The sequence below is a fragment of the Cherax quadricarinatus genome, chromosome 24 (genome assembly GCF_038502225.1).
Source record: "Cherax quadricarinatus isolate ZL_2023a chromosome 24, ASM3850222v1, whole genome shotgun sequence".
NCBI lineage: Eukaryota > Metazoa > Arthropoda > Malacostraca > Decapoda > Parastacidae > Cherax > Cherax quadricarinatus.
This window is the reverse complement of record NC_091315.1, coordinates 42,089,657-42,233,835: the sequence shown is the minus strand read 5'-3', so window position 1 is coordinate 42,233,835 and position 144,179 is coordinate 42,089,657. Positions and strand designations below refer to the sequence as shown.

Sequence of the window (144,179 nt, the reverse complement as noted above, 5' to 3'; positions counted from 1 at the left end):
GCATCTCCTGCTCTGCTACCAAACATAATATAGTAGGTTTTGTCAGTGTTAAGCGTAAGTTTATTGGCTGTCATCCAAGTCGATATTTTGATCAGCTCCTCGTTAACAATGGTGTTGAGGGTGGCAAGATTAGGGTGAGAGATGACATAAGTCGTGTCGTCAGCAAAGAGAATGGGTTTCAGGTGTTGGGATACGTTTGGAAGATCATTGATGTATATGAGGAAGAGCAGGGGACCAAGGACACTTCCCAGCGGAACTCCAGTATCAAGTGGCCGTGTTGTTGATGCTGTGTCTTTTATGGTGACGTACTGATACCTATTAGTAAGGTAAGATTTGAAATAAGCAAGCGCATGGCCTCTTATACTGTAATGGTCAAGTTTGTGGAGTAGGATGTCGTGGTCTACTGTGTCAAAAGCTTTTCTTAGGTCAATAAAAATTCCTAGTGGATATTCCTTATTTTCCAATGCTGTGTAAAGCAGATCTAGCATTTTTATGATTGCATCATTAGTGCTTTTATTTTTCCTGAATCCAAATTGGCAGGGGTTGAGTATGTTTTGTGCTGTTATAAATGAATATAGTCTCCTGTGCACGAGTTTTTCAAAGATTTTGGATAGCAATGGTAAGTTTGATATTGGCCTATAGTTGTTTAAGTCTGTAGGGTCACCACCTTTATGTATTGGTGTAACCCTTGCCATCTTGAGTAGTTTCGGGAAGGTGCTAGTTTCTAGTGACTTGTTAAAAAGTAATGAAATAGCATGCGAAAGGATATGGGCCACTCGCTTGTACAGTAATGGTGGGACATGAGACAGATTCCCTGAGTTATTTTTAAGTGACTTTAAAATCTCGGTGACTTCCGAGGGCTCAGTTGGTGCAAGATAGAAGGAATTTGGGAAATTCCCATCTAGGTAGTCCCCGGCATGGGCATTGGTATGTGGGATTTTATTGGTGAGATTAGATCCTATGGTTGAGAAGAAGTCGTTTATCTTGTTAGCTGTGTCAGTGGGATGTAGTGGTGTTTCATTAGGTTTAGTTAGGACAATATTCTTGGTTTTTTTTCAGTTTGTGGGTCCCTAGAATCTGAGAGAGTGTTTTCCAGGTCTTTTTTATATCTCCTCTAGTGTCTGTGAATCTACTGGAGTAGTATAGTTGTTTGGCTTTCTTTATTACTTTGGTGAGAACTGATGAATAGTGTTTAAGAATATCTTTGTGTATTAAGCTCTGTCTATATTGCTTTTCATATTGGTGTTTCTTGTCAATGGATTTCAGAATGGTGCTGGTTAGCCATGGGCAACCAAGCCGTTTGTTTGTGATCTGTTTCGTTTTTATAGGACAATGTTTGTTGTATAGTCTAAGTAATTTGTTAAGAAAAATGTCTGTCCAGTCAGCAATACCATTGGCCTTGGAGAATTCTGTAGGCCAGTCAACAATCTCTAGGTCAGCTGTGAACTTCCTTATTGAGGCCTCGTCATGGAGTCTAAATGAGACTTTGTTGTATTCAAGTGGTGGTTTACTAATGTTTGTCAGGAGGAAGGTAGGGTAGTGGTCTGTAGTGCTATCTGTGATTATCCCTGATTTAAGGGGGGCTAGTATATTGGTCCACATGTGGTCTATTATGGTTGCACTTGTCTCAGTGAGCCTGGTTGGTTTAGTTATTGTTGGTATGAGAAGTGTGTTGTTCATATTGTTGATGAAATCAGTTACAGGCTGATCATCTAGTAAGCCAAGGTTGATGTTGAAGTCTCCAGCTAAGAGAAGGTGGTGCTTATTCATTTGTCTGTTTGTTATTAGTGACTTTAATTTCTCACTGAAATTTGGGATGTTTGTGTGAGGTATCCGGTAAATGGCACCGATTGTTATAGGTGTCTTAAGGTTTTTTACAGTAAAATTAGCAAAAATGTATTCCCCATATTCATCACTAAAGCAAGTGGTGCTAATACAAGATAACTGGTTAGAGTAATAGATTGCAGTACCACCCCCAACTTGGTTTGGTCCTGCAGTTATGAATTGCTGTGTATCCTGGTAGAGGGTAGATATCTATTGTGTCCTGCTTAAGCCAGGTCTCAGTAAGAATAATGCAGGAGAAGGGTGTCTTTAGTGATTCAAGGAGTGCCAGGAGGTCATCATAGTGTTTGCTTAAGGACCTGATGTTGTAGTTAAGTACTGATAGACTTTTAGCATTGTTTAGGATAGTGGTGGCTTGTGATGCTGTGTAATAAAGGCAGTTACTTTCCAATAGGTTTTGATTGGGTGTCAGATTATGGAGGTTTAGATCAGGGTCAACGTGATCAATCATCTTCTAGGTTTAAATTATGGTTATTTATATCCTGAGTTGTGTGTTGAGTTCTAGTACTGATATCTGTAGTGGTGGGAAGTTTGGATAAGTATATAGCTAGAGTAATTTGGTCATATAGAGTATAGTCACTACTACACATAATGAAGTTGATGTTGTCTATGTGTTGTGCTGGAATGAACTAAAGTACAACTAGGTATAAACTAGTAATATAAAAATACAAATTAAAAATAGAACAAGACTCTCACTTGTAATTGCACTTAGGTCTAATATAGGTTATACCATCCTCTCCAGGAGCAGTTGATCAACCTTTAGTTAATGAATTATCTAATTCATACTCGGTGAAGAGGCAATCACTCTCATCAATATTTTGGCTCATAAAATTAATCAGTTTCAACATTTCTTCAGAGGTACTCTCTAATTTTTTTCTAATATGAGATGGAAGGCTTTCATGCCTGGATGTTTTGGACCAGTTATTTATGAGGTTATTTGCTTTTTCAAGAGGAAAGGGATGAGCAACATTGCCAGTCTTTTTCCTGGTTATTTTATTTATACCTTTCCAAGCCAAACTTAAAGGGGTGGACCTATTTAATCTACTAACAAATTGTTCCCATTCCTGTTGCCTAAGTTCTTGCTTTCTATTCCTTGCATTTGTTAGTGCAGCTTGGAACGTTCTGAGCAGGTCTGGGGTTCTACATTCACGGTATGCTTTACCAATCCTCCTAGCTGCATGTGTTAGATTGCGTAACTCTGGATCATTATAGTATTTACATTGGTTTTTATTGTTATTTATAGTGGAGGTCCTATGTTTCCTTCTCCTGCCTACTTGATCTGTGAGGACAGTCTCAATAGTGGCAACTAAATCATCATTTAATTTTTGTGTGCCAATGGGCTCGTAATTCCTATACCATTGATCCAGTTGGTTAATAAAGTTGTCTCCGTGCTCTGGGTTGAGAATAACTTTCCTCCTTTTGTATTTAGCTCCTTGATTACTGGAGATGTGATCAAGATTGAAAGTTGTGAGTCTAGGGAAGTGATCAGATAGAAGATCATCAACTATGACAGAGTCATGCATCGTATATGATGTATTAAATCCAAGACACAGATCTAGTATGCCACCATATATGTGAGTAGGCTCATTAGTGCCCACAATTCGAACATTATCATGCTCATTTAGCAATTTCACTAGTTTAGTTCCAATGGTGTTTGTTATAGACCTACCAATATTCTTATGCCTGGCATTAAAGTCTCCAAGAACGAGGGTAGGTTCACTATTAATGCGATCTGGTAAGGCATCAGGTCGAAGCTGGTTGGCTGGGGCATAGAGATTAAAATGTTTAGGGAAAAATCGCCTGCATATACTTTGACACCATGATATTGCATGTTTACTCGACTCTGCAGGGCAAGGAGTGAATGTGGCAAGTTCTTTCTGACATACATCACACAACAGTTGGTTGACCTTAAGTTATAAGCTGCATATCCATGCAACTTTGGTGGAGGTGCTCCATCTTTCAGTCTACATTCCTGCAAACAGATAACATCAATATTCTTGGTTGCACTAATATGATGTAAGTCAGGCAACCGCTTCCTGATGGAAGCAATGTTCCACGAAAAGATTTGTAATGTATTCATTATAATGAGTTATTACAATCCTTGCTCATAAGATGGTAAGACTATTATGGTTTGCCTACAGTGTGCAGACACTTAAAAGCAAATAGCATAATTTGTACGTGTTTATCTTCAGAACCTTTTACTTTAAGCATTTTTCGGCATCTTGGCAGACAGTTCCAAGGCAAGTCTTGAAGCCATGAGTTATGGGCTTCTTTCATACAAATTGCTTGAAAATGAACAGAGATTGTTCCACTTTTTACATGATCAACATACTCAAGAGCATCATCCTGACTACATATATTTATTAAACTCGTCAATATCTGTTCAAGTTGCTCAGTTTTTTCCTGCAAGTTTGTTATAATTTGAGGAAGGTCAGGCGAATCCAATGCCTCTCCAGTGGATGGCACTTCTGAGGTAGTTCTTTCCTTAACACCTATCACCTTAACAGGTACCATGGTTACGTTACTGTTCTCTGATGGTGCCTGTGGCAAGACTGCCTCATCACTCATTGTAGGTAGGTCCTGCACATCTGACTCATCTCCAGCTTTCAGAGGGGTTACAAGTGTGGTGTTCGTCTGACTGTTGTAGATGTGTGTATTGGGAAAACTGACATGCTTATCCCCATATTCAGGTGTAGGCGTATGTATAGGTAGTGCAGATGTACAGTTCCATATGTGCTAGCAGGGATGGCTAGCTCCTCCACAACTGGTGTGAGTGATGGCATTCTGGTATCACCAGCATCCTTTGCAGGGAAGTTGGGCTCTTCCACACTTTGCAGAGGTTCGGTCTCAGATTTGGCTGTGGTAGACTGGATGGCCTCATCCTCAGTTACCTGGAGTTTACCTGGAGAGAGTTCCGGGGGTCAACGCCCCCGCGGCCCTGTCTGTAACCGGAAAAAATAAAAATAAAATAAAGGCTACAATATTGTCACGTAGCCGTTGTTGATACAACTTTAATTAAATAGTGAATCATTTAAAAATAAAATCTTCATCTTAATTAAAACTAAATGTATATACAAATTGTCACCACACTACACTACAGGATAGATAATGAGAACCTTCAAAACTAGGGATGCCAATCCTCTGATGACTTTTCAGGTCGCTTGTTCTATGTTGGAATATTGCTGCACACTAACAGCACCTTTCATGGCAGGTGAAATTGCTGGCCTAGAAAAATGTAGAGAACCTTCACGGCAAACATAAGTATAAAAAAAGACCTGGAAAACACTCTCTCAGATTCTAGAGACTCACAAACTGAAAAAAAAACAAGAATATTGTCCTAACTAAACCTAATGAAACACCATTACATCCCACTGACACAGCTAACAAGATAAACGACTTCTTCTCAACCATAGGATCTAATCTCGCCAATAAAATCCCACATACTAATGCCCATGCCGGGGACTACCTAGATGGGAATTTCCCAAATTCCTTCTATCTTGCACCAACTGAGCCCTCGGAAGTCACCGAGATTATAAAGTCATTTAAAAACAACTCAGGGAATCTGTCTAATGTCCCACCATTACTGTACAAGCGAGCGGCCCATATCCTTTCGCATGCTATTTCATTACTTTTTAACAAGTCACTAGAAACTAGCACCTTCCCGAAACTACTCAAGATGGCAAGGGTTACACCAATACATAAAGGTGGTGACCCTACAGACTTAAACAACTATAGGCCAATATCAAACTTACCATTGCTATCCAAAATCTTTGAGAAACTCGTGCACAGGAGACTATATTCATTTATAACAGCACAAAACATACTCAACCCCTGCCAATTTGGATTTAGGAAAAATAAAAGCACTAATGATGCAATCATAAAAATGCTAGATCTGCTTTACACAGCATTGGAAAATAAGGAATATCCACTAGGAATTTTTATTGACCAAGAAAAGCTTTTGACACAGTAGACCACGACATCCTACTCCACAAACTTGACCATTACGGTATAAGAGGCCATGCGCTTGCTTATTTCAAATCTTACCTTACTAATAGGTATCAGTATGTTACCATTAAAGACACAGCATCAACAACACGGCCACTTGATACTGGAGTTCCGCAGGGAAGTGTCCTTGGTCCCCTGCTCCTCCTCATATACATCAATGATCTTCCAAACGTATCCCAACACCTGAAACCCATTCTCTTTGCTGACGACACGACTTATGTCATCTCTCACCCTAATCTTGCCACCCTCAACACCATTGTTAACGAGGAGCTGATCAAAATATCGACTTGGATGACAGCCAATAAACTTACGCTTAACACTGACAAAACCTACTATATTATGTTTGGTAGCAGAGCAGGAGATGCACAAATTAACATTAAGATCGACAACACTCTAATTACCAGACATAATGAGGGCAAATTCCTAGGCCTATACCTTGACAACAACCTGAATTTCAGCACCCATATCCAACACATAACCAAAAAAGTATCCAAAACGGTTGGGATCCTCTCCAAGATACACCCCCCCACTCTTCATAGATCTAAATTTACTCCCTGTTCAGTACATCCACACTTACTACTGTGCAATCTACATCTACAGGACCTTAAACTCCAATATCAACCTTGACCTAAAACGCTTTCTTGATAGTTGTGACAGAACCCACAGGCATAACACCAGACACAAACATCTCTACGACATTCCCCGTGTCCGACTAAACCTTTACAAAAATTCAATGTATGTCAAAGGCCCTAAAATCTGGAACATCCTACCTGAGAACTCTAGAACTGCAGACACATTCATCACCTTCAAAACTACCATTAGAAAACATCTTATCTCCCTGATACACCCCATCAACTAACCACACGAATACCACCTGGTGGTTCACACTTTCACTCACCCATTTGACCATAAACAGAAATATTAATCTCAATCTTAAAATAATGAATCCTATGATACTCCAATACTGAAATTATGTACTGTGCCAAAACAAAAGCATTCACATTGCTAAACTCACAAACTAGTATTTAGTCACTTAGCCATAATACCAACTTACCTCATAATTTGTAATATTTTAAAATAAAGAATTAAACTAAGTCTGCCCGAAATGCCTAGCCATGCTAGGCGTTCTAGTGGTACACTCTGTAATCATTATTTAACTACATGTAAACCACACAACAACCAAATTCTGTAAATTCAACATTGTAATCTTTATAGAGAATAAACTTTGAATTTGAATTTGAATTTGAATTTGAATTTGATACTACGTGCCGCAAAATGCCTTCTGACCAGTGTCTCCCTACGCATTTCAGATATATTGACCTCTTTTAGCCGCTCTGTTATTCTTTTCCGTCTCCCTTTACAGGCGACGGAAAAGAATAACAGAGCGGCTAAAAGAGGTCAATATATCTGAAATGCGTAGGGAGACACTGGTCAGAGAAATAGCAAGCATCGAACTTAAGCTAAAAGAATCCTTTAGGAGTCAGGAATCGCGGGAAGAACTAAAAGCCATAAATGAAATCGAAAGAAACCCAAAGTATTTCTTCTTCTATGCCAAATCAAAATCGAGAACAACGTCCAGTATTGGGCCCCTACTTAAACAAGATGGGTCCTACACAGATGACAGCAAGGAAATGAGTGAGCTACTCAAGTCCCAATATGACTCAGTTTTTAGCAAGCCGCTAACCAGACTGAGAGTCGAAGATCAAAATGAATTTTTTATGAGAGAGCCACAAAATTTGATTAACACAAGCCTATCTGATGTTATCCTGACGCCAAATGACTTCGAACAGGCGATAAATGACATGCCCATGCACTCTGCCCCAGGGCCAGACTCATGGAACTCTGTGTTCATCAAGAACTGCAAGAAGCCCCTATCACAAGCCTTTTCCATCCTATGGAGAGGGAGCATGGACACGGGGGTCGTCCCACAGTTACTAAAAACAACAGACATAGCCCCACTCCACAAAGGAGGCAGTAAAGCAACAGCAAAGAACTACAGACCGATAGCACTAACATCCCATATCATAAAAATCTTTGAAAGGGTCCTAAGAAGCAAGATCACCACCCATCTAGAAACCCATCAGTTACACAACCCAGCGCAACATGGGTTTAGAACAGGTCGCTCCTGTCTGTCTCAACTATTGGATCACTACAACAAGGTCCTAAATGCACTAGAAGATAAAAAGAATGCAGATGTAATATATACAGACTTTGCAAAAGCCTTCGACAAGTGTGACCATGGCGTAATAGCGCACAAAATGCGTGCTAAAGGGATAACAGGAAAAGTCGGTCGATGGATCTATAATTTCCTCACTAACAGAACACAGAGTAGACGTCAACAGAGTGAAGTCCGAGGCAGCTACGGTGAAAAGCTCTGTTCCACAAGGCACAGTACTCGCTCCCATCTTGTTCCTCATCCTCATATCCGACATAGACAAGGATGTCAGCCACAGCACCGTGTCTTCCTTTGCAGATGACACCCGAATCTGCATGACAGTGTCTTCCATTGCAGACACTGCAAGGCTCCAGGCGGACATCAACCGAATCTTTCAGTGGGCTGCAGAAAACAATATGAAGTTCAACGACGAGAAATTTCAATTACTCAGATATGGTAAACACGAGGAAATTAAATCTTCATCAGAGTACAAAACAAATTCTGGCCACAAAATAGAGCGAAATACCAACGTCAAAGACCTGGGAGTGATCATGTCGGAGGATCTCACCTTCAATGACCATAACATTGTATCAATCGCATCTGCTAGAAAAATGACAGGATGGATAATATGAACCTTCAAAGCTAGGGAGGCCAAGCCCATGATGACACTCTTCAGGTCACTTGTTCTATCTAGGCTGGAATATTGCTGCACACTAACAGCACCTTTCAAGGCAGGTGAAATTGCTGACCTAGAAAATGTACAGAGAACCTTTACGGCGCGCATAACGGAGATAAAACACCTCAATTACTGGGAGCGCTTGAGGTTCCTGAACCTGTATTCCCTGGAACGCAGGCGGGAGAGATACATGATTATATACACCTGGAAAATCCTAGAGGGACTAGTACCGAACTTGCACACGAAAATCACTCACTACGAAAGCAAAAAACTTGGCAGACGATGCAACATCCCCCCAATGAAAAGCAGGGGTGTCACTAGCACGTTAAGAGACCATATAATAAGTGTCAGGGGCCTGAGACTGTTCAACTGCCTCCCAGCATACATAAGGGGGATTACCAACAGACCCCTGTGAGTCTTCAAGCTGGCACTGGACAAGCACCTAAAGTCGGTTCCTGACCAGCCGGGCTGTGGCTCGTACCTTGGTTTGCGTGCAGCCAGCAGCAACAGCCTGGTTGATCAGGCTCTGATCCACCAGGAGGCCTGGTCACAGACCCGGCCGCGGGGGCGTTGACCCCCGGAACTCTCTCCAGGTAAACTCCAGGTAATACCACTCACTTATTTATCCATACCTCACCTATGCTATTTGTGCTTGGGGATCAACTGCAGCAACACACCTAAAGCCAATAATAACCCAACAAAAAGCTGCAGTAAGAATATTCACTAAATCCCATCCCTGGCAACACACCCCCCCACTCTTCATAGATCTAAACTTACTCCCTGTTCAGTACATCCACACTTACTACTGTGCTATCTACATCTACAAGACCTTAAACTCCAATATCAACCTTGACCTAAAACGCTTTCTTGATAGTTGTGACAGAACCCACAGGCATAACACCAGACACAAACATCTCTACGACATTCCTCGTGTCCGACTAAACCTTTACAAAAATTCAATGTATGTCAAAGGCCCTAAAATCTGGAACACCCTACCTGAGAACTCTAGAACTGGAGACACATTCATCACCTTCAAAACTACCATTAGAAAACATCTTATCTCCCTGATAAACCCCATCAACTAACTACACGAATACCACCTGGTGGTTCACACTTACACTCACTCACCCATTTGACCATAAACAGAAATATTAATCTCAATCTTAAAATAATGAATCCTATGATACTCCAATACTGAAACTATGTACTGTGCCAAAACAAAAGCATTCACATTGCTAAACTCACAAACTAGTATTTAGTCACTTAGCCATAATACCAACTTACCTCATAATTTGTAATATTTTAAAATAAAGAATTAAACTAAGTCTGCCCGAAATGCCTAGCCATGCTAGGCGTTCTAGTGGTACACTCTGTAATCATTATTTAACTACATGTAAACCACACAACAACCAAATTCTGTAAATTCAACATTGTAATCTTTATACCTGGAGTTTACCTGGAGAGAGTTTCGGGGGTCAACGCCCCCGCGGCCCGGTCTGTGACCAGGCCTCCTGGTGGATCAGCGCCTGATCAACCAGGCTGTTGCTGCTGGCTGCACGCAAACCAACGTACGAGCCACAGCCCGGCTGATCAGGAACTGACTTTAGGTGCTTGTCCAGTGCCAGCTTGAAGACTGCCAGGGGTCTGTTGGTAATCCCCCTTATGTGTGCTGGGAGGCAGTTGAACAGTCTCGGGCCCCTGACACTTATTGTATGGTCTCTTAACGTGCTAGTGACACCCCTGCTTTTCATTGGGGGGATGGTGCATCGTCTGCCAAGTCTTTTGCTTTCGTAGTGAGTGATTTTCGTGTGCAAGTTCGGTACTAGTCCCTCTAGGATTTTCCAGGTGTATATAATCATGTATCTCTCCCGCCTGCATTCCAGGGAATACAGGTTTAGGAACCTCAAGCGCTCCCAGTAATTGAGGTGTTTTATCTCCGTTATGCGCGCCGTGAAAGTTCTCTGTACATTTTCTAGGTCGGCAATTTCACCTGCCTTGAAAGGTGCTGTTAGAGTGCAGCAATATTCCAGCCTAGATAGAACAAGTGACCTGAAGAGTGTCATCATGGGCTTGGCCTCCCTAGTTTTGAAGGTTCTCATTATCCATCCTGTCATTTTTCTAGCAGATGCGATTGATACAATGTTATGGTCCTTGAAGGTGAGATCCTCCGACATAATCACTCCCAGGTCTTTGACGTTGGTGTTTCGCTCTATTTCGTGGCCAGAATTTGTTTTGTACTCTGATGAAGATTTAATTTCCTCATGTTTACCATATCTGAGTAATTGAAATTTCTCATCGTTGAACTTCATATTGTTTTCTGCAGCCCACTGAAAGATTTGGTTGATGTCCGCCTGGAGCCTTGCAGTGTCTGCAATGGAAGACACTGTCATGCAGATTCGGGTGTCATCTGCAAAGGAAGACACGGTGCTGTGGCTGACATCCTTGTCTATGTCGGATATGAGGATGAGGAACAAGATGGGAGCTAGTACTGTGCCTTGTGGAACAGAGCTTTTCACCGTAGCTGCCTCGGACTTTACTCTGTTGACGACTACTCTCTGTGTTCTGTTAGTGAGGAAATTATAGATCCATCGACCGACTTTTCCTGTTATTCCTTTAGCGCGCATTTTGTGCGCTATTACGCCATGGTCACACTTGTCGAAGGCTTTTGCAAAGTCTGTATATATTACATCTGCATTCTTTTTGTCTTCTAGTGCATTTAGGACCTTGTCGTAGTGATCCAGTAGTTGAGACAGACAGGAGCGACCTGTTCTAAACCCATGTTGCCCTGGGTTGTGTAACTGATGGGTTTCTAGATGGGTGGTGATCTTGCTTCTTAGGACCCTTTCAAAGATTTTTATGATATGGGATATTAGTGCTATTGGTCTGTAGTTCTTTGCTGTTGCTTTACTGCCCCCTTTGTGGAGTGGGGCTATGTCTGTTGTTTTTAGTAACTGTGGGACGACCCCCGTGTCCATGCTCCCTCTCCATAGGATGGAAAAGGCTCGTGATAGGGGCTTCTTGCAGTTCTTGATGAACACAGAGTTCCATGAGTCTGGCCCTGGGGCAGAGTGCATGGGCATGTCATTTATCAATTATTTATCAATTATTTATCAATTACTGGGAACGGTTGAAGTTCCTCGACTTCTATTCCCTGGGACACAGGCGGGAGAGATACATGATTATGCACTTGAAAAATCCTAGAGGGATTAGTAGCAAATTTGCACACGAAAATCACTCCCTAAGAAAGCAAAAGGCTCGGCAGTGTCAGGGGCCCAAGAGTGTTCAACTGCCTCCCAGCATACACACGATTTTTATTTTGAATTTACTGAATTAATTTTAAGTACAATTTGCCTAAGAAGTTGTACATTCCTTGGGCCTTCATTTTATTGTGCTGTAAATAGTGAAATTTAGATTAATATCTGTATTTGTATTCGACCAACACCAACAACCTTCACAAAGGTTAAAGTTTGTTATGTAACTAAAACCCCTAATGTTGCAAAACCTTCCTGTATGTAGTTATATGCTACAAGTAGATGTGCTCTGTATAACCAGGTACTTTCTACAAAGTATGTCAATAATATCTTATTTTTTTGTATCGACTGTAAATACATTCTTTATAGAAATAAGATCTACTACTTTGTTTAATGTTCTTGTACAGAGAAGTTGTCAGTGGCCCTTAACAATCCCCAACAAGAAGAGAAACTGGCAAATTTGCACATTTTCTGAAGACAATTTTAAGGAAGGCATTATTTTAATTTAACTCTTTAACTTCGACAATGACTGTTTGAGAGAGACGGAGTTTGGTAAATAGAGCCGAAGATATTATGTTGAGAATTTTGAGTTTTATAAGATAATGAAGTAATAGTATTTTAATAATGGAGCTGGAGTACCACGAGGGACAGTTTAGTGACGCTGACGAAGATTCGTAAGTACTAAAGTAGGTCATGTAATTAGCATGCATCTTTAAAAAAGTTACCTTGATACCAGTGAAGAACTCTTTATATAGGGACATGACCAGAAAGGTTGGCTTCTGTCCTTGCTACCTTGGTATCTGAGGTGCATCTTTGTTGGCAGTGAATGTAAACCTTTTAACTCAGTGTCGAGCACCGTAATGATCTTCACCAATGTCTTGGAGGATGACTTGGTTCGTGCTTCAAGGATCTTTCTGTGCTCACTTACCAAGAGTTTAGTTTAATATCTTTATTATGCACCCCATACCCATCCTGTAGACGGTAGTCAAAAGATTACAGATCTACATAATGAGTCCAGGGACTGGGAGAGCCCACTGTCTTCACTGTGGAGCTTCATGCAGTTCTCACTATTGTCCTGTTAGCTGCCTTACTTCTCCATTTACTGTGTATTTTGTCTACAAGGATGTGCCATTCTGTGGTGCCCGGCTAAGTTGGTGTTCTGGGAAATGAACGTCCGGATGCAGAGACAGAGGCTGCCATGGACAGCCCACTCTACAGAAGACTTTTGCCATACAGCGACTTCATGTGCCATATTCACAGATATGTACTTGGGAAGTGGCAGGCCCAGTGGGCCCTGCAGACTGGGAATATGTTATACATGGTATGGCAGGATAAGGGTGTTTGTCCCAACTCCTTAAACAGAAATTGTCTCTGTGAGGAGTTTCTCTGTTGATTGAAGATCAGGCACACACACCTCACCCATAGCCACCTGTGTACAGGTGTTCCACCACCCCTCTTGGATTGCTTGTGATATGCCGCTTAGTCCTTTCCACACTCATCAGGGTTTTAGTATTCCCAGGGTGCCTGTATGGACGTTGGGGAACTTTTAAAAGAGTGTCTGTTTAAACTTAGTATGATTGTATTTATTTTGTCGACTGTTCATTGCTTTTATTGTTTTTTAATTTTATCCATATTTTTATGATGTTATTCCCAGTTTGATTGATTTCTGTTGCATCTTTTAGCAAGGCTTTAAATAATAAGATATTACAGGGACCCCAATGGAAATAAGTCACTGTCTTACTTTATTGGGTTATCCTGCAGTGCTTTATGACCCTAAAGGGGTTTAATGCTTATAATATTAATAATTGGGTTATCCTAGGTAATTTACACATATATTACTATGTATGATATTATAATCACCTAAATTTATATGACTGTGTACCAGTACCTAAATAAACTTATTGTATATTCTTTTTGGCTGTGAGCACTGAGGGATCTATGCAGTCAAGAGTGCTCCTTAACTGTCACAGCTACTACTACTACTACTACTACTACTATTCGAAATCTTTGGTTCCTCAGAAGAAATTTCTTTGATTTTAGTGAGTTTTTTTTTTTAACCATTTGTTCTCTCCTATGACTTGAGTCTCATTGCATCTCATTCCCCAGGTGCTGTATAACCCATACAGGTTTTGTGTTTTCCCCCTAATTATAATAATAAACTTCCTGTGTGATGTCTATGAGTTTAGTACCTCCACCCAAATATAATAATAAAAATAATAATTGCCATTATGTTTCCAGGATCTGTAGAGGTGCTGTGTTGTGTGCTGGGCTGGCATAGTATCTATTTAATATATGTTATTCACATCCTAGGGTAGCTGCACACTACGGCTGTACTCTTCTTAATTTTGTTAAATAAAACATTGATTTGACTATTTCAGTGAGAGTTCACGTCAGCCATGCCGCTCGCTGCCCATGGTAAAAACTGTAGAGGAGAACTGGGATGAGGATGAGGGAGATAACTCTCAACAACAGCAACAAATTAAGAATGCTTCCTCAGAATACGAAGATATATTCGATGACTATGACTATGGAGATTCTGATTATGATGATGATGCATACTGTATTGATGAATATAGCAAAGGTATAGTATTATAATGGAGATTGGAATTACTGTACATGCAGAACCATGAAATTTATACAAAAGTTTAGTTTTAATTTTGTTCCTGTGAATATCGTTCCTTCCAAGTTATCTCTTAATATTTATTTTGATTCAATAATATTTACTAGTACACATTTTTACCTAAATCTTTTATGAAAATATATTTCTCGTCTAATTTGCCATACTCTGTTTCACAAAGTATGTGAGGTTTTATCAGTGGAGTATTACTTTTTTTGCTATTCATTAAGCTTATTCTTTTGTGAATGGTACATGGAAGCTGTCTACTTCTCACAATTTCCAGGTACATAATTAGTTTTAATTTTAGGAAAAAGCTCTTTATAAATTTTTAAATCATTAGTTCAGTACAGTGACATCTTGAATAATAGATGGTTTTACTTAAGTTTTGAAACATTTGTTTATTCATTAGTTCAATACAAATCACAACTAAGGAGAGGAAATTAGAAAAGGTCTCCACTTTTTCACCCTAGCTGTGACTTAATAATGATTCAGGATGGCCCATAACATTGTCATAAGGTTCCTTTCCTAAGTGTGGGTTATTGATGAATTGTTACAGCCATGATACTGTGAATTTTTATTCTTTAGGTTAAAGTTCATATGATAATTTTTAGATACACAAGATTTGTATATGAATCATTTTAAGTTTACTACAAAAGTGAAGTTTACAAATTCCTTATTAAGCTGAAACCTTCCACAGATCTAACAAAGCAGTATCATCAGAATAACCAAATTGGACCCAACCACTCAAGTAATCAGTCGCAAAAGGTCAGTGTACCAAACTAATTACAGGGTTTAAAATTGTTATTCATACATTTTACAGTTCAAAAAGGACAAACAATCATATTCAACTAAGAATATGTTGGTTCTTCCTTACCATGAAAACCAGCCACAGGAGGATGGAAATCTTCAGCTCAAGCTCTTTCACACTTATCCATGCATCATCAGGAGCTATGCAATGTTGCAAGAGCAGCAACAGGTAGATTGAGGGGATGGGGGGGGGTGCCTTGATCTGCTGAAGAGCTCTTCATCTAAGGAACTAGAGATGCAATATGTCTTCTGGAATGGATTAATGTTGCAACTCAAGGGACCACTCTGTATGCGTGTGTATATTTCTTTCTTTCAGCAAACCGGCCGTATCCCACCAAGGCAGGGTGGCCCAAAAAGAAAAACGAAAGTTTCTCTTTTTAAATTTAGTAATTTATACAGGAGAAGGGGTTACTAGCCCCTTGCTCCCGGCATTTTAGTCACCTATTACAACATGCATGGCTTATGGAGGAAAAATTCTGTTCCACTTCCCCATGGAGAGAAGAGGAAATAAGAAAGAACAAGAACTAGAAAGAAAATAGAAGAAAACCCAGAGGGGTGTGTATATATATGCTTGTAAAGAGTTTTTATGAGGATAGTGAGGCTCAGGTTAGGGTGTGTAGAAGAGAGGGAGACTACTTCCCGGTAAAAGTAGGTCTTAGACAGGGATGTGTAATGTCACCATGGTTGTTTAATATACTATTTATAGATGGGGTTGTAAAAGAAGTAAATGCTATGGTGTTCGGGAGAAGGGTGGGATTAAATTATGGGGAATCAAATACAAAATGGGAATTAACACAGTTGCTTTTTGCTGATAATACTGTGCTTATGGGAGATTCTAAAGAAAAATTGCAAAGGTTAGTGGACGAGTTTGGGAGTGTGTAAAGGTAGAAAGTTGAAAGTGAACATAGAAAAGAGTAAGGTGATGAGGGTATCAAATGATTTAGATAAAGAAAAATTGGATATCAAATTGGGGAGGAGGAGTATGGAAGAAGTGAATGTTTTCAGATACTTGGGAGTTGACGTGTCGGCGGATGGATTTATGAAGGATGAGGTTAATCATAGAATTGATGAGGGAAAAAAGGTGAGTGGTGCATTGAGGTATATGTAGAGACAAAAAACGTTATCTATGGAGGCAAAGAAGGGAATGTATGAAAGTATAGTAGTACCAACACTCTTATATGGGTGTGAAGCTTGGGTTGTGAATGCAGTAGCGAGGAGGCAGTTGGAGGCAGTGGAGATGTCCTGTCTAAGGGCAATATGTGGTGTAAATATTATGCAGAAAATTTGGAGTGTGGAAATTAGGAGAAGGTGTGGAGTAATAAAAGTATTAGTCAGAGGGCTGAAAAGGGGTTGTTGAGGTGGTTTGGTCATTTAGAGAGAATGGATCAAAGTAGAATGACATGGAGAGCGTATAAATCTGTAGGGGAAGGAAGGCGGGGTAGGGGTCGTCCTCGAAAAGGTTGGAAGGAAGGGGTAAGGGAGGTTTTTGGGCAAGGGGCTTGGACTTCCAGCAAGCGTGCGTGAGTGTGTTCGATAGGAGTGAATGGAGACGAATGGTATTTGGGACCTGACGATCTGTTGGAGTGTAATCAGGGTAATATATAGTGAAGGGATTCAGGGAAACCGGTTATTTTTATATAGCCGGACTTGAGTCCTGGAAATGGGAAGTACAATGCCTGCACTCTAAAGGAGGGGTTTGGAATATTGGCAGTTTGGAGGGATATGTTGTGCATTTTTATACGTATTTGCTTCTAAACTGTTGTGTTCTGAGCACCTCTTCAAAAACAATGATTATGTGTGAGTGAAGTGAAAGTGTTGAATGATGATGAAAGTATTTTCTTTTTGGGGATTTTCTTTCTTTTTGGGTCACCCTGCCTCGGTGGGAGACAGCCGACTTGTTAAAAAAAACAAAAAAAAAACACACAGTTTACAATTATATTGAAATAAACATTGATATTGAAGGCATTAGAAGTATAATTTACATAGTAGATTTTTGCCCATTATTTTAAAGGTCTCTTATATTGAGGGTTTACAGTAAAATACTATGTGTACAGCCTAATCTGTTTAGAAATTCCATGAAAAACGGCCCCCAAAATATGATACTCCTTGAAAATGCCAAGAGTTCCCAACCTGCCATCAGCTTCAGTAACATTGTTAAAAAGTACCTATTAGATCTTACTTAAAATGTTATATCACTTACAGGCAGGCCCTGCTTATATGGCAGGTTAAGTTTTGGGTTACTGCTTAAAGTGAATCATAGCCTTTTTTCACTTTCAAGTGCATATAAAACCCTGATAACATGTTTGCAGTGTCATATATTAAGTGAGCTAGGCCTAAAATATGCACATGCACTATACATTACTTACCATAAAATATTTTGTCATTAGCTTTTAGTGAGTGGTGAATATATTTATTGTAGTTGGTCTGAATAAATGAAGAATGGATATAATTAAAAACTGCTGCATTAGCGAAGCGCTGTAATGCGAAATGCCATAAAGTGAAGCTCTGTAAAGCAGGGCCTGCCTGTGATTGATTGTAAATACTTAAGTAGACATTATTGGCATCACTATGATTCTATCACTCCATAAAATTTACGTCAGTGATCCGATATAAATTTAATATAAGCTATTTGTAGTTGTCCAGTACGTTATATACGACCTTCTCATCATATTCAACTTAAAATTCTTATCAGCTAGCCAACTCTTGCTACCAATTTTTTGAACCTCGGTTACCTTATGATTAGATTGAATTACTGTACTCACTTTACTTTCACACAATGTCTAAAATTAAATTCTAGTATATAAATTTTAGGGTAGTGTGCCCAAATTTTTTTGCATAACAGTTGCCTTTCTTTTGAATGTGCAAGTACAATTTCATACAGTTATATCATGATTGTATCAAAACTGTTACCAAAAGAACTGTAAACACAACCATTGTAACTTCTGTGTATGTTTGCATGAAACAAAGATTTTCATTATCAAGTATTGCAAAGAGTGGAAGGGAAGTGTTGTTGATGGATAGGTGAGGAGAAGGATGTTGGTGGTTGAGTGAGGGAGCGAGTGTTGGTGTATGGGAATGGTGGTGATGGTGGGTGGTGGTAGGCGGGAGTTGGTAGATGAGGGCAGAAGGTTATCATTTAGTGATTTATATAAATATTCTCTCTAACTTCAAACTTATGAGACTGAGGTTGGTATTGTTTACTTTTCAGATTGAAAAATTTCAACCATCAGAAAAATTATTCAAGAAATATGCAGGAAAGATTTGCCTTGAGAAGTTTGAAGGTCTTACAGGTTTTGGTGGTAATGTGACAAACCGCATGGTAGAGACACAGAGGCGGGCTGATAATGAAAGGTAATATTGACCCATAATTATAAATTAGTCCTCATGAGTATGTGTGCATATTTAAAAAAAATTAATTACACAACCCTTTTATCTATAAGAGATCTTGCTATATCTTGTAATTAAATGCATTCCTACTACTCTTTACTCATTATTGTACTGTTTTGGAATATGATGTTTGAGTGATGGACTGTCCTTGGCCTGGTGCTGAGGTCTAAATGGCAAATGTTAAAACCCTAATTTATCTTGGTTTTTCTTTTTTAGGTCACCCTGTCTTGGTGGGATATGGCCGGTTCATTGAAAACAAAATATATAATAAAGATAATCTTGTGTTTGTAACTTACACAAAAAAAATTAAAAGTTAGATACCACTTAGACAAATAAATTAATGTGTAAAAAAGTTCTGAATATATTAGACTCGGGAAGACCAATTTCAGCAGATAAAGGTCTCTGACTGAGATTGAAATATGCTGATATCTAACCTGTGTTAAATTTTTGACTAAGTGGTTCATCATTTTTCACTGATCATTGTTTATGACACTAAGCCTTATGAACAGTCTTGCCACTGTTGTAAAAACAGTCAAGTGGGTGACCATTAAAGGTGCTTTGAATAATTGAATTATGACTGTGGTGATGATTTGTTCAGGCCATGTACAGTGGATGCCTATTTTCTGTCTATTTCACACTCATTGTTTTTTACTGCCTTTTACCTTATATTTCTAGTTTTTCCATTGTGGTATGTTAAATTTGTTATTTTTTATGGATGGAAGACAACCTAACTTAACTTAGAAATGTGCTACAAACTGTATATGAAGAATCTACTTAAATGCTCAGAAGACAGGTTGATATGCCATATACATTTTCAGACAAAGAGTGCGTGATAAATCAGAGAGGGCAACAGTGGAACAGGTGTTAGATCCAAGAACTCGGATGATTCTTTTCAAATTTCTCAACAAGGGAACCATCACTGAGGTAAGCCAGAAATATTTTTGTAAAGCTTTGTGCCTCAATCTTTCAAGGTAATTATGAAATACAATAACTAATCTCCACAGCATCAAGTGTGACTCATATTGATAATGTTTATTTTTAATTCTGTGGTCAAATGTTGTGTTTTCAGTACTTTTAACACTTTCCTGCATGGTTAACAAGGGTGTACTTACAGATAAATGGATGCATTTCTACTGGCAAAGAAGCAAATGTTTACCATGCTTTGGGCAGTGATAACCAAGATTATGCTGTCAAAATATACAAGACATCCATCCTCACTTTCAAGGATCGTGATAGATATGTTTCTGGAGATCACAGGTAGATTAGCAATAATTCAGTAAATTTGCTTTCCCTTAGTCTCTTACAGTTTGTATTCTTGAGCCTTATTATTATAATATAATAATGACTCAATTTGTGTAAATGCATTGATGTGTATGGTGAAGGTGAAATGGAAACTTATTAGATGTTTTATACTTGGGCAAAATTGCTGATCTGTTATTTCTATTGTATGAACATAAAGAGTAACAGGGAAATCTTGCAAACTTATACTGTACTTATATTCATTTTACACAGTTGCTGGCACTATTTTGAAAAATGTCAGCTTGGGAGCAGACTTTTATTATAACATTTTTAATTCTTGCAGAGCATTTATGAAATCTGTAAGGAACAAGACATTATCTGAATTAATGTGTTCCTGTTCTTATTTTTTCACAAAACTGTACTGTGCAGAAACAACATTACTTTAAAATGTCAGAATAGTATATAAGGTCATACTGAATAGCATATAAGGTCATACTGAATAGTATATAAGGTCATACTGAATAGTATATAAGGTCATACTGAATAGTATATAAGGTCATACTGAATATTTTAGTCGTCTTTACATTTCATATGGTAAGTAACACAAAAAATAATTTAATAACTGCTTTTCCATTTAAATATTTTTGTTATTATTTACACTAGAAGTTTCACAATAGAAATTTCCTTTTAGGTTAACTAGACAGTATCATTTGTATCCTAAAAATACATATTATTCAATCTTTAGCCCTTAAACTGTCCAAATGTAAATCTATGTTCACTCTCGTAGCGCTCTGAACGTAGATCTACGTTCGATTTTACCTGCTTTCTCATGTAAAAAAATGTAGATCTATGTTTGGAGCGCTACATGAGCAAATGTAGATCTATGTTTGGACAGTTTAAAGGTTAGTAATACAGTACTTTCTCTCATCAGATTTCGTCATGGGTACGGAAAGCACAACCCTAGAAAAATGGTCCGCACATGGGCAGAGAAAGAGACGAGCAATTTGTTTCGTATGTATAACTGTGGCCTCCCTGTTCCACGTCCTGTGGTTCTGCGCTCCCACGTGCTTGTTATGGAGTTTTTGGGAACAGATTCGATGGCGTCTCCTAGGTTGAAGGTAGATATTTGTGTTACATTGAGCATATGTGGTATTATTGCTTTGTGTGTGTGAATTGTGTTAGTCTTGAGGCTTTTGTATGCCTTTATTTTCAATATTTGTAATGAACAGAAGCTTTCATTTTAAAGTATAGTACCTGTACTATACAGTACATCATTTAGTTTGATGTCCCATGACAAAAAAGAAAACTTAACACATTTATATTGGGCCTACTGTTGTAGCATTGTAGGCTCAAAGTACAGTATGGTAGAGATAAAATATTGGAAATTGGTGTTCAAAGGAGTATAGTGGAGTACTATACTATATTATGACTGAAGTTTGGGATATTGGCAGTTTGGAGGGATATGTTGTGTATCTTTATACGTATATGCTTCTAAACTGTTGTGTTATGAGCACCTCTGCAAAAACAGTGATTATGTGTGAGTGAGGTGAAAATGTTGAATGATGATGAAAGTATTTTCTTTTTGAGGATTTTCTTTCTTTTTGGGGTCACCCTGCCTCAGTGGGAGACGGCCGACTTGTTTAAAAAAAAAAAAAAATTGAAAAACTATTCATATTGGCATCTAGCAATGCTTATTTAGGGGATTGCTATTTCTGAGTATTGTTTTTAATAATATAAATCCTGTACATTTTCTAATAAATATTAAAACCAATATTTATCGCTTTAAATTTATCATGTAAACTTTATATTTATGTGTTTTGTGTTTTATGTTGCATAGGATGCTGAGATTTCCGAATCTAAGGCTCGAGAATTGTATTATGACCTGGTGATTCAAATGTGGATCATGTACCGTGAATGTCGTCTGGTTCATGCTGATCTTAGTGAATTCAATCTCCTGTAAGTTTCTAACTAATCGTTTAATGTAAGAATTTTACTATGTATTGTTTTTGTTTGTCATTATTTGACCTTGGCTGTGCTTTCATATTTTATATATATTTGTTGCCTCTTTGGCCATCTCCTGCCAATGCAGGGTGGCCCTAAAAAGAAAATATATTCACCATCATTCACTCAGTTGCTGGTTTTCCAGAAGTGTGCTGACATTACAATTCAGATTATCCTCTAACTATAACATGTCTATCCCTTCTTCAGAGTGCAGACACTGCCTTTCCCACATCTAGGACTCATTTAAATCTTTTGATATGTCATTATTGTTCATTGTAAACTGCATGCCTGTATGGCTGCTAAACAGTCAGATGTTGAGTACAATGGAACCTTGGGTTTCATATGCCCTAGTTTGCATGTAAAACTATAGTTATTCTTTTGAAATGTACTTTTTGTTCATATTTTTGGGTGTCTGGAACAGAGTAATTGAGTTTACATTATTTCTTACGGGAAATATTAACAAACAATACATTTTATAGAGAATAACTGCAGTTTTCCTAGGTAGTAGGTTGGTAGACAGCAACCGCCCAGGGAGGTACTACCGTCCTGCCAAGTGAGTGTAAAACGGAAGCTTGTAATTGTTTTACACGATGGTAGGATTGCTGGTGTCTTTTTTTTCTGTCTCATACACATGCAAGATTTCAGGTACATCTTGCTACTTCTACTTACACTTAGGTCACACTACACATGTATGTACAAGCATATATATACATACCCCTTTGGGTTTTCTTCTATTTTCTTTCTAGTTCTTGTTCTTGTCTATTTCCTCTTATCTCCATGGGGAAGTGGAACAGAATTCTTCCTCCGTAAGCAATGCGTGTTGTAAGAGACAACTAAAATGCCGGGAGCAAGGGGCTAGTAACCCCTTCTCCTGTATATATTACTAAATTTAAAAGGCAAAACTTTTGTTTTTCCTTTTGGGCCACCCCGCCTCGGTAGTATACGGCTGGTGCGTTGAAAGAATGAAAGAAAACTACAGTTTTACATACAAACTAGGACATATGAAAACCGAGGTTCCACTGTATTAGGCATTAAGGTTACACACATTTTCTGTGATGGTGACTTTTGTCCAGTCAGTGAATTGCTTTTTTATTTTAATAGATTAAATTTAAGAATTTGTTGCTGTCCCATGGAGATAAGAGGAAATAAACAAGAATAAGGACTAGAAAGAAAATAGAAGAAAACCCAGAGGGGTGTGTATATATGTGCTTGTACATGTATGTGTAGTGGGACCTAAGTGTAAGTAGAAGTAGCAAGACGTACCTGAAAACTTGCATGTTCATGAGACAGAAAAAAGGACACCAGCAATCCTACCATCATGTAAAACAATTACAGGCTTTCGTTTTACACTCACTTGGCAGGACGGTAGTACCTCCCTGGGCGGTTGCTGTCTACCAACCTACTACCTAGGAATTTGTTGCTGTATATTCATATATTCTTCTTACATATGGATTTAGTTAAAACATAGAAGTTTGTTTTATTTGGGGATGAACTATTGGGTATTATATGTTATCATAGTAATGTAGGGCCTCATTTATCCAGCAAGTTAGGTTCCAGGCCACCTCCTTAAAGGGGAAATTGCCTTAGTGGAATGCCATTATTTTCTACCTATAAATGCCAGACAACAACTTTACACTAACTTAAATTAGTAAGAGAACTAGGCATTAAAAAACACAATAAAAAGTAAAATACACACACAGTACACCCATTACTTACCTTAAAATATTTGTAGTCTTAATGTTGGGTGAGAGGCGAGTTGTATTTATTTGCAGGAAGTCAGGTGTGGGAAGTATGGTAGCCAGCCAGGGCAGTCCACCTCACCCCACCTGACACAACCCCACCCACACATAATGTAAACAAACAGATGCATCTGCTTTTGGTTGATACACATTCATTCCCATGTCTGTGAATCTTGTACCATAATACAAACACTTGACATTGCATACAAGTTGTCTCCACATTGATACAGTAGAATAAATAAAGAGGAACACACCCATTCTCATGAAACACTATTTTTAGAAGAAATGACGCTCTGAGTGAAGGCATACGAAAGTAAAATTTTCTAGTTACCCCCAGTAATATTACAGTGTACACATTTTCTCGGGTGTTGGACTAGAGAAAACATTATTCTTGCCGTCCCTCCTAAAAGTCACCCCCAGTAATAATACAGTGGAACCTCAAAAATCGAACTGCTCCCAACACGACCAATTATGTAAGTGTATTTTTGTAAGTGCTTTTATAAGTGTATTTTTGAGGGTCTGAAATGGACTAATCTAGTTTACATTATTCCTGATGGGAATAAATTCATTTGGTAAAGGCATTCGAACAGCCTTCTGGACCGAAGAAAGTTCAGTATTTGAGGTTCCACTGTATAGTGTACACATTTTCTCTGATGTTGGACTAGAGAAAATGTTATTCTTGCCATCCCTCCTGCAAGTCACCTGGCTATCACATCTCATATCTGTTAATTTATTCTACTGTGTGGTTTATTTATCTTGTTTATATGTTATGTAGCATGTTTATTAAAAAATATCATAAATGGATTAATGGAAGGGGGGTTTTGTGGGCGAGGGGCTTGGACTTCCAGCAGGCATGCATGAGCGTGTTCGATAGGAGTGAATGGAGATGAATGGTATTTGGGACCTGACGATCTGTTGGAGTGTGAGCAGGGTAATATTTAGTGAAGGGATTCAGGGAAACCGGGTATTTTTGTATAGCCGGACTTGAGCCTTGGAAATGGGAAGTACAATGCCTGCACTCTAAAGGAGGGGTTCGGGATATTAGGAGTTTGGAGGGATATGTTGTGTATCTTTATATGTACGTATATGCTTCTGAACTGTTGCGTTCTGAGCACCTCTGCAAAAACAGTGATTATGAGTGAGTGAGGTGAAAGTGTTGAATAATGATGAAAGTATTTTCTTTTTTGGGATTTTCTTTCTTTTTGGGTCACCCAATTGCAACACTATCATCTTCATTTTCACTGTCTGTTCCTATTGTACAGTCATGGGATGTACTCCGAGATGTACTCCTTCCCCTTGGAATAGCATATGGCACATTACCAGAGCACATATATCATCGTATATACTGACGTTTCACTGGAGAATATTCCACTTCACTATCACTACTGGAACTGTTTTCAAGAGCTTGTAGTTCATATTCACTATCACTATCATCACCAATGCTCACATCTGAGTCTGGGATTTGGGAAAATAGGAGTTTCCTCTTCGATTCTGGTACAACTGAACGTGAACAAGACGGCCCAGCAGCAGAGGTGGAAGGCTGAGGGTCGTTTGGGTTTTCCTCACTATTACCGGTATTATGGTCATTAGTTTCAGTCACAACCTCACCAAAACCTTGAAACTCATCTTCACTGGCACTTCCATCTGTATTAGAACTGTCACTGGGGAACAAAAGTGTCTCAATTCGCCGAGGAGTGAGGAGCTTCTTACTGCGAGGCATGGTGAGCAAGGTCTACTAAAATGGCGTTCCCACAATGCGCCACTGGGTCCCAGATTTTTTTCTACCACGCATACCTGACCACACATACCCATTCTCTCACATCTAGGCCTACCAGCCTTTTCCCGCGAGATTTGAAGGCACTAGAATTTATGCGTACTAGTACGTCAAAAACCTTGGCACATAAGACATACTAGTACCTCGGAAACCCTGAAAGGGTTAATGTGCCCAAGAGATTATTATTATTAATGTGGCATCAAGAGTAGAGAGACTCTTAGTGATATTAATGTGTACCTGCACACCACACAGTGTACCTGTACCTAAATATACATTTAGGTACAGGTACACATAAGTATATAGATATCAGAGTACAGTGGTACCTTGGGATACAAACAGCTGAAAACTCGAACAATTATGTAAGTGCTTATGTAAATGTATTTTTGGGGGTCTGAAACGGATTAATCTAATTTACATTTTTTCTTATGGGAACAAATTCGTTCAGTATCGGCACTCGAACAGCCTTCTTGAACAAATTAAGTTCATATCCCAAGGTACCGCTGTATGTATAAAATCTAAGGGGAATGTGTGGTGTAAATATTATGCAGAGAATTCGGAGTGTGGAAATTAGGAGAAGTTGTGGAGTTAATAAAAGTACAGTGGACCCCCGCATAACGATCACCTCCCAATGCGACCAGTTATGTAAGTGTATTTATGTTAGTGCGTTTGTACGTGTATGTTTGGGGGTCTGAAATGGACTAATCTACTTCACAATATTCCTTATGGGAACAAATTCGGTCAGTACTGGCACCTGAACATACTTCTGGAATGAAAAAATATCGTTAACCGGGGATCCACTGTATTAGTCAGAGGGCTGAAGAAGAGTTGTTGAGGTGGTTTGGTCATTTAGAGAAAATGGATCAAAGTAGAATGACATGGAGAGCGTATAAATCTGTAGGGAAAGGAAGGCGGGGTAGGGGGTCGTCCTCGAAAAGGTTGGAGGGAGGGGGTAAAGGTTGTTTTGTGGGCAAAGGGCTTGGACTTACAGCTTGCATGCGTGAGCGTGTTAGATAGGAGTGAATGGAGACAAATGGTTTTTGGGACCTGACAAGCTGTTGGAGTATGAGCAGGGTAATATTCAGTGAAGGGAATCAAGGAAATTGGTTATTTTTATATAGCCAGATTTGAAAATGAGAAATACAATGCCTGCACTTTAAAGGAGGGATTTGGGATATTGGCAGTTTGGAGGGATATGTTATATGTCTTTATATATGCTTCTAAGTTATTGTATCTGGGCACCTCTGCAAAAACTGTTTATGTATGAGTGAGGTGAAAGTGTTGAATGATGATGAAAGTATTTTCTTTTTGGGGATTTTCTTTCTTTTTGGGTCACCCTGCCTCGGTGGGAGACGGCTTACTTGTTAAAAAAAAGAAAAAAAAAACATAAAATATGCAATAAGTTTAAAACGCTTAAAATTTTGGAAAGTTTCCAGACATAATAGAGAGATGTGCTCATGTGGTGCGCCGTATAAGAAAGACGGGTTGCTGTATAGCGAGTTTTGGTCATAATTTCAAATTGCCATAGTAGCGGAACGCTGTAAGGCGGGGCCCTACTGTACTGTACTGTACTTCTATCATCCCCTTTCATGTCTGGAGCTTATGCTTGCATTTTTTCAGTTTTCTTTTTTTTTAATTTTGTACTGTTGAAGGATCCCAAGAGACAGAGTGTAGTAAAAAAATTTCTTGGGTCATCATTATTTAGTATTTTGCTTTTGAATATGAAATTTAAGTGAATAGGCACTTTGTTTCTTCCTGATTTCTTTTGTGCGTTAATGCATTTTACTCCCTAGTTATCACCAGGGTCGGCCATTTATTATTGATGTATCCCAGTCTGTGACCCCAGATCATCCCCATTCATTGGATTTCTTACGAAAGGATTGCACGAACGTTACAGGTTTGTTTGTTTTTGTCCAAATTTTTAAAAAGTATGAATTTTTGAAAGACTGATGAACTAATCTTGAGATATTTAAGACTGTAATGCATACTGTATACAGTTTTTTGGTACATACTTTAAAAATTTGCAATACCAGTAATAAAAAGATCTTTGCCTCACATTTTGGAAACCATACATTTTAGAGGAAACTGGACCACTGCTTGCTCAGAATTCCTAATCAGCCAGGTTGTGGTGTTTGTGTTGGCCTATGGGCCACTAACAATGGCTAGACATTCAACAAAGAGTGAAAACACAAAGGGTTAAGGAATTATGTAATGAGGATACATAATCATTATTATGTAGATAGAGGAGACAAAATTAGGACATTAGGAATACAGCACTATATGAATAATTTAAAGTGTAATTAGCACTTGTCAGTGCTCAGTAATAACCCACATAGAGACAAATTCAGATCATTATTTAGTTGTGACTGCAGCTCAAGTAAGAGGTAGATGGGGCAAAAGGAAAATGTCAGCAGCAAGTAAGAGAGGTGAAAGTTTAACAACTAAGGGAGGAGGAAGTTAGGGTGAGATGTAAGCAACTATTGGGAAAAAGGTGGGCTAGTAAGAGTATAGGTAGTGTGGGGGTTGAAGAGAGGGTGGGATAGTTTTAAAAATGCAGCGATAGAAAGTGGGGCAAAAATTTGTGGATATAGGAGGGTGGGTGCAGGAGCGAAGAGGAGTGATTGGTGGAATGATGAGGTAAAGGGTGTGATAAGGGAGAAAACATTTGCTTATGAGAGGATTTTACAAAGCAGAAGTGATATAAGAAGGGTGGAGTATATGGAGAGCAAAAGAGAGGTGAAGAGAGTGGTAATGGAGTGCAAAAGGAGAGCAAATGATAGAGTAGATGAGGTGCTCTCAGCAAATCTTGCAGAGAATAAGAAAAAGTGAGATAAATAGGTTAAGAAGACCTAGGGAACAAATGGACTTGACAGTTAAAAACAGAATAGGGAAATTAGTAGATGGGGAGTTGGAGGTATTGGGAAGATGGCAGGAATATTTTGAGAGACTGTTAAATGTTGATGAAGAGAGGAAGGGAATGATTTCATCCATTGGGCAGGGAGGTATAACATCTTTTAGGAGTGAAGAAGAGCCGGATGTGAGTGTGGGGAAGGTGCATGAGTCATTGGGTAGAATGGAAGGGGGTAAAGCAGCTGGAACTGATGGGATCATCACAGAAATGTAAAAAGCAGGTGAAGATATAGTTTTGGAGTTATTGGTACTTTTGTTCAATAAATGTATGAAAACAAAGAAGGTACCCAGGGACTGGCAGAGACATTGCATAGTACTTTTATATAAAGGGAAGAGGGACAAAAGAGATTGTAAAAATTATAGGGGAATAAGCCTATTGAGTATACCAGGTACAGTGTATGGTGGGTTATTACTGAAAGAATTAAAGGTAAGACGGAGAGTAGGACGGCAGATGAACAAGGAGGCTTTAGAATGGGTAGGGGATGTGTATACCAAGTGTTTACATTAAAGCATATAAGTGAACAATATTTAGATAAAGGTAGGGAAGTTTTTGTTGCTTTTATGGAATTAGAAAAGGCATGATAGGGTGGACAGAGGAGTAGTGTGGCAGAGGTTGCAAGTGTATGGAATAGGTAGTGAGTTACTAAATGCTGTAAAGAGTTTTTATGAGGATAGTGAGGCTCAGGTTAGGGTGTGTAGGAGAGAGGGAGATTATTTTCCAGTAAAAGTACATCATGGAGAGGGATGCGTAATGTCACTGTGGTTGTTTGACAGATTTCTAGGTGAGGTTGTAAAAGAAGTAAATGCTAGGTTGTTGAAGAGAGGGGCAGGATTAAATTATGCAGATTCAAATACAAAATGGGAGTTAACACAGTTACTTTTTTTGCTGATTATTCTGTGCTTTTGGGAGATTCTGAAGAGAAGTTGCAAAGGTTAATGGATGAATTTGGGAGGGTGTGTAAAGGAAGAAAGTTGAAAGTGAACATAGATAAATGTGAGGTGATGAGGGTATCAAACAGTTTAGATAAAGAAAAACTGGATATCAGAAGTGAACAAGTACAGATATTTGGGAGTAGACTTGTTGTTGGGTGGGTTTACAAAGGACGGGGTAAACCATAGAATTGATGAAGGAAAAAAGGTGGGTGGTGTATTGAGGTATCTCTGGAGACAAAGAACATTATCCATGGAGGCAAAGAAGGGCGTGTATGAGAGTATAGTGGTACCAACACTTTTATATGGATGTGAAGCATGGGTTGAAAATGTTGCAGCAAGGAGGAGACTGATAGGAGTGAAGATGTCAGGCTAAGGGCAATGTGTGGTGTAAATATTATGCAGAAAATTCGTAGTGTGGAAATTAGGAGGTGTGGAGTTACTAAAAATATTATTTTGAGGGCTGAGGAGGGTTTTTTTAGGTGGTTTAGTCATTTAGAGAGGATGGAGCAAAATAGGATGACTTGGAGGGTATATAAATCTGTAGTGGAAGGAAGGAGGGGTAGGGGTCATCCTTGAAAAGGATGGAGGGAAGTGGTAAAAGAACTTTTGTGTGCAAGGGGCTTGGACAGACAGCAGGCATGTGTGAGCATGCTAGATAGGAGTGAGATGAGACAAATGGTTTTTGGGACTTGACGAGCTGTTTGAGTGTGAGCAGGCTAATATTTCATAAAGGAAACCAGTTAGCTGGACTTGAGTCCTGGAGGTGGGGAGTACAGAGTCTACACTTTAAAGGAGGGGTTTGGGATATTTGCTGTTTGGACGGACATCTGAACTGTCATATCTGCATGCCTTTCCAAAGACAGTGATTAGGTGTGAATGATGGTGAAAGTTTTTTTTTTTTTTTTTTTTTTTTTTGGTCACCCTGCCTCATTGGGAGATGGCCAGCAAGTTGAAAAGAAAAGTAAAGATTTTGACCCCCCCTTTCTGGGATCCTTTTCTGTTGAAGAGGATCTCAGAAGGGGGTCAAAATATCCAGATCAATTAATATCCTGAGTTTGTCTCCATGTGGGTTATTATTGAGCAAAATACTGTTATGTTTATTTAAGCCCTGTATAATGATTCATCTTTAAGTAATTCATTCATTAAAGATATTTTCTCCCACAGTATTTTTTGGAGATGTAATACATATGCAGCAACTATTCCATTTATAGAATACAAATATCATAAAATGTAGAGATAAATAGTGGTATATTATTAAAAAGTGTTCTTTGTAAATTCATACATTACCATATTTATTCCCTTAGAATATTTCCGCAAAAAAGGAGTCCCAACCATGACGGTTCAAGAATTATTCACCTTTATTGTGGATCAGACAGTTACCTTCCAAAACCGTGATGAATACCTAGAAAAAATGAAGAGCCTGGCTTCTTCTCGACCAGTTGGACAAATGACTGATCAGGAAAAAGTTGACGAGGAGGTGTTTAAGAATGTTTTCATTCCCAAAACTCTAGACCAGGTCAGTGAGAGACTTTTATCTTTCATTTGGATAAAAACAGTTTGGAGAGTGTTTATTAAGCTTCAGTAAGAAATCTTACATAAATTGGAAGTTAGATTATGGTGGGAATCGGCCAGTGTGATAATAAAAAATAAAAAAGATCAAATACAGATATGGAATAATAGAACTGAAATATCAGAATGCAATTCCACACTATAGTGAATGTAACAGTATGAAGAGGGTCTAATTTGATCTAAATTATATCTAAGCTGATGAATATGAGAACCAATTTGGTGGTCAGGTTGTGTCAGTGAGAGAACCTTGCAGTGTTAGCAGCAGGTTGCAAGGGTGTCACCTCAGGAATAGTACTGTATTTGAAAGGGAATAAGAGTACAAGTTATGTGGTGTACTTTAGCTTGCACAAATAACACATGTATTATTTATTTTATTTTTTAATGGCTGTATCCCACCGAGACAGGGATACAGGAGATGGGGTTACTAGCCCCTTGCTCCTTGCATGTTAGTCGCCTCTTATGACACATGTGGCTTATGGAGGAAGAATTCTTTTCCACTTCCCATGGAATATTATTATTATTAAGTATCATACAATGTCTGAAAAATGGGAGGTAAGCAAATTCAATCTGAGGAAAGGGAGGATAGCTGTAGTTCCTCAGATCAGGATCCCTTCCCCAGCATCAAGGCACTCCATAATCTCCCCCTTCCTTACTTGGAGGGCTTGAATTATATTTAAATTAGGATTGTTACATGCAGAGGGATATGAGAGATTAGCAGAATAGGTTACATTCCAGTGTTTTATTGTAGTATGTATGGTTATCAATGCATTACAGTTTAAACTATGAACTTACAGGTCATTGACTTTGAGCGTGATTTTGAGCAGCTAAAATTAGGCGAAAAAACAGTTAAGGACATTCCCTATCGTAATGTCTTAGGGTTCAATAAGGATCTTACAGGAGTAGAAGTACTATCTGATCTACTGCCAAAAGAAGCATCAGATTCTGAGGGAGAAGAAATTGAAGGTAAGTGTTCTATTTTGTTTCATTGGGTACTTAAGTATTGTCTGTTATAAGGTGAGTCTTGTTTTTTTATTATAGTCTTAGGTATAGGTTGTTACTCGATCTGCCTTTATTCTCTGACTTGTTTAAAACTAACCCAGAATTCAGAGAAGAAAGTTTTGACAGTGTCATGGTCAGTCTTAGATGGTCATCAGATTCACTTGCTTCTTCATTATTGTCCAGGATGGACTAAAATGTTTTGAAAGTTTTTCCCTGAATTGTGGGTTAGTTGTGAATTGTTCAAACTACAGTATCCATCCTTGTGCCTTGTTCCTCTGAGAACTATCCTCTAAAGGTGGCCAGAGCAGAAGTCTCTAGGTAGGCTTACCTCGGTACAGCATGATCTGTCTGTTTGGAACCTTTTGCCATTATGAAGCCTATTTAGGTACAGGTATACATAAGTATAATTATTAGAGTATATATAAAATAGCAAGGGGCTAGTAACCCCTTCTCCCGTATAAATTACTAAATTTGAAAAGAGAAACTTTCATTTTTCTTTTTGGGCCACCCTGCCTTGGTGGGATAAAGCCGGTGTGTTGAAAGAAAGATATATAAAATATGAAATAACTTTTAAAAACACTTGATATTTTGGAGTTTCCAGACATAATGAAGAGATGTAGTGCTTACGGAGCTCACGGAGAATATAAACAAACCGGGTGAGGTGCAGTGACCATATTATAATGAAAGTCAGGTGAAGGGAGCCATATAGAGAGTTTTGGTCATAATTTTAAATGACCGTATTAGTGGAACACTGTAAAGCAAAATGCTGTAAAGCGGGGCCTTACTGTACTATGACATTTAAAGCGCAATAGAGCGATAAAATGCATATACAGTACACTCATTACTTACCTTAAAATATTTGTAGTCTTAATGTAGGGTGAAAGGTGAGTAAATGAGATAAAATGAATGAACAAGATAGAATGAGTAAATGAGAGAGGAAAGAGACACAGAGAATGTAAACGAGCAGACAAACACGTCTGGTTTTGGTTCATACACGTAACATCTCGTATTTGTTAATTTATTCTACTGTGAGGTGTATTTATCATGTTTATATGTTACATAGCATGTTTGTTACATAATTTTGAAAAAATATCATAGACGGGTTAATGAAAATGTTTATATTAACATAATATACGACATTTGATGTGCCTCAGAGTGATTTATTATTGGGTATTATCATCATCATCATTAATATGGCATCCTCAGGACTAATAAGACACTCTTAGTGATTTTAATGTGTACCTGCATGCCAGCACAGTGTGTAAGTTTATTTAGGTACAGGTACACATAAGTATATGTATTTATCAGAGTACAGTGGACCCTCGAGTTTCGACGGCATCGACTTTCGTGAAATCTGGCTTTCGGCAAGTTTTTTCGGCAAAATTTGGCCTCGTGGTTTGCGATTAGACTCGTAATTCGGTGACCGTCCAGTACCCATCTGCCCGTCAGCACGCACACAAAGCCAGTCTCCCATGCCATTCACGCTCAGTGTGCCATTGTTTACCAACACGTGACCATCACCCCGCGGGTTCATACGTAATAATCCATTGTTTTTTTGTGATTGCAACTGCTAAATAAGTCACCATGGGCCCAAGGAAAGCTAGTGCAAGCCCTTTGGTAAAGAAAGTGAGGAACACAATCGAATTCAAGAAGGAAATCATTGAAAAATATGAGAGTGGAGTGCGTGTTACAGAGCTTGCCAGGATGTATGGCAAGCCCCATTCAACCATCACTTTGATCGTGGTGAAAGGAAAGGAAATAAAGTGTGCTGTTGTTGCAAAAGGGGTAGATATGCTGACAAAAAGGAGATCACAAATCCTCAAAGAAGTGGAGAAGTTATTGTTGGTGTGGATTACCAAAAAACAGATTAAGGACATTTGTGCAAAGTGGACTGAAGTGCAAACATTTATGGATGAACTTCACCCTAACAAAGCTGTTGCAGGCCATATTGGCAACATGTACAATGACAGTGTTGTGTCCCACTTCAGACAAATCTTAAAGAAACGCCAGAACCAGAGCTCTCTGGACAGGTACATATTTTGTGCGACAAGGTTCCAGTGACTCTCAAGTTGTTCCCAGTGCCAGTGTCTTTAAAAAACAAAGAAGGGAAGTAACCCCAGTTAAGGACTTCATACCTGAAGTCCTAATGGAAGGAGATTCTCCTTCCAAACAATAGTGTACACCTTCCTCCTATCCCCTCCTCCCATCTTCCATCCACCCAGAAGTCTTCAGTAAAGTTAAGTGTAATGTTATTATTATTTTTTATATGCATGTACTTGATTTCTCATTGTTTTCAGTATGTAAATCTTTATTTAATTTGAAAAAAAATATTTTATTTTAATATTTGTGGGTGTCTGGAACGGATTAATTTTATTTCCATTATTTCTTATGGGGAAAATGGTTTCGCCATTCAGCGATTTTGACTTTCGGCAGGCTCTCTGGAATGGATTAATCACAAAACTCGGGGGTCCACTGTATATATAAAACATGAAATAACTAAAACACTTGAAATTTTGGAAAGTTTCCAGACATAATGGAGAAACGCATTGCTCATGGAGCTCACGGAAAATGTAAACAAACCGGGTGGGCCACGGTGACTGTATTAGAAAGTCAGGTGGGGGAGTCAAATAGAGAGTTTTGGTCATAATTTAAAATGTCCGTATTAGCAGAACGCCAGAAGGCGAAATGCCGTAAAGTAGGACTCTACTATACAGTGGACCCCCGGTTCGCGATGCTATCGGTATCTGATAAATCCGGTAACCGATGCATTTTATCGCCAAAAATTTGCCTCGGTTCCCATTACAAAACCCAGTATGCGATACAATTCGTACGAGACATGTCCAGTGTTTACAAGCCAGCCAGTGTGTGCGCATCTAAGGATACATTCGGTACATTCCATATTATCCATATTATCACTGTTTTGGTGCTTGTTTCTGCAAAATAAGTCACCATGGGCCCCAAGAAAGCTTCTAGTGCCAACCCTTCGAGACCAAGGGTGCTAATGACTATTGAAATGAAGAAAGAGATAATTGCAAAGTATGAAAGTGGATTGCGTGTATCGGAGCTGGTCAGGTTGTATAGTAAACCCCAATCAACCATCTCTACTATAGTGAGCAGGAAAACGGCATTCAAGGAAGCTGTTCTTGCAAAAGGTGCAACTGTGATTAGGAAACAGCGACCTCAAGTGTTAGAAAATGTTGAGAGACTGTTATTGGTGTGGATAAATGAAAAACAGATAGCAGGAGATAGCATCTCTCAAGTGATCATTTGTGAAAAGGCTAGGAAGTTGCATGACAATTTGGTAAAGAAATTGCCTGCAACTAGTGGTGATGTGAGTGAATTTAAGGCCAGCAAAGGTTGGTTTGAAAGATTTAAGAATCTTAGTGGCATACATAGTGTGATTAGGCATGGTGAGGCTGCCAGTTCAGACCACAAAGTGGCTGAAAAATATGTGCATGAATTCAAGGGGTACATAGAGGCTGAAGGATTGAAACCTGAGCAAGTGTTTAATTGTGACAAAACAGTCCTGTTTTGGAAGAAATTGCCAAGCAGGACCTACATTACTCAGGAGGAAAAGCTACCTCAAGTCCTAATGGAGGGGGATTCCCCTTCTAAACAATAGGTTTAACACACCCCTCCTCCCATCCCATCAATCATCACCAGATCTTCATTAAAGGTAAGTGTCAATTATTCTATTGTTGTTATTCTATTGTTATTGTTGTTATTGTAATTATTCTATTGCATTAAACTTAATATTTCTTGTGGTAAAAGTTTTTTTTTTCATACTTTTGGATGTCTTGCACGGATTAATTTGATTTCCATTATTTCTTATGGGGAAAATTGATTTGCTTTCCGATAATTTTGGTTTACGATAAGCTCTCAGGAACGGATTAATATCGTGAACCGGGGGTCCACTGTACTTATTTGTTCTCTTTTTCTGAAAAGAATTTTGTATAATTTCTAGTTTTGTTTGTAGTGTAAATATCATTTTAAGTTTCATCATATGATTATCTTTTAGTCTATAGAAGTACTTGCAGGATACTTAGGGATTGCCACAGTGCAAGAAATGCATTGTAGAATGGCAGTGTGTAAAGTAAAACAAATGGATGGACAAGGGTGTGATTTACTGATATCATCATGAAAGTTTTTTTTTTTTTTTTTTAGCATGCTGGAGTGTGTTTGCACCTGTGATGACTATAATACTCAGATTTTCAAAGTGCACCTTTTTTTTTTTTTTACAAGAGCTCATGATTATGCCTGGTTAATACCTAACTCAACCTCATTGTATAAAACAAACCACAACTCCTGTTGTCTGAATTTTATGTATTAAAAAAATCTGAACTGTACTGGAGTGAATTTATTTTATAAAATTCCATGTTAAATAAGTAAAATGTGTACAGTAAATATAAATTTTGTGTACTTATTGAAATTAATATGCTGTACAAAAATAACACGCACATAGAAGAGAGGAGCTGACGACGACGTTACCAGTCACTGTATTGTGCCTTTTTTGTTAATATGCTGTATTGTATTTTGTGCATGTTATTGCGATACAGGTAGGCCCTGCTTTACGGTGATTAGTTAATATAGACATTTCAAATTACGACCAAAAATTTGTTTATATGGCTCCCTGATTTGCTATTACAGTGTCTGTGCACCATTCTGTTTACATCCTCCATGAGCTCTGTCTCTCTCAGTTATGTCTGGAAACTTTCAAAAATTTTAAGTGCTTTAAAGTTATTGCGTATTTTATATATACAGTGGACCCCCGGTTAACGATATTTTTTCACTCCAGAAGTATGTTCAGGTGCCAGTACTGACCGAATTTGTTCCCATAAGAAATATTGTGAAGTAGATTAGTCCATTTCAGACCCCCAAACATACACGTACAAACGCACTTACATAAATACACTTACATAATTGGTCGCATTCGGAGGTAATCGTTATGCGGGGGTCCACTGTACTATATTTTTTTTTTCAACACACTGGCCATATCCCACAATAATGTATACAGGAGAAGGGGTTACTAGCCTCTTGCTCCCAGCATGTTACTCGCCTCTTACGACACACATGGCTTATGGAGGAAGAATTCTATTCCACTTCCCCCATGGAGGTAATAGGAAATAAGAACAAGAACTAGTAAGAAAATAGAAGAAAACCCTGAGGGGTGTGTGTATGTGTGTATATATATATATGCTTGTACATGCAAGTGTAGTGTAACCTAAGTGTAAGTAGAAATAACAAGACATACCTGAAATCTTCCATGTTTATGAGACAGAAAAAAGACATAAACAATCTTACCATCATGTAAAACAATTACAGGCTTCTGTTTTACACTCACTTGGCAGGATGGTAGTACCTCCCTGGGCGGTTGCTGTCTACCAACCTACTACCTAGGTTGTATGTACCTGTACCTAAATAAACTTACACTCTGTGCTGGCATGCAGGTACACATTAAAATCACTAAGAATGTATCACTAGTGTTGAAGACCCAGTAAGCATAATAATAATAATAATCGCTCTGTTACACTTTAAATGTCATATACATGTGTATTACATCAGTATAGACATTTCCAATAATCCATCTATGATATTATTTTTCAAAATTATATAAGAAACACGCTACATATATCAACATAATACAACCATAGTAGAACAAACTGACATAAATATGAGGTGTAGCCAGGCGGCATGTAGGAGTGATGGCAAGAATTATGTTTTCCTCATCCATCACTAGAGAAACTGTGTAGTATTCCTGGGGTAACTGTACAAAAATATTCCTTTTGTGTGCCTTCACTTGTAGCGTCATGTATGAACAGAAAGTGGACAGGTCTTAATACCGTTTGCTTTAAGTGTCATATATTACGTTATAGACATTTTCATTAATTCATCTATGACATTTTTTTCAAAATCATATAATAAATATACTACATATCACATAAACAAAATATGTACAATCATAGTAAAGCAAACATAATTGTGAGGTGTAGCCAGGTGGGCTACCACTCCTGACTCCCTACAATAAATACATACCGTTCACCTCTCACTCTAAGACTACAAATATATTAAGGTAAGTAGTGAGTATAGTGTATGTACATTTTACTTATTTTTTTTTTTTATGCCTAGGTCTATTGATAACAAAATACAGTGAAACCTCAAAAATCGAACGTATCTCACATCGAACGTTTCAAAAAATAGGACCATTTTTTCGGACAAACTGTGTCCCTATTATCGAACACGCCCCTATTATCGAACGTGCCCCTATTTTTGGACCGCCGGGTACGGGACCTGTCTGCCGCCCGCTTTGTCCGCGTCCCCGCGCAGGCACCGTGAGCTGTCTAGCTTTGTTTATGCTTGAGTGAACACTAACCTGCGCTCTCATTCACGCATTTTACGATTATTTCGTTGTGTTTAGTGCTTGTGGGACTGTGAAATAAGCTGCCATGGGCCCAAAGAAACTTGCTAGTGGTACCCCTGTGGTAAAGAAAGTAAGAAATACCATAGATGTGAAGAAGGAAATAATACAGAAGTATGAGAGTGGTGTGAGACTTGTTGAGCTTGCCAGGATGTATGGGAAAAACAAGTCGACCATCGCTTCTATCCTGTCAAAGAAAGAACAAATCAAGGAAGCTGATGTTGCGAAAGCTGTTAATATAGGGAGTGGATGAGGTGCCTTCTTCAAAGATTAAGGAGATTTGTGCCAAGTGGAATGATGTCCAAATGTTTGTGCAGAAGTACCACCCTGAGCAAGCTGAAACAAGCCATCTTTGCAACAAGTTCAGTGATGAACCATGTCCCATTTTAGGGAAATGTTAAAGAGGCGCCAGAAACAGAGGACTGTGGACAGTTATTTTGTGAAACAGGGGTCCAGTGACTCTCAAGCTGGTCCTAGTGGCATTGAAAGACAGAGAAGGGAAGTAACCCCAGAGAGGGCTTTACCTGAAGTCCTCATGGATTCTCCTTCCAAACACTAACCCCAACTCCCTCTCTCCTCCTCCCTATCTTCCAGATGCCATCACCAATCTTCAATAAAGGTAAGTAAAAATGTTATAGGTAGTAGGTTGGTAGACAGCAACCACCCAGGGAGGTACTACCATCCTGCCAAGTGAGTGTAAAACGAAAGCCTGTAATTGTTTTACATGATGGTAGGATTGGTGATGTCTTTTGTCTGTCTCATAAGTATGCAAGATTACAGGTACGTCTTGCTACTTCTACTTACACTTAGGTCACACTACACATACATGATTTTATCTTAATAGTTCTTGGTCTTATTACTTTTCCTTTTATATCCATGGGGAAGTGGAATAAGAATCTTTCCTCCGTAAGCCATGCATGTTGTAAAAGCCAACTAAAATGCCGGGAACAAAGGGCTGGTAACCCCTTTTCCTGTAAAGATTACTAAAAAGAATAAGAAGAAGAAAATTGTCAAAGTGGGAAGTCTGAATGTGCGTGGATGTTGTGCAAATGATAAGAAAGAGATGATTGTGGATGTTATGAATGAGAAGAAACTGGATGTCCTGGCTTTAAGTGAAACAAAGCTGAAGGGGGTGGGAGAGTTTCAATGGAGAGGAATAAATGGGATTAGGTCAGGGGTTCAAATAGAGTTAGAGCTAAAGAAGGAGTAGCAATAATGTTGAAGGATAAGCTATGGCAGGAAAAGAGGGACTACAAATGTATAAATTCAAGGATTATGTGGAGTAAAATAAAGATTGGATGTGAAAAGTGGGTTATAGTAAGCGTGTATGCACCTGGAGAAGAGAGAAGTGTAGAGGAGAGAGAGAGATTCTGGGAAATGTTGAGTGAATGCGTGGGGAGTTTTGAATCAAGTGTGAGAGTAATGGTGGTTGGGGATTTCAATGCTAAAGTGGGTAAAAATGTTATGGAGGGAGTAGTAGGTAAATTTGGGGTGCCAGGGGTAAATGTAAATGGGGAGCCTTTAATTGAGCTATGTGTAGAAAGAAATTTGGTAATAAGTAATACATATTTTATGAAAAAGAGGATAAATAAATATACAAGGTATGATGTAGCACGTAATGAAAGTAGTTTGTTAGATTATGTATTGGTGGATAAAAGGTTGATGGGTAGGCTCCAGGATGTACATGTTTATAGAGGGGCAACTGATATATCGGATCATTATTTAGTTGTAGCTACAGTTAGAGTAAGAGGTAGATGGGAAAAGAGGAAGGTGGCAACAACAAGTAAGAGGGAGGTGAAAGTGTATAAACTAAGGGAGGAGGAAGTTCGGGCAAGATATAAGCGACTATTGGCAGAAAGGTGGGCTAGTGCAAAGATGAGTAGTGGGGGGGTTGAAGAGGGTTGGAATAGTTTTAAAAATGCAGTATTAGAATGTGGGGCAGAAGTTTGTGGTTATAGGAGGAAAGAGGAGTGATTGGTGGAATGATGAAGTAAAGGGTGTGATAAAAGAGAAAAAGGTAGCTTACGAGAGGTTTTTACAAAGCAGAAGTGTTATAAGAAGAGCAGAGTATATGGAGAGTAAAAGAAAGGTGAAGAGAGTGGTGAGAGAGTGCAAAAGGAGAGCAGATGAAAGAGTGGGAGAGGCACTGTCAAGAAATTTTAATGAAAATAAGAAAAAATTTTGGAGTGAGTTAAACAAGTTAAGAAAGCCTAGGGAAAGTATGGATTTGTCAGTTAAAAACAGAGTAGGGGAGTTAGTAGATGGGGAGAGGGAGGTATTAGGTAGATGGCGAGAATATTTTGAGGAACTTTTAAATGTTGAGGAAGAAAGGGAGGTGGTAATTTCATGCATTGGCCAGGGAGGTATACCATCTTTTAGGAGTGAAGAAGAGCAGAATGTAAGTGTGGTGGAGGTAAGTGAGGCATTACGTAGAATGAAAGGGGGTAAAGCAGCTGGAACTGATGGGATCATGACAGAAATGTTAAAAGCAGGGGGGGATATAGTGTTGGAGTGGTTGGTACTTTTGTTTAATAAATGTATGAAAGAGGGGAAGGTACCTAGGGATTGGCGGAGAGCATGTATAGTCCCTTTATATAAAGGGAAAGGGGACAAAAGAGATTGTAAAAATTATAGAGGAATAAGTTTACTGAGTATACCAGGAAAAGTATACAGTAGAGTTATAATTGAAAGAATTAGAGGTAAGACAGAATGTAGAATTGCGGATGAGCAAGGAGGCTTCAGAGTGGGTAGGAGATGTTTAGATCAAGTGTTTACATTGAAGCATATATGTGAACAGTATTTAGATAAAGGTAGGGAAGTTTTTATTGCATTTATGGATTTGGAAAAGGCATATGATAGAGTGGACAGAGGAGCATGTGGCATGTTGCAAGTATATGGAATAGGTGGTAAGTTACTAAATGCTGTAAAGAGCTTTTATGAGGATAGTGAGGCTCAGGTTAGGGTGTGTAGAAGAGAGGGAGAATACTTCCCGGTAAAAGTAGGTCTTAGACAGGGATGTGTAATGTCACCATGGTTGTTTAATATATTTATAGATGGGGTTGTAAAAGAAGTAAATGCTAGGGTGTTCGGGAGAGGGGTGGGATTAAATTATGGGGAATCAAATTCAAAATGGGAATTGACACAGTTACTTTTTGCTGATGATACTGTGCTTATGGGAGATTCTAAAGAAAAATTGCAAAGGTTAGTGGATGAGTTTGAGAATGTGTGTAAAGGTAGAAAGTTGAAAGTGAACATAGAAAAGAGTAAGGTGATGAGGGTATCAAATGATTTAGATAAAAAAAAATTGGATATCAAATTGGGGAGGAGGAGTATGGAAGAAGTGAATGTTTTCAGATACTTGGGAGTTGACGTGTCGGCGGATGGATTTATGAAGGATGAGGTTAATCATAGAATTGATGAGGGAAAAAAGGTGAGTGGTGCGTTGAGGTATATGTGGAGTCAAAAAACGTTATCTATGGAGGCAAAGAAGGGAATGTATGAAAGTATAGTAGTACCAACACTCTTATATGGATGTGAAGCTTGGGTGGTAAATGCAGCAGCAAGGAGACGGTTGGAGGCAGAGGAGATGTCCTGTCTAAGGGTGTGGTGTAAATATTATGCAGAAAATTCGGAGTGTGGAAATTAGGAGAAGGTGTGGAGTTAATAAAAGCATTAGTCAGAGGGCAGAAGAGGGGTTGTTGAGGTGGTTTGGTCATTTAGAGAGAATGGATCAAAGTAGAATGACATGGAAAGCATATAAATCTATAGGGAAAGGAAAGAGGAGTAGGGGTCGTCCTCGAAAGGGTTGGAAAGAGGGGGTAAAGGAGGTTTTGTGGGCGAGGGGCTTGGACTTCCAGCAAGCGTGCATGAGCGTGTTAGATAGGAGTGAATGGAGACGAATGATACTTGGGACCTGACGATCTGTTGGAGTGTGAGCAGGGTAATATTTAGTGAAGGGATTCAGGGAAACTGGTTATTTTCATATAGTCGGACTTGAGTCCTGGAAATGGGAAGTACAATGCCTGCACTTTAAAGGAGGGGTTTGGGATATTGACAGTTTGGAGGGATATGTTGTGTATCTTTATACGTATATGCTTCTAAACTTGTATTCTGAGCACCTCTGCAAAAGCAGTGATAATGTGTGAGTGTGGTGAAAGTGTTGAATGATGATGAAAGTATTTTCTTTTTGGGGATTTTCTTTCTTTTTTGGGTCACCCTGCCTCGGTGGGAGACGACCGACTTGTTGAAAAAAAAAAAAAAAAAAGTTATTTTATATGTATTACTATACATAATTAAAAACTATAGTATTTGTTGTATGTAAAACTGTAATTAATCTCTATACAATGTATTTTTTGTGTGAATATTTTTGGGTTTCTGGAACGGATTAATTGTATTTCCATTATTTCTTATGGGAAATATTGCTTCGAATTTCAGACTTTTCGAATTTAGAACTAGCTCCTGGAACGGATTAAGTTCGATTTTTGAGGTTCCACTGTATATGGTAGTGTAAAAATGTTATGAGACATTTATATGCAATTAGAAGTAAAAAAAAAAATGATTCTCTCTATGGTGGTAGCCTGGAACCTAACCTGCCACATAAACGGGGCCCTCCTGTATACTGTTATACAATTTAGGACTGCAAAAATCTCAGTACATTGTTTTCTCACTCCTAGAGGAGGTATTAAGTGATGCAACCTCTGAAAACTCCTAAAAAAAAATTGATAGACTAAATACTGAGGACACTAAGAGTTTAGTTCTGCTCCAGTAGCTACAAATAAATAATCAGAAATAGGTAAACTTGAGAAAATAGTGAATTGACCAGGAATAATATCACAGATAACCAGCCAATAACAGCAAATTATGTGGGCTTCAGTAAGCATATTGATCATCACTATCAATTTTCAGAGGAATCTAGAGATGATGCAGACTTGGAGAAAGGTGCTCGTATCACAACTGGACGACGAAGGGGAGAATCTCCATCATCAAAAAAAGAACGAAAAAAAGCAGTGAAAGATGCTCAAGCAGAAAAAAGAAAAATAAAGGTGAAAAAGCACATAAAGAAAAGAGCTGAAAAAGATAAGAGAAATAAACATTAATGTTTTAAAAAAATTAAAAAAAAAAAAAAGTATGCTTTAACCCTTAAATGGTCCAAACGTATATACTATACGTTTTTTCAACATCTGAAAGTATGTAAAAAAATGTAGATCTTTTTTGTTTTACATTTGAAAACGTGTAAAAAAAACTTTTATGTACATTTTTTTTTTTTTTTTTTTTGTTATATTTGAAAATATGTAAAAAAAAGTAGATCTACTTTTGTAGCACTACGAATTTGAACGTCGATTTGTTTGGACCGTTTAAGGGTTAAAGAGTGAATATATGTATTTTTTTAATTCTGCAGTCCACGGACAGCAACACCTGGCATTTACCACAAAGCTTGACCTCAGGCCAGGCTGCTGAGGCTGAAGAGCTCTCAAAATTTCTCACAAATTTTCACAGGTATAGAAGAAGTAAATTTGAATGTGAAGAACAGTAATATACCTGGAATGATAAAAAACTCATTGACCTAGTGAGGTACTGAAGATTGCAAATGAAAGAGTAATTGTGTTGTACATAGAGATTTTAAGTAAGTGCCTACTTAAATGTTTACCAAATAATTGTTCTATTTTCAAATAATATACAACAATGAAAATTATGTAAAAAGAAAGAGAATATTTCATTACTGTAAATTAAAAGTACACATAAGTTCTGTAGTTGTTTTATTGTGGTAAAACATTCAATTACTCTTACATCTTTGAGGGGGGCTCCTTGCTGAGGTAAAGAGGCTGTCGGTTGGAGGAATTGGACCTCTTGGTCGTCTTCCTCCGACTGAACCTAATTACTCCCCAATCCTCTCTTCCCTACCACACCCACCCCATGCCCCCCCCCTTTTTTCCCCCTTTCCTCCCCTCTCCCCACCCTCGTTTCCCATCCCATTCGTAGTCTCGGGTCCTCCCCTTGTCTGAAGGTGCCCTGCTCCCTTCCCGGATTTACAAGAAGTAAGTGGGGTTCCCTTCGGATAATGGGTGTATCTCTGCAAGCTGCCTGTCGGTTCTGGGAGGTGGCAGCCGAAGGAGGTATGCTTTGTGGCAGGTTTCCGACCCACGTCTCTTGTCTGCTGAGGTGGCTCGGTAGATGTTAGGCTGCTATCCCGGAGCGCTGGTTTACTGGCGTGAAGGGTAGGGTATGGCACGGGTTCCATGCTGCATCTTCACTGCCCTTGGGCTCGAGGCTCTCTCGGTTGAGGGGGTGAACTTCCCGCCCTTCTGTACCTCTTAGTGACTGTCCCTCCGCTGACCCTCTTTTTTTTTTTTCTTTCCTTCTTTTTTTCTAAAAATAAGAAAGAAGGTATCATGGAAGAATCACCTTTATTATGGAGTCTTCACCTAATGAAACCCTTCCCCCTCCCAGACCCCCTTTCTGATCCCACACCCTGTTCTGACCCGGCTTCGTTATTGGACCATTCTCTCGAATCTTCTCATACCCTTGTACCTTCTGCCGGTGACACTTCGTCACCTGCTTCAGGTGCTGCAGCATAACCCGTTTCTGTCCATGTTGCTACTTCTAGCATGCATCTCACAATGTGTCCAGCTTCCCTGAATACAGTGCGATGATTTTTGGATCGCCTGCCTCCCTTGGGTCAACCCGCCTGCTGTACTACTCCTAAACGTCCAAGACAACCCACTGATGACAGTTCGTCGATGATCACTGAAAAACAACCTACACGACACTCGCTACCTTTGCGTAACGGGCTAACGAGTGCGCAATGGACAAAATTCTTTTCTTTACAAATGATGTCTCCAAGGGCACATTAGCCAAAATAAATCCTTACACGCTCTTCAAAGTGGTGTGTGTGTCATAACTGTATGGAATTCAGAGCAAGCTCATGCTCTCTCCCACATCACTTCCATTGATAACATACCAGTCACCGTTCGTAAGCACGCTACTCGTAATTCTTGCAGTGGTACTGTGGTTTTACCACATACCATTGTACAGAGTGATTTTTTGTCTTGTGGCGATAACATTTTAGGACAATTAGTCCTTGAAACCCTCCCTATTCTTAAGGTAGGTAGATACATCCTGACCGCTCGTGGGTGGAGGCGCTTCGCTAGTAACATCGCTCGTTTAACCTTCAACTGCCGTGAACTTCCGTCCTCTGTCTATATTGTGGGCCATCGTTTAGAGGTCCGTCAAGTAGTTCCCACCCCAACAGTGTCGTAATTGCTGGCGTTTTGGGCACTCCGCTAAACACTGCAGATCTGCGGTGGAATGCCCAATCTGCAGTGCAGCAGATCATTCCAATACCTCTTGTAGTCCTTCCCCCCTCCTTGTCTCAATTGCAAGGAAGCTCATCCTTCCTTTTCCTGCTGGTGCCAGGTCTTTCATAATGAACGAGAGATCCGTTACCTTAAAGAGCGCGAGGGCCTTACTTACACTATGGCAGTCTCTCAGTTCTGCCTTCAAGGAAAACTTCCTCATGTCCTGTGTGCTTGAGTAGTTCGCAGACCTCCAACCTCGACAGTCCTCCCACTTCCCAATCCCTCTGCGTCTGTGTCTTCCGGGGTCACCCCAGTTTCTAATGCTTTTGCAGTTTTATCCTCTGACACTCTACCTCCACACCACTTTTTACTTCTGCTTCTTCATCTCGCTCGCTTACTTCTCAGTCTACTAGACCTCACATACCTACACTTTCTTCACTTCCATCTCCTGTCCAGAATCTATCTTCTACCTCAGAGACTAGTTCTCACCCCCTTTCCAGCCCTCACACAAAGGTTCACCTTACCCCTAGTGTAGTTCCCTCTTCCCCCCCCACCCCCGGTCTTCCATAGTTGCCTGCCAACCTCCACCCCCTCCTGTTAGACTGCAGGACTCCTCTCCCCCAGCCAGTGCAACTCTCCAGGCTCATACTCCCCGACCTCCTCAGACCTCTTTGGTTGCCTCCATAGTTACTCCGACCTTTACTTGCAATGCCTCTCCTGTCTCTGACATCATGGCATCATCAGCTTCCTTATCAACTGAGACATTAGACACAATCTCCAGCTATATAGCAGAGACAACACCCCCAATGGACACCAATGCGCCTCCTTCTACCCCTTCTATTTCACAACCCATGCAACAATCTATTCCTCCGCAATATTCAAATTCTTCCTTACTTACACTAACCGTTGCCCCCACACGTTAACTTTGCTGATCCTAAAAGCCCATAGGTTTTATCATTTCTTATTGTTGTCATTTTTATTTCTGTACATAATAGAATACTCATAGCCTTAGGGGCAATCGAGGAAAATTCCAATTGTTGCTCTCCCAGTTGTCCCCAGTGTGTTGGGTTGCAAGAGCCCAAAATTCATTCTGCTGTCATTCGCTCTGTTTCGGGCTACTTGCTGATACATTCTTCCGATCCTTTAGCTGACGAATTATTTAGTGAAAGCGCGCTTAGTGTACGCATTGATATACCTTATCATCTCTACCACCACCCATATTGTTGTTGGGTGATTTTAACGCTTACCATCACCTGTGGGGAGGGTCCCACTGCGATTCTCGTGGTGATCAATTGGAGACTCTTCTCGCGTCTCATCCTATTCATGTTTTAACCCTTTGACTGTCGAAGGGCCCAATCCTGAAGTTGCTCCTGGTGTCGCAAAATATTCGAAAAAAAAAAAATTATTTTTTCTTATGAAATGATAGAAAATCTTTTCCCGATTGTAAAGACACCAAAAAAACGAAATTTGATGGAAAACTGACGGAACTACGCTCTCGCGAAGTTAGCGAATTCGGCGATATTTAAAAATCCGCCATTTCGCCCACTTTGAGCCCTATTTTCGGCTAATTCCGTTATTCCAGTCAACCAAACTCATAACTATTTCTTCAGAACTCTATTTTTTCTATCGATTGAGCACAAGAAACTGCCCATTTACCGATTTCAACTACCCAATAACATGGTCAGAAATTTGCAATTTGGCCAATTTCACGAAAATTAAAAAATACGACAATTTCAAAATAAGGTCCAGAATGAACAATGCAGACATTCCTGGCTCTAAAATAAGATTTTCTTTGTTCATCAGTCATGTCTCCAGGTCCCTGTGATATTACTCTTGCTTTTTATTTTGAAATTTTATTCAAACAAAAAATAGAAGATTTACTGTTATGCAGACTACTGCAATACTGTAATAATTGTAAAAATTACATCAACCCATTCATGACTGCGTATTAGAATGGCTATTTGGACATTTATTGAACAATGACATCATTTGTTTACTTTTGAACATCGGCAAAAATCAAACATTTCCTGTACTTTGTGCTCCATTTCCAGGTTCTTTTTATAGTAAAATTAATCAAAATCACCTCCATTTCTATAATATAGTTTCCATTCTATCAAATGAGACCATGAAAACGAGAATATAACCACAAATACTATACGAAAATAGACCACAAAGTCGGCATTTTAATTAAAAAAAACGGTCGGAGTTTTTTTTTCTCATTATGCACTGTGTGCTCCAGGATTTTTTTTATGTGGTGCACACTGACCACACAGACCCATTCTCTCACATGTGGGCCTACTAGCTTTCTCCTGCCTGATTTGAAGCTGCTAGAATTTATGAGTATATATACGTCAAACACGGTACCTCACAAACGTATATATACGGCCGCGACAGTCAAAGGGTTAAACACAGGTGCTCCTACCCATTTTGACTCTCGTACTTGGTCTCTCTTGCATTGATCTTTCTATCTGTTCCTCGCTCGTTGCACTTGATTTCGAGTGGTCTGTTCTTCCAGATTTACATGATAGTGATCACTTTCCCATCCTTCTTACTTCTACTATGTATACCCGACCATTTCGTAGCCCTCTTTGGCAATTTGCTCGAGCAGATTGGGACTTGTACTCCCATCTTACCATCTGTTGTGAGGACTCCCTTTCATCCTCTATTGATGAACTGGCACACCACTTTTTGACCTTGGTCCTAGCTGCAGCGACATGTTCTATCCCCCAAACCTCAGGTAGGCATTCTCAGGCATGCGTACCTTGGTGGTCTCCTACATGCGCCCGTGCAGTGTGTTTAAAATATGTTGCGTGGGGCAGTTATTGATATAATCGTACTGCGGAGCATCTGTTGGATTTCAAGCATCCTCCGCAACGCTAAATGCACTTGCTGGCGAGAGTATGTGTCTACCATTAACTCGTCTTCCCCTATGTGCGTGAGTTGGAAAAAGGTGTGGAAATTGTGTGGTAAGTATACTCCAGACCCAACTCCCGTTTTGCGGATTGCTGGAGTTGATGTCGCGGAACCCTTAGAAATTGCCACAGCAGTCGGGAACTATCTTGTCCGTATCTCCCAAGGGATTCACCTCTGTCCCTCATTTCTTGCATCTAAACTTACCAAAGAGCACTTGCCCTTAGATTTCTCCTCCGATGGGTTGGAGCCTTTTAATGTACCTTTTACTCTTCAAGAACTGGAGTCCACGCTTTCCATTTGCCAGCCGTCAGCACCGGGACCTGATGATATCCACATCAGTATGCTTCAACATCTCCATTCTACGGCCCTTCCCATTCTTTTATGTCTTTTCAATCTAATTTTGATGCGAGGCGTTCTCGCTCAACACTGGAAATCGGCTATTGTACTACCGTTTCGCAAACCAGGCACCTCGGGACCTGACACCTCTCACTATCGTTCCATCACCATTGCAAGGTGATGGAACGATTGGTGAATAGACTTCTGATGTGGTTCTTAGAGACACACAATAGCCTTTCCCCTCTCTAATATGGCTTTTGCAAAGGCCGCTCTACTGTAGACCCCTTGCTCTACTTAGATACATACATGTATATTCGAAATGCCTTTGCTAACAACCACTTTGTCCTAGCAGTCTTTTTTGATCTAGAGAAGGCATATGACACCACTTGGAGGTATAACATCTTAGCCCAAGCCCACTCCTTAGGCCTGCTCGGTAATCTACCAAACTTCATCGCTGTTTTCTTGTCCTATAGACATTTTCGGGTCCATATTGGTGCCTTGCTTTCCTCGGACTTTGTACAAGCTGAGGGAATTCCACAAGGTTGTGCCCTCAGCCCTACTCTTTTTCTTTTCTTTTTTTTTCTTCCATTCTTCCTTCGTATATTTAGTCATCACCTTATGTTGATGACTTCGCTATAGCTTACTCGGGCACTGACTGTCGATTCTCTTCAGGTTGTGATAGACCAAGTCTCCCATTTGACCACTTCTCATGGCTTTAAATTTTCTAGTACGAAAATCCAGTTCATTACCTTCACTAGACGTCTCTTATTCCAGATACTCCATTGTACTTACACAGTTCATGTATTCTGGCATGTGATACGGTCGAGTTTCTGGGTCTGCTATTTGATCGCCAGCTGACGTGGAGACCACACATTTCTTCTTTAAAGACAACTTGCCATGGTTGGCTAAATCTCCTTAAAGTTCTCACTCATCGTTCGTGGGGAGCAGATCGTCGCACTCTCCTCCGTTTGCATTCCACCCTAGTCTTGTCCAGGCTGGATTATGGTTACCAAATCTATTATGCAGCCTCTCCCACAACTGTAAGTTAGATCCCATTCATCACCAAGGTCTCCATCTGTGCCTTGGTGCCTTTTGTTCATCCCCTATTGAGAGCCTCTATGCAGAAGCGAATATTCCATCTTTGTCCGATCGCCGTGATGCTCATTGCCTTTGCTATTATGTTCAATCTCATGACCTCCACAATCCTTCCATATACTGTACATATAGGATGGTCACTGATGTTAGTAGACGTTCTTTATTTGTTTGTCGCCCCTGCTTACTCTGCCCTTTTTCTCTCCACCTTCATTCGCTCGTCTTCTCTTCAGTTGTCTTGTCTTCGGTTCTCTATGTTCATGTAGCATCTCACTTTTCCCTGTCCCCTTGGGAAGTTCCAGCTGTTCATGTCTGTTCTTTCCCACTGCCATGTGCGAAAGCCCAACTCCCTACAGTGGCTTCCCACTCTCTTTTTCTCGACCACTTCTGCTCTCATTCTCATGCCATCGCAGTGTACACTGATGGTTCTAAGTCTTCTGACGGTGTCGGATTTGCAGCATTGTTTGCGGAGAGTGTCGTGTGAGGACTTTTATTATTCTCGGTTAGCATTTTTACGAATGAATTGTATGCCATTCTTGTAGCACTTATCCGTATAGCATCTATGCATGTGTCACCATTTGTGGTCGTTTCAGACTCCCTCGGTGCTTTACAGGCTATACAAAAATTTGATACACCTCACCCCCAAGTTCTTTGTATCCAACTTTGGCTATGCCATATCTCTAGCACACACAAAGATATTGTTTTTTGTTGGGTCCCTGGTCGTGTTGACTTACAGGGCAATGAAAAGGCAGACACTGCTGTGCAGTCAGCAGTGCATGACCTCCCAGTTTCATATAGAGGTGTTCCATTCACAGACTATTTTGCTGAAATTGCTACCCACCTTAGTTTGATCTGCTCCATAACAAACTTCATTCTATTAAACCAAGTACGTCTAGGTTTCTGGCTGTCTTCTTGTCATCAGTGTTGAGATTGAGAGACTACTCTCTCCTGTCTTTGCATTGGCCACACACTTCTTACTCATGGGTATCTCATGGAGAGGCACCCTGTTCCTCACTGTGAGAATTGTCAAGTTCCAGTATCTGTTAGCCACATTCTGTTGGACTGTCCACACTCTCAACGAGTACGCAGAATTTACCTCCAATGTCGTCTCCGCTCTGCTGCCCTTTCTTACCTTCTCTTCTTGCTGATGGACCCTCCTTTAATCCAGACTCTCATTGACTTTTTGACAGTGACTGATTTACTACACAAACTGATGATGATGCCTCTAGCACTTTCCTCTGTCCTTTCTACCTTAATCTCTTGCTACTCTCTACCCCTGCACTATCTACTGCCTCGCTGCACTCCATACCCTAACAATCATCCCTCTCCCTCTTGCCACCCATTTCCTCTGCATCCTCCCCTGCCCTGCTGCGCTGTATAACCCTTGCAGCTTAGCACTTCTTTTTGATTGTAATAATTATAATAAGAATTATTCTTACAGGTAATAAATAATAAGGGATAAAAAAACTGGTGGTGTAGAAACAGACATTGCAGTTCAGTAGGTGATGGATAGTTTGAGGTCAACAGCAAGAACATTGGCTCTTATTTTATTTCTAAATTATACACAACTATGTTATTGTGAATATACATAAACCTTTGGAAGTCATAACTTTTCTGGGTTTCATTTAATATTAATCAATAATTTAATGGCTTTTATTAAGAAAGGAGTAGCATTTTCATTAAGATCAAAATGGTGATAGAGAAGTTTCAAATATCTTGAGTGAGCCAAAAATGTGTATTGTATCTGTAATTGTATCACTGAGGAATGTGTGAATGAGACACGACAGTCCTGTTTCAGTGCCTTTGATAGAGAGAGTCTTTCAACTAACAGGAGATCACTGTTTATATGCAGCATTGATTTGCAACCATATTATCAGCCAAGATTTAGGCAAATTTGATACAAATCAGTGTATCCACATTGCCTCATAATATAAATTGCAGTATCAACAAAGTCTTAACTTTTACACTAATAACTTTTTCATCAAAAACATTCTTTTTGTATTTTGATTTGCTTTACAATAAACTAAAATCCCTTCAAGGGAGGTTCCTTGACGCTGGTGAGGGGCTCTTGATCTAGGGAACTGGATCTGTGCTCTGGTTCTCTGAACTGAGTCTGAATACCTTCCAGCTTCACCCCCCCCCCTCTCATGCGCTGTATAATCCTATGGGTTTAGCACTCAAAATGATTAAAATAATAATAATAATAATTAAACTAAAATCAAATTCACACAAATCTGAAGTGAACATTATTATTATAATCAAAAAGAAGCGCTAAGCCACAAGGGCTATACAGCTCTGAAGTGAACAGTGTATTTATAAAACTCTTTATTATTTGTTTTTTTTTACCTCATTTGCAGTTTTTCATCAAGGTTGGATAACCCCCGTCTGATACATTATTGAATACTACAAAAAAAAAAAAAAAATCTAAACTTACACATTTGCTTATGCATGATTCTCTTAAGAAGTTAGGGTCTTTTTGTTTTTTACTTAACATCATAGCAAAATTATTAAACTTTGGTGTGTAATGAAAATTTATGAGATCTGTAAGTTAATGTAGTCATTAACAGTCCATAGTTAGTCTGAAGGACTTTAATGTACTTTAATACTTGTGCCAAGATCATAACCAAGGTAACAGCCAAAACCTTAGGAAGAAATCAGTAATCTTATTTATTCATTATCACCTGTTAAAATTTTACCAACTTTTTCTTCATGTAAATGACTGCATGGCATTTAACCATCTACACCCTTATGGGGGTTAGCACTTAATTTCATCATATAAATAATTAGCCATTTGCAGTATGTGTGTATAGTCCTGCAAAAAAAAGTAATTGATCTCTATCTAACATGAGCTTGATCACCAGTTCCTTTATATACTTAAACACAGAGTAAATGATGAGCTTAAAAAAATCTACTCTTGGATGACAACCAACAAACTCAATATAGAGAATTGTAATGTACATGAAGTACTGTATAAGCAATGTTAGACTAAGGTAACCTAGAATCAGACAATACCAAATAAATCCAAGAATGGAAGTGTTCAAATTACAAAAATAGTGAATAAAAAGAGCCTGTGCATAGCAAAACCATTTATTTAATTTCTTTTTTTATGGACATTAGCACAATTGAACCACATATCAGGGGTATTGGGAATTTTATTACTTTCAGATGTGTAAAACTGATGAAAACTTACCAGTACAGTATATGAAAGAAAAATATGCTTTTTAAATTATTGTATTATTGCTAATATTGAACGTGATTTTTATTCATGTAATATTCAGGTTTGTATTGCTAGATGCTACACAGGAGCATCTGCTGTACATGATAGTGACCTGTTGAATGAATTGCTTTTGGGACTTCATGAAATGAATATGACATAACATGTGCTTCAGGCCATTCCTCTCTTGCGTATACAGTTTCCTGAAGCATTTAACAATTCCTGATTATTAAGAATTGTGGTGCTAACTTGATGTCCTTTAAATTAAGCTAACTTTGTGCTGCATGAGTACAGCAAGTTTTTGTTAAAGAAATTAAATTGCAAAAAAAAACAAATAATAAAACATCAGAATACAGTATTTATAAAACTGTATTTTTATAAATTAGTGTAATTGCTATTGATATTGAATGTATATTCTTAATGAAACATAAAAATGCTAAACAAAATATTAATAGAATCATGAATACCATGTCCCAGTGGGCTGCTCCCTGCCAGCTTATAATTCTCTTCATCCTCACCACATCAGTTCATTAACTATGAATTGGAGTTCCCCAAAACAGAGAAACTAGATCTGACATTTTGTTGATTATTGGAAAACAGGATACTGTACATGATTTACTGCACCTAATTGCAATTTCATAGCTGAATTTTCAGGATTTGCATTTTAGCTGGTCTTGTGGCTACTATAACACATGTAGTGTGTAGCATTCTGAAGGATTCCTTATTCAGTCCTGAAAGCTGTTCTTGTATGAATAAGTATAGTATGACTATGGAAATATAAACACATATGCAGTACATGTAGAGAGAATGGAGCGAAACAGAATGACTTCAAGAGTGTATCAGTCTGTAGTGGAAGGAAGGCGGGGTAGGGGTCGGCCTAGGAAGGGTTGGAGGGAGGGGGTAAAGGAGGTTTTGTGTGTGAGGGGCTTGGACTTCCAGCAGGCATGCGTGAGCGTGTTTGATAGGAGTGAATGGAGACAAATGGTTTTTAATACTTGACGTGCTGTTGGAGTGTGAGCAAAGTAACATTTATGAAGGGATTCAGGGAAACCGGCAGGCCGGACTTGAGTCCTGGAGATGGGAAGTACAGTGCCTGCACTCTGAAGGAGGGGTGTTAATGTTGCAGTTTAAAAACTGTAGTGTAAAGCACCCTTCTGGCAAGACAGTGATGGAGTGAATGATGGTGAAAGTTTTTCTTTTTCGGGCCACCCTGCCTTGGTGGGAATCGGCCGGTGTGATAATAAAAAAAAAAAAAAAAATGCAGTATAATGTGATCCTTTATTGACTACGTTTCGCCCACACAGTGGGCTTTTTCAAGTCACAAACAGAACTACCTGGGGTGGAAGGAACGCGAGTATTTATAGTCAGGTTCAGAGTGCTGAGGTCAGGTGGAGAATGCTGCATCTGATGATGTACCGAGTGGGGTTATAGAGTAAAATCTTGGGTAGCTTGGAAAGGAGATTGGACAAGTTTGTGAGCAGACCTTCTACAGTGTTCTTATGTGGGATAGCGATGAAGAAGCTTCTTGGCAAGTGGTTCAGCTATGTTATAGAAGCCACTATTCTGGTTGAAGTTGTCGGATATAGAAATAAGTGATGATTCCAGGATTCTTCGGTATTGAGTGTTGTCTTCTGTGGCGATAAGTCTTGAGTTTCTGTAGTTTATCAAGTGGTTGTGTGAATTACGGTGTTGTACGCAGGCATTCCTTGTGTCGTCAGACCTGCTTGCGTATTGGTGTTCTGAAATACGTGTTTGGAGGTCCCTTGATGTTTCACCAACGTATAACTTGTTGCAGTCATTACAAGGGATTATGTGGGACTGTGTGGGCGAAACGTAGTCAATAAAGGATCACATTATACTGCATATGTGTTTATATTTCCATTGTGTCGGTATTTTATACCATTTATTTCTATAGTATGACTATGTTAGCAACATGACTTTATAATAAGCATGAAGATCCTACATTCCACAGCCATTAGATCACATTGACAGAATTACAAAGTGCTTGGGAGTAAAACAAAACGTTGATGTAACCTACATGGATTGTGCCATGGCATTTGATAAATGTGGCCCTGGAATAATTGCTCATAAAATGAGGTCAGTAGGTATAACAGAAAAGGTAGGAAAATGGACATTCAATTATCTAAGATAGAATATAGAATGGTAGTACACAAAACAGATGTATCAGCAGAGTAAAGAGCTCTTAACTCCTAGTACTGTTACTGTTTCTTGTCACAGAAATGAACTAACCACTTTAAGTATGAAAGTATCCTGAGCCATAGATAAAGAAAACTATAGATAGATATAAACACAGTTTTCTATTTGGCAAATGAAAACTAACATGATGTTCATTGGTAAATTTCAACTGCTTAGGTATAGGAGGAATGAAGACCTTAAAATGAGCATAGTATGCATACAGAACAGGTAAAGAACAGGTATTGTAAAAAAAAAAAATCAAAGTAATATGTCATATTCTGTCATCTGGAAAACACAGTATTGCAAATGCATCAAAGGTCAGGAAAATAATTGTGTGGAGTATGAGAACTTTCAAAGCAAGAGAAGGAATGCCAGTGATGGAACTTTTCAAATCAGTCTTGCTCTCATGTCTTGAATATTGTTCTGTGCTCACAGTGCCTTTTAAGTTAAAAGGTAAAGAAACTGAAAAATGTGCAGAGGATGTAAACTACCTGTATAGAATCAGTAAAATATCTTAATTATTGGGAACATGTCAAAACACTTATTTGTTCTCTCTCGAACAAAATGAGATACCTGATAAATATTTAAACGGAAAATACAGTACTTGAGAGCCTGGTCTCTAACCCACACACTGCTATAAAAATTGCATGTAGTGAAAGATATGGGAGGAAGTGAAAAGCAATGGGGCCATGGGTACAGAGAACATTGTATCAACATACGTAGCCCAAGACTCAACACATTACCAACAGATATCAGAAATATTACAGGAACAATGATTTAAGTTTTCACGAAGTTTGACACCTACAAGTGCTGGATCAGCTAAGTTGTGATAATAATAGGGGCCTTCAGGTCACTAGCACAAATAGCCTAATTGGCCCAGGGAAGCCTGGCCTCAGGTTGTGTTGCAAGGGTATGAGCTGTCAAAACTGGTTACAAGTAAAGGTTTGCAGTCCATGGGCAGTAACTGCCCATGGACTGCAAGTCAACAGGAAGACTAACCTAAATTTGGGCTGAAAGAGTAGAACCCTTAAAAGTGATCACAAATATGCCACTGATGTTATTCTGTTTGTGCCTTTTTAAAGACAGATTGGGAATGATGTCCACTTGTTGTCCCTTTTCTTTGAATGACACGTGAAGTTACTCCTTATGCATAGCACAGTACTCCCAGTTTTATTTCCGTGTGCTTATGCTGCTCTAACTCCAATAGTCACTTTCACGACCCTTATTACAGCTTGGTCAGGTCTGTACCAAGGTATCCTACTTTCCTCCTCTTACTCTTTTCATTTTCCTTTCAAACAAAATAAGCCATCCATTGGAACTATTATACTCTCTCTTATGCCTTCTGCATTTATTGGCCAAATAATCTATTATGGGGAACTTTATCAAAGATTTTTTAATTAGAAATATATTAACCTGTTTCTTGTATAATTTATTTACAGTAATTATGCAGCTGGAGAATTTATGTAACCTAATAAATTCAATATACAGTACAAAATTTTGTGTAAAAGAAAGCACTACAAAACTTTTATTTGGATTCCGACACAGTTGTTTTAGAAATACATTTCTTTTCTAAATATTTCTCACTCTTATTGTAAAATATTGAACCAGTTCTTGGGTATTTCTGCTGCCTGTTGGATGTGTAATAGTATTTCCACTTGAAGTGTGACATAATTAGCATTAATGTTGTATGCATAAACATAGCATTGGTTTTAAAATTTACAACATATTCAAGCTCCAAACAATGTATACATTGTCATGAATCCAGAACTTTTACAGTAAATATTTACAGGTCTGTTTTTTACCATGAAGACACAGTATTAAATATGATGTGCAGTATTTTCATATTAAGTATTTTAAGATGGTATCTTAGGATCTGGCACTCTCACCTTTAAAATGTCTAGTAAATATATAATATAAATACAGTGGAACCTCAAATATCGAACTTTCTTCGGTCCAGAAGGCTGTTCGAGTGCCTTTACCGAATGAATTTATTCCCATCAGGAATAATATAAATTAGATTAGTCCATTGCAGACCCTCAAAAATACACTTATAAAAGCACTTACAAAAATACACTTACATGATTGGTCGTGTTGGGAGCAGTTCGATTTTTAAGGTTCCACTGTATACAATTTAGGAACCCAGTTAAATAGGTTCTCATTAGTCCTACACTGAGTAAAACAAGAACTTTTTGGTCACTAAATAAATAAATACTAAGTGCATGAGTGTGTTAGATAGGAGTGAATGGAGACGAATGGTTTTTGGGACCTGACGAGCTGTTGGAGTGTGAGCAGGGTAATATTTAGTGAAGGGATTCAGGGAAACCGGTTACATATTTTTATATAGCTGGACTTGAGTTCTGGATATGGGAAGTACAATACCTGTACTTTAAAGGAGGGGTTTGAGATATTGGCAGTTTGGAGATATATAATTGGGGGCCCTGATATTATATTCTATATGGAGTTTATTATATTATTTCAGGTCACTTTTTATATTATATCTTTATATATGCTTCTAAGTTGTTGTATCTGGGCACCTCTGCAAAAACAGTGATTATGTATGAGTGAGGTGAAAGTGTTGAATGATGATGAAAGTATTTTCGTTTTGGGGATTTTCTTTCTTTTTGGGTCACCCTGCCTCGGTGGGAGATGGCTGACTTGTTGAAAAAAAAAAAAGTATAACAGTTAAGCAAAATACTTATTTAGCTATATCTAACTGCTGAACTGCACCAGCAGCCACTTCTATGGTAGGTTCATATTCTTATTTGAATAAAGTTTACATGAACTGCAACCAGTGTATGTCACTACTAAGAGTAGTATTTAAAGCAGTTAGTAAATTATGTAATTTCAACAGTATATTTTTAATGTGAGAGTGTACTTACGGTGTCGCTTCATGAATTTGAAATCATTGGGACCAAGATGTTGATGGTAAACTAAACTTAACTTTTTAGATTAACTAGAAGACTGACATTAGCATTATGGTACCTGATTCTTAGTAATGATTAATGCATTGTAGCACTCTCCAGCTTTATTAGCCCTTTTGAAGTCGGTCCTGTTATACTACAGCTTTGAAACCAATGTCAGTCCTGTAGTACTACACCATGAGCTCAGCTCACTCGGATAAGCTGTGAGCAGTAAATTTTGGCCTAGATATAAGAGAATGGGTCTGTGCAGTAAGTATGCACCATACAAAAAAAATCTTGCAGCAAGCAGTGCATAACGGGGAAAAAAACTGCGACTGTGTTTTTGGTTTAAAACAGCAACTTTGCAGTGTATTTTCATGTGTTTTTTTTTATGGTTCTGTTCTCAGTTTCTTGGTCTCATTTGATAGAATGGAAGATATATTACAGAAATAGAGATTGGTTTTAGGACTGAAAATAGCTTGAAATTGAGTTCAAAATAGCGGAAATGTTTTATTTTTGCTGATGTTCAAGAGTAAACAAATCACGTCATGCATCCAATACACGTCAACTGGTGGGTCTAATGTGTGTGTATGAATGTGCTGATATTATTTATATGTACAATTTTTACAATATTGCATAACAGTAAATCTTCTATTTTTTTGTGTGAATAAAAATTCTTTTTTTATTCACAATCAAAATGGAATTCATGAAAACGTAACTATTGAAGAGAAAATGTTATTTTAGTGCCAGGAATGCCTGCATTGTTTATTTTGGACCCTGTTTTGAAATTGGAATATTTTGAACTTGTGTGAAATTGGCCAAAGTACCAATTTCTGATCACTTTATTGGGTAGTTGAATGGGTGATTTCTTGTGCTCAGTTAACAAAATGGAAGACATACAAGCAAAATAGCTAAGAATTTGGTCAACTGGAACAACGTTATTGGCCTAAAATTGGACTCAAAGTGGAGGAAATCGCTGATGCGTAAATACTCCTGACACAGCAAAATTTACAAAAGCATAATTTCGTCAGTTTTCCATTAAATTTTGTACTTTTTGTTTTATTTCCTCGAGAAAAAGATTCTCTACCATTTCACATTTTTTTTTTTTTTTTGAAAATTTTGCAATCCTGAGAGCAAGTTGGAGGGCAAGGGTCATGACCCTTAAAAGGTTAAACTGATCAGGAGAAAATGCCTTATATTGTATATACAGTATACATGGGATGGTTAGAACACTTGTAATCAATCAATACAGTGTAATATATGAAGAAATAGCAGACACACTGCCTAACCACTTATTGTGATTTACAAACATATTGGCCAATATATAAAAAGTACAGTTTTAGTATTTGGTTAGGCACCTCGTTTATTTAAGTTTTTAATGATTGTGTACATTAATGTACTGTATTTAAAATGATGTACAATACTGTACTGTATAAGAATGATTGTACTTGTGGTGGCTGTTAATTGTGCATGGAAATTAGTTTAGACATAGATGCTCAATTTTTTCAGTTATTATTACATAGGCTTTGCATACAACATATACGCTTGCATCTTAGATATAGTGCTGTATGACCCATACAGGTTTAGCACTCATTTTTGATATGGTTATTTTGCATCCTAGACAAACATTACTGTATAGGCACATAAATGGGGTCTCCTCTATGTGAACAGTACACAAAGTTCTTATAAATGTGTATTAAAATGTCTGCAAAATGTGTTTGAGGGGGAAGGGCAAAGTATATTTTTAAAGCCTTTTTTATGAATTTATATTAAAGCACAGTAAAATGTGCGCATACGATTTCAGGGAGGAGACTCGTAACTTTAATGGCAGCCACAAATGACTAGTAGTAACCTATGGTATACAATACATACAAAAAAGTTCATGGTACTGATAATGGTGTGCAAAAGTTTTGCAAATAAAGCTTGGGTGCTAATATTTACTCATAATTTGATAAGGCAAATGGCACTAATAGAAGAGCAGGAAGTAGAGCACTGGTGGCCAGCTGCCAAAGTTGTAATTTCATGATGCATGAAACATAGTACAGTATTTACATACCCACATAATGCAGCTAAATTACATACTGTAAATATTTAAAAAAAAAATCTTTTGATCAGTAAATAAAAAGAATAACTTATTTTATATAAATACTGTTATTGCACAACAATTTGAGCAGTTAACATTGTAATCATATTTCCAAAGTTAGTCTAGTCTATATTGCTTAAAATTTAAATTCATATATTGTATTGCAAATACTACCTTTCTTTGCCAAACACAGTATTTCATAATCCCAATATAGTAGTAATGAATGAATGTCAATGAATTAAAAGCACAATGGACAGAGACTTCAATCACTGATCTTGCTACCCACTTGGACCACAATTTGAGTCCCCATCCATTATTGTTTATGCATCTTCTTTCATAATTAAATGAGAATTAAAGAATATGGTACATAAAAATTACTTGTAATATGCCAAAACTTTATTTCATTTGAACCTGCTTGTTTTTTCATCATTGATAAACTTCAATTGCTCTCTACTGTACCGTTGCTGTTTCCATTTCCATTATCATTAGTGTCCTCATTTTTGGAACGAAACTTGAATAGTCGTGCTGCATGAACATTAAATGATGAAGATCTGACTGGGGGTGTTCCACGTTCTTTTCGTATTGGCCTGAGTGAATATGTGCGGACTGGTGGTGTTCTCTCCTTGACCTAATAAATGAATAGAGAATGAGTTACTTATTAGGGAAAAGACTGAGTTAGCTTTTGGTGCCTTTGGAAACCCTACTGCAGAAAAAAGTAAAGGTTTGTCTATATTGCTTGGCAATTGCTCGCTGTCTCATGTTAATATATATAACACTTTGCTTTTAGTGCTGAATATCCTACATGGGATTAAAGCTTTCCACAAATATAATACCATAATTTATTTTTTATCACATCGGCCATTTTCCACCAGGGCAGGATGACTCAAAGAAGGAAAACACATTCACCATCATCTGGTCAATATCTGTCTTTTTCGAAGTGCTTGGATATCACAATTCAAACAATCTACCAAACTGTAACATCCCCACCTATTCTTCAGAGTGCATGCTTTATACTTCCTGCCTCCAGAACCCAAGCTTTCACTCAGTTTTCTTGAATCTCTTTATAAATGTTACCTTGTTCACACATCAAATCCCAAAATTGATCCAGTGCCCAAGTCATCAGTCATCACCTTTCATGACTCAGACAATCAAGGTTGCATTGTCCATGTTGACAATCAAGACAAATTTGGTTAGATAATCAACCATCAATATAATTTATTTTTATTTGAAAAAATGCTATGCTCATCACATGTCTATTTGCTTAAAGTTAATCTAGAGTACATATACTGTATAGGTTCGTATAAGGAGATATCATTACAGGTATTGAAGAGTTTAGAGAAGCTTCCTACAAGTTAACATGCTCAACAACAAGAAAGGTTAATGGCTACACTGTACAATTACAGTAATTTAAACTTGGCAGCTTTCATTTTACATGCTAAAATGGTAGTTGTCTTGAAGGGCTCTTGATCCAAGAAATTGATGAAACTCTCTTGAATCAAAATCAGATTACGTCTCATTTCCCAGGTGCTATGTGACCCCTACAGGTTGAGTGCTTCCCCATGAATATAATAATAATACATGTATTTAAATAGCAGTTTAAAAGCCCATATTACCCTTTTTAAAAAGTAGTATATTGGTTCAAAGAATGTCAAATTGACTAGTTGTTCACCTTCATCCTAGCTTCCAAGAGTTCTTTGCCACGCTCAGACATGATAATCTTCTCTCTGGCACTACGCAGTTCATGGTCCAGTCTTAGTCTCTCACTTTCCAGTTTCCGCAAACGCTTCTCAGCTTCTGAAAATTCAACATCCATTTTGTTATTAAAGAAAATACTATTATTAGTAAATATATGTATTGTAATACTCTACTCTACCCTCTCTCTACTTTACTCTCTCTCTCACATAAAATTTCTCTGATGTATAATTTCCTGATTTATCTTTACCAAAAACTACATGAGCACACAGCACAGGCATCATAAAAAGAAGTATATTTGGTTAAATAAAATGTAAATAAAATAGCCAGTATACAGTTCAATCTAAAATGCTGTACAGGGCCACCCTGACAATCTAAAAAAAAAAACTCTTGAAATTTATTTATAAAAAACATACACATACCACACATGCACCAAACATTTGGTTAAGGACACTTATGTAAGTTTTAACTCCCAGCAGTCATTTGAAATAGAGAAAACTGACATAATAATAATAGTACAGTATAAAGAAATTATTACTGAACATAGTATTGACTCACAATTAACTCTGAAATTGGAGACATCTTTAGATGTTGTTTTTGTCCTCCCTGGGCTGAATGACCCTTGTGGGAAGTGCTTAATTTTAATAATAATAATAATAATTGGTCCTCCCTGAACCAAAGATTATGATTCATGGAGTGGGTGTACCTTGGTGAAAAATAGCTCTTGATTCAAGGGATTGGCACTATCTTCCTCTTACCTGGATGAAACTAAATTATCTCCCTATTCCTTAGAACAAATCTGATTACTTCCTATCCATACACACTGTATGACCTATATGGGTTTAACATTTCCTCATGAATTTAATAATGCTCTACAAGATTTTTCCATTTCCCTGATGCTCTCTCTGAGACCCTTACCTTCAACACACACTAACTCGCTGATTTTTTTTTAAGTGAAATGGAGCTGCTGTGTCTTCTTCTTTCTTTCAACAAACCGGCCGTATCCCACTAAGGCAGGGTGGTCCAAAAAGAAAAACGAAAGTTTCTCTTTTTAAATTTAGTAATTTATACAGGAGAAGGGGTTACTAGCCCCTTGTTCCTGGCATTTTAGTTGGCCCTTACAACACGCATGGCTTACAGAGGAAGAATTCTGTTCCACTTCCACATGGAGATAAGAGGAAATAAACAAGAACAAGAACTAGAAAGAAAATAGAAGAAAACCCAGAGGGGTATGTATATATATGCTTGTATATGTATGTGTAGTGTAACCTAAGTGTAAGTAGAAGTAGAAAGACATACCTGAAATCTTGCATGTTTATGAGACAGACAAAAGACACCAGCAATCTTACCATCATGTAAAACAATTACAGGCTTTCGTTTTACACTCACCTGGCAGGACGGTAGTACCTCCCTGGGCGGTTGCTGTCTACCAGCCCACTACCTAGGAGCTGCTGTGTACATCTCTTAACCCTTAAACTGTCCAAATAGATCTATGTTCAAATGTGTAGTGCTCCAAAAGTAGATCTACGTTTTTTTACATATTTTCAAATATAACAAAAAAACCTAGATCAAAGTTTTTTTACACGTTTTCAAATGTAAAAAACAAAAAGAAGATCTACGTTTTTTTACATACTTTCAAATGTTGAAAAAACGTAGATCTACGTTTGGACAGTTTAAGGGTTAAACTTAACCTCTTTTTGTTTTAGCACAGCACACTCTCACATTTTTCTTCTGCCATCAGGTTCTTTCTGCCTTACAGCACATTTTTGTAAATACGTATACATTTATAAAAACAGAGCATCTGTAAAAGACATGTGATGGATTTTCTGCCAGAGAACCAGCTTATGAATGGCTATGATATCTAACAACAGAAGAATGAATTGTTAGTGTCTGCAAGGTAAACACTTCTATGTACTGTTGGAGTGTGAGCAGAGTAACATGAAGGGATTCAGGTGCACCTGTTAGCCAGATTTGAGTCCTGGAGGTGAGAAGTAAAGTGCCTGCACTCTGATGAGTTTCAAAAGTTTACTCCCTGAGCCCAACCATGGGCCAGGCTCGTCTGGTGCTAGCCTGGTCAATCAGGTTGTTGCTGCTGGAAGCCCACCACCCCACATATCCATCACAGCCTGGTTGATCAGGCACTTGGTGAAGATGCTGTACTTGTCCAGTTTTCTCTTGAAGTCATTTACACTTGTTCCAGCAGTGTTTCTGATATCTTCTGGTAAGATGTTGAATAATCTGGGGTCCACGAATGTTGATACTGTGATCCCTTATTGTGCCCACTGCACCCCTGCTCTTCACTGGGTTTATCTTGCACTTCCTACCATATCACTTGCTCTAGTATGTTGTTATGGCAGTGTGCAGATTTGGGACCAGGCCCTTGAGTACCTTCCAGGTATATATTATCATATATCTCTCTCTCCTCCACTCCAATGAGTACACATTGAAGATTTTAAGATGTTCCCAGTAATTTAATTGCTTTACAGGCTCTATGAGGGCCATAAACGATCTCTGCATTTGTTCAAGCGCTGATATTTCTCCCGGCTAGAATGGGCCCCGTCAACAATGAGCAATATTACAAACGGGGGAGCACTAGCTATTTGAAAAGTGTCACCACTGGTATTATTTCCCTTGTTTTGAAGGTTCTCAATGCCCACCCTGTCATCTTCCTGGCTGTTGTGATCTTTGTCTTATGTTCTTTGAAAGAAAGATCAGCTGACATAGTTATTCCCAAGTCTTTCATGTGTTCCTTTTGTGGAAACAATAAAGAACAATAGGGGACAATAAAGGAACACGGTATCAACATCCGGGGTTCCAAACTATTCAACATCTTACCAGAAGATATCAGAAACATGGCTGGAACAAGTGTAGAAGCCTTCAAGAGGAAACTGGACAAGTATCTTCACCAGGTGCCAGATCAACCAGGCTGCGATGGATATGTGAGGCAGTGGGCCTGCAGCAGCAACAGCCTGGTTGACCAAGCAAGCACCAGACGAGCCTGGCCCATGGCCGGGCTCAGAGAGTAGATAAACTCTCGAAACTTCAAAGGTATATCAAAGGTATTTGATGATTCTCTTGAGTTTTGTATACACTGTTCCTTTTGAGTTCATTCTTTCCATACCTAAGCAGTTGGAACTTATCACAAATGAACATCATGTTGTCCATTGCCCACTGGAAAACACTGCTTATATCTCGCAATTTTTCAGTGTCTTCTACCATACTGACTTTCATGTTTATTTTGGCGTCATCTGCAAATGATACAAAACTGTGACGGGTGTTTTTATCTATGTCTGCTTTGAGGATGAGAAATAGCAGCAGTGGCAGGACAGTGCCTTGGGGAACTGAGCTTTTTACCTCGCTGATGCTGTATTTTGATCTGTTTACTACTACTTTTTGTATTCTCTGTGTTAGAAACCCAAAAATCCATCTGCCTACCTTTCCCATAATGCCTATGGCCCACATTTTGTGTGCTATCACCCCATGATCGCATTTGTCAAATGCCTTTGCAGAGTCTGTGTTAATCACATCCGCATTTTGGTTGCCTTCCAACGTCTCCGTAATTCTACATAGCAGTTTTTTGTAAGTGTAGTGTTGGCATGTCTCTGGCAAGACAGTGGACTGAATATGATGAAAGCAATTCTTCTTTTTCAGGTCACTCTGCCTGTGTTAATAAAAAAATAAAAAAAACAGAGAGAGGTTAGTTCACCAATGTACTGGACAAGAGCAAGAAACAGAGTAAACACCAAAAGTAACAATGGGAGAAGGGAAAGAAATATGAACCAGATTACTACATACCTTAACACAGTATCCAGAAGAGGAAGGGTATTATTAAGTTTCTATAAATTAGAAACACAGAAGGCAAAATACAGGTGTCCTCAATACAGAAGTGGGTTTAGAAAAGAAAATCCTTTAGCATAAGAAAAGAGAAGTTTTTAAAGTTAATTAAGATGATAGTTGAGGCAGGACAAGACATTGCATAGGACAGAAATTTTTTAATCTAGAAATGGAGAACCACAAGATCAGGTTTACAAAGTCAGAGGTGTTTGACCTGCTGATAAACAGCATTTTGTCATGCTGGACATCTTAGCTAGGCCATATGACAGGTGTTGTGAGATAACATACTATATTCTCATTAAGATGTATCTTCAAAAATGTAGGGAAGAGATGGGCGAGTTAAGATACATACACTTATTTAAGATTTAAGCATACCTTTATCAAAGGAACCTTAGGTAAATGCTCTACATAATGATGAAAATATAATACATTACTGACAAGAAGATGAGGAAGACACATGTGCAACATGTGAGTAGCATTATTCTTCAAACATTTTGCCTCTTCTGGAAAGATGATCACATCATCTTTACCTTGCCACTACTGCTGTCTCTAGTTTATTCTCCTCTGTATTTGACTGAAGAAGCCTTCCTCATAGGTGAAATGTTTCACCAATAATGATACCTAACTGTTCCACATGTCTTATTCATCTAATATACATAATAGTTGAATAATGAAATAATGATTGTTGAATATTATTCTTTACCTCTGAGTTGGCTATCTTTCTCTTCTTGTTGAAGCTCAAAAGCTTGTCGTTTCTTTGTCTCCTCCTCCAACATCCTTCTCTGGTCCTCTTGAAGACGCTCAAGCTCTTCTCTTCGTTCCCATTCCTCACGCAGAACTCTTGCTTGAAGGTTTCTGAAAAAAAATTAAAAAATTAACTTTTTCTTTTTAAATTTAGTAATTTATACAGGAGAAGGGGTTATTAGCCCTTTGCTCCTGGTATTTTAGTCGCCTCTTACAACGTGCATGGCTTATGGCAGAAGAATTCTTTTCCACTTCCCCATGGAGATAAGAGGAAATAAAGAACAAGTACTATTAAGAAAATATAGAAGAAAACCCAGATGGGTATGTATATATGTGCATGGACATGTATGTGCAGTGTGACCTAAATGTAAGTAGAAATAGCAAGATATACCTGTTATCTTTCATGTTTATGAGACAGAAAAAAGACACCAGCAATTCTACCATCATGTAAAACAATTACAGGTTTTCATTTCACACGGTAGTACCTCCCCAGATGGTTGCTGTCTACCAACCTACTGCCTAGGATGGTTTATGTCTACCTAATTATCAATGTGAATCTCTTTACTTATTTTTTTATCAAATTGCAGAGCTCTACAAAGACACATTTAGTAGAAACAGCAGCCACTGTCCCACCTTGAGTCTCTATGAAAATTTATTGAAATTATGTTGGTGGAAATCATAATTACCTAACAATTTCTTCATCACGTTTTGCCTGAGTTTCCTCCTCAAGTAATGTTTCCAGTTGACGTCTCAGAGTTTGAAGTTCCAATACCCTTTTCTCTTCTGCTTGACGAGCTGCAGTCTCCTCACGAACAGCTGCCTCAGCTTGTGCTCGAGCCTAGGGATATAAAATATGGCTTGGCTATTGTTTTTTGCTCTTTTTTTTTTTCAACAAACCGGCCATATCCCACCAAGGCAGGTTGGCCCAAAAAGAAAACCGAAAGTTTCTCTTTTTAAATTTAGTAATTTATACAAGAGAAGGGGTTACTAGCCCCTTGCCCCCTTTTTTTGCTCTTACATTGCATAAAAAACTACATTTTTTTTTTAACACACTGGCTGTCTCCCACCGAGGCAGGGTGACCTAAAAAGAAAAACAAAAGTTTTTCTTTTTAGGTCACCCTGTAATTTATATAGGAGAAGGGGTTACTATCTCCTTGCTCCTGGCATTTTACAACATTTTGCAACATGCATGGTTTATGGAGGAAGAATTCTTTTCTACTTCCCCATGGAGATACGAGGAAATGAAGAACAAGAACTATTATGAAAATAGAAGAAAACCCAGATCGGTGTGTAAGTATATGTGCATGTACATGCATGTGTAGTGTGACCTAAGTGTAAGTAGAGGTAGCAGCATATACTCGTTATCCCACGTGTGTATGAGACAAAAAAGACACCAGCAATCATATCATCATGTAAAACAATTACAGGTTTCTGTCTCACACTTACTTGGAAGGACAGTAGTACCTCCCTGGTTGGTTGTTGTCTACCAACCTACTACCTAGTTCTGTATATGTATTCGGATAAAGTTTAAAATTTATAAAAGCATTACAAAACAGCACAAAATTATGGAATAACTGTACAGTACACAGTGTACTGTCCATGTAATGTACTGTAATGTAATTTGTGTTAGTGTAATTACATGCATCTGCTAAAAGACTTGTATTTTTAAATACTGTACATATAAAAAAATTAAGTGAATGTATAGGAGCCTTTGAACCAAGTGAGAGAGTAATTGTGGTAGGGGACTTGAATGCTAAAGTAGGAGAAACTTTTAGAGAGGGTGTGGTAGGTAAGTTTGGGGTGCCAGGTGTAAATGATAATGGGAGCCCTTTGATTGAACTTTGTATAGAAAGGGGTTTAGTTATAGGTAATACATATTTTAAGAAAAAGAGGATAAATAAGTATACACGATATGATGTAGGGCGAAATGACAGTAGTTTGTTGGATTATGTATTGGTAGATAAAAGACTGTTGAGTAGACTTCAGGATGTACATGTTTATAGAGGGGCCACAGATATATCAGATCACTTTCTAGTTGTAGCTACACTGAGAGTAAAAGGTAGATGGGATACAAGGAGAATAGAAGCATCAGGGAAGAGAGAGGTGAAGGTTTATAAACTAAAAGAGGAGGCAGTTAGGGTAAGATATAAACAGCTATTGGAGGATAGATGGGCTAATGAGAGCATAGGCAATGGGGTCGAAGAGGTATGGGGTAGGTTTAAAAATGTAGTGTTAGAGTGTTCAGCAGAAGTTTGTGGTTACAGGAAAGTGGGTGCAGGAGGGAAGAGGAGCGATTGGTGGAATGATGATGTAAAGAGAGTAGTAAGGGAGAAAAAGTTAGCATATGAGAAGTTTTTACAAAGTAGAAGTGATGCAAGGAGGGAAGAGTATATGGAGAAAAAGAGAGAAGTTAAGAGAGTGGTGAAGCAATGTAAAAAGAGAGCAAATGAGAGAGTGGGTGAGATGTTATCAACAAATTTTGTTGAAAATAAGAAAAAGTTTTGGAGTGAGATTAACAAGTTAAGAAAGCCTAGAGAACAAATGGATTTGTCAGTTAAAAATAGGAGAGGAGAGTTATTAAATGGAGAGTTAGAGGTATTGGGAAGATGGAAGGAATATTTTGAGGAATTGTTAAATGTTGATGAAGATAGGGAAGCTGTGATTTCGTGTATAGGGCAAGGAGGAATAACATCTTGTAGGAGTGAGGAAGAGCCAGTTGTGAGTGTGGGGGAAGTTCGTGAGGCAGTAGGTAAAATGAAAGGGGGTAAGGCAGCCGGGATTGATGGGATAAAGATAGAAATGTTAAAAGCAGGTGGGGATATAGTTTTGGAGTGGTTGGTGCAATTATTTAATAAATGTATGGAAGAGGGTAAGGTACCTAGGGATTGGCAGAGAGCATGCATAGTTCCTTTGTATAAAGGCAAAGGGGATAAAAGAGAGTGCAAAAATTATAGGGGGATAAGTCTGTTGAGTGTACCTGGTAAAGTGTATGGTAGAGTTATAATTGAAAGAATTAAGAGTAAGACGGAGAATAGGATAGCAGATGAACAAGGAGGCTTTAGGAAAGGTAGGGGGTGTGTGGACCAGGTGTTTACAGTGAAACATATAAGTGAACAGTATTTAGATAAGGCTAAAGAGGTCTTTGTGGCATTTATGGATTTGGAAAAGGCGTATGACAGGGTGGATAGGGGGGCAATGTGGCAGATGTTGCAAGTGTATGGGTAGGAGGTAGGTTACTGAAAGCAGTGAAGAGTTTTACGAGGATAGTGAGGCTCAAGTTAGAGTATGTAGGAAAGAGGGAAATTTTTTCCCAGTAAAAGTAGGCCTTAGACAAGGATGTGTGATGTCACCGTGGTTGTTTAATATATTTATAGATGGGGTTGTAAGAGAAGTAAATGCGAGGGTCTTGGCAAGAGGCGTGGAGTTAAAAGATAAAGAATCACACACAAAGTGGGAGTTGTCACAGCTGCTCTTTGCTGATGACACTGTGCTCTTGGGAGATTCTGAAGAGAAGTTGCAGAGATTGGTGGATGAATTTGGTAGGGTGTGCAAAAGAAGAAAATTAAAGGTGAATACAGGAAAGAGTAAGGTTATGAGGATAACAAAAAGATTAGGTGATGAAAGATTGAATATCAGATTGGAGGGAGAGAGTATGGAGGAGGTGAACGTATTCAGATATTTGGGAGTGGACGTGTCAGCGGATGGGTCTATGAAAGATGAGGTGAATCATAGAATTGATGAGGGAAAAAGAGTGAGTGGTGCACTTAGGAGTCTGTGGAGACAAAGAACTTTGTCCTTGGAGGCAAAGAGGGGAATGTATGAGAGTATAGTTTTACCAACGCTCTTATATGGGTGTGAAGCGTGGGTGATGAATGTTGCAGCGAGGAGAAGGCTGGAGGCAGTGGAGATGTCATGTCTGAGGGCAATGTGTGGTGTGAATATAATGCAGAGAATTCGTAGTTTGGAAGTTAGGAGGAGGTGCGGGATTACCAAAACTGTTGTCCAGAGGGCTGAGGAAGGGTTGTTGAGGTGGTTCGGACATGTAGAGAGAATGGAGCAAAACAGAATGACTTCAAGAGTGTATCAGTCTGTAGTGGAAGGAAGGCGGGGTAGGGGTCGGCCTAGGAAGGGTTGGAGGGAGGGGGTAAAGGAGGTTTTGTGTGCGAGGGGCTTGGACTTCCAGCAGGCATGCGTGAGCGTGTTTGATAGGAGTGAATGGAGACAAATGGTTTTTAATACTTGACGTGCTGTTGGAGTGTGAGCAAAGTAACATTTATGAAGGGATTCAGGGAAACCGGCAGGCCGGACTTGAGTCCTGGAGATGGGAAGTACAGTGCCTGCACTCTGAAGGAGGGGTGTTAATGTTGCAGTTTAAAAACTGTAGTGTGAAGCACCCTTCTGGCAAGACAGTGATGGAGTGAATGATGGTGAAAGTTTTTCTTTTTCGGGCCACCCTGCCTTGGTGGGAATCGGCCGGTGTGATAATAAAAAAAAAAAAAAAAAATAAAAAAATTAGTTTACCTTATAATTGCAATATTACATTTTTAATGGATACAGTGTATGAAATGTTACATAACAAAAATTTCATGATTTATTCTTGGAATCAAAGTAAAAGTTACAATCTCAAACAAGAAATGCATCTTAACAAAAACAAAATACAATTCAGTAAATTGTTATAGCTGCTAGTTTAGCTAAGCAGAATGCAAATCTATTGTTAATAATGACAACCATTATTTACATATATCTGTGCAGATATGTTTATAGTACCTCATTCTTTCTCTGGAGCTTCCTCTCAGGAGGTGGTCAGGATCAGGATTCTCTTTCAACATGATTTTTTATTTCTAGCTCACAAACATAAGATGACAGGTAAATCTTACAATCTTCTGCTTACATTTAGGATACACATATCTTTACCTTTCTGTGTTCTTAATAGTTCGTAATCCTGTAATATGTATTTCCTATCTAACCTAGGTTGCTGGGTCTAAGACTGGGCTGTGGGGAAGATAATCTCCAGAACTAGTAATTTTTAACTATATTCTCTGTCACACCTTCAGGCACTTAAAATTGAGAAAAATTAGACATGTGCAACATCTGGGTATCTTTACTGGAGACGTTTGCCAACCAATGGCTTTTATCAATACAAATTTATGGACATAACTGGAAGACAGTAGAACTATATTCAAAAGACAAGATAATCAGTTCCTCAGCCTTGGAGTTGGTGAAGAACATCAGTGTTCTTCACCAACTCCACCAAGGCTGAGGGACTGATTACCTCATCATTTGTATATAGTTCTACTGCCTTCCTTGAATTTGTATTGATAAAGCCACTGGTTGGCAAAACATCTACAATAAAGATACTCAGATGTGGCATGTGTCTAATTTTCACCTTTTCGGTATTTAATATCATTCATGTACAACTTAAAACTGTACACGGGTATTTGCAATTCAGTTTATTCTACAGTGGAACCCCAGTTTTCGTCCGGTCCGGTTATTGTACAATTCAGTTTTCGACCACTTTTTTGGCGAAATTTTGCCCCTGGTTTCGTACATCCGCTTGGAAATCGTACCAGACGCGTCCACCTGCCCACAGGATGCAGCCACTCATACGTTCGTGACTCAGTTTGCCTTTGTTACTCGTTCAGTGAGGAAGAGAGGGGAGACTATGCCTTCTTCAGCAATTAAGGACATTTGTGCAAGATGGAGTGAGGTACAGAGAAATATCACCCTAACAAAGCTGTTGCAAGCTGTGTCAGCAACATGTTCAATGACAATGCCGTGTCACATTTTAGGCACATCTTAAAGAGATGCCAGAAACAGGCCTCTCTGGACAGATTTTTTGTGCGACAGGGGTCCAGTGACTCTCAAGCTGGTTCTAGTGCCAGTAAAAGACAAAGAAGGGAAGTAACCCTGGATAGGGCTTTGATACCTGAAGTTCTTATGGAGGGGGATTCCCCTTCCAAACAAAAACCTCTCTTCCCTCTCCCCTCCTCGCCATCTTCCATATGCCAAGAGTCTTCAATAAAGGTAAAAGTGATGTTAAATGCTCATTTATCCATTTCATTAGTCATTTATATTTATTTCTCACTGTTTTCTGAATGTAAAACTATAGTTATTCTCTATAAAATGTATTTTTTGTTAATATTTTTGGGTGTCTGGAATGGATTAATTGGATTTACATTATTTCTAATGGGAAATACTACTTCAGTGTTCGTACAAATTGGTTTTCGGCCGACCTTCTGGAATGGATTAAAGACAAAAACTGGGGTTCCATTGTACAGTATATGAAGAAGAATTGATACAAAATTCTGCATGTTAATGTTACTGAAACACAGGTGAAGCAGAAGGGATATTAAAGACAGACTCAAAGTACAGAAACTAAAACAGTATCAGTACAAGATAGATTAAACTAGAATTAATTTGAATGGCCAAAACTATATGTACTGTACATGTATATGGTATATAATGTTAGCTGCAGAGCAAATGAAACCGAAGGAAAGGAAAAAAAAATGTGGGGGAGCTCTCCCTCTCCACCAGTGGTGTACAGGACTGGCTGGTGCTGTGTTATAACACTGTGAAACATGTAGAACAGGAAAGTCTACATAGCAAAGCAAATATTTATTAATTTGAAGATCCAGTATCTATGTAAAAATAACCACTAACACATATTCATTCATTTAACAAAAGTTATTTAACTTTTATGAAAACAAAAATCAAAATATTAACATACCAGTTTCTCTGCCATGAGCTCAGCCTGAGTATTTTCAATAATATCTGCTTGTGAGTCTCGTCGAATACGCTCAGCAATTTCTCGTGCTTCTTCTTCAGCATGTTCATTTTTTCTAACAGTTGACATGATTGCTTGATATGGAAGAGTTTGTTTGGAATGATGTATGGCAGCATCAAGAGCTCGTAACCATTCAGATTTACTCCTGGAGAAAAATGGAATTTTCATTACAAACATATGAATTAAATGCCAAAAGAACACTCATTGCAACCTTAGAAACTGTTTATCCATGTGAGATACAGTACAGTGGACCCTCGGGTAACAATGTCATCGGGTAATGAAAAATCTGATAGCGACACGTTTTTGCGTCAAAATACTGACTTGGCTAATGCCCAAGAACTCGGTTAAGGACATTTGCCCCGAACATGTTCGCGTGGCCTGAGTCCATGTACAGCCAGTGTGCCATTGTTTACAAGCCAGGGAGAATGATTCCACATGTACATGCAATATATTTTGTATTATTCTATTGTTTTTAGTGCTTATAACTGCTAAATAAGCCACCATGGGCCCAAAGAAAGCTTCTAGTGCCAGCCCTGTGGTAAAGAAGGAAAGAAATGCAATAGAATTCAAGAAAAAACTTGTAGCAAAGTACCAAAGGGGAGGAGGAAGAGAGAGGGCAGAATGTGCCTTCTGCAGTGATTCAGTGATTCTATGATATGTACAATACTAAAGCAGCAGGTATCGATAAAGGCTACAGTGCCAGCCAGCGATAAAGTGTAGAATTAACAGTGTAGTAAGTTAAGCTAAGCGATAGAAAAACGACACGAAAGTAACTTTCCAATGTTGTTGGATGTGTATAGGGCCAATGAACATAGGCCGCCCTGCTATCTTCCACCACTCTAAACCTCTGCCAGCATCTCCTCCATCAAACTAATTAAACTAACATCTCTTCCAAGGTAAGTGTAAATATAAATTTTTTCTTTCAACAAACTGGCCATATCCCACTGAAGCGGGTGGCCCAAAAAAAAAAATTAAAAGTTTCTCTTTTTAACTTTAGTAATGTATACAGGAGAAGGGGTTACTAGCCCCTTGCTCCCGGTATTTTAGTCGTCTCTTACGACACACCTGACTTACGGAGGAAGAATTCTGTCCACTTCCCCATGGAGAATATATATACTTAATTCATCTAATTTAGTGAAGTGTAAGGTGAGTGTGTGTATGTCTGGGCATTACAGTGGCATTCATAGGCAAATGATTAATGTTACAATCAATGAAACACTTTTACTGAAAACACTCTTACTTGATATTTTCTTCAGTTTAGCTTTCTTATAGCTTTCAATATTAGGGCCATTAGAGCCATACAGTACCTACCATATACAGTGGAACCTCAAATTTTGAACGTATCACTTATCGAACTCTTTGAAAATAGAACCCTTTTTTCGAACCAACTTTGTCCCTATTATCGAACTCGCCCCTATTTTCAAACCGCTGGGTGCCGGACCTGTCCAGCAGCTCGCTCTGTCCGCGTCCCCATGCAGGCGCCGTGAGCCAGTCTGGTTTTGTTGATGCTTGAGTGAACACTAACCTGCGCTCTCATTCGAACATTTTATGATTATTTCATTGTGTTTAGTGCTTGTGGGACTGTGAAATAAGCTACAATGGGAGCAAAGAAACTTGCTAGTGGTAAAGAAAGTTAGAAACACCATAGATGTGAAGAAGGAAATAATACAGAAGTGGAATGATGTCCAAATGTTTGTGGAGAAGTACCACCCTGAGCAAGCTGAAACAAGCCATCTTTGCAACAAGTTCAGTGACAGAACCATGTCCCATTTTAGGGAAATCTTAAAGAGGCACCAGAAATAGAGGACTGTGGACAGTTATTTTGTGAGACAGGGGTCCAGTGATTCTCAAGCTGGTCCTTGTGGCATTAAAAGACAGAGAAGGGAAGTAACCCCAGAGAGGGCTTTGATACCTGCAGTCCTCATGGAGGGGAATTCTCCTTCCAAGCACTAAGCCCAACTCCCTCTCTCCTCCCTATCTTTCAGATGCCATCACCAATCTTCAATAAAGGTAAGTAAAATGTTATTTTATATGTTTATTTAAATTTATTAATACATAATTGAACACTATATTTGTTGTGTGTATGTAAAACTATAATTAATCTCTAAAATATGTATTTTTTTTTGTGAATATTTTTTGGGTTTCTGGAACGGATTAATTGTATTTCCATTATTTCTTATGGGAAATATTGCTTCACTTTTCAGACTTTTCGAATTTAGAACTAACTCCTGGAATGGATTAAGTTCGATATTTGAGGTTCCACTGTAAGTAAATATCAGTGTAAATATAAAAGGACCCCAATGGAAATAAGTCACTCTGACTTTTTTGGGTTATCCTAGGTACTTTACACATATGCTGCTACATATGATAATCTATGTACGTTACTGTATTTGTGTATACCTGAATAAACTTACTTATTTATAAATTAAAATGTAAATATTTCTTATTTATAAATTCAAATGTAAATATTTCTTATTTATAAATTATATACATTGTTTAAGTGTGAACAGTGTTGGTGGCTTCTGCTGCCACCACCACCACCACCACCACTGTGTATGGCTTCTCTCAGTGGCCCTTATAAACCCAACAACACCATCACCACTTACTCCTCACATACATTATGATATATTTTATTCATTCTAGAGTATATATCATGTTTCTATGTTATTAATATTGTTTATTATATCATATTAGATGAATTGTCATAGATAAATAAGCCGTAGAGATGATATTAGCATCATATTGAAGCATAATAAATTCGCCTACCTCTCGCCTCCTACCTGCCTTCCATACACCAACAAGAGTCAATAAAGGTAAGTGTGATGTTAAATGTTCATTTATCCATTTTATTAGTGCTTTATATTTATTTGTCATTGTTTTCTGTATGTATATCTATATTTAATCTTTAAAAAAAATATTTTTTGTTAATACTTTTGGGTGTCTGAAACGGATTAATTGGATTTCCATTATTTCTTATGGGGAAAATTAATTAGGCTAACGACAAAATCGGTTAAAGACAAGCTCTCTGGAATGGATTAATGTCGTTACCCGAGGGTCCACTTTATATGGCAAACATGTGAAGTGAGAATATCAGGTAATAGGAAGAGATACAATGAGAGTACCATGTACATAATGCAATGGAACATGAAAGTTCCACTGCATATGAATGAACATGAGAGTACCTGCAATGTGAAAGAATATGTTGGTACTATTTAAGGTAAAGGAGCATGATGTCACTATCATGTACAGTGAAGGAACATGATGAGAGTACTAGGTCATGTAAAGGAACATAATTAGAGTACTATGTTACATGAAGGAACCCAATGAGAGAACTTATAATATGAAGGAACATGTCAGTACTATATAAGATAAAGGAGCATAATGTCAGAACCATGAAATGTGAAAGTACATACTGTGAGTACTGTGTCATGTGAAGGAACATAATGTCAGTACCATGTAAAAGGAACATAATGTCTACTACCAAAGAACACAATAAGAGAGTGCCATACTGTTACACAGAGAATAGGCAACCTATACATAATGCAAAAGAATAAACATGGTATCCTTGAATTTTACATTCATAAAGCTCTAGCATTTATGAACTATAAGAGTGCAATACAGGTATTCAGTGCTGTATTAATCAAGAAATATTTTAAGTTTCAAAAATATAATTACTACCTTAAACAAATTAAGACCATTTTCAACTACTGTTGTTTATAAGTTCATATTTTACTTTATCCAGTTCACATTTGTGTTAAAAATTTTATATTTATCTACAAACCATTATAGAAGTACACTAATTACAGCTTATTTTAATAGCTACTTGTAAAAATTGCAATGTTAATCTCTGTTGGACACTTGGAGACGTGAATGACCGCAGTCACTTTTCTGAAGAAAGAAATAACACATCTAAGATGACAGATAAAAGCACCTGTGGATATTTTACCTGTGATCAGTGGCAGCAAGTTGAACAAGTTTGTTGCTCTCTAAGCAGAGTGTAAATCTACAAGGCCTCACACCAGGCTCATCAGGAATGTTGTGGACTGTAGCCGAGGGAGTGAGATACACTCTAGCAAGGCCCACAACCTTTGCTAGCACTGCTGATCGTGCTTTAACTTTATGGCTAGAGGCAACCAGTGCCCAAGGTCGTAGTTCTATTTCACGCTTCACCCATATTGGTGCCCATGATACTCTCTGGTAAACTTTTCCCTGTATGAATAAAAAATAATGAATTTTAGAAGTTTATTTGCCAACAGTGTAAGCTTAAAGTATAAAATAAAGCATCACCATACTTGACATTATAAAAGCACAATTTCACAACTTAAAATGATCTCTATATACATATATTTTTAGTGCTTCGTTCTGATTATAATAATAATCTATATACATATACAGTAACTTCTTATTCTTTTTAGTAATTATTACAGGAAAAGGAGTTACTAGCCCATTGCTCCCGGCATTTTAGTTGGCTTTTACAACACGCATGGCTTATGGAGGAAAGATTCTTATTCCACTTCCCCATGGATATAAAAGGAAAAGTAATAAGAACAAGAACTAAGATAAAATCAAAGAAAACTCAGATGAGTGTGTATAAATAAACATGTACATGTATGTTTAGTGTGACCTAAGTGTAAGTAGAAGTAGCAAGACGTACCTGTAATCTTGCATATTTATGAGACAGACAAAAGACACCAGTAATCCTACCATCATGCAAAACAATTATAGGCTTTCATTTTACACTCACTTGGTAGGACGGTAGTACCTCCCTGGGTGGTTGCTGTCTACCAACCTACTACCTGAATGGAAATAAATGGTATAAAATACTGACACAATGGAAATATAAACACATATGCAGTTTAATGTGATCCTTTACTGACAATGCCCACTGTGTGGGCGAAACGTTGTCAATAAAGGATCACATTAAACTGCATATGTGTTTATATTTCTACTACCTAAATCCTGGTATGTACTGTATATGTATATATTTTTTTTATTTATTTTTTTTAAATACATATACAGTACATACCAGGATTCTCAACCTTTTTAAGTGCCAGTACCTCCTCAGTTGTATTTTTTTCATATACAGTACTATCAAAATAACTTACAGTAATTACAATTAATTTCTTTTGGAAAATTTCTATTTTTACAGCAAAACAAATATAAGGAGAAGTAGATCAGATCAATGACAGTTATGAATAAGAACTTATATGCATTCAATTATAAACAGAAAAATACATTATTTGTCTTATGTAGTGGCTCTTTTCTTGTTGACATTTGTTAGTAATGAAGACGAAACCAGGTTCTTTTTTTAAGAAACAGCCACGTGTATATCATCACTTACATCAAGACAGTTTCTAGCCTTTGTTTTTATGTAATGAAGCATTGAAAAACCCATCTAACAAATATGTGGTGGCAAATGGCAAGAAAAAGTCCAAAGATTTTTCTGATAACTAGGGGAAAGTTTTGAGATGTGCACACCAGAAATTTTCTACCATCACTGATTCCAATTGAATTCCTCTATTAGCTTTTAGTATGACAAGATCATCTTTCATTACAGTAGGGCCCCACTTTACGGCGTTCCACTAATACGGACATTTCAAATTATGGCCAAAACTCGCTATATGGCTTCCCCCACCTGACTTATTAATACGGTCACCACACCCCACCTGGTTTGTTTACATTCACCGTGAGCTCCATGAACACCGTGTCTCTCCATTATGTCTGGAACCTTTCCAAAATTTCAAGTGTTTTAAAGTTATTTCATGTTTTATATGTACTCTGATAATTATACTTATGTGTACCTGTACCTAAATAAACTCACATTGTGCTGGCATGCAGGTACACATTAAAATCACTAAGAGTGTCTTATTAGTCTTGAGGATGTCATATTAATAATGATGATAATAATAATAATACGCAATAATAATCACTCTGAGGCGCAGATCTTATGAGCAAGAGATTGTAATAACTCACTACAATGGATACATTACAAATCTTTTCATGGAACATTGCTTCCATCAGGAAGCGGTTGCCTGACTTACATCATATTAGTGCAACCAAGAATATTGATGTCATCTGTTTGCAGGAATGTAGATTGAAAGATGGAGCACCTCCACCAAACTTGCCTGGATATGCAGCTTATAACCTAAGGTCAACCAACTGTTGTGTGATGTATGTCAGAAAGAACTTGCCACATTCACTCCTTTCCTTGCAGAGTCGAGTTAACATGCAGTATCATGGTGTCAAAGTATATGCAGGCGATTTTTCCATAAACATTTTTAATCTCTATGCCCCAGCGAACCAGCTTCGACCTGATGCTTTACCAGATCGCATCAATAGTGAACCTACCATCATTCTTGGAGATTTTAATGCCAGACATAAGAATATTGGTGGGTCTATTACAAACACCAATGGAACTAAACTAGTGAGATTGCTGAATGAGCATGATAATGTTCGAATTGTGGGCACTACTGAGCCTACTCACATATATGGTGGCATACTAGATCTGTGTCTTGGATTTAATACATCATATACGATGCATGACTCTGTCATAGTTGATGATCTTCTATCTGATCACTTCCCAAGACTAACAACTGTCACTCTTGATCACATCTCCAGCAATCAAGGAGCTAAATACAGGAGGAAACTTATTCTCAAACCAGAACACAGAGACAACTTTATTAACCACTTGGATCAATGGTATAAGAATTACGAGCCCACTGGCACACAAAAATTTAATGATGATTTAATTACCACTATTGAGAGTGTTCTCACAGATCAAGTGGGCAGGAATAGGAAACAAAGACCCTCCACTATAAATAACAATAAAAACCAATGTAAATACTATAATGATCCACAGCTGCGCAATCTAACACATGCAGCTAGGAGGATTGGTAAAGCATACAGTGAATGTAGAACCCCAGACCTGCTCAGAACGTTCCAAGCTGCACTAACAAATGCAAGGAATAGAAAGGAAGAACTTAGGCAACAGGAATGGGAACAGTTTGTTAGTGGATTAAATAGGTCCACCCCTTTGAGTTTGGCTTGGAAAGGTATAAATAAAATAACCAGGAAAAAGACTGGCAATGCTGCTCATCCCTTTCCTCTTGAAAAAGCAAATGACCTCATAAATGACTGGTCCAAAACATCCAGGCATGAAAGCCTTCCATCTCATATTAGAAAAAATTTAGAGAGTACTTCTGAAGAAATGTTGAAACTGATTAATTTTATGAGCCAAAATATTGATGAGAGTGATTGCCTCTTTACCGAGTATGAATTAGATAATGCATTAACCAAAGGTCGATCAACTGCTCCTGGAGAGGATGGTATAACCTATGATATTCTCAGAACTCTAAGGCACGTGCCTGATAACCCTTTGTTGGCACTGTATAATCTCAGTTACATTGAGGGCGTTCTTCCTACTTCCTGGACCAATAGTCTCATTGTGCCTATCCCTAAGCCCCAACAGCCTGATACATTTAGGCCGATCTCCTTAACTAGTTGTCTTTGCAAAACTTTTGAAAGAATGATGCTTAACAGATTGTACTACAGAATCAGACATCAACTTTCCCCCTACCTCTATGGGTTCATGAAAGGTAAAAGTGTGCAGAACTGTATTTCCACCTTTCTCACTGCACACACCTCTACTAGTTTTACCACTTTTCTTGATCTAAAATCTGCATTTGATATTGCAAACAGAACTGTTATACTACATGAACTAGCCAAAATGAATATTGGTGGTAGCTAACTCTGCTGGATAATAGGATACCTGTCAAATAGAGTATCCTCTGTCCTTTACCAAGGCTTCAGAAGTGATTCTAAAGAAATGTCTTTAGGTACACCGCAGGGAGGAGTTCTTAGTCCCATGCTATTTAATATTCTGATTAATGCTCTCCTAAATGCTCTACCTGCCTCACCTAAACATATAGCTATAAGCTATGCTGATGATATCATGATCCATACAACAGGGCATAAGAAGATGAATACCATTCTTAATGAAGTTCAAGCAATTTGTAATCAACGAGGCCTCATAATATCTTCCTCTAAAACAAAGATATTAACAAGCAAACGACATCCCCCACCCATCTATTTGCAGGGTGAAATCATTAGCTACGTTAAAACTTACAGATATCTTGGTGTAGATGTACCCTTTAACAAATCCACTATACCACAACTAAACAAGAAATGTAAAGCTAGGCTAAATGCTCTCAAAGCTGTTGCTGGCTACAATCCCAACTATGGTGCTAATGTGAGAATCGTGAGAATGATGTACATAGCCTATGTTAGGTCCTTAATTGATTATGCTGCTCCCATGTTGATATTAGCTAGAGAAAGTTCCCTCCAACCCTTGGAGTTAATGCAAAATGAAGCTCTCAGGACTATTCTTGGCTGTCCCAGATCTACAAAAGTTCTTAACATGAGGAAGGAGCTTGGTATTTCTAGTATCAGTGATAGGATTGTTGAAATTAACACTGTACTCGGTATTAGAATGATGAGAAACGAACCAGACACTGTCACAGTGAATCTTACCAAGTGTCTAGAGGTAAATACACACAGATCTAAATGGATTGTGAAAACGTGCAATTGCATTAAGTTTTATAACCTGCATGAACTGTATCACTGTAGTCAACAAGAGCATTTCACCCCTCCATGGAAGATGTGTTCATTTAATATCACATACCTACAAGTCCCTCCCAAGAAGCTCATTGCTAGTAATCCCTTCCTTAAATCTCTTGTTAGAGCAACTGCTCAAGAAGAAATTTTTCGCCTAGCTGGTAGTAATAAGTTATCACAAGTTATATACACTGATGGATCTAAACAGGAGTCTTCTGGCAGGGCTGCATCTGCTCTTGTTGCCACCTCCCTAGTTAAGAACGATAATAAATTTGTTGAGTTAGGCATAAGAATTAACAACTGGGCGTCCACACTGCAAACTGAATTGTTTGCAATCCTAATGGCGCTAAAGCTAACCTATGACACTGAGCTTGACTCTATCATCATTACTGATTCTATGTCATCATTGAAGGCTCTTGGCTCATATAATGACTCCAACAACATGCTCATTGGGGAAGCCAGGTATAGTTACTCAAAAATTAGGGACAAAGGAATTAATGTACAATTGCTATGGATCCCATCACACATTGGATTACTCCTTCATGATAAAGTTGATATGTTAGCCAAGAAGAGTATCCAGAAGGAGAACGTAGAATATAACTTTGGTATAACTGTGTCTAGCATTAGGAATAATATTAGGAGAGAAGTAAATAATGAAGATGATTGTTATAGGAATGCAGTTAGAAGCCTGAGTAGATCTATAACCCACTATGATAACATGAACGTAGATAAGTATGTTTATGGAGCAACTTGCAATGTGAACAGACTGACTGATGTTGTAGTGGCCAGGCTTAGGCTTGGTTACAAGTACTTCTGGCAGTTTGGGAGACACACAGATGATGATCAAACTAAATGTAAATTATGTGATCAGGCATATGGTCACTCTCTTGAACACTATGTGCTTAATTGTCCACTTATTGAGGAATACAGAGACAGACAGTATAATAACCTATGTGACATGTCAAGATATCTTATTAATGAAAATAAGATACCAGATATACTAAGCAAATTTCCTAAATTTGCTTGTAACAGATAAGTGAACTATAGATATGTAGATATAAATCCATATGTATTCCTGTTAACCCTTTGGGGCCTAGCTCCTAGGCCTTTTGTGTATCCACATGCTCTTGCGCTACCGTCCACAGGATGGATATGGGGTGCACAATAAACTAGCCACTTCGGTGGCAAAATCTAAAAAAAAAATCTGAGGCGCATTAAATGTCGTATATTACGTTAATATAAACATTTTCATTAATTCATCTACAATATTTTTTTCAAAATTATATACGTAATGAACATGCTACGTAACACATAAACATGATAAATACACCCCACAGTAGAATAAATTAACATAAATATGAGATGTTAGGTGCAGATGAATGTACATGAACCATAACCAGATACGTTCATCTGTTTGTTTACATCCTCCGCATCTCTCTCCTCTCTCATTTACTTGTTCTCTCTCTATCTCTCTCTCTCTCTCTCTCTTTGTTCTTGCTCTCTCTCATTCTCTCTCTCTCGTTCTCTCTCTCTCATTCTCTCGTTATCTCTCTCTCTCTCGTTCTCCCTCTCTTGTTCTCTCTCTCATTCTCTCTCTCATTCTCTCTCGTTCTCTCTCTCTCTCTCTCTCTCTTCTTTATTCATTTTACCTCTCACCCTACATTAAGACAACAAATATTTTAAAGTAAGTAATGAATGTACTGTGCATGCATTTTATCACTCTGGGGCGCTGTAAATGACGTAGTACGTATATTACATGTGGGTGGGGTGGCCTGACTGGCTACCATACCTCCTACACCTGACTTTTTACAAATAAATATTACTCACCTCTCTCCCTACATTAAGACTACAAATATTTTATGGTAAGTAATGGGTATACTGTATATGCATTTTATCGCTCTGGGGAGCTTTAATGTCATAGTATATTACGTGTGGGTGGGATGGTCTGGCTGGCTACCATACCTCCTACATCTGACTTCTTACAATAAATACTACTCACTTCTCACCCTACATTAAGACTACAAATATTTTAAGGTAAGTAATGAGTGTACTGTGTGTGTATTTTACTTTTTGTTTTTAATGCCTAGTTCTATTGCTAACTTAATATATGTTAGTGTAAACTTGTTATCTGGCATTTACATACATTTATAAGTGGAGGGAATATTTTGAGGAATTGTTAAATGTTGATGAAGATAGGGAAGCTGTGATTTCGTGTATAGGGCAAGGAGGAATAACATCTTGTAGGAGTGAGGAAGAGCCAGTTGTGAGTGTGGGGGAAGTTCGTGAGGCAGTAGGTAAAATGAAAGGGGGTAAGGCAGCCGGGATTGATGGGATAAAGATAGAAATGTTAAAAGCAGGTGGGGATATAGTTTTGGAGTGGTTGGTGCAATTATTTAATAAATGTATGGAAGAGGGTAAGGTACCTAGTAATTGGCAGAGAGCATGCATAGTTCCTTTGTATAAAGGCAAAGGGGATAAAAGAGAGTGCAAAAATTATAGGGGGATAAGTCTGTTGAGTGTACCTGGTAAAGTGTATGGTAGAGTTATAATTGAAAGAATTAAGAGTAAGACGGAGAATAGGATAGCAGATGAACAAGGAGGCTTTAGGAAAGGTAGGGGGTGTGTGGACCAGGTGTTTACAGTGAAACATATAAGTGAACAGTATTTAGATAAGGCTAAAGAGGTCTTTGTAGCATTTATGGATTTGGAAAAGGCGTATGACAGGGTGGATAGGGGGGCAATGTGGCAGATGTTGCAAGTGTATGGTGTAGGAGGTAGGTTACTGAAAGCAGTGAAGAGTTTTTACGAGGATAGTGAGGCTCAAGTTAGAGTATGTAGGAAAGAGGGAAATTTTTTTCCCAGTAAAAGTAGGCCTTAGACAAGGATGTGTGATGTCACCGTGGTTGTTTAATATATTTATAGATGGGGTTGTAAGAGAAGTAAATGCGAGGGTCTTGGCAAGAGGCGTGGAGTTGAAAGATAAAGAATCACACACAAAGTGGGAGTTGTCACAGCTGCTCTTTGCTGATGACACTGTGCTTTTGGGAGATTCTGAAGAGAAGCTGCAGAGATTGGTGGATGAATTTAGTAGGGTGTGCAAAAGAAGAAAATTAAAGGTGAATACAGGAAAGAGTAAGGTTATGAGGATAACAAAAAGATTAGGTGATGAAAGATTGAATATCAGATTGGAGGGAGAGAGTATGGAGGAGGTGAACGTATTCAGATATTTGGGAGTGGACGTGTCAGCGGATGGGTCTATGAAAGATGAGGTGAATCATAGAATTGATGAGGGAAAAAGAGTGAGTGGTGCACTTAGGAGTCTGTGGAGACAAAGAACTTTGTCCTTGGAGGCAAAGAGGGGAATGTATGAGAGTATAGTTTTACCAACGCTCTTATATGGGTGTGAAGCGTGGGTGATGAATGTTGCAGCGAGGAGAAGGCTGGAGGCAGTGGAGATGTCATGTCTGAGGGCAATGTGTGGTGTGAATATAATGCAGAGAATTCATAGTTTGGAAGTTAGGAGGAGGTGCGGGATTACCAAAACTGTTGTCCAGAGGGCTGAGGAAGGGTTGTTGAGGTGGTTCGGACATGTAGAGAGAATGGAGCGAAACAGAATGACTTCAAGAGTGTATCAGTCTGTAGTGGAAGGAAGGTGGGGTAGGGGTCGGCCTAGGAAGGGTTGGAGGGAGGGGGTAAAGGAGGTTTTGTGTGCGAGGGGCTTGGACTTCCAGCAGGCATGCGTGAGCGTGTTTGATAGGAGTGAATGGAGACAAATGGTTTTTAATACTTGACATGCTGTTGGAGTGTGAGCAAAGTAACATTTATGAAGGGATTCAGGGAAACCGGCAGGCCGGACTTGAGTCCTGGAGATGGGAAGTACAGTGCCTGCGCTCTGAAGGAGGGGTGTTGGTGTTGCAATTTAAAACTGTAGTGTAAAGCACCCTTCTGGCAAGACAGTGATGGAGTGAATGATGGTGAAAGTTTTTCTTTTTCGGGCCACCCTGCCTTGGTGGGAATCGGCCAGTGTGATAATAAAAAAAAAAAAATAATTATAAGTGGAAAAAATGGCGTTCTGCTTTCCAGTGATGTCCCCTTTCCGGTGGTAGCCTGGAACCTAACCTGCCATATAAGTGGGTCCCTACTGTATATCACTGTCATCCATGGGATCCAGATTAAAAATAAATGGGTTTTGTATCCATCCGAGCCACAGAAACCTCTTGATGATCCAAGTAACCTCAGTAAGACTGAATCAAGTCCTGCAAATGATGTTTCATTTCAGTCACAATGGACAGTTCTTTTTCTACTCCAGAAGCCTCATTGAGTGAATGGAAAATGGCAAAATTTCCATTCTAAGTGTGATATCTAAATTGGAAGTTTTTAGTGGCTGACAACTTTTTCATGGTAGTGATCATATTCATTTCTGTTCCTTGGATGGAAGTGTTAAGTTCATGCAGTTTAGTCTCGTACCCCCAGCTTTGCTGTCTCATACCCCCTAAGGGGTACAGGCACCCTTAGTTAAGAACCACTGGTATACATACAGTAGTATTAATAGTAGTAGTGGTGGCAGTAATGAATGAACCATACACTGACTATGACTCTCATACCTAAGGTAGTAGGTATGATAAGTCATAATTTAAAACACCATATCAAATATTAGAGGAACTCACCTGTTTCAGAACTTGTTCAACAAAATTCTTGTAAACTTCATCAACTGCTTTTTCTAGTGCTGGGGATTCTGTATCTTGTGCGTATCGACCCTCTAGAAAAGCGAGGAAGACAGGAAATGTGAAGCATGATATTGATGTTGCTAATTGAGTAAAATCACGAATGTCCCATTCCCGTCCTAGACTTGTGATCAGTTGCCGTGTGACTTCCCTCACTTCTACAATATTTAGCGTCACCTGGAAATTAAGATTATAGAATAATCAACCAATCAGTTTACAGTACAGTGTTTAGTGCATATGTTATTCAAAGTTGTTATTAATCAATTGCATTAAATGCTCTTGTTCAGTATGAAGGTACTTTTTTTTTTTTTTTCAACAAGTCGGCCGTCTCCCACCGAGGCAGGGTGACCCAAAAAAAAAAAAGAAAGAAAATCCCCAAAAAGAAAATACTTTCATCATCATTCAACACTTTCACCACACTCGCACATTATCACTGTTTTTGCAGAGGTGCTCAGAATACAACAGTCTAGAAGCATACACATATAAAGATACACAACATATCCCTCCAAACTGCCAATATCCCAAACCCCTCCTTTAAAGTGCAGGCATTGTACTTCCCATTTCCAGGATTCAAGTCCGACTATATGAAAATGAAGGTACTACTGAGTTCAATTCCATTATCAGATACTACGGGCAGGGCCCCACTTTACAGTGTTCCACTAATACAGTGGACCCCCGGTTAACGATTTTAATCCGTGCAAGAGGGCTCATCGTTATGCGAAATAATCGTTATGCGAATTAATTTTCCCCATAAGAAATAATGGAAATAAAATTAATCCGTGCAAGACGCCCAAAAGTATGAAAAAAAATTTTTTTTACCACATGAAATGTTAATTTTAATACACACAAACTGAAAAAGGCATGCACAATTACATGACACTTACTTTTATTGAAGATCTGGTGATGATTGATGGGATGGGAGGAGGGGAGAGCATTATCTTCTTACTGTTTAGAAGGGGAATCCCCTTCCATTAGGACTTGAGGTAGCAAGTCCTTTTCTGGGGTTACTTCCCTTCTTCTTTTAATGCCACTAGGACCAGCTTCAGAGTCACTGGACCTCTGTCGCACAACAAATCTGTCCATAGAGCTCTGTACCTCCCGTTTCTTCAAGACTTTCCTAAAATGGGCCATAACATTGTCATTGAAATAGTCACAAGCACGGCTTGCAACAGCTGTGTCAGGGTGATTTTCATCTATAAAGGTTTGCAGTTCAAACCACTCTGCACACATTTCCTTAATCTTTGAAGTAGGCACAATGGATTCCACAACTGGCATAGGCTTCTCAGGGTTAGCCCCAAACCCTTCAAAATCTTTCTTAATTTCCATACTAATTCTCACCCTTTTTACCACAGGGTTGGCACTAGAAGCTTTCTTGGGGCCCATGGTCACTTATTTTCCAGAAACACCACCGAAAACACTGTAATAATACGAAATATTCCGAGTGTATGCTTGGATGTTACCGCGGAGGCTGGCTGGTAAACAATGGGACGGCCGGCACATGTGAGGGCACATTGGACGCGTCTCGGACGAAAATCGGTATGCGGGTTTTTAATCGGTATGCGGGGCAAAAATTTTGCGATAAAAGTAATCGTTATGCGGAAAAATCGCTATGCGATGCCATCGTTATGCGGGGGTCCACTGTACAGCAGTTTTCAATTATACCTATTCTTCATTTATTCAGATTTCCTATAATAAATATATTCACCACTCACTATAAGCTAAGGATGGAAACACAGTGGAACCACGGTTTTCGTTTGCTCTGGTTTTCTTCGAATTCAGTTTTTCATGACTTTTTGCGTCAAAATTTTGTCCCAGTTTTTGTTCATCACCTCTGTTTTCGTCGAGTTGACAGTGGTCCGCTGTACCAAATGTGTCTGCCCGCACCCACACAAACCATTCCATGAATTCTGAGTCAGTCTGGCTTTGTGTCTCATCGGTAGAGGGTGGTGGTGGTTGTGATTGTGGTAGAGGGTGGTAGCAATTGTGATGGTGGTAGAGGGTGGTAGTGATTGTGGTAGAGGGTGGTAGTGATGGTGGTAGAGATAATCTCTCCTCCCTCTTCCCTCCTCGCCATCTTCCATATGCCAACAAGAGTCTTCAATAAAGGTGAAAGTGATGTTAAATGTTCATTTATCCAATTCATCAGACCTTTATATTTATTTCTCATTGTTTTCCATATGTAAAACTATAGTTATTCTCTATATAATGTATTTTTTGTTAATACTTTTGGGTGTCTGGAATGGATTAATTATTTTTTATTATTATCACACTGGCCGATTCCCACCAAAGCAGGGTGGCCCGAAAAAGAAAAACTTTCACCATCATTCACTCCATCACTGTCTTGCCAGAAGGGTACTTTACACTACAGTTTTTAAACTGCAACATTAACACCCCTCCTTCAGAGTGCAGGCACTGTACTTCCCATCTCCAGGACTCAAGTCCGGCCTGCCGGTTTCCCTGAACCCCTTCATAAATGTTACTTTGCTCACACTCCAACAGGACGTCAAGTATTAAAAACCATTTGTCTCCATTCACTCCTATCAAACACGCTCATGCATACCTGCTGGAAGTCCAAGCCCCTCGCACACAAAACCTCCTTTACCCCCTCTCTCCAACCTTTCCTAGGCCGACCCCTACCCCGCCTTCCTTCCACTACAGACTGATACACTCTTGAAGTCATTCTGTTTCGCTCCATTCTCTCTACATGTCCGAACCACCTCAACAACCCTTCCTCAGCCCTCTGGACAACAGTTTTGGTAATCCCGCACCTCCTCCTAACTTCCAAACTACGAATTCTCTGCATTATATTCACACCACACATTGCCCTCAGACATGAGGGCAATGTGTGGTAATGTATTCTAAGGTAAGTAATTGTCTACTGTATGTGTATTTTTAGGCCTAGCTTTATTGCTAACTTAATATATGATAGTATAAACATGTTATCAGGCTTTTGTATGCATTTGAAAGTGAAAAATGGCTATGATTTACTTTAAAGTGATTTTCACTTTACAGCACTAGTGCAGAACCTAACCTGCTGTATAAGTGGGGCCCTCCTATATAGTATACTATTCACATATTGACTATGAATGTTGTGTACAAAACCAGCCATTTTATTTTGTCAAGGTTTTGGATTATTATTATACAGTGTTCCCCCGACTTACAAACAGCTCCCAACTCGAACAATTATGTAAGTGTATTTTTGTAAGTGCTACTGTAAGTGTATTTTTGGGGGTCTGAAACGGACTAATCTAATTTACAATATTCCTTATGGGAGCAAATTCGTTCGGTAACGGCACCGGAACAGCCTTCTGGAACGAATTAATATCGTAAGTCGGGGGTCCACTGTATTTTATTTTGGTTGACTTTGGGAATAGCTGGAGTTTTTTTTTTTTCTTGAGCTACCCTCCTCTTTCTTGGATCAAACCTGATCATTCCCCACTGCCTGAGTTCTGCATGACCCTAAAACATTTAATGCTTGCCTGTAAATATAATACAGTAATAGTAATAGTGATAATTGGGTGTCGTTTATCATTAAAAAAATTAAGTTACCTGCAAAAGACTTTTTCTTGCTGGTGATCGGTCTGCAAGGAGGCAAAACATGCGAAACAGTTTGAAGACGGCCTCCTCGGAAAACACAGGAAAATGTCGGTTTAGAACTGTGCCACGGCCCAGGAGCCAAAAATTGTGTTCTAGGGTGTCATGGTGCTTCTTGAGTTCTCCATATGGTGTTGAGCCATCATCTGCTTCCGCCAATACCTATGTTGTGTACCGAAAAGGTGGGCCTATAACTTAACAAATAGAAGATGTAAATATTTTTCAAGCAGTAGAATTTATCATTTTAATGGCACACACTGAAAGGAAGGACAATAGGCAGGTATTGAGGAAAGACAATAGATATTTTATTAGTCTTAAGATAAGACTAAGTTTGCCCGAAATGCTCTGCATGCTAAGGGGTTTTTTGGATACACACTTAAATGTCGCCCATCTTTGTACAAACATTGTATCATGCTAAAATAATCTCTTGAATCTACCCACTGTTGGCTAGACCAAACAATGGGTAGATTCAAGTGATTCTGTACCTATTGTTTGCTCTAGCAAACAATAGGTACAGAAAGCAAGCAAAAAGTATAAAGCCAAAAAAGTACAGAGGAGTAACTAGTAAGTACCTTGGGCCAATATGTAAAGTCCAAACAATAGGTTCTAAGAGCATGCAATAGGTAGAGGTAATGCAAAACAATCACTGAGGAAAATAAGTACTGCACCCACCTCATGGGTAAGGAAGTAAAGATACTGCTCAAAATTCAGGTGTTTACAGCTGATTATTATTATTATTATTATAATCAAGGGGGAAGCGCTAAACCCGGAGGATTATACAGCGCCTGGGGGGGGGGATGTGGAAGGCATTCAGGCTTAATTCGGGGAACTGGAGCACAGATCCAATTCTCTAAATCAAGAGCCCCTCACCAACATCAAGGAACCTTCCTTGAGGGGTGTTTACAGCTGAGATATTCTTCAATACAGTTTTCCACATGTCTGTCCACCCTGAGGAGCACTCCCACATTCTGTGTCAGCACCTGTGCAACAAGTATTATTATTATTATTATTATTATTATTATTATTATTATTATCACTGTTACTACTACTACTAAATACTCCTACAACCAGTAACTACTGCTAACTTCTACTACTACTACTGGTAGGAAGCACTACAGCACCTGGGAAAAATGGCAGGCAATCAGATTTGAACGGAGGAAGAGTAAGTAAGTTTATTCAGGTATACACAAATACAGTTACATAGAATTATCATACATAGCAGCATATGTGTAGAGAGCCTATTATTATTATTATTAAAATCAAAAAAGAGAAGCGCTAAGCCACAAGGGCTATACAGCGCTGCAGTAGAGAGCCTAGGATAACCCAAAAAAGTCAGACAGAGTGACTTATTTCCATTGGGGTCCTTTTACCTTATTATTATAATATAAAGGTTATATTTTTTATTATTCTATAATGAAGATAACATCTTATTATCATACTAAAAAGACTATCTACTACACGAGGGTCATTAAGACTATCTACAATACGAGGGTCATTACTAGGAATAAGGTAAAATTTACACGTATGTTAGATAAAAAATAGAAAATCATTCCCCTCTCTTTCTGTAGCTACATTCATCAGACACCTTTTGGCACTCTTCTTGAACTGGTTCATGCTATGACTGGCTTTGACGTGTGCGGGCAGTCTGTTCCATTCCTTTATTGTTGTACAATAAAAGGTGTTTGAAGCCTGGCCAATGACTGTGGGTACTACAAAGTTGTGCTCTCTCCCCCTTGTACTGTGATTGCTTTGGTTCCCAACCTTGACAAAATTGACAGCAAGATATTCTGGACACTGTGAGCAATTTTATAAACATGATTTAGCTTCAGTTGTTTTACTCTGTCTTCAACATTCAGCATATCCAACTGCTGTAATTCATCCTGGCCTACATGTTCTCTTGGTCCCAGCCCCAGGATGAATCTTACGATTTTGTTCTGGGTGATTTGAAGTCTATCTTTCAGTTTTAAGTAATCTAATTCCTTGGATGAAGAGCCCTCCAGCAGCATCACTCTTTCACCACCTCCCTTGATAGTTTAAACTTGATAATAAGCAAATAGTGTATGAGTGTGTAGTCGCTTATTTGTGGTTGCAGGGGTCGATTCACAGTTCCTGGCCCCACCTCTTTGCAGGTTGCCATTAGGTCCACTCTCTCCCTGCTCCATGAGCTTTATCATACCTCTTCTTAAGGCTATGTACGGATCCTGCTTGCAGTACATCACTCTCCAGATTGTTCCACTTCCTGACAACCCTATGACTGAAGAAATACTTCCTAACATCCCTGTGACTCATCTGAGTTTTCAACTTCAGTTGTATTATTATTATTATTATTATTATTATTATTATTATTATTATTATTATTATTATTATTATTATTATAAAAAAGAAGCGCTAAACCACTTCAGTTGTAGCCCCTTGTTGCTGTGTCCCATCTCTGAAACATTCTGTTCTTATCCACCTTGTTAATTCCTCTCAGTGTTTTATAAAATATGTCGTTATCATGTCCACCCCTATCCCTTCTGTCCTTCATTGTTGTCAGGTCGATTTCCCTTAACCTCTCCTCGTAAGCCATACCTCTTAGCTCTGGGACTAGTTTTGTTGCAAACCTTTGCACTCTAATTTCTTGACGTGCTTGACCAGGTGTGGGTTCCTTACTGGTGCTGCTCCAGTATGGACCTAACGTACACGGTGTTTAACGTCTTGAATGAGAATGTGTACTCACCGAATTGTGGCTGCAGGGGTCGATTCGTAGCTCCTGGCCCTGCCTCTTCACTGGTCGCTACTAGGTTCACTCTCCCTCCTCCATGAGCTTTATCATACCTCTTCTTAAAGCTATGTATGGATCCTGCCTCCACTACATCACTCTCCAGATTGTTCCACTTCCTGACAACTCTGTGGCTGAAGATATACGCACTTCCTAACATCCCTGTGACTTTTGAGTTTTCTATTTCCAGTTGTGACCCCTTGTTGCTGTGTCACATCTGGGAAACATTCTGTCCTTATCCACACACACACACCGTGTACGTCAGGCCCATATTGGAGTATGCAGCACCTGTTTGGAACCCACACTTGATCAAGCACGTCAAGAAATTAGAGAAAGTGCAAAGGTTTGCGACAAGGTTAGTTCCAGAGCTCAGGGGAATGTCTTACGAAGAAAGGTTAAGGGAAATCGGCCTGACGACACTGGAGCACAGGAGGGTCAGGGGATATGATAACGACATACAAAATACTGCGTGGAATAGATAAGGTGGACAGAGCACCGTGTCTTCCTTTGCAGATGACACCCGAATCTGCATAACAGTGTCTTCCATTGTAGACACTGCAAAGCTCCAGGCGGACATCAACCAAATCTTTCATTGGGCTGCAGAAAACAATATGAAGTTCAACGATGAGAAATTTCAATTACTCCGGTATGGTAAACGTGAGGAAATTAAAACTTTATCAGAGTATGAAACAAATTCCAACCACACAATAGAGAGAAAAAGTAACGTCAAAGACCTGGGAGTGATCATGTCGGAGGATCTCACCTTCAAGGACCATAACATTGTATCAATCGCATCTGCTAGAAAAATGACAGGATGGATAATGAGAACCTTCAAAACTAGAGATGCCAAGCCCATGATGACACTCTTCAGGTCGCTAGTTCTATCTAGGCTGGAATATTGCTGCATACTAACAGCACCTTTCAAGGCAGGTGAAATTGCTGATCTAGAAAATGTACAGAGAACCTTCACGGCGCGTATAGCGGAGATAAAACACCTCAATTACTGGGAGCGCTTGAGGTTCCTGAACCTGTATTCCCTGGAACGCAGGTGGGAGAGATACATGATTATATCCTAGAGGGACTAGTACCAAACTTGCACACGAAAATCACTCACAACGAAAGCAAAAGACTGGCAGACGATGCAACATCCCCTCAATGAACACCCTACCTGAAAGCTCTAGAACTGCAGACACATTCATCACCTTCAAAACTACCGTTAGACAACATCTTATCTCCCTGATACACCCCGACAACTAACTACATGAAAACCACCTGTTCACACTTACACTCACTCACCCACTTGACTATAAGCACAGAAATACGAATCTTAATCATAAAATAATGAATCCTAACTAGTCATAAGTTTGCCTGTGATACTACAATATAGAACCTGCGTATTGTGCCAAAACAAAAGCATTTACATTGCTAAACTCACAAACTATAATGTAGTCACTTAGCCTTAATACCAACTTACTCCATAATCTGTATTAATTTAGAGTTAAGATTTAATCTAAGTCTGCCCGAAATGCCTAGCCATGCTAGGTGTCCTAGTGGCCCTCTCTGTAATTAGTATTTTATAACATGTAAACCACACAATATCCAAAACCTGTAAACCACGCATTGTAATCTTTATAGAGAATAAACTTGATTGATTGATTGATTGATTGAATGAAAAGCAGGGGTGTAACTAGCACGTTAAGAGACAACATAATATGTGTCAGGGGTCCTAGACTGATCAACTGCCTCCCAGCATACATAAGGGGGATTACCAATAGACCCCTGGTTGTCTTCAAGCAGGCACTGGACAAGCACCTAAAGTCGGTACCTGACCAGCCGGGCTGTGGTTCGTACGTTGGATTGTGTGCAGCCAGCAGTAACAGCCTGGTTGATCAGGCCCTGATCCACCATGAGGCATGGTCACAGACCGGGCCGCGGGGGCGTTGACCCCCGGAACTCTCTGCGTGTAAACTCCAGGTAGAGACAGGATGTTCCAGAGAGGGGTCACAGAGACAAGGGGTCACAACTGGAAGGTGAAGATTCAGACGAGCCACAAGGATGTTAGGAAGTATTTCTTCAGTCATAGAGTCAGGAAGTGGAATAGCCTAGCAAGTGATGTAGTGGAGGCAGCAACCATAGATAGCTTTAAGACGAGGTACGACAAAGCTCAGGGAGCAGAGAGAGAGGACCTAGTAGCGATCAGTGAAAAGGCGGGGCCAGGAGCTGAGTCTCGACCCCTGCAACCACAATTAGGTGAGTACACCGTGTGTGTGTGTGAGAGATGTGGGGGGGGGGTACCCGCATGGTAAGCAGCGGTCATGTGTGGCTCCTCCAGCCTCTGGCTCTCACCCAGTCAGGATGGTTCCTTAAGTGGTCGAGCACCTCTGCTTCCCACTCATCCTCCTCTTCTTTTTCCTCCACTTATATTCTTTCTACTATTCTTGTACACTTCCTCCTTGTACTCTTCCTCTCTTTCCTCCTCCTCTGAACCTTTCTCCTACCTGCACCGACAGTGTATTAAACATACAAGATGCTTAGCATCATCATTTCATCAGTCACTGTCATCATAACAATCATCCCCCTCAACGAAGGTTTCTTGATGCTGGTGAGGGACTCTTGATCTATAAATAACAAAAAGGCACAATACCGTGACTGGAACGATACACAAATAACCCGCACATAAAAGACAGAAGCTTACGACGACGTTTCGGTCCGACTTGGACCATTGACAAAGTGACTTTGTCAATGGTCCAAGTCGGGCCGAAACGTCGTCGTAAGCTTCTGTCTTTTATGTGCGGGTTATTTGTGTACTCTTGATCTATGGAAGTGGACTTGTGCTTCAATTCCTTGAATTAAATCTGAATTGTCTTCCATTTACCCAGACGTTGTATGATCCCTATTGGTTTAACGCTCCCCCCCCCCGCAAATATACTAATTACCATTCATCATTAATCATCACCACAAACAGTGTATCTTCTAGCTCGGTGTTCGAGTGTTCGGGTCACGACCGAGAAGACCTGGGTTCGAATTCTGTGCGAGTGTCGTTATGCCCCTCTTTCCCTAGTAGTCAATAAATACCCAGGTGCGGAGTGTCTGCTGTTGTAAGTGAAGAGTTGTTCTATGAAATAAGTTACCTTCACCTTCCCCTTATCAAACCTGATTGCCTCTTTACGCACCATGCACAAGCCCTACGGGTTCAGCACTTTCTCATTAATAATAATGGTGGGAGACTTCAGGTACATAGTGAGTCATGAGTGTGGTGTTCTCAGCTGTTGATAACAAGAGTGGTTATACTGATACTCTCTTGGGGCCTCATGGCTTCCTTATCTCTCTCTCTACCATTCACTAATGTTACATTTTACCCATTATTATTATTATTTATTATTATTATTATTATTATTATTATTATTATTATTATTATTATTATTAGTGACTTAATCCCGCAATGTCATGCAACTGCCGGGGCACAGTAAGTAATCTGGTTCTATCAAATCAAGGGAAGGGTGGCCCCCAGTTCCTCAGATGAAGAACCCTTCCCCATAAAGGGAACTTTAGAGCTGGAGCTCGTGTGTCTCAATATACTGTACGTTGTGTACATTGATCTGAAGGAAATTCGGAGATTTCCAAGCCTGAACCGTAAGTCATGCAGCATGCACTAACATTATCAGGTGGTTTATGTTTTGAGCATATATATGTATGTATATATATATATATATATATATATATATATATATATATATATATATATATATATATATATATATATTCGGTGTTATGATTACTCTCAAATCCGTTTCCCTGTATACTTTGCGTAGCCTTTTGTTTCGTAGTTTATACTCTGTATCTGGTTCTCCACGGGTCCATCCTCTCCAGCATTCTTTGATCCTTTTGAGCGCTTTAATTTGTACCCCTGTCTTTTTTTTTCAGTTTATATCACTCTCTGGTCTGGTATTGTATCAAATGCCTTCACACGATACAAGAAAAGGCAGTCTCCCAAGCCTTGTCTCTCTTTCCGTCATTCTTTCATTCAATTCTGGGGGGGGGGTAGAAATGAGCAAAATTAAATTGTAATTCAGTCTGAGTAGTGTACAACAATTATCATGTAGTGCAGCGTACGTGGGTGAAGCGATGACTTCGATCATATTGGTGTTTATTTTTAGTGGTAAATGTGTATGTGATGTGCATCACCGGTGCCGCTTGTGGTGGTGGACGTTTAATAGAGGGAGCGGGATTCTCCAAACTCCAAAACATGAATGTTGGCATGTTTGTAAGCGTTAGTAGTGATAGTGACTGCTTGTATCATGGTCTCCTGGTAACCTGACACTAACAGTCCCATGACTGGCGGCGACGGCTTGGCTAGAGGTTAAGTACTCCTTCCTTGCATCTTGTCACGTCTCTTATTGTAATGTCGTTTCCTATCCCCGAATTGACCACCAGAGTCGCACCTGTGTCAATAAAAATTATTTGTACAATCTTTTACAATAGCTTCAATAAAAAGTAGGACAATGCCTTAATGTGGTGCAGTATGTGACTGGAGTGGAGTATTTAGTTTAATATGTTTATTATGCACCCCATACCCATCCTGTGGGCGGTAGTCAAAAGATTACAGAGGTACATAATTGGTCCAGGGACTGGACTCCAAAGTTTTGATAGCTGAGCAAGTTACAGAGGTAATGAACTCACAATTTACAAAGGTAATGAACTCACAATTTACAAAGGTAATGAACTCACAATTTACAAAGGTAATGAACTCCAGGTAAGTCTGGTCACAATCATGACAAGTTACAAAGGTATTTACAGATTACAGAGGTACGTAATGGGTCCAGGGACTGGGCCCCCAAAGTTTTGATAGCCGAACTAGGTACAAAGGTAATGAGCTCACAAGTTACAAAGGTAATGAATTCTGTAGAATGGTTACTTACGTTTATACTTTGGCTACAATCATGAACAAATTATAGAGTAATGAGCAATTCACACTTCCACACCCGGTCACAACTGTAATGAGTTATTGGTGCAAATATTGATTGTTGAGTCACACACACCACACACACACACACACACACACACACACACACACACACACACACACACACACACACACACACACACACACACACACACACACACACACACACACACTTGTGTTTTAGTGTCTGGGACGGTGCCCACGACAAGTATTTGTGTAACCACACATACTAAAGCAAATAGCAGGGCATATACACTCAAAGTTTAACTTGATACCTAACCTTAGGGGTTCATTTAGTATTCTCGATATTAATGTAAAAATAAAACGCGGCTTCAATGACCCACTTGGATTCAGTAGTATTTCAAAAACTAACAACTTCTTGATTACTTGCCATATAATGTTATCAACTGTGTTGTGATTCAAGTTATAAGTTACTTTATTTTCTTCTAAAAAAATAAAACTGATATAGATAGCTACTTAATGCTCAGGTAAAGTGATGTTGAAAACTAATTCAGCATGCAGGCTGTTGCAGTATTTCCTAGATTATTATTATAATCAAGGGGGAAGCGCTAAACCCGGAGGATTATACAGCGCCTGGGGGGTGGGGGATGTGGAAGGTATTCAGGCTTAATTAATAATAATATCTTTATTTTACTACAAGTACATGTACAAGGTATACAGTCCTAGCTGACAACAATGACATACTACTATATAGAAAGTCCCTTGTTATGCTCCGCATTTCGGGCAAATTAGGTCAGTGTCCCAGGATGCGACCCACACCAGTCACTAACACCCAGGTACCCATTTTACTGATAGGGAACATAGACAACAGGTGGAAAGAAACGCGTCCAATGTTTCTACTCTGGCTGGGAATCGAACCCAGACCCTCGCCGTGTGAAGCGAGAGCGTTAATCACCAGGCCACCGGGGAACTGGAGAACAGATCCAATTCCCTAAATCAAGAGCCCCTCACCAACATTAAGGAACCTTCCTTGAGGGGAGTATTCCCTAGAATGTGCATTAAATTCCCTGATTTGTGATGGCTGCTACAATGTTAAGGTAGGAAAGATGTGTGCTACTTGAGGTATTCAAACCATACCCCGGCCGGGATTGAACCCGCGGTCAGAGAGTCTCAAAACTCCAGCCCGTCGCGTTATGGTTTGTTTGCAATCGTGTCATTACGATTTCGTGAGTCTTGAGGTATTCAACAATGAAGTGCAGTGAGCAGGTCTGGTCATAGCTACTGTATGGTTTGTATAAGCTGGTAAAGGTGTTGTGACTGGTCTCATGTTATTTTCTGATTGACTTTATTCGGTTATCCTAGGTTAACTGCAAAATTTTGGATTATCCTAAATCTACAAAAATAATAAGCTGCCTTAGGCTAAATGTACATATTTTATCACACACAACCAGTTCCTAAGGGAAGCCACTTTGATAGGCAGAGGCGGACAGGGTCTTAAACCGGCCCAGGCATCGTCACCTATCAGGTCGACTGACCGCTGCCAGTGTGATACTAACAGACTGCTAACTGCTGAGGACCAAAGGCATGTTTTCATTGCTCAGCTAAGGAGCGTTCCATTGCAATTTCAGTCTTTGTTCAGCGGCTATGACTTGAATTTTTCTTGACTTTTTTTTTTTTTTTTTTTTTTACCCAGCCCAGCGGCCCCACCGGCCCAGCGAGCATTGCCCATATGGCTAGTCCGCCTCTGATGATAGCCGATAGGTTTATAAGCCTCGCTTACTTTTAAGTGGCTTACCAGACTTCCGCACACCATACGATCCACGACTTTACTGATACAACTAGTAAGTGAAACTGTACACAAAGCAGGTGAAATCGCAGATCTAGAGAGTGTACAGAGATCCTTTACTGCACGTATAAGTTGTGTCAAGCACCTTAACTACTGGGAACGCTTGGAAGCACTTGTACTCGTTGGAACGCAGGAGGGAGAGATATATCATAATCTACACTTGGAAAATCCTGGAAGGAATGGTCCCAAATCTGCACACAGAAATCACTCCCTACGAAAGTAAAAGACTGGGCAGGCGATGCAAAATGCCCCCAATAAAAAGTAGGGGCGCCATTGGTACACTAAGGGAAAACACCATAAGTGTCCGGGGCCCAAGACTGTTCAACAGCCTCCCATCAAGCATTAGGGGAATTGCCAATAAACCCCTGGCTGCCTTCAAGAGAGAGCTGGACAGATACCTAAAGTCAGTGCCGGATCAGCCGGGTTGTGGCTCGTACGTTGGACTGCGTGCGGCCAGCAGTAACAGCCTAGTTGATCAGGCCCTGATCCATCGGGAGGCCTGGTCATGGACCGGGCCGCGGGGGCGTTGATCCCCGGAATAGCCTCCAGGTATAGAAGAGAGGAGCTTACGACGACGTTTCCTTCTTTTTTTTCTCCTCTGGGTTGTCTTTCTTCTGTCTCGTGATTCTGTTCCTTCATTATTTGTTTCATCTTTTCCCCTTCCTCCCACCTCTGCACTTGCTCTCCCTCTGTGGGCACCTAGGTGCCTTGCAGTGCTCCCCTTTCTTTGTATTTGACTGGCTCCTCCTCCTTACTTCCCCACTACTACTACTGCCACTACTGCTTCTACTACTACCACCACTACCTCTTCCTGCCTATATATACCCGTCTTGCTCCAATTCTGGTTAATGTGACTTTGTAAATGGTCCAAGTCGGCCCGAAACGTCGTCGTAAGTTCCTCTCTTCTATGTGCGGGTTATTTGTGTATCGTTCCAGTCACGGTATTGTGCCTTTTTGTTATTTAAGTGAAACTGGTAAGTATGGGTGGGGGAACCTTTGGTGTACGCGGCTTAGCAAGAGGAAGCTTCATTGCAGTTTTCCAAGCACTTGGTATTTTCCCGCTATTCTACTCTGTTGTTCCTCCGAGAGTTGTCACAAAGTTAAACGGATACTGTCTCCTCTCAGAGTAGTCAGTGCAAACTCTTCAATGGTATAAACCTTGGTAATAAATACCGACAAGTTGGTTTAGAAAGACACGTAAGCAAACACTATAACATATTTATTAGAAAACGTTTCGGTCCTGGAACCTTGATCACGGTTCCAGGACCGAAACGTTTTCTAATAAATATGTTATAGTGTTTGCTTACGTGTCTTTCTAAACCAAACTCTTCAATGCTTATTTGACACACCTGACCTACTCTTATGAGCGAGTGTTGCTCCCAGGATGAGTGACAAGGCTTACACTGTGTGTTTATATATGTGCAGCTGAGGTCACCACCAACTGTGCAACTTTACTTTGATGTAGCAGTTTAATAAGTATATTTGAGATGTTAGGAGTCTAATCAAATAGCCTACTCGTTTAGAAATAAGATTTTAACTACCTATGCAAACCACTATCTGGATAGCCAACCAAGGGAAGACAAGCTAATTATTAGTGAAGAAATTTGCTGTTTTGGTACTATAAATACTGTAATACCTGTATATGTTGTTACTCAAAAAAAAAGGGATTATGGACCAAATAATCAAGTATAAAAAATATACTGTCAAGCAACACGATTTGAACGTTTCCTAGATCCTCTTGACCAAGAGGATCTAGGAAACGTTCAAATCTACACGAATGTCATTAGTTTTGCAGAATGGATTGGAATTATAACATATACTAAGAATAATATCAATAATGCATAAAGGCAATATTCCCTTGATAAAAAGAATAGAAAGGCACAATACCGTGAGACTTTGAACCATACACAAATAACCCGTTTGTGTATTCTCTTGATACGGTGAACGAGAGCGGAGAACCATCAAGAAGACTGAAGAAACTTAATCCACAAAACCAGCGTTCATACTGTACTGCTGCAGTTATTTCAGCGTCATGAGTTATAAAAATCCAACGTTTGAAAGAGGTTGTCTCCCTCCCATAGCATCAGCTGCACCTGGAGTATCAACTACGCCTTCAGTATCAGCACCACCCACAGCATCAGCAGTGGCGGTGCCACGGGGGACTGAACCCCACATAATTTCCAGCTTCCCCAAAATAAAAATAATAGAGCAGCTGCAAGACAAATAACCTAGCCACCCCTTCCAACCAGACTGCCTTCCCTAAGCCCCTCCTATAAACAAATTTTGGAACCGTCCCTGAGCACCACCACTAGCAGCAACAACTTATATATATAAACATATGACAACCATATGACCTGTCTTTGTAATACTCATTTGTGCTTTATAGTTATCTGTTTACAATAATGTTTTATCACTGATTTCATCATTGCTTAGTTAATCTTAAGTTAATTTTAAGCCAGCCCGTAATGCTATGCATATAAGTGGCTTTGGCATGCTGCTCTTACCTGTATTTTTTGTACCTCTGTATGTATGCTCAAATTACTAAATAAATAAATAAATAAACCACTACAAGTGGTAATAATAATGATGGTGATCATTATCATCATCATCACTGGTTGTGAAGTACGCCTTTATAGCTTACCCCTCTTAAATTTCTTACATACCGTTTTAAGGAAACTTCTCCATATACCTTATTTAGGTTAATTTAGATTGTCGTCCGTTAACAGAACGCCAGTAAATATATAACAAAAAAAGGCACAATACCGTGACTGGAAGGATACAAGTCGGACCGAAACGTCGTAAGCTCCTCTCTTCTATGTGCGGGTTATTTGTGCAGTAAATAAAATAATGCATCAAGGCGATAACTTTTGGAGTACTAGCAGAAAGCAGGAATATACCGAGCAGGCTGTACAGTGCCTTAAATAATGACATTTTTCACTCTAGTGTCGACGTCACACTTCTGACACACCTGATGGCCCATTTCTCAAGCATACAGAGTTGCTTAAAAATACATTATGTATCACGCACGCACGAGCACACACGCGCAGTGGTGAGCATAGCTGCCTTCCAAGTAGTTGACTCGGGTCAAATTCAATTCAAAGTTTATTCTCTATAAGGATTACAATGCTGAGTTTACAGAAATTTGGTTATTGTTTGGTTTAACATGTAGTAAAATTGAGATTACAGAGTGTACCACTAGAACGCTTAGCATGGCTAGGCATTTCGGGCATACTTAGTTTAATTCTTTATTTTAAAATATTACAAATTATGAGGTAAGTTGGTATTATGGCTAAGTGACTAAATACTATTTTGTGAGTTTAGCAGTGTGAATGCTTTTGTTTTGGCACAGTATATAGTTTCAGTATTGGAGTATCACAGGATTCATTATATTAAGACTGAGATTAATATTTCTGTTTATGGTCAAATGAGTGTGCGAGTGTAAGTGTGAACCACCAGGTGGTATTCGTGAAGTTAGTTGACGGGGTGTATCAGGGAGATAAGATGTTTTCTAATGGTAGTTTTGAAGGTGATGAATGTGTCTGCATTTCTAGAGTTCTCAGGTAGGGTATTCCAGATTTTAGGGCCTTTGACATACATTGAATTTTTGTAAAGGTTTAGTCGGACACGGGGAATGTCGTGGAGATGTTTGTTTCTGGTGTTATGCCTGTGGGTTCTGTCACAACTATCAAGAAAGCGTTTAAGGTCAAGGTTGATATTAGAGTTTAAGGCCCTGTAGATATAGATTGCACAGTAGTAAGTGTGGATGTACTGAACTGGGAGTAATTTTAGATCTTTGAAGAGTGGGGGGGTGTGCTGCCAGGGATGGGATTTAGTGATTATTCTTACTGCAGCTTTTTGTTGGGTTATTATTGGCTTTAGGTGTGTTGCTGCAGTTGATCCCCAAGCACAAATAGCATAGGTGAGGTATGGATAAATAAGTGAGTGGTATAGTGTGAGAAGGGCATTTTGCGGCACGTAGTATCGTATCTTGGAGAGGATCCCAACCGTTTTGGATACTTTTTTGGCTATATGCTGGATATGGGTGCTGAAATTCAGGTTATTGTCAAGGTATAAGCCTAAGAATTTTCCCCCATTATTTCTGTTAATTAGAGTGTTGTCAATCTTAATGTTAATTTGTGCATCTCCTGCTCTGCTACCAAACATAATATAGTAAGTTTTGTCAGTGTTAAGCGTAAGTTTGTTGGCTGTCATCCAAGTCGATATTTTAATCAGCTCCTCATTCACAATGGTGTTAAGGGTGGCAAGATTAGGGTGAGAGATGACATAAGTCGTGTCATCAGCAAAGAGAATGGGTTTTAGGTGTTGGGATACGTTTGGTAGGTCATTGATGTATATGAGGAAGAGCAGGGGACCAAGGACACTTCCCTGCGGAACTCCAGTATCAAGTGGCCGTGTTGCTGATGCTGTGTCTTTAATGGTGACGTACTGATACCTATTAGTAATGTAAGATTTGAAATAAGCAAGCGCATGGCCTCTTATACCGTAGTGGTCAAGTTTGTGGAGTAGGATTTCGTGGTTTACTGTGTCAAAAGCTTTTCTTAGGTCAATAAAAATTCCTAGTGGATATTCCTTATTTTCCAGTGCTGTGTAAAGCAGATCTAGCATTTTATGATTGCATCATTAGTGCTTTTATTTTTCCTGAATCCAAACTGGCAGGGGTTGAGTATGTTTTGAGCCGTTATAAATGAATACAGTCTCCTGTGCACAAGTTTCTCAAAGATTTTGGATAGCAATGGTAAGTTAGATATTGGCCTATAGTTGTTTAAGTCTGTAGGGTCACCACCTTTATGTATTGGTGTAACCCTTGCCATCTTGAGTAGTTTCGGGAAGGTGCTAGTCTCTATTGACTTGTTAAAAAGTAATGAAATAGCATGCGAAAGGACATGGGGCTAGGAGCTATGACTCGACCCTTGCAACCACAATTAGGTGAGCGCGCGCGCATGCACACACACCAGCGAAGAGGTGGGCCAGGAGCTATGAACCTACCCCTGCAACCACAATTAGGTGAGTACAAACACACATGCAGCTGCGTCACTTGGGATGGGGAGAGTCTGACTAACGTTGACAAAACTTGCTATGGACCACTAACCCAGTGTTTCCTATTGGTCTTCAATGGCTAATGTATTTCCTCACTTGTCAGAACTTGAACGATGTGTGACCCTAACAGCATCAATTTTTTTTTGTGATTATGAAAAAAATAATTGGCTAAGAAGAAAATTAACACAAAAATACAACCCGGAATGGAAATATATTGCGTCATCCGAGTTCTCGACAGTACTACACAGAATATTAATGCTAAACTTGTGGAACACAGAATGCTAATGTTATTCTCTTTAACCCCCCATTTAGAGTCAACCCCAGACATCAACCCAGTATTGTAGTTAGTCTTAATCATGATTTTGCGCAGCACTACGATTTTCACGTTAAAAAATAAATAAAAGAATTTTGGAAACTTGAACAACTTCATATATATTGTGTTGTGAATGGCGCGAATAGCCTGTGTGTACATTCCAGCAAACAGCGAGGGGTGACCCTTGTCCACAGCATATTGATGATACGATACCTTGCTTGATGCACCTCTCACCCGTACTCCCTTTAAGGTAGGACGAGGGACCTTGTTACCAGTGAAGAGCACTTGATTCAAGGAATTAGACGTACCATTTTTCCCTTTGCATCGAACTCAGCGCATATACACCGGCACTGCTGGTGTACCCAGCACGGGTATACCAGCAGTTGTTTACTGATACCCAGCACGCGTACACCAGCAGTTGTTTACTGATACCCAGCACGAGTACACCAGCAGTTGTTTACTGATACCCAGCACGGGTACACCAGCAGTATACTGATACCCAGCACGGGTACACCAATAGTTGTTTACTGATACCCAGCACGGGTACACCAGTAGTTGTTTACTAATGCCCAGCACGGGTACACCAGTAGTTGTTTACTGATACCCAGCATGGGGACACCAGCAGTTGTTTGCTGATACCCAGCACGAGTACACAAGTAGTTTACTGATACCCAGCACGGGTACACCAGTAATTGTTTACTAATACCCAGCACGGGTACACCAGTAGTTTACTAATGCCCAGCACAGGTACACCAGTAGTTTACTGATACCCAGCACGGATACACCAGTATATGTTTACTGATATCCAGCACGGGTACACCAGTAGTTGTTTACTAATGCCCAGCACGGGTACACCAGTAGTTTACTAATGCCCAGCACGGGTACACCAGTAGTTGCTTACTGATACCCAACACGGGTACACCAGTAGTTTACTGATACCCAGCACGGGTACACCAGTATACTGATACCCAGCATGGGTACACCAGTAGTTGCTTACTGATACCCAGCACGGGTACACCAGTATACTGATACCCAGCACGGTTACAGAAGTAGTTGTTTACTGATACCCAGCACGGGTACACCAATATACTGATACCCAGCATGGGTACACCAGTATACTGATACCCAGCATGGGTACACCAGTATACTGATACCCAGCACGAGTACACCAGTAGTTTACTGATACCCAGTACGGGTACACCAGTAGTTGTTTACTAATGCCCAGCACGGGTACACCAGTAGTTTACTAATGCCCAGCACGGGTACACCAGTAGTTGTTTACTAATACTCAGCACGGGTACACCAGTAGTTGTTTACTAATGCCCAGCACGGGTACACCAGTAGTTTACTAATGCCCAGCACAAGTACACCAGTAGTTTACTGATACCCAGCACGGGGACACCAACAGTTGTTTACTGATACCCAGCACGGGGACACCAACAGTTGTTTACTGATACCCAGCACGGGGACACCAACAGTTGTTTACTGATACCCAGCACAAGTACACCAGTAGTTGTTTACTGATACCCAGCACGGGTACACCAGTAGCTCTTTACTAATACCCAGCATGGGTACACCAGTAGTTGTTTACTAATGCCCAGCATGGGTACACCAGTAGTTGTTTACTAATACCCAGCATGGGTACACCAGTAGTTGTTTACTAATGCCCAGCATGGGTACACCAGTAGTTGTTTACTAATGCCCAGCACGGGTACACCAGCAATTGTTTACTAATACTCAGCACGGGTACACCAGTAGTTGTTTACTAATGCCCAGCACGGGGACACCAGCAGTTGTTTACTGATACCCAGCACGAGTACGCCACTAGTTTACTGATACCCAGCACGGGTACACCAGTAGTTGTTTACTAATGCCCAGCATGGGTACACCATTAGTTTACTAATGCCCAGCACGGGTACACCAGTAGTTGTTTACTGATACCCGGCACGGATACACCAGAAGTTGTTTACTGATACCCAGCACGGGTACACCAGTAGTTGTTTACTAATACCCAGCACGGGTACACCAGTAGTTGTTTACTAATACCGAGCACGGGTACACCAGTAGTTGTTTACTGATACCCAGCACGGGTACACCAGTATACTGATATCCAGCACGGGTACACCAGTATACTGATACCCAGAACGAGTACACCAGTAGCTGTTTACTGATACCCAGCATGGGTACACCAGTAGTTGTTCACTAATGCCCAGCACGGGTACACCAGTAGTTGTTTACTAATACTCAGCACGGGTACACCAGTAGTTGTTTACTAATGCCCAGCACGGGGACACCAGTTATGGAAAATTTTCTAGGGTGCTTACCTGTATGTACCTCAACATTATATACATACCAGTAATCTCATTGGGAGACAATCATATTGTTTACCGTAGTCACCCCGTGTAGACATGTGAGAAAACTTAACCACCCCTGGTCGCACCAAGTGGTCCCCTCGACCTCACAATCTTATCCATATCTATCCGAGACCAGTATGGATTGGGTAGCACCCACAAGTACGGTGCTACTAATTAATTGTGGACTGTATAGATTATATTAGTTTAGCTGAATGAAGGGGAGGGGGGTAGGATACACCTGGATACATCCATCAAGGAAAACATTTGTACATAATCCCACCACTTACCAGATGTTCTCTGGTGGTCACTTGATGTAGCTGGATCACTCATAACCTATCTAATTACAACATAACACAACTGGCCAGCATAAGTTTGTTATAACTAGAAGGGTTACTTAACTGTGGGTGATTGATACTCCTTATTTCTTCCATTCACCATCTCATTTTCGATGTCCTGCTACACCGACACGGTTCTCATTCCGGCAGGACGAGGTATCCGTCAGTTTGTCCCGGTTTAGAAGTCGTGATTCAAAAGCTTCCATTTCCTCGGTAACAAGAGTCTACACGTGTTCACTCGGAGCAAGGCGACTTATTTCACATCCCCCATTCTCTTAACTCAATGTTATTATCACTGATTACATTACTATTCACAAGACGATTTAACGTCTCATAACTATTATACAAATTAGAGGTCACTCCATTAAGATCTGAGACCGATGAGTGATGATTAAACCAAGGGTAATTTTCCCCAGGACACAGTCCATAGTGACGCGTCAGTCACCCGGTCCTACTCTTATCACACATTTTACCACTCTATTACCGTGGTCCCGTAAATCACGTTCCCTCACTCTCCACCAGGAACAGTTACGACACTTCTTATTATGAAATGAGGCCTATATTAATCCTTAGGCCGCCGTGAATGTCAATTTCGTGGTTCCATGCTTTCTCAGCTTCTTCACCACATTCAAAACAATCCGCCTCTCCCCCCCCGCACATCCGCGCATGCGCAAAGGGAACTCTTGGTTCTACTCTTATTTTCAAATACATTTTTGACCCATATAGACACATTAAACACCTATTAGGCACTATAGTTTCGGAAAATCAAAAAATTTTCCACACTGCGGCCGGGCGGAGGTCGTTGCTAGACGACTTACATAATGTGGAGTACAATTTTCCCATCTTCACTGGCCACCCATATTTATTGAACCCTCAAAATGGACTAATTAGTGTTCCATTCTCTCAGGGGCATAAGCCTATGCTCCCTGGATTAATTTATTGGGCATACTGGAATTATGAGACTTTAACAATAACAAGTCTCTCTCAGTATCCCAAGTCAGCCCCAGCACATTACTGCATATAGGCACCAACTCCATGGCCATCCATATTTATTGAACCCTCAAAATGGACTAATTAGTGTTCCATTCTCTCAGGGGCATAAGCCTATGCTCCCTGGATTAATTTATTGGGCATACTGGAATTTTGAGACTTTAACAATAACAAGTCTCTCAGTATCCCAAGTCAGCCCCAGCACATTACTGCATATAGGCACCAACTCCATGGCCATCTATATTTATTGAACCCTCAAAATGGACTAATTAGTGTTCCATTCTCTCAGGGGCATAAGCCTATGCTCCCTGGATTAATTTATTGGGCATACTGGAATTTTGAGACTTTAACAATAACAAGTCTCTCAGTATCCCAAGTCAGCCCCAGCACATTACTGCATATAGGCACCAACTCCATGGCCATCTATATTTATTGATCCCTCAAAATGGACTAATTAGTGTTCCATTCTCTCAGGGGCATAAGCCTATGCTCCCTGGATTAAGTTATTGGGCATACTGGAATTTTGAGACTTTACCAATAACAAGTCTCTCTCAGTATCCCAAGTCAGTCCCAGCACCCTACTGCATATAGGCACCAACTCCATGGCCATCCATATTTATTGAACCCTCAAAATGGACTAATTAGTGTTCCATTCTCTCAGGGGCATAAGCCTATGCTCCCTGGATTAATTTATTGGGCATACTGGAATTTTGAGACTTTAACAATAACAAGTCTCTCTCAGTATCCCAAGTCAGTCCCAGCACATTTCTTCATTATTTCATTAACCCCTTCACATATCCTCATTAGTTCCTCTTCAGTTGACGTCACACCCGGAAATTGTCCACATAAGATTATTTACCCAATTACTTCGCTCAGTGGACCGCCTGTGCACTTAAGGTGTGCATTTATCGTCGCCTGAAGTAAGAACAATTTATTATTTAACTGCTTATTAATTATATCATTATAAGCAGTCAACAATTTTGGTGTCTTGCTCAGTTCGCAGAGCTGGGCCCTTTAACTGTCCATACGCCATCCTATAATTAGTAGGTAATTCTGGACGGTCAAGCTTCCACGGAAGTCGCACCCAGTAATGTCCAGATTCACATTTAACATCCTTCAGGTATTGTTCCTGAGTAAAGGAATCATTTGGACTTTCCTCATTTACATTAATCCCTATGCTGTCCAGCTCCCACAAATTAGACTGGTTCAACATCATTCTCGATAGAAGAATACTTGTACTGGGTTGACCTTTCATGAGTAAGACACCGTGACCGTATTCACTACTTCCTCTAGTCATTATTACTAGGCGGTAGTCTGCCATATATTACATGGCCCGTACCAGTGTTGAGGAGAGTGACACCGTATGGTTTTGGATTTATGCCCTTTATCCTGAATTTTTACATCCAACACCGGCAAGGCTACCTCAGCTAGGCCATCATTATTGCCATTAGCTGCAACCTTTACATCAGTCACTGTAGTGTCAGGGTTATTAACATTATCATTATTGTCACCATTATTATAAGAATCACATACAACCCTGCACATAACTGTATGGTGCTTTCCCTTGTTGCATTGATAGCAACTGTTCAATTTGGTATGACAATCCTTTACATTATGATTGTCTAGACATCTGATAAATCTGTCAAGTTCTTTCATTCTTTCCACTTTAATATCCCATGAATTACAGGCATTACAATTTTTAGTGAAATGAGTACCCTGGCAGAAGAGGCAGTCTCTCTTTTCCTTGCCTGACCTCTTATTAACTGGGTTACACTTACTGAGGTACTTATTCCTCTTACCTTGATGTGAGGAACCACTATTACTGATTCCTGACTTGATATGTGCCTATTTAACTCTTAACTATGATTATTACCACTGGGATTAATTTTCCCTTTTGAGACTTGACAGATACTTCAGCGTCATTATGTGTTATATCCTTAGAACTGTTTGGCTGGCTGGTCTGCAATTGAACAATTAATTCCTGCCGACCTAGTCTGATTTCCTCCAGACCGTACTATGGAGGTTTTGGCAAACCCACCCTTTGCATTAATAGGTTGATCAACTGCCTGGCTTACACCCTTTAATTTATTCAAAGCCTTACTTTTACAAGACAGTTTTTCTTCCAATTCGTAATGTTGATTAATTAAAACATTCATTTCCATTCCATCTGCACAATTCTCCAGCAGATCTCTTTCACAGTCTTTAAACCACAATTTGTACCAATCAAATCTACTCTCTAAAGCATCTAAATATAACTTTAATTCATTAGGGTTCACGGTTCTTTGATTCACTAAATCAAATGCCTTCGTCACATGGCTTTTAATAGCCTGTAATGATGCTTTCATTACTCTAAAATTCACGGACTTGTCAGCCACATTAACTCCATTAGATCCAGTCATGGTTAGAGAATTATTAATCACTGATTATACAACTTAAGTAGGCGCCTTATAAGAGTAATTCTTGCACTTTACTCTTGTATAAATCCTAGCCACCCATGTGCTAGCAATTAATTGGGCTAATTGTCATCCATCACACGATCGATTAAACTTGTGCACCCTACACCCACTTCCTTCAATCAGTCACTTAATTATTAAGTAATTAATTCAATTAATTTTTTCACTGATTGCATCCGGTTCTCGAAGGACCAACGGGCAGATATGGAAAATTTTCTAGGGTGCTTACCTGTATGTACCTCAACATTATATACATACCAGTAATCTCATTGGGAGACAATCATATTGTTTACCGTAGTCACCCCGTGTAGACATGTGAGAAAACTTAACCACCCCTGGTCGCACCAAGTGGTCCCCTCGACCTCACAATCTTATCCATATCTATCCGAGACCAGTATGGATTGGGTAGCACCCACAAGTACGGTGCTACTAATTAATTGTGGACTGTATAGATTATATTAGTTTAGCTGAATGAAGGGGGGGGGGTAGGATACACCTGGATACATCCATCAAGGAAAACATTTGTACATAATCCCACCACTTACCAGATGTTCTCTGGTGGTCACTTGATGTAGCTGGATCACTCATAACCTATCTAATTACAACATAACACAACTGGCCAGCATAAGTTTGTTATAACTAGAAGGGTTACTTAACTGTGGGTGATTGATACTCCTTATTTCTTCCATTCACCATCTCATTTTCGATGTCCTGCTACACCGACACGGTTCTCATTCCGGCAGGACGAGGTATCCGTCAGTTTGTCCCGGTTTAGAAATCGTGGATCAAAAGCTTCATTTCCTCGGTCGGGAACAAGAGTCTACACGTGTTCACTCGGAGCAAGGCGACTTATTTCACATCCCACATTCTCTTAACTCAATGTTATTATCACTGATTACATTACCATTCACAAGACGATTTAACGTCTCATAACTATTATACAAATTAGAGGTCACTCCATTAAGATCTGAGACCGATGAGTGATGATTAAACCAAGGGTAATTTTCCCCAGGACACAGTCCATAGTGACGCGTCAGTCACCCGGTCCTACTCTTATCACACATTTTACCACTCTATTACCGTGGTCCCGTAAATCACGTTCCCTCACTCTCCACCAGGAACAGTTACGACACTTCTTATTATGAAATGAGGCCTATATTAATCCTTAGGCCGCCGTGAATGTCAATTTCGTGGTTCCATGCTTTCCCAGCTTCCTCCCCACATTCAAAACAATCCGCGCCTCTCCCCCCCGCACATCCGCGCATGCGCAAAGGGAACTCTTGGTTCTACTCTTATTTTCAAATACATTTTTGACCCATATAGACACATTAAACACCTATTAGGCACTATAGTTTCGGAAAATCAAAAAATTTTCCACACTGCGGCCGGGCGGAGGTCGTTGCTAGACGACTTACATAATGTGGAGTACAATTTTCCCATCTTCACTGGCCACCCATATTTATTGAACCCTCAAAATGGACTAATTAGTGTTCCATCCTCTCAGGGGCATAAGCCTATGCTCCCTGGATTAATTTATTGGGCATACTGGAATTATGAGACTTTAACAATAACAAGTCTCTCTCAGTATCCCAAGTCAGCCCCAGCACATTACTGCATATAGGCACCAACTCCATGGCCATCCATATTTATTGAACCCTCAAATGGACTAATTAGTGTTCCATTCTCTCAGGGGCATAAGCCTATGCTCCCTGGATTAATTTATTGGGCATACTGGAATTTTGAGACTTTAACAATAACAAGTCTCTCAGTATCCCAAGTCAGCCCCAGCACATTACTGCATATAGGCACCAACTCCATGGCCATCCATATTTATTGAACCCTCAAAATGGACTAATTAGTGTTCCATTCTCTCAGGGGCATAAGCCTATGCTCCCTGGATTAATTTATTGGGCATACTGGAATTTTGAGACTTTAACAATAACAAGTCTCTCAGTATCCCAAGTCAGCCCCAGCACATTACTGCATATAGGCACCAACTCCATGGCCATCTATATTTATTGATCCCTCAAAATGGACTAATTAGTGTTCCATTCTCTCAGGGGCATAAGCCTATGCTCCCTGGATTAAGTTATTGGGCATACTGGAATTTTGAGACTTTACCAATAACAAGTCTCTCTCAGTATCCCAAGTCAGTCCCAGCACCCTACTGCATATAGGCACCAACTCCATGGCCATCCATATTTATTGAACCCTCAAAATGGACTAATTAGTGTTCCATTCTCTCAGGGGCATAAGCCTATGCTCCCTGGATTAATTTATTGGGCATACTGGAATTTTGAGACTTTACCAATAACAAGTCTCTCTCAGTATCCCAAGTCAGTCCCAGCACATTTCTTCATTATTTCATTAACCCCTTCACATATCCTCATTAGTTCCTCTTCAGTTGACGTCACACCCGGAAATTGTCCACATAAGATTATTTACCCAATTACTTCGCTCAGTGGACCGCCTGTGCACTTAAGGTGTGCATTTATCGTCGCCTGAAGTAAGAACAATTTATTATTTAACTGCTTATTAATTATATCATTATAAGCAGTCAACAATTTTGGTGTCTTGCTCAGTTCGCAGAGCTGGGCCCTTTAACTGTCCATACGCCATCCTATAATTAGTAGGTAATTCTGGACGGTCAAGCTTCCACGGAAGTCGCACCCAGTAATGTCCAGATTCACATTTAACATCCTTCAGGTATTGTTCCTGAGTAAAGGAATCATTTGGACTTTCCTCATTTACATTAATCCCTATGCTGTCCAGCTCCCACAAATTAGACTGGTTCAACATCATTCTCGATAGAAGAATACTTGTACTGGGTTGACCTTTCATGAGTAAGACACCGTGACCGTATTCACTACTTCCTCTAGTCATTATTACTAGGCGGTAGTCTGCCATATATTACATGGCCCGTACCAGTGTTGAGGAGAGTGACGCCGTATGGTTTTGGATTTATGCCCTTTATCCTGAATTTTTACATCCAACACCGGCAAGGCTACCTCAGCTAGGCCATCATTATTGCCATTAGCTGCAACCTTTACATCAGTCACTGTAGTGTCAGGGTTATTAACATTATCATTATTGTCACCATTATTATAAGAATCACATACAACCCTGCACATAACTGTATGGTGCTTTCCCTTGTTGCATTGATAGCAACTGTTCAATTTGGTATGACAATCCTTTACATTATGATTGTCTAGACATCTGATAAATCTGTCAAGTTCTTTCATTCTTTCCACTTTAATATCCCATGAATTACAGGCATTACAATTTTTAGTGAAATGAGTACCCTGGCAGAAGAGGCAGTCTCTCTTTTCCTTGCCTGACCTCTTATTAACTGGGTTACACTTACTGAGGTACTTATTCCTCTTACCTTGATGTGAGGAACCACTATTACTGATTCCTGACTTGATATGTGCCTATTTAACTCTTAACTATGATTATTACCACTGGGATTAATTTTCCCTTTTGAGACTTGACAGATACTTCAGCGTCATTATGTGTTATATCCTTAGAACTGTTTGGCTGACTGGTCTGCAATTGAACAATTAATTCCTGCCGACCTAGTCTGATTTCCTCCAGACCGTACTATGGAGGTTTTGGCAAACCCACCCTTTGCATTAATAGGTTGATCAACTGCCTGGCTTACACCCTTTAATTTATTCAAAGCCTTACTTTTACAAGACAGTTTTTCTTCCAATTCGTAATGTTGATTAATTAAAACATTCATTTCCATTCCATCTGCACAATTCTCCAGCAGATCTCTTTCACAGTCTTTAAACCACAATTTGTACCAATCAAATCTACTCTCTAAAGCATCTAAATATAACTTTAATTCATTAGGGTTCACGGTTCTTTGATTCACTAAATCAAATGCCTTCGTCACATGGCTTTTAATAGCCTGTAATGATGCTTTCATTACTCTAAAATTCACGGACTTGTCAGCCACATTAACTCCATTAGATCCAGTCATGGTTAGAGAATTATTAATCACTGATTATACAACTTAAGTAGGCGCCTTATAAGAGTAATTCTTGCACTTTACTCTTGTATAAATCCTAGCCACCCATGTGCTAGCAATTAATTGGGCTAATTGTCATCCATCACACGATCGATTAAACTTGTGCACCCTACACCCACTTCCTTCAATCAGTCACTTAATTATTAAGTAATTAATTCAATTAATTTTTTCACTGATTGCATCCGGTTCTCGAAGGACCAACGGGCAGATATGGAAAATTTTCTAGGGTGCTTACCTGTATGTACCTCAACATTATATACATACCAGTAATCTCATTGGGAGACAATCATATTGTTTACCGTAGTCACCCCGTGTAGACATGTGAGAAAACTTAACCACCCCTGGTCGCACCAAGTGGTCCCCTCGACCTCACAATCTTATCCATATCTATCCGAGACCAGTATGGATTGGGTAGCACCCACAAGTACGGTGCTACTAATTAATTGTGGACTGTATAGATTATATTAGTTTAGCTGAATGAAGGGGAGGGGGGTAGGATACACCTGGATACATCCATCAAGGAAAACATTTGTACATAATCCCACCACTTACCAGATGTTCTCTGGTGGTCACTTGATGTAGCTGGATCACTCATAACCTATCTAATTACAACATAACACAACTGGCCAGCATAAGTTTGTTATAACTAGAAGGGTTACTTAACTGTGGGTGATTGATACTCCTTATTTCTTCCATTCACCATCTCAGTTTCGATGTCCTGCTACACCGACACGGTTCTCATTCCGGCAGGACGAGGTATCCGTCGGTTTGTCCCGGTTAGAAGTCGTGATTCCATAAATCTCCATTATCCCCGGTACGAGAGTCACACGTTCACTCGGAGCAAGGCGCTCTATTTCACATCCCGCATTCTCTTAACTCAATGTTATTATCACTGATTACATTACCATTCACAAGACGATTTAACGTCTCATAACTATTATACAAATTAGAGGTCACTCCATTAAGATCTGAGACCGATGAGCGATGATTAAACCAAGGGTAATTTTCCCCAGGACACAGTCCATAGTGACGCGTCAGTCACCCGGTCCTACTCTTATCACACATTTTACCACTCTATTACCGTGGTCCCGTAAATCACGTTCCCTCACTCTCCACCAGGAACAGTTACGACACTTCTTATTATGAAATGAGGCCTATATTAATCCTTAGGCCGCCGTGAATGCCAATTTCGTGGTTCCATGCTTTCTCAGCTTCCTCACCACATTCAAAACAATCCGCCTCTCCCCCCCCGCACATCCGCGCATGCGCAAAGGGAACTCTTGGTTCTACTCTTATTTTCAAATACATTTTTGACCCATATAGACACATTAAACACCTATTAGGCACTATAGTTTCGGAAAATTAAAAAATTTTCCACACGTTTACTGATACCCAGTACGGGTACACCAGTAGTTGTTTACTAATACTCAGCACGGGTACACCAGTAGTTGTTTATTAATGCCCAGCACGGATACACCAGTAGTTTACTAATGCCCAGCACGGGGACACCAGTAGTTGTTTACTAATACTCAGCACGGGTACACCAGTAGTTGTTTACTAATGCCCAGCATGGATACACCAGTAGTTGTTTACTGATACCCAGCACGGGGACACCAGTTGTTTACTGATACCCAGCACGAGTACACCAGTAGTTGTTTACTGATACCCAGCACGGGTACACCAGTAGTTGTTTACTAATACCCAGCATGGGTACACCAGTAGTTTACTAATGCCCAGCATGGGTACACCAGTAGTTCTTTACTAATGCCCAGCATGGGTACACCAGTAGTTCTTTACTGATACCCAGCACAGAGACACCAGCAGTTGTTTACTGATACCCAGCACGAGTACACCAGTAGTTGTTTACTGATACCCAGCACGGGTACACCAGTAGTTGTTTACTAATGCCAACATGGGTACACCAGTAGTTTACTAATACTCAGCACGGGTACACCAGTAGTTTGCTAATGCCCAGCACGGGTACACCAGTAGTTGTTTACTAATACCCAGCACGGGTACACTAGTAGTTGTTTACTAATGCCCAGCACGGGTACACCAGTAGTTTACTGATACCCAGCACGGATACACCAGAAGTTGTTTACTGATACTCAGCACGGGTACACCAGTATACTGATACCCAGCACGGGTACACCAGTATACTGATACCCAGCACGGGTACACCAGTATACTGATACTCAGCACGGGTAGACCAGTATACTGATACTCAGCACGAGTACACCAGTAGTTTACTGATACCCAGCACGGGTACACCAGTATACTGATACTCAGCACGGGTACACCAGTAGTTGTTTACTGATACCCAGCACGGGTACACCAGTATACTGATACCCAGCACGGGTACACCAGTAGTTGTTTACTGATACCCAGGACGGGTACACCAATAGTTGTTTACTGATACCCAGCACGGGTATACCAGTAGTTGTTTACTGATACCCAGCACGGGTACACCAGTAGTTGTTTACTGATACCCAGCACGGGTACACCAGTAGTTGTTTACTGATACCCAGCACGGGTACACCAGTAGTTGTTTACTGATACCCAGCACGGGTACACCAGTAGTTATTTACTGATACCCAGCACGGGTACACCAGTAGTTGTTTACTGATACCCAGCACGGGTACACCAGTAGTTGTTTACTGATACCCAGCACGGGTACACCAGTAGTTTACTGATACACAGCACGGGTACACCAGTAGTTGTTTACTGATACCCAGCATGGGTACACCAGTAGTTTACTGATACCCAGCATGGGTACACCAGTATTTGTTTACTGATACCCAGCACTGGTACACCAGTATTTGTTTACTGATACCCAGCACTGGTACACCAGTAGTTGTTTACTGATACCCAGCACGGGTACACCAGTAGTTGTTTACTGATACCCAGCACGGGGACAACAGTAGTTTACTGATACCCAGCACGGGTACACCAGTAGGTGTTTACTGATACCCAGCACGGGCACACCAGTAGTTTACTGATACCCAGCATGGGTACACCAGTATACTGATACCCAGCACGAGTACACCAGTAGTTGTTTACTGATACCCAGCACTGGTATACCAGTAGTTGTTTACTGATACCCAGCACGGGTTCACCAGTAGTTTACTGATACCCAGCACGGGTATACCAGTAGTTGTTTACTGATCCCCAGCACGGGTACATCAGTAGGTGTTTACTGATACCCAGCACGGGTATACCAGTAGTTGTTTACTGATACCCAGCACTGGTACACCAGTAGTTGTTTACTGATATCCAGCACGGGTATACCAGTAGTTGTTTACTGATGCACAGCACGGGTACACCAGTAGTTGTTTACTGATACCCAGCACGGGTACACCAGTAGTTTACTGATACCCAGCACGGGTGCACCAGTATACTGATACCCAGCACGGGTACACCAGTAGTTATTTACTGATACCCAGCACGGGTACACCAGTAGTTATTTACTGATACCCAGCATGGGTACACCAGTAGTTGTTTACTGATACCCAGCACGGTACACCAGTAGTTGTTTACTGATACCTAGCGCCGTTAACGCCAGCAGTTGTTGAATCACTAAGCGGGTCATCAGGAAACATTTTCCCTGACGAAGAAAAGACCAGTAACACCAAGCCTTCCACTATCAAAGCTGTCACGGACCTGGTGACAGCTGTGACAAACGCTGAAATAATCCTTGAACACTTATGAGTAGTTCAGTGGTAGTTCCTTTGGTTCACAATCGAAGGCGCTACCAGTGACGAAACTGGAGTAGGTAAAGACACTTGGAGAAGAAGAAAATGAAAAAGAAGAATGCATTCGGATTATTCTGTTCACTTAGCAGTAAGTACCCGGGCGTTATCCGGCTCGTGTTGGTCGCAGCTCGGGAAAGAGGAGGAATGTGTTTGGGTCGTTGTACGCTCTGAAAAATCCCCCACATCCCGTAACCCCAGCCCCCTGCACCTTATGCACACAAAAGGCACAGCTGTACGTTCAAATCCTCAAGAAGCAGAGTAGCTGCAGCTACTCTGCTTCTTAGAATGACTGAGCTATGGGGCTGCACCCTCGAGGGTGCAGCCCCATAACTCAATCATCCCAAGAGGTCCAGCATTTGTAGAGCAACATCTTGAAGAGGTCCATGACCCTCTAGGGTTTAACTCGTTATTTGATTTTATTATTATCGGTGAAACTGCAGATCTAGAGAATGTACAGAGAACCTTTACTTTACATATAAGTTCCGTCAAACACCTTAACTACTGGGTAAGTAAGTTTATTCAGGTATACACAAATACAGTTACATAGATTATCATACATAGCATATGTGTAAAGTACCTAGGATAACCCAAAAATGTCAAACAGAATGACTTATTTCCATTGGGGTCCTACTGGGAACGCCTGGAAGCACTTGACTTGTACTCACTGGAACGCAGGCGAGAGATATAATCTAAACTTGGAAAATCCTAGAAGGAATGATCCCTAATCTGCACACACAAATCACTCCCTACGAAAGAAAAAGACTGGGCAGGCGGTGCAACATACCCCCAATGAAAAGGAGTGCCATTGGTACACTAAGAAAAAACACAGTAAGTGTCCGGAGCCCAAGACTGTTCAACAGCTTCCCACCAGCATAAGGGAAATTGCCAATAAACCCCTGGCTGCTTTCAAGAGGGAGCTGGACAGATACTTAAAGTCGGTGCCGGATCAGCCGGGCTGTGGTTCATATGTAGGACTACGTACGGTCAGCAGTAACAACCTGGTTGATCAGGCCCTGATCCACCGGGAGGCCTGGTCGTGGACCGGGCCGCGTGGTTAGTTTAATATCTTTATTATGCACCCAATACCCATCCTGTGGGCGGTAGTCCCCGGCGTTGATCTCCGGAATACCCTCCAGGTAGGCCCGGGAGTTTTAGCTCACACTCAAGAATTCCTGGCCCTTAAAAGTGTCAGGAGCTGTAATAAGAGCAGTGCTGTGTGATCCTTGTGGATTTAGCGCTTATTTTTCATTATAATAGCAATATAATAATCCTAACCTTCCTTTAAGTAATTTACATCGGTGTTGGGTTGGAAGCTGATCATTATAAACATTACAGTGTTGTCGCATAGAAACTAATATCACGATTTATGTATGATTCATTAGGGTTGGTGCATTTTTAATATAATAATTATAATAACTGTATTATGTAAGCGTACAGGCTAATTTACTCTCCATATGTGATTTGTAGCCTCGGGAACAATTCCAGTGAAACTCTTTAATGGTGTAAACACATGTACACATGCAAATACTTGCACACACAAACCTAGTAATATTAATTTTGTCTTTAACAAGCAAACAAGCATCTATAAAGTATATTATCAATTGCACACTCAAACAGATAACAAACAGTAAAAAATGTTAGAAATTTATAAAATGTAAGGGTGACAAATTTTGTTGTTTCACATTGTGTTTATGACTTGCGGTGACACGACCTGCAGGGTCATGTACGATCTTGGCGGGGGTCCACTCAGTGCCCTTTATCAAACTCATGCAGGCTGTTTCAGCTGCACCTGCCATTTATGAAGCGATTACCGTACTAGTATTTTGGTTTTGTGCCCCTATATTCTGGACATAACATGCATAACGCGCCTACTTGCGTATACGGAGGTTATAGGGTGAGAGGTCGTTGCTGGGGCAAGGGTCAGAAGGTCGGGGCCACTATAGCGAGAGTCAAGATAGGTTCTTACACCTTGCGGCACCCTGCGATTTTTACGACTCCAGCTCATGCACCACAGCGCTTCCGACGGTTGTCTACATGTGTACATTGCCTTACCTTTAGTTTGCTTTTAGGCACGACTCCGGTCTTCTGTTGATCCAGGGCATCGAAGGCGAACCACAAACTGTTTGCGACCAGCTGGCCCAGGGTCGCCATGACGGGCCGCCCGGGGACGAGTGAGCATCGTCAGACAGACCCACCCTCGCTCTTCTACACACCACTCATTCTTTAACCAACTTTTTAATTATACAAACGTCATATCTTAACTTTTGTATTGAGTCTCTGATTCAGTAGCCAAGGAATGTTTACTGTGATTTACCACATAAATCTAGATTAAGCGTGTGTAATAGAATATTGAGTGAGTTTGGGTGGAAATATTCCAGCGACACCTGGAGTCCTGGTGCCCGTCACTTGCCTAGTGCGACCCCATCCATGTGCTGTCTTCCTTTAAATATCTCACATGAAACACCATTTCATAAAGGTTGTCATCAGTTTCAGACTAAGAAATGATAAGAGCACAAAGAAAAAAGATGCAATACAGGAGATATCTCAGTTTAAACGAAAGTATATGAGAAGTTTGTGTTAAGGAGAGAAAGTGGGTGGCATCTGACCATACCTTCCGTAACCTGCTCCACTCCAGCCACCTGGACCAATTAGTGTTCACCTCACCTGCCCGCTACTACCTACACCTGCCACAAGGATGCTCAACCCTCCTGGCACTCATACACCAGCACTTCTTGACCAAATTTTCAAGTTATCCACAGTGATAACGAAATTGGCATATAGTATGAATACCAATTATTGGGGCACTTGCTTTCTCCCCCTCCCATTCCACTACCTTTCTCCTCTGAACGTTTAATTAAAAACACGTAAATTCTCGCTAAAGGAACTTCAACAAACAACACTTAATTCAAAATTAAAATGTGCAACAACTATTCTTTTTCATTGGCTGGGATTTTACTCAGAAACGAGGTGAGAGGGAACACATGTTTGGTCAGGTGACGCTCGCCTCCAGAGGAATAAAACCGGTTCCCGGTGAAGGTCGGTGATACATGGGCACAGACGGAGGCCAGGTCATGCCGCATCCCCCTCCCTCCCAGATGGTAATGTTCGTTATGATGGTAATGCTGGTAGTAATGAGGGTGCTGATGGCTATGTTGGTAATGATGGTGGTAACATTGGTTGTGATAGTATCATAGTAATGTCATTATGACAGTGAGGGCCATAGTGTTAGTAATGATAATGACTGATGACAATGGGCTTAAGGATAGACTGAGGACCCTGAATCTGCACTCTCTTGAAAGGCGTAGAATTAGGGGGGATATGATTAAGGTGTATAAATGGAAGACAGGAATAAATAAAGGGGATGTAAATAACGTGCTGAAAATATCTAGCCTAGACAGGACTCGTAGCAATGGTTTTAAGTTGGAAAAATTCAGATTCAGGAAGGATATAGGAAAGTACTGGTTTGGTAATAGAGTTGTGGATGAGTGGAACAAACTCCCAAGTACAGTTATTGAGACTAAAACGTTGTGTAGTTTTAAAAATAGGTTCGATAAATACATGAGTGGGTGTGGGTGGGTGTGAGTTGGACCTGATTAGCTTGTGCTACTAGGTCAGTTGCCGTGTTCCTTCCTTAAGTGAAGGTGACCTGACCTGACTAGGTTGGGGCATTGGCTAAAGCCGGTAGGGAGCGCTGTATAGCCCTTGTGGCTTAGCGCTTCTTTTTGATTATAATAATAATAAAGCCGGTAGGAGTCTTGGACCTGCCTCGTATGGGCCAGTAGGCCTGCTGCAGTGTTCCTTCTTTCTTATGTTCTGTCACTCTACGTAAATCTCTCTCTCTCTCTCACTCTCTCTCTCTCTCTCTCTCTCTCTCTCTCTCTCTCTCTCTCTCTCTCTCTCTCTATCTATCTATCTATCTCTCTCTCTATCTATCTCTCGCTCTATCTCTCTATATATATATATATATATATATATATATATATATATATATATATATATATATATATATATATATAATATATGTCGTGCCGAATAGGCAGAACTTGCGATCTTGGCTTAAATAGCAACGCTCATCTTGCCATATAGGACAAGTGAAAATTTGTGTATGCAATAATTTCGCCAAAATCATTCTGAACCTAACGAAAAAAATATATTTCACTGTGTTTGTTTAGTGTTAAATTACTGTAAACAAATCTAAAATATATTTAGTTGGGTTAGGCTAAAATAAATTGTTCTCGTTATAATAAGGTTAGGTAAGTTTTCTAAGATTCTTTTGGAGCAAAATTAAAAAATTTTTGATTAACATTAATGAAAAAAATATATCTTTAAACGTATAAGAGAAATTTATAGAAAGGATTAAATTTTAAATGAGTTCTTGCTAATTGACCAGTTTTACATATTCGGCACGACATATATATATATATATATATATATATATATATATATATATATATATATATATATATATATATATATATATATATAATCGTGCCAAATAGGCAAAACTTGTCAATTAGCAAGAACTCATTTAAAATTAACTCATTTCTAAAATTTTCTCCTCTACGATTAAAGATATATTTTTTTCATTTATGTTAATGTAAAAATTAATAATTTTGTACAAAAAGAACCTTAGAAAACTTACCTAACCTTATTATAACAAGTGCAATTTAATGTATCCAAATCCAACTAAATTTAGTATTTTATATAAGTTTACAATAATTTAATAATAAATTGTTCTGTACAATACTGGATTCATGACCTCCAGATGTGTGTGCTGCCCGAGCAATATTTTCACTGTTGTTATCCAAAGAGAGGTTGTGTGCTATCCCCATATAGGCCCCTCAAGGAAGGTTCCTTGATGTTGGTGAGGGGCTCTTGATTTAGGGAATTGGATCTGTGCTCCAGTTCCCCGAATTAAGCCTGAATGCCTTCCACATCCCCCCCCCCAGGCGCTGTATAATCCTCCGGGTTTAGCGCTTCCCCCTTGATTATAATAATAATAATAATATCCCCATATAGCAGTGTTGAATTTGTAGTGGTTCGATCCTAGTGTCAAAAACATTGTGCTGACAGGATGGAAGTTGAGTTTTGAGATAATGCAGCCATTCTGTGTGAAATTCTTGTTAGGTTAACATTGTTAGCTCTTGCTTTAACTTGCATAGTATTACAAAAAAATGAAACCATCACACAACAGGAAGAATGTTGGCAGACAGTAACCCTCCAGGGAGGTACTACCCTCCAGGGAGGTACTACCCTCCAGGGAGGTACTACCCTCCAGGGAGGTACTACCCTCCAGGGAGGTACTACCCTCCAGGGAGGTACTACCCTCCAGGGAGGTACTACCCTCCAGGGAGGTACTACCCTCCAGGGAGGTACTACCCTCCAGGGAGGTACTACCCTCCAGGGAGGTACTACCCTCCAGGGAGGTACTACCCACCAGGGAGGTACTACCCACCAGGGAGGTACTACCCTCCAGGGAGGTACTACCCTCCAGGGAGGTACTACCCTCCAGGGAGGTACTACCCTCCAGGGAGGTACTACCCTCCAGGGAGGTACTACCCTCCAGGGAGGTACTACCCTCCAGGGAGGTACTACCCTCCAGGGAGGTACTACCCTCCAGGGAGGTACTACCCTCCAGGGAGGTACTACCCTCCAGGGAGGTACTACCCTCCAGGGAGGTACTACCCTCCAGGGAGGTACTACCCTCCAGGGAGGTACTACCCACCAGGGAGGTACTACCCTCCAGGGAGGTACTACCCTCCAGGGAGGTACTACCCTCCAGGGAGGTACTACCCTCCAGGGAGGTACTACCCTCCAGGGAGGTACTACCCTCCAGGGAGGTACTACCCACCAGGGAGGTACTACCCTCCAGGGAGGTACTACCCTCCAGGGAGGTACTACCCTCCAGGGAGGTACTACCCTCCAGGGAGGTACTACCCACCAGGGAGGTACTACCCTCCAGGGAGGTACTACCCTCCAGGGAGGTACTACCCTCCAGGGAGGTACTACCCACCAGGGAGGTACTACCCTCCAGGGAGGTACTACCCTCCAGGGAGGTACTACCCTCCAGGGAGGTACTACCCTCCAGGGAGGTACTACCCTCCAGGGAGGTACTACCCTCCAGGGAGGTACTACCCTCCAGGGAGGTACTACCCTCCAGGGAGGTACTACCCACCAGGGAGGTACTACCCTCCAGGGAGGTACTACCCTCCAGGGAGGTACTACCCTCCAGGGAGGTACTACCCTCCAGGGAGGTACTACCCTCCAGGGAGGTACTACCCTCCAGGGAGGTACTACCCACCAGGGAGGTACTACCCTCCAGGGAGGTACTACCCACCAGGGAGGTACTACCCACCAGGGAGGTACTACCCTCCAGGGAGGTACTACCCACCAGGGAGGTACTACCCTCCAGGGAGGTACTACCCTCCAGGGAGGTACTACCCTCCAGGGAGGTACTACCCTCCAGGGAGGTACTACCCTCCAGGGAGGTACTACCCTCCAGGGAGGTACTACCCTCCAGGGAGGTACTACCCTCCAGGGAGGTACTACCCACCAGGGAGGTACTACCCTCCAGGGAGGTACTACCCTCCAGGGAGGTACTACCCTCCAGGGAGGTACTACCCTCCAGGGAGGTACTACCCTCCAGGGAGGTACTACCCTCCAGGGAGGTACTACCCACCAGGGAGGTACTACCCTCCAGGGAGGTACTACCCTCCAGGGAGGTACTACCCTCCAGGGAGGTACTACCCCAGGGAGGTACTACAGGGAGGTACTACCCTCCAGGGAGGTACTACCCTCCAGGGAGGTACTACCCTCCAGGGAGGTACTACCCACCAGGGAGGTACTACCCTACCCTCCAGGGAGGTACTACCCTCCAGGGAGGTACTACCCACCAGGGAGGTACTACCCTCCAGGGAGGTACTACCCACCAGGGAGGTACTACCCTCCAGGGAGGTACTACCCTCCAGGGAGGTACTACCCTCCAGGGAGGTACTACCCTCCAGGGAGGTACTACCCTCCAGGGAGGTACTACCCTCCAGGGAGGTACTACCCACCAGGGAGGTACCAGGGAGGTACTACCCTCCAGGGAGGTACTACCCTCCAGGGAGGTACTACCCACCAGGGAGGTACTACCCTCCAGGGAGGTACTACCCACCAGGGAGGTACTACCCTCCAGGGAGGTACTACCCTCCCGGGAGGTACCACCAGGGAGGTACTACCCTCCAGGGAGGTACTACCCTCCAGGGAGGTACTACCCTCCAGGGAGGTACTACCCTCCAGGGAGGTACTACCCACCAGGGAGGTACCAGGGAGGTACTACCCACCAGGGAGGTACTACCCACCAGGGAGGTACTACCCTCCAGGGAGGTACTACCCACCAGATAGGTACCAGGGAGGTACTACCCTCCAGGGAGGTACTACCCTCCAGGGAGGTACTACCCTCCAGGGAGGTACTACCCACCAGGGAGGTACTACCCAGGGAGGTAGTACCCTCCAGGGAGGTAGTACCCTCCAGGGAGGTAGTACCCACCAGGGAGGTACTACCCTCCAGGGAGGTACTACCCTCCAGGGAGGTACTACCCTCCAGGGAGGTACTACCCTCCAGGAAGGTACTATCCTCCAGGGAGGTACTACCCTCCAGGAAGGTACTATCCTCCAGGGAGGTACTACCCTCCAGGAAGGTACTATCCTCCAGGAAGGTACTATCCTCCAGGGAGGTAGTACCCTCCAGGGAGGTAGTACCCTCCAGGGAGGTAGTACCCACCAGGGAGGTACTACCCTCCAGGGAGGTACTACCCTCCAGGGAGGTACTACCCTCCAGGGAGGTACTACCCTCCAGGGAGGTACTACCCACCAGGGAGGTACTACCCACCAGGGAGGTACTACCCTCCAGGGAGGTACTACCCAGGGAGGTACTACCCTGGGATGTACTACCCATGGATGTACTACCCACCAGGGAGGTACTACCCTCCAGGGAGGTACTACCCACCAGGGAGGTACTACCCTCCAGGGAGGTACTACCCTCCAGGGAGGTACTACCCTCCAGGGAGGTACTACCCACCAGTACCAGGGAGGTACTACCCTCCAGGGAGGTACTACCCTCCAGGGAGGTACTACCCTCCAGGGAGGTACTACCCTCCAGGGAGGTACTACCCTCCAGGGAGGTACTACCCTCCAGGGAGGTACTACCCACCAGGGAGGTACTACCCTCCAGGGAGGTACTACCCTCCAGGGAGGTACTACCCTCCAGGGAGGTACTACCCTCCAGGGAGGTACTACCCTCCAGGGAGGTACTACCCTCCAGGGAGGTACTACCCTCCAGGGAGGTACTACCCTCCAGGGAGGTACTACCCTCCAGGGAGGTACTACCCTCCAGGGAGGTACTACCCTCCAGGGAGGTACTACCCAGGGAGGTACTGCCCAGGGAGGTACTACCCAGGGAGGTACTACCCAGGGAGGTACTGCCCAGGGAGGTACTGCCCAGGGAGGTACTACCCTCCAGGGAGGTACTACCCACCAGGGAGGTACTACCCTCCAGGGAGGTACTACCCTCCAGGGAGGTACTACCCTCCAGGGAGGTACTACCCTCCAGGGAGGTACTACCCTCCAGGGAGGTACTACCCTCCAGGGAGGTACTACCCTCCAGGGAGGTACTACCCTCCAGGGAGGTACTACCCTCCAGGGAGGTACTACCCACCAGGGAGGTACTACCCTCCAGGGAGGTACTACCCTCCAGGGAGGTACTACCCACCAGGGATGTACTACCCACCAGGGAGGTACTACCCTCCAGGGAGGTACTACCCACCTGGGAGGTACTACCCACCAGGGAGGTACTACCCTCCAGGGAGGTACTACCCACCAGGGAGGTACTACCCTCCAGGGAGGTACTACCCACCAGGGAGGTACTACCCTCCAGGGAGGTACTACCCACCAGATAGGTACTACCCTCCAGGGAGGTACTACCCTCCAGGGAGGTACTACCCTCCAGGGAGGTACTACCCACCAGGGAGGTACTACCCTCCAGGGAGGTACTACCCTCCAGGGAGGTACTACCCACCAGGGAGGTACTACCCTCCAGGGAGGTACTACCCACCAGGGAGGTACTACCCTCCAGGGAGGTACTACCCTCCAGGGAGGTACTACCCTCCAGGGAGGTACTACCCTCCAGGGAGGTACTACCCTCCAGGGAGGTACTACCCTCCAGGGAGGTACTACCCTCCAGGGAGGTACTACCCTCCAGGGAGGTACTACCCTCCAGGGAGGTACTACCCTCCAGGGAGGTACTACCCACCAGGGAGGTACTACCCTCCAGGGAGGTACTACCCTCCAGGGAGGTACTACCCTCCAGGGAGGTACTACCCTCCAGGGAGGTACTACCCACCAGGGAGGTACTAGCCTCCAGGGAGGTACTACCCTCCAGGGAGGTACTACCCTCCAGGGAGGTACTACCCTCCAGGGAGGTACTACCCTCCAGGGAGGTACTACCCTCCAGGGAGGTACTACCCTCCAGGGAGGTACTACCCTCCAGGGAGGTACTACCCTCCAGGGAGGTACTACCCTCCAGGGAGGTACTACCCTCCAGGGAGGTACTACCCTCCAGGGAGGTACTACCCTCCAGGGAGGTACTACCCTCCAGGGAGGTACTACCCACCAGGGAGGTACTACCCTCCAGGGAGGTACTACCCTCCAGGGAGGTACTACCCACCAGGGAGGTACTACCCTCCAGGGAGGTACTACCCTCCAGGGAGGTACTACCCTCCAGGGAGGTACTACCCTCCAGGGAGGTACTACCCTCCAGGGAGGTACTACCCTCCAGGGAGGTACTACCCACCAGGGAGGTACTACCCTCCAGGGAGGTACTACCCTCCAGGGAGGTACTACCCTCCAGGGAGGTACTACCCTCCAGGGAGGTACTACCCACCAGGGAGGTACTACCCTCCAGGGAGGTACTACCCTCCAGGGAGGTACTACCCACCAGGGAGGTACTACCCTCCAGGGAGGTACTACCCACCAGGGAGGTACTACCCTCCAGGGAGGTACTACCCTCCAGGGAGGTACTACCCTCCAGGGAGGTACTACCCACCAGGGAGGTACTACCCTCCAGGGAGGTGCTACCCTCCAGGGAGGTACTACCCACCAGGGAGGTACTACCCTCCAGGGAGGTACTACCCACCAGGGAGGTACTACCCTCCAGGGAGGTACTACCCAGGGAGGTACTACCCTCCAGGGAGGTACTACCCACCAGGGAGGTGCTACCCTCCAGGGAGGTACTACCCACCAGGGAGGTACTACCCTCCAGGGAGGTACTACCCACCAGGGAGGTACTACCCTCCAGGGAGGTACTACCCACCAGGGAGGTACTACCCTACAGGGAGGTACTACCCACCAGGGAGGTACTACCCTCCAGGGAGGTACTACCCACCAGGGAGGTACTACCCTCCAGGGAGGTACTACCCACCAGGGAGGTACTACCCACCAGGGAGGTACTACCCTCCAGGGAGGTACTACCCACCAGGGAGGTACTACCCTCCAGGGAGGTGCTACCCACCAGGGAGGTGCTACCCTCCAGGGAGGTACTACCCTCCAGGGAGGTACTACCCTCCAGGGAGGTACCACCCACCAGGGAAGTACTACCCTCCAGGGAGGTACTACCCTCCAGGGAGGTACTACCCTCCAGGGAGGTACTACCCTCCAGGGAGGTACTACCCTCCAGGGAGGTACTACCCACCAGGGAGGTACTACCCTCCAGGGAGGTACTACCCTCCAGGGAGGTACTACCCTCCAGGGAGGTACTACCCTCCAGGGAGGTACTACCCTCCAGGGAGGTACTACCCTCCAGGGAGGTACTACCCACCAGGGAGGTACTACCCTCCAGGGAGGTACTACCCACCAGGGAGGTACTACCCTCCAGGTAGGTACTACCCTCCAGGGAGGTACTACCCACCAGGGAGGTACTACCCTCCAGGGAGGTACTACCCTCCAGGGAGGTACTACCCTCCAGGGAGGTACTACCCTCCAGGGAGGTACTACCCACCAGGGAGGTACTACCCTCCAGGGAGGTACTACCCTCCAGGGAGGTACTACCCTCCAGGGAGGTACTACCCACCAGGGAGGTACTAACCACCAGGGAGGTACTACCCTCCAGGGAGGTACTACCCACCAGGGAGGTACTACCCTCCAGGGAGGTACTACCCTCCAGGGAGGTACTACCCTCCAGGGAGGTACTACCCTCCAGGGAGGTACTACCCACCAGGGAGGTACTACCCTCCAGGGAGGTACTACCCTCCAGGGAGGTACTACCCACCAAGGAGGTACTACCCTCCAGGGAGGTACTACCCACCAGGGAGGTACTACCCTCCAGGGAGGTACTACCCACCAGGGAGGTACTACCCTCCAGGGAGGTACTACCCTCCAGGGAGGTACTACCCTCCAGGGAGGTACTACCCTCCAGGGAGGTACTACCCACCAGGGAGGTACTACCCTCCAGGGAGGTACTACCCTCCAGGGAGGTACTACCCACCAGGGAGGTACTACCCTCCAGGGAGGTACTACCCACCAGGGAGGTACTACCCTCCTGGGAGGTACTACCCACCAGGGAGGTACTACCCTCCAGGGAGGTACTACCCTCCAGGGAGGTACTACCCTCCAGGGAGGTACTACCCTCCAGGGAGGTACTACCCTCCAGGGAGGTACTACCCACCAGGGAGGTACTACCCTCCAGGGAGGTACTACCCTCCAGGGAGGTACTACCCTCCAGGGATTTACTACCCTCCAGGGAGGTACTACCCTCCAGGGAGGTACTACCCACCAGGGAGGTACTACCCTCCAGGGAGGTACTACCCACCAGGGAGGTACTACCCTCCAGGGAGGTACTACCCACCAGGGAGGTACTACCCACCAGGGAGGTACTACCCTCCAGGGAGGTACTACCCACCAGGGAGGTACTACCCTCCAGGGAGGTACTACCCACCAGGGAGGTACTACCCTCCAGGGAGGTACTACCCTCCAGGGAGGTACTACCCACCAGGGAGGTACTACCCACCAGGGAGGTACTACCCACCAGGGAGGTACTACCCTCCAGGGAGGTACTACCCACCAGGGAGGTACTACCCTCCAGGGAGGTACTACCCTCCAGGGAGGTACTACCCTCCAGGGAGGTACTACCCACCAGGGAGGTACTACCCTCCAGGGAGGTACTACCCTCCAGGGAGGTACTACCCTCCAGGGAGGTACTACCCTCCAGGGAGGTACTACCCTCCAGGGAGGTACTACCCTCCAGGGAGGTACTACCCTCCAGGGAGGTACTACCCTCCAGGGAGGTACTACCCTCCAGGGAGGTACTACCCTCCAGGGAGGTACTACCCACCAGGGAGGTACTACCCACTAGGGAGGTACTACCCTCCAGGGAGGTACTACCCTCCAGGGAGGTACTACCCACTAGGGAGGTACTACCCTCCAGGGAGGTACTACCCACTAGGGAGGTACTACCCTCCAGGGAGGTACTACCCTCCAGGGAGGTACTACCCTCCAGGGAGGTACTACCCTCCAGGGAGGTACTACCCACCAGGGAGGTACTACCCACTAGGGAGGTACTACCCTCCAGGGAGGTACTACCCTCCAGGGAGGTACTACCCTCCAGGGAGGTACTACCCTCCAGGGAGGTACTACCCTCCAGGGAGGTACTACCCACCAGGGAGGTACTACCCTCCAGGGAGGTACTACCCTCCAGGGAGGTACTACCCTCCAGGGAGGTACTACCCTCCAGGGAGGTCCTACCCTACTACCCACCAGGGAGGTACTACCCTCCAGGGAGGTACTACCCACCAGGGAGGTACTACCCACCAGGGAGGTACTACCCTCCAGGGAGGTACTACCCTCCAGGGAGGTACTACCCTCCAGGGAGGTACTACCATCACTACTCCTCACTGTGGCAGGATTATTAATGTTTTCTTCGTCTAATGAACGCAGGATGACACCCCTTATTCACTTTTACATACCTGGAGTATAACTGAAGGTCGGGGGGCGGGGAAGGGGGTCGGGAGTCAATGCCCCCGCGGCCCGGTCTGTGACCAGGCCTAGTGGTGGATCATGGCCTGATTAACCAGGTTGTTACTGCTGGGCGAACGTAAATCGACGAACGAACCACCGCCCGGCTGGTCAGGTACTGACTTAAGGTGTCTATTCAGCTCCTTGAAGTCAGTCAGGGGTCTATTGATAATCCCCCTTATGCATACTGGGAGGCAGTTGAACAGCCTTGGGCCCCTGACACTTACTATGTTGTCTTAGCATACTCATAGCGCTCCTGCTTTTTCACTGGGGGGGGGATGTTGTATCTCCTGCCGAGTCTTTTGCCTTCTTAGAGAGTGATTTTCGTGTGCAAATTTGAGACAAGTACCTCTAGAATTTTCAAGGTGTATATTAACATGTATCTTTCCAGGTGTATATCATGTATCTTTCTCGCCTGCATTCCAGGGAATACAAATCAAGGGACTTCAACCGTTCCCAGTAATTTAGGTGCTTTGTCGTACTTATATGTCCCGTGAAAGCTCTCTGTATATTCTCCAGGTCTGCAATTTCGCCTACCTTGAAAGGGGCCATTAGTGTACAGCAATATTCCAGCCTAGAGAGAACAAGCGATTTAAAGAGAATCACCATGTGCTTGGCATCTCTAGTTTTGAAGGCTCTCATTATTCATCCTGTCATTTTCGTAGATGTGGTAGATACATTGTTGCGTTCTCTAAAAGTGAGATTCTCTGACATTATCACTCCCAGGTGTTTCACATTAGTTTCTCGCTCTATAGTGTGGTTCGAATTTGTTTTATGCTCTGATACAGTTTTAATTTCCTCGAGTTTTCCATAGCGGAGTAATTGAAATTTCTCTTCATTGAACTTCATGTTTTCTGCGGCCCATCTAAGATTTGGTTGATGTCTGCTTTGAGATTTGCAGTGTCTTCGATGGATGACACTGTCATGTAAATTCGGGTGTCATACGCAAAGGACACAGTGCTGTGGCTTACATCTCTATGTCAGATATCGGGATAGTAAGACCAGGATGGGATCTAGTTCTGTACCTTGTGGAACAGATTTTTTCACTGTAGCCGCCACTGACTTTACTGTTTATTGTTACTTTGTGTTTTGTTTGTTAGGAAGTTATAGATCCATCTACCCTCTTTTCCTGTCATGGTTCTGTAGCTTTTCTTACAAACAGAACACGAAGAGTAATAGTAAACAGAGTAGAGTCAGGGTAACATTTAGTATACATTGCCCCGTGGCCTGGCGGCTAAAGCTCTCGCCTCACATGCCGAGGGTCCAGGTTCGATTCCTGGCGAAGGGTAGAAACATTGGGCGTGTTTCCTTATACAGGTTCTCTATGTTCCCCATAAGTAAAATGGGTACCTGGGTGTTAGTCGACTGGTGTGGGTCGAATCCTGGGACAAAACTGACCTAATTTGCCCGAAATGCTCTGCATAACAAGCGGCTTTTTATATAGTAGTATGTCAGTGATGTCAGCTATGACTGTATGCCTTGTACATGTACTTGTAGATATAAAGATATTATTATTATTATTATTATTATTATTATTATTATTATTATTATACACATTACTTTTCCCTGTTTTTTTTAAGTTCAGTATAGTATCTTTATTATGGACACTATATTTATCCTGTGGGCGGTGGTCAAGAGACTACAGAGGTACTTATTATAATGGGTCCAGGAACTATTCTTGCTCTCCCTGTTCTCCTACATGCCCTGCCCTGTCCTGCCCTCCACATGCCCTGCCCTGCCCTCTACATGCCCTGCCCTGCCCTCTACATGCCCTGCCCTGCCCATCACATGCCCTGCCCTGCCCTCTACATGCCCTGCCCTGCCCTCCACATGCCCTGCCCTGCCCTTCACATGCCCTGCATACCTTACCCTGTATTTAGGTTGGCGCCAGTTGCACATCACTCACCGTCTTCTGTTACTTATATGGAGCTTCGCCACTTTGCCACAGAAGGAATATCCCCCTTCCCCCGTGAGACGTTAATGATCTATTGGGAACGAGAAGGACGACATATCAAAAAGGTTACATAAGATTTTGTTTGGATTTTTAACCACGGAGAGTTAGCTACCCAGGATAACCCAAGAAAGGCAGTGCGCCATCGAGAGACTGTCTTATTTCAATTGGGGTCCTCAATCTTGTCCCCCAGGATGCGACCCACACCAGTCGACTAACACCCAGGTACCTACTTGCTTGCTAGGTGAACGAGACAACAGGTGTAAGGAAACGTCCAATGTTTCCACTCTTTTCGGGGACCAAACCACAGACACTCAGTATATAAAGCAAGAGCGTTGCTTACCAGGCCAGAGGTAATATTCACCGTAAGTGACTTGGGCAGAACAAATATTGATTATAATCCACCCATAGGAATGAGCGACTTCATGTACCAACCTCAAGAACTAGAAAAGAAAAATTGCATATTGTAAAGGCGACTATGATAGGCTAAGAAGACTCTTGACAGAGACAAGATGGAAAGATGAATTCATCGGAAAAAGACCCAGAAAATGAGTATCTTGTAATGTGGTATCAGAAAGTGACAACATAATCCATTCACTTAATTGGACTGAGCTCCGGCACTTATTTATGTGTATGTAAAAATGGAAAAGTTAAATAATACAACAAGCTTTTTCAATTAATAGAGCTAATGGAGAGAGGATAATATCTAAGTGAGAGAAAGAAGAGTCAGGTGTAGCGACGTTGGGTGTAGTAGCAGGAGAAACATTCAATTAGATGGTTGGTCACGACTATGAGCTTTGGTCAACAAATGCATTGCCAGGGACGTGGCTAATGCAAAACTTCCTTTGCTTTGAACAACAACAACAACAATAATAATAATAATAATAATAATAATAATAATAATAATATCTTTATTTACTACAAGTACATGTACAAGGTATACAGTCCTAGCTGACATCACTGACATACTACTATATAAAAAGCCGCTTGTTATGCTGAGCATTTCGGGCAAATTAGGTCAGTTTTGTCCCAGGATGCGACTCACACCAGTCGACTAACACCCAGGTACCCATTTTACTGATAAGGAACATAGACAACCGGTGTAAGGAAACACGTCCAATGTTTCCACCCCTTCCCCGGGAATCGAACCTGGACTTTTACCGTGTGAAGCGAGAGCTTTTGCCACCAACTTTGGGGGCCCAGTCCCTGGACCCATTACGTACCTCTGTAATCTGTAAATACCTTTGTAACTTGTCATGATTGTGACCAGACCTACCTGGAGTTCATTACCTTTGTAAATTGTGAGTTCATTACCTTTGTAAATTGTGAGTTCATTACCTTTGTAAATTGTGTTCATTACCTTTGTAAATTGTGAGTTCATTACCTTTGTAAATTGTGAGTTCATTACCTTTGTAAATTGTGAGTTCATTACCTTTGTAAATTGTGAGTTCATTACCTTTGTAAATTGTGAGTTCATTACCTTTGTAAATTGTGAGTTCATTACCTTTGTAAATTGTGAGTTCATTACCTTTGTAAATTGTGAGTTCATTACCTCTGTAACTTGCTCAGCTATCAATTTATTTATTTATTTATTTATTTATAATTTGAGCACACATACAGAGGTACAAAAAAATACAGATAAGAGCAGCATGCCAAAGCCACTTATACTATGCATAGCATTACGGGCTGGCTTAAAATTAACTTAAGATTAACTAAGCAATGATGAAATCAGTGAAAAACATTAATGTAAACAGATTACTATAAAGCACAAGTGAGTATTACAAAGACAGGTCATATGGTTGCATGCATTGTTGTAAATTCAGTAGAATGGAGTATTCTGTTAGGTAGTGTATTTAAAAAATAATAAAGTTAGATTGGGTTTTAGGTTTAACATTTATGTGATATAATTGTGAGAAACATTTAAGATATACAATTTATAAGGTTCAGTTATTCAGTATTTATTTGGTTTTGGGTGAGTAAGTGATCTTTGAGAAGAGACTTGAATTTATAAACAGGTAGTGTTTCTTTTATATTTACAGGTAATGAATTCCAGATTTTAGGGCCTTTTATGTGCATTGAGTTTTTGCATAGCGTGAGATGGACACGAGGAATATCAAAGAGTGATCTGTGCCTTGTGTTATGGTCATGTGTTCTGTTGAGGTTGGCAAGGAGATGTTTGAGGGGAGGGTTAATATCAGAGTTGAGTGTTCTATGTATGTAATAGGTGCAGTAATAAGTATGGATGTTTTGTATGGTGAGTAGGTTGAGTGTATTGAATATTGGTGGAGTGTGCTGCCTGTAGTGAGAATTTGTTATCATTCTAACTGCAGCCTTTTGTTGGGTAATTAGTGGTCTGAGATGGTTACTTGTTGTTGAGCCCCATGCACAAATTCCATAGGTGAGATAGGGGTAAATAAGAGAGTGATATAGGGCCAGGAGGGCTGACTGTGGAGCATAGTACCGTATCTTCGATAGTATGCCTACAGTCTTGGAAATTTTCTTAGAAATTTGTTGTATATGTGTATGAAATTTGAGTCTATTATCAAGGTGGATTCCTAAGAATTTTCCCTCTGTTAGCTTTGTGATAGGTGATCCGTTTATCATTATGTTAAGAGGGACATCTGTAGCTCTGTTACCAAACTGAATGAAGTAGGTTTTGTCAATGTTTAGTGTAAGTTTGTTAGTACTCATCCAGGTAGATATTTTCTGTAATTCGGTATTTACAGTATTGGCTAGCGTGACTGGGCTCGGGTGGGAGAAGACGTATGTTGTGTCATCAGCAAATAGTGTGGGTTTGAGTAATTGCGAAGCATTTGGTAGGTCATTTATGTATAGGAGAAAGAGAAGAGGGCCAAGGACACTTCCCTGTGGGACACCAACTGTAATTGGTTGTGCAGAAGAGTTTGCCCCATTTGCGTACACATATTGGCTTCTGTTGCTGAGGTATGACTTGAGGTAGTTGAGGGAGTGCCCTCTTATACCATAGTGTGACAATTTTACGTGGAGCAAGTCATGGTCAACTGTATCAAAAGCTTTACGTAAGTCAATGAAGATCCCCAGTGGGACTTCTTTTTTCTCTATTGCAGTGTATATATGTTCTAGCATGTGTATAATAGCATCATTAGTATTTTTATTAGGCCTGAATCCAAATTGGCAGGGGTTGAGTATGTTTTGGGAGATAAGGTAGGAGTAGATTCGTTTATGAATTAATTTTTCGAAGATTTTTGAGAGAGGGTGTAAGTTGGATATTGGCCTATAGTTATTCAACTCTGTTTGGTCTCCTCCTTTGTGGATCGGGGTGACCCTTGCTATTTTGAGTACTGTAGGGAAGGTGGAGGATTCAATGGATTTGTTAAAGAGTGTTGCAATGATTGGTGATAGCACTTGTGACACTTTTTTGTATATAAAGGGTGGTAAGGTATTTAAATCTCCTGCCTTGTTTTTTAGTGCGTTGATAATAAGGGAGACTTCGTATGGGTTAGTCGGAGCTAGGAACAGTGTGTTCGGGTAGTTGCCGGTGAGGTAGTCATTTGGTGGGGTATCTGAGCTTGGGATTTTATTGGCAAGGTTTTGTCCTATAGTGGAGAAGAAATCATTGAGTCTGTTTGCTGTTTCTGTTGGTGGGAGTTGGGGTTCATCTGATTTTGCTAATTTTATTTCGCTATTTCGTGATATCTTTTTTGTTCCCAGAATTTCTGATAGGGTTTTCCAGGTCTTTTTTATATCACCTCGTAAGTTGGATAATCTGTTCTCATAATACAATTTTTTTGCCCTTCTTATCAGGCTGGTTAGGATTGACGAGTAACGTTTTGTTTGGTCTCTGGTTATGTGACCCATTCTGTACTGTTTTTCATATTGGTGTTTTGTATTTATGGATTTGAGAATGCTGGGTGTTAGCCAGGGACTGTTCAGTCTCTTAGCTGTCATCTGCTTAGTTTTTTTAGGGCAGTGCTTGTTATAGAGGTATTGGGTCTTTTTTAGAAAATTATTAATACATTCGTCAATATCTGTATTGATTTCTAGCTCAGTATGCCAGTCAATGTTTGCTACTGCTGTTGTGAAGTTATTAATGGCTGCCTCATTGTGAAGTCTGAAGGTGACTTTAGTAGTGTCTTGGGGTAATTTACCAAGAGTTGTTATGAGGAAAGTAGGGTAGTGGTCTGTGGTATTATCTGTAATTATGCCTGATTTTAAAGGGGATATGGTGTTGGTCCAGATGTGGTCAAGTAGGGAAACACTAGTCTCTGTAACTCTTGTAGGTTTTGTTACTGTTGGTAGCAACATACAGTTACTCATTGTGTTTGTGAATTCAGTAACGTGTGGGTCCTGGTCTTGCAGGAGATTTATATTGAAGTCACCTGAGAGTAGTAAGTGATCTTTGTTCATGCGTGCATCAGTTATCATACTTCCTAGGTTTTGACTAAATTGGCTAATGTTTGACTGTGGAACTCTGTAGATGTTTATCAATGTGAGAGGTTTTTGTAGGTATTTGGATTTGAATTTGGCTATTATATATTCCCCATGTTCATCTCTTGTGCAAGTATTAGTGATACATTCTAGTTGGTCTGAGTAGTATATGGCTGTGCCACCCCCTTGTTGGTCTGGCCTACAGTTATGTATGGCTGTGTAACCAGGAATGGCATAGACATCTGTACTATCAGGCTTTAGCCAGGTTTCAGTTAGTGTAATGATGGACATATTGGCATGTAAGGAATTTAGTAATGCTATGAGGTCATCGTAATGCTTGCTTAAAGATCTGATATTGTAGTTAAAGATAGTTATGTTGTTGTTGGCACTGAGAAGTGCCTTTGATTGTTCTGCAGTGTAGTAATTACAGTAACTGTTTGATTCATTTAAGTCATTAAATAAGAGGTTGGTATCAGGATCAATGCTTGTAATCATAAGATTTGTAGTGAATCTATAGTTAGAATTAAGTATAAAACAAAGTAAATAGTCTTAAGCTAAAAAATAGCACCTGAATTATTTAACAAATGTAAAATAATGAGCTAAGGTAGTTTTTTTTTTTTTTTAAGCTAAAATAAAGGAGACAATATAAAAGGGACTAGTACAAATAAAGTGATGATCAAATAATGGAGCTTGGGAATATGATAGTAGGTAGTACTATAAAATAAATGAGCTTTGGAATATAATGGCAAAATTGTGAACTTGTTCTACTTTAGCACCTGAGAATAGCACCTTGATTATTTTAACAATTGTGAATGTATAAACTAGGGTAGTTATATAAAGCTAAAATAAAGGAGAAAATATATAAGGGACTAAAATTAAGTAATGGTAAACAAAGTTAAATGGACAGATGGTCACTATGAAATAATATTGGTTTAGGAGTAAGATCTGATTTGTAATATTAGATAAATTGAGCAGTTTATTGCACAATAAAAGTAAAAAAAATGAGGTAGTTGGTACTAGCTAGCAAAAGATAGTTTTGGTACTTGCAAAGTAATTGGAATATACACTAATTGCATACACAATGAAAAGTGACTAAAAAACAAGTAGTGATAAACAAAATTAAATGGACAGGTAAGAAAGATGAATATTATTAATTTGGAGTAAGATTTGACTTGTAATTTAAAATTATGAGCAATTAATAGCAGTAAGAAAGAAGTATAGAGTATTGGAGGTAGTTGGCATTAGCTAGTGATGAAAAATAGTAAAAATAATAATGTACAATATAATAGTAACGTACACTATATGCACCACACGTATATATGTATTAAGGGCACTTATCTAATCTGTTACAGAAATGTCAGCTTTTCTAAGGAAGGTAGAGAAATCATGTTCGTTTGAGATGGTATATTGTTGTCCTGTTGATGTTTTCCTTACTAGTATTTTCCCATCTCGCGTGAAACACTGATGTATTTTGTTTTCCTGTTTAAGTTTTCTCAGCCTGAACAGAAGGTTTTGACGTTTTTTTGTTAGACACTCATTTATGTACACTCCATTTTTCATTGTAATTGCTGATTTAATTAGGTCCTTTCTTTTATCGTATGAATGAAGTCTGATCATTATACTGTGTTTACTTCCTGGTTTTCCTAGCAAACGTGTTTCTTTGATTTCATTGTTTTGCACGATGACTTGTACATGGTTCTGTATTATCCTGACAGCAGTTTCTTTGCACTGTGCTTGTGTTATGTCACTAGGAATGTGTGGACTGTTTATTATAACTGCATCAGACAACTTATCTTGTTCAGTTTTGTCGTCTTGGAAATCAAGGTATTCATTTAGTCGAGTGTGCATGTTCTGATTCCAGTCCTTGATTGCTTCATAATAAACATATTAAACTAACTTGCCACCAAGGCACGAGGTCAGAAGTTGTGATGACGGTTTCCAAATACTTTCTCGTTATCACCTTTAATGACTAGTTTAGTCTGTCCATTTCATGGAGAGGTTGTGCAAGGTATGGTGCGCAACATAACTGTTAAACATATTGTCTGTTCATTTATGCGGGTTCGCAGGTTTCTGGCTGTTTTCTCGACACATGTTTCGTAACAACCTCCACAAAGAATTCCATATATCCGAAACTTTCTTCTGAATTTTGTGAGGTGATTTTTGTGCTTTGTGAGTTCCCGTATATTTAATAATAATAATAATAATAATAATAATAATAATAATAATAATAATAATAATAATAATAATAATTTTTATTTGGACATGATACATAGTTGTAGAAGGAATGCCCGTGCCGGGGACTACCTAGATGGGAATTTCCCAAATTCCTTCTGATTCTATGTCATCACTGAAGGCTCTTGACTCATATAATGACTCCAACAACATGCTCATTGGGGAAGCCAGGTATAGATACTCAAAAATTAGGGACAAAGGAATTAATGTACAATTGCTATGGATCCCATCACACATTGGATTACTCCTTCATGATAAAGTTGATATGTTAGCCAAGAAGAGTATCGAGAAGGAGAATGTAGAATATAACTTTGGTATAACTGTGTCTAGCATTAGGAATAATATTAGGAGAGAAGTAAATAATGAAAATGATTGTTATAGGAATGCAGTTAGAAGCCTGAGTAGATCTATAACCCACTATGATAACATGAACGTAGATAAGTATGTTTATGGAGCAACTTGCAGTGTGAACAGACTGACTGATGTTGTAGTGGCCAGGCTTAGGCTTGGTTACAAGTACTTCTGGCAGTTTGGGAGACACACAGATGATGATCAAACTAAATGTAAATTATGTGATCAGGCATATGGTCACTCTCTTGAACACTATGTGCTTAATTGTCCACTTATTGAGGAATACAGAGACAGACAGTATAATAACCTATGTGACATGTCAAGATATCTTATTAATGAAAATAAGATACCAGATATACTAAGCAAATTTCCTAAATTTGCTTGTAACAGATAAGTGAACTATAGACATGTAGATATAAATCCATATGTATTCCTGTTAACCCTTTGGGGCCTAGTTCCTAGGCCTTTTGTGTATCCATATGCTCTCGCGCTACCGTCCACAGGATGGATATGGGGTGCACAATAAACTAGCCACTTCGGTGGCAAAATCTAATCTAATCTAATCTAATCTTGGGCCCGGTGGCCTGGTGGCTAAAGCTCCCGCTTCACACACGGAGGGCCCGGGTTCGATTCCCGGCGGGTGGAAACATTCGACACGTTTCCTTACACCTGTTGTCCTGTTCACCTAGCAGCAAATAGGTACCTGGGTGTTAGTCGACTGGTGTGGGTCGCATCCTGGGGGACAAGATTAAGGACCCCAATGGAAATAAGTTAGACAGTCCTCGATGACGCACTGACTTTCTTGGGTTATCCTGGGTGGCTAACCCTCCGGGGTTAAAAATCCGAACGAAATCTTATCTTATCTTAACTGAGCCCACGGAAGTCACCGCGATCATCAAGTCACTTAAAAATAACTCAGGGAATCTGTCTCACGTCCCACCATTATTGTACAAGCGAGCGGCCCATGTCCTTTCGGATGCTATTTCATTACTTTTTAACAAGTCACTAGAAACTAGCACTTTCCTGACACTACTCAAGACAGCAAGGGTTACACCAATACATAAAGGTGGTGACCCTACAGACGTAAACAACTATAGGCCAATATCAAACTTACCATTGCTATCCAAAATCTTCGAGAAACTCGTGCACAGGAGACTATATTCATTTATAACGTCACAGCACATACTCAACCCATGCCAATTTGGATTCAGGAAAAATAAAAGCACTAATGATGCAATTATAAAAACGCTAGACCTGCTTTACACAGCATTGGAAAATAAGGAAAATCCGCTAGGAATTTTTATTGACCTAAGAAAAACGTTTGACACAGTAGACCACGGCATCCTACTCCACAAACTTGACCACCATGGTATAAGAGGCCATGCGCTTGCATATTTTAAATCCTACCTTTCTAATAGGTATCAGTATGTCACCATTATAGACACAGCATCATCAATACGGCCACTTGATACTGGAGTTCCGCAGGGAAGTGTCCTTGGACCCCTGCTCTTCCTCATTTACATCAATAATCTTCCAAACATATCCCATCACCTGAAACCCATTCTCTTTGCTGACGACACGACTTATGTCATCTCCCACCCTAATCTTGCCACCCTCAACACCATTGTTAACGAGGAGCTGCTCAAAATATCGACTTGGATGACAGCCAATAAACTTACTACATTATGTTTGGTAGCAGAGCAGGTGTTGCGCAACTTAACATTAAGATCAACAACACTCTAATTGCCAGACATAATGAGGGCAAATTCCTTGGCCTATACCTCGACAACAACCTAAATTTCAGCACCCATGTCCAGCACATAACAAAAAAAGTATCCAAAATGGTGGGGATCCTCTCCAAGATACGATACTACGTGCCGCAAACTGCCCTTCTCACACTATACCATTCACTTATATATCCTTACCTCACCTATGGTATCTGTGCTTGGGGTTCAATTGCAGCAACACACCTAAAGCCAATAATAACCCAACAAAAAGCCAGTAAGAATAATCACTAAATCCCATCCCTGGCAACACCCCCCCCCCACTCTTCATAGATCTAAACTTACTCCCTGTTCAGAACATCCACACTACTGTGCAGTCTATATCTACAGGACCTTAAATTCCAATATTAACCTTGACCTAAAACGCTTTCTTGATAGTTGTGACAGGATCCACAGGCATAACACCAGACACAAACATCTCTATGACATTCCCCGTGTTCGACTAAACCTTTACAAAAATTCAATGTATTTCAAAGGACCTAAAATCTGGAACACCCTACCTGAAAACTTTAGAACTGATGAAGATTTAATTTCCTCGTGTTTACCATATCTGAGTAATTGAAATTTCTCATCGTTGAACTTCATATTGTTTTCTGCAGCCCACTGAAAGATTTGGTTGATGTCCGCCTGGAGCCTTGCAGTGTCTGCAATGGAAGACACTGTCATGCAGATTCGGGTGTCATCTGCAAAGGAAGACACGGTGCTGTGGCTGACATCCTTGTCTATGTCAGATATGAGGATGAGGAACAAGATGGGAGCGAGTACTGTGCCTTGTGGAACAGAGCTTTTCACCGTAGCTGCCTCGGACTTTACTCTGTTGACTACTATTCTCTGTGTTCTGTTAGTGAGGAAATTATAGATCCATCGACCAACTTTTCCTGTTATTCCTTTAGCACGCATTTTGTGCTCTATTACGCCATGGTCACACTTGTCGCAGACTTTGCAAAAGCCTTCGACAAGTGTGACCATGGCGTAATAGCGCCACAAAATAGAGCGAAACACCAACGTCAAAGACCTGGGAGTGATCATGTCGGAGGAACTCACCTTCAAGGACCATAACACTGTATCAATCGCATCTGCTAGAAAAATGACAGGATGGATAATGAGAACCTTCAAAACTAGGGATGCCAAGCCCATGATGACACTCTTCAGGTCACTTGTTCTATCTAGGCTGGAATATTGCTGCACACTAACAGCACCTTTCAAGGCAGGTGAAATTGCTGACCTAGAAAATGTACAGAGAACCTTCACGGCACGC

General features: G+C 40.6%; 2 protein-coding genes across 7 annotated transcripts; one reads left to right on the top strand and one right to left on the bottom strand.

Annotated features, from left to right (window-relative positions):
* Positions 1 to 12,337: 12,337 nt before the first annotated feature.
* Positions 12,338 to 44,062, top strand: RIOK1 (RIO kinase 1). Of its 5 annotated transcripts, none has more exons than XM_070088440.1 (12): positions 12,338 to 12,603; positions 14,308 to 14,510; positions 15,244 to 15,311; positions 18,562 to 18,704; positions 19,559 to 19,664; positions 19,855 to 19,997; positions 20,911 to 21,097; positions 21,817 to 21,935; positions 27,284 to 27,387; positions 30,638 to 30,849; positions 31,697 to 31,865; positions 43,222 to 44,062. In XM_070088440.1, the coding sequence occupies exons 1-12, from the start codon at positions 12,554 to 12,556 to the stop codon at positions 43,410 to 43,412; spliced, it is 1,695 nt and encodes a 564-aa protein (XP_069944541.1). In that variant the 5' UTR covers positions 12,338 to 12,553; the 3' UTR covers positions 43,413 to 44,062. The 5 variants fall into 5 exon arrangements, with proteins under 5 accessions (XP_069944541.1, XP_069944544.1, XP_069944546.1 ...); XM_070088443.1 differs by having other exon boundaries at positions 12,338 to 12,615; XM_070088445.1 differs by having other exon boundaries at positions 12,345 to 12,481.
* A 12,712-nt stretch (positions 44,063 to 56,774) lies between these two features.
* LOC128690953 (differentially expressed in FDCP 6-like) lies at positions 56,775 to 121,357 on the bottom strand. Of its 2 annotated transcripts, none has more exons than XM_053779749.2 (11): positions 121,202 to 121,357; positions 91,241 to 91,310; positions 91,003 to 91,055; positions 90,286 to 90,492; positions 86,680 to 86,913; positions 77,346 to 77,608; positions 73,343 to 73,544; positions 67,302 to 67,453; positions 66,575 to 66,726; positions 62,015 to 62,139; positions 56,775 to 60,973 (listed from the first exon to the last, which is right to left on the bottom strand). In XM_053779749.2, the coding sequence occupies exons 1-11, from the start codon at positions 121,298 to 121,300 to the stop codon at positions 60,785 to 60,787; spliced, it is 1,746 nt and encodes a 581-aa protein (XP_053635724.2). In that variant the 5' UTR covers positions 121,301 to 121,357; the 3' UTR covers positions 56,775 to 60,784. The 2 variants fall into 2 exon arrangements, with proteins under 2 accessions (XP_053635724.2, XP_069944540.1); XM_070088439.1 differs by lacking the exon at positions 121,202 to 121,357 and adding an exon at positions 97,205 to 97,288.
* Between the last annotated feature and the right edge of the window lie 22,822 nt (positions 121,358 to 144,179).

Excerpts from the sequence above, each read along its gene's own strand:
- RIOK1 (XM_070088440.1), top strand. The coding sequence starts at position 12,554 with ATGGAGCTGGAGTACCACGAGGGACAGTTTAGTGACGCTGACGAAGAT. Across the intron at positions 14,511-15,243 it reads TATTGATGAATATAGCAAAG|ATCTAACAAAGCAGTATCAT; the intron begins GTATAGTATTAT and ends AACCTTCCACAG. Across the intron at positions 21,098-21,816 it reads TGGCGTCTCCTAGGTTGAAG|GATGCTGAGATTTCCGAATC; the intron begins GTAGATATTTGT and ends TATGTTGCATAG.
- LOC128690953 (XM_053779749.2), bottom strand. The coding sequence starts at position 121,300 with ATGGCGACCCTGGGCCAGCTGGTCGCAAACAGTTTGTGGTTCGCCTTC. Across the intron at positions 91,056-91,240 it reads AAACTGTATTGAAGAATATC|TCAGCTGTAAACACCTGAAT; the intron begins TCAGCTGTAAAC and ends TAATAATAATAA. Across the intron at positions 60,974-62,014 it reads TCTTGGAAGCTAGGATGAAG|GTCAAGGAGAGAACACCACC; the intron begins GTGAACAACTAG and ends TTCATTTATTAG.